This window comes from Lycorma delicatula, chromosome 2 (genome assembly GCF_047948215.1).
Source record: "Lycorma delicatula isolate Av1 chromosome 2, ASM4794821v1, whole genome shotgun sequence".
NCBI lineage: Eukaryota > Metazoa > Arthropoda > Insecta > Hemiptera > Fulgoridae > Lycorma > Lycorma delicatula.
Genome location: NC_134456.1, coordinates 16,708,308 through 16,850,406, shown reverse-complemented (window position 1 = coordinate 16,850,406; position 142,099 = coordinate 16,708,308). Strand labels below are relative to the sequence as shown.

Below are 142,099 nucleotides of genomic sequence, written 5' to 3'. Positions count from 1 at the left end.
TAGTAAGTAAAAGTAAAACTTTTAAATAACCCTATATAGATTTAAGTACATGATTTCTTTTCGTAAGACAATAGTCGTTTTGTGTGTGCCCTAATAACTCAAAAACTACTTAAGCGATTTAACTGAAAATTCCATAATTACTTATTACTAGCAGACCTGGCAATGCTTCGCTACTGTTAGATTTGAGTATATATATATATATATATATATATATATGTAATTAAATGAACGCAATTGAAAGTTTGATAAAACATTAAAAAACTGAACATTACGAACCTCACAAAATTTAACCTTTCAAACCACTCTAGACATTATTAAAACCACTCTAAATATAGTAGTCGGTGGAAAATAACTTTTTAACAAAAAGAGAAATGGCTGCAAAATCATCACAATTAATACTGAACATTACGGAAATTCACAAAATGTTTACCTTTCACTTTATAAAAGTCAGAATGTAAATTAATCCGAATGTCAAAACAGCTTTCAATAGCTTTAAATCATCTCCGGACAACGCGGACCGTTTTGCAAAAACCCGCCCGTAAATCGGTCCGGTAGTTTTTTAGTCTGTAGCGGATACACATACGAACATTGTCTTTTATATATATAGAAGGTCTGTTTGTATATTTGTTTAGTTAATATCTCGACACCTAGCGGCTCCAATCCAAAAATTAAATGGAAAATTTAACCTTTCCCTTTTTCCTTTCTCTCTATTTCATTTTTCGCAAAAGTATTTCTTTTCACATAACTAATAAAGATTCTGAATACGAGCCAAATCGGACCATAAATACAATTTTTCTAAATATCTCGACCCCAACGCCACCTTGCGGGTCCAAACTAATTCAGAAACCTTCGCGGGTGTGCGTACAATAATTCACCGTTTATCGCAATCGGTAGAACGGTTTAAGAAGGCATAAGAGATACAGACAGACAAACATCAATTATATATATATTGTTCGGGTAGTGTTTACATGTTATTAGAGTTTATCGTTCGTTTGTTATTTTGTTTCTGTTGTTAACTACAAAAAGTCCTCAAACACCAAATATTTAGTTTAAAAACTGCAACTCATCCAGGAAGAGATGAAAAAAGCACGTGCTAGTTTATTTTTAAGTTCAGGTAACATTTGTAGGTTATGCCAAATTTCAAACAATGTTTTTCTAATTTAACATTACACACATTTAATCATAATATGTCGATAAGTTTAACCCACTGTTTTTGATATTACTGTAGTTGTATATGAGAATGAGATGTGAAATAAATAAATGACATTCTAAATGACAAAATGAAATTACATTACAGAAGAATCAAATACTGACCCTCAACATTACTCAAGCAGAACTGAGACGACCTAATTTGTGAGTTGTGAACTCAGGAATTTGCACGTTTCAACAAATACTATGTCAAAAAATGGGATTTATTATCGGGTCACCAAAGTGGCTTTACAAAATGTTACACTGGCCAAAAAATGTTTTTACCACCTCTACTCATAAAACTAGACCTGATGAAGAATGCTAAAACATCATATGTTTTATGATTATTTAATATTACTTATTAATATTTTTTAAATATGAAATATTTAAGAAGTTAACAGTTCACTTATTTAGCATGTCAATTTAATGATTTTACATTTACTAGGTAGAACTTTCGAATAAACCAAATGTTGATTCAGCAGCCTTTTTTCTACAACGTAGTGCTAATTGGTCTTTGAGTTTGATATATTTAACATGAAATTTTTTTAAAAGGTACATTTATTACTGATTTTTTTATGAAAGTCTTAACATATAGATCAGGAAGAGCTGTGTGACAAATTTCATCCAGTTTATCTGGAATAGTTTGAGAAAAAGATACCTTAAATTTACGGTAATGCAAATTTACAGTAATTTAAAAAAGCTATTACTGATTTGAGTGAAGCATGATATCATTTTTTAAATTTACAATTCAAATGAAGACCATCACCATACTCAGGTCTACTAACACTTCATTAAAAAGGCCTCTTTTTACATTTCATTTCCTTTTTATAGTTTCTTTCATTAGAGAGTGGTCTACTGCACACCGCATACACCAAAGTGCAATTCTCAGTAGACCTATTTTTTCAGTCCCATGATTTTTTTTGTCTTCAGTCATTCGACTGGTTTGATGCAGCTCTCTATTAAAGCGACTATTCCAGGATGCCTTAGTATGTGGCCTATAAGTCTGTCTCTTCTTTTAACTATATTTTTCCAAATGCTTCTTTCTTCATCTATTTGCCGCAATACCTCTTCATTTATCACTTTATCCACCCATCTGATTTTTAACATTCTCCTATAGCACCACGTTTCAAAAGCTTCTAATCTTTTCTTCTCAGATACTCCGATTGTCGAAGCTTCACTTACATATAAAGCGACACTCCAAACATATACTTTCAAAATTTTTTTCCTGACATTTAAGTTAATTTTTGATGTAAACAAAATATATTTCTGACTGAAGGCTCATTTCGCTTGTGCTATTCAGAATTTTTATATCGCTCCTGCTTCATCCATCTTTACTAATTCTACTTCCCAAATAACTAAATTCTTCTACCTCCATAATCTTTTCTCCTCCTATTTTTACATTCAGTGGTCCATCTTTGTTATTTCTAATACATTTCATTACTTTTGCTTTGTTCTTGTTTATTTTCATGCGATAGTTCTTGCGCAGGACTTCTTCTATTCTATTCATTGTTTCTTCTAAATCCTTTTTACTCTTGGCTATAATTACTATATCATCAGCAAATCATAGCAGCTTTATCTTTTCACCTTGTACTGTTACTCCGAATCTAAATTGTTCTTTAACATCATTAACTGCTAGTTCCATGTAAAGATTAAAAAGTAACGGGAATAGGGAACATCCTTGTCGGACTCCCTTTCTTATTACGGCTTCTTTCTTATGTTCTTCAATTATTACTGTTGCTGTTTGGTTCCTGTACATGTTAGCAATTGTTTTTCTATCTCTGTATTTGAACCCTAATTTTTTTAAAATGCTGAACATTTTATTCCAGTCTATATTATCGAATGCCCTTTCTAGGTCTATAAACGCCAAGTATGTTGGTTTGTTTTTCTTTAATCTTCCTTCTACTATTAATCTGAGGCCTAAAATTGCTTCCCTTGTCCCTATACTTTTCCTGAAACCAAATTGGTCTTCTCCTAACACTTCTTCCACTCTCCTCTCAATTCTTCTGTATAGAATTCTAGTTAAGATTTTTGATGCATGACTAGTTAAACTAATTGTTCTGTATTCTTCACATTTATCTGTCCCTGTTTTCTTTGGTATCATGACTATAACACTTTTTTTTGAAGTCTGACGGAACTTCCCCTTTTTCATAAATATTACACACCAGTTTGTATAATCTATCAATCGCTTCCTCACCTGCACTGCGCAGTAATTCTACAGGTATTCCGTCTATTTCAGGAGCCTTTCTGCCATTTAAATCTTTTAATGCTCTCTTAAATTCAGATCTCAGTATTGTTTCTCCCATTTCATCCTCCTCTTCTTCCTCTATAACACCATTTTCTAATTCATTTCTTCTGTATAACTCTTCAATATATTCCACCCATCTATCGACTTTACCTTTCGTATTATATATTGGTGTACCATCTTTGTTCAACACATTATTAGATTTTAATTTATGTACCCAAAAATTTTCCTTAACTTTCCTGTATGCTCCGTCTATTTTACCAATGTTCATTTCTCTTTCCACTTCTGAACACTTTTCTTTAACCACTCTTCTTTCGCTAGTTTGCACTTGCTGTTTATAGCATTTCTTAATTGTCGATAAGTTCCTTTTACTTTCTTCATCACAAGCATTCTTATATTTTGTACATTCATCCATCAGCTCCAATATATCGTCTGAAATCCAAGGTTTTCTACCAGTTCTCTTTGTTCCGCCTAAGTTTGCTTCTGCTGATTTAAGAATTTTCTTTTTAACATTCTCCCATTCTTCTTCTACATTTTCTACCTTATCTTTTTTACTCAGACCTCTTGCGATATCCTCCTCAAATATCTTCTTTACCTTTTCTTTCTCAAGCTTCTCTAAATTCCACCGATTCATCTAACACCTTTTCTTCAGGTTTTTAAACCCCAATCTACATTTCATTATCACCAAATTATGGTCGCTATCAATGTCTGCTCCAGGATAAGTTTTGCAGTCAACGAGTTGATTTCTAAATATTTGCTTAACCATGATATAATCTATCTGATACCTTGCAGTATCGCCTGGCTTTTTCCAGTGTATATTCTTGTATTATGATTTTTAAATTGGATGTTGGCAATTACTAAATTATACTTTGTGCAAAACTCTATAAGTCTGTCCCCTCTTTCATTCCTTTTGCCCAGCCCGTATTCATCCATTATATTTCCTTCCATGCCTTTTCCAATGCTTGCATTCCAATCTCCAACTATTATTAAATTTTCATCTCCTTTTACGTGTTTAATTGCTTCATCAATCTCTTCGTATACACACTCTACCTCATCATCATCATGGGCGCTTGTAGGCATATAGACATTAACAATCGTTGTCGGTTTAGGTAGTGATTTTATCCTTATTACAATGATTCTATCGCTATGCGTTTTGAAATACTCTACTCTCTTCCCTATCTTCTTGTTTATTATGAAACCTACTCCTGCCTTCCCATTATTTGAAGCTGAGTTAATTATTCTAAAATCACCTGACCAAAAGTCACCTTCCTCTTCCCACCGAACCTCACTAATTCCTACTACATCCACATTTATCCTATCCATTTCACTTTTTAAATTTTCTAGCCTACCAACCTTTTTTAAACTTCTAACATTCCACGCTCCGACTCATAGAATGTTATTTTTTAATTTTCTGGTGACCCCTTCCTTAGTAGTCCCCACCCGGAGATGTGGGGACGTAGTCACAAAATATACAGTTTATATATAGACAGACTCCCAACACCATTTTCAATATATCACTACAAAAACTGAGTATGACCTCCCATTTGCGATCAAATGCAGTAGAAATTTCATTTTATCCACTTTCTTCAATGGCTTCAGCAGCAGCCTGCTTCATTCAAATTTGAGCAACACTTTCTATGGCTGGACCCATAATTTCAGGAGGTGCTAAACCAATCATACAACATTCTACTTGCAGAGCTACTACTCTGCTAATAATATGCAGGGCATATGCTAATTGTAACACTAGTTTTATAATATTTTTGAACTCTCAAAATTACAAAACAGTTTGTGTACCACAATTTTTGCAAAAAATTTTAAATGAAACAGCTAGGCCAAATCAAATACTAAATTCGCTTATGCACATTTACAAACAAGAATTAAACATTGCTCTAAGCAAACTATCTAGTTAGTTGGTTTCACATCTTTAGGATCGAAACAGAATATTTTTTTTCTCTGAATATCTTTATCTCTGTTCAATCAAATACAAACCAGTGAACGTCATGACAAACTATGAACATTTTCTTCTGCCTGCTGCAGTAATGAGTATGAGGCATTTTACTTTTCATAATCTAGCTAATCCTAATCTCTTGAGGATATTTGCTTCATTAAACTCAGAGCCCAAATGAAATGAGTCTTTTTAATAAAAAAAAAATTAAAATTGTGCATAACCTAAAATTTCAGTGGTAAACTGAAAGTTTCTGAGTATGTATTCCGAAACAATCAGTCACGATTAAATTACACCTCTTACATTTGTTTCATTGTTCGTGGAATAAATAATACAAATAGTACATCTGTATATTTGATATACAAGTTGAATGTCATTAAGCCAGACATGTATGTCAGAGTCAATAAATAATTCAAAACTAATGACAGAACAACTCTTGTTAATTTTAAGTTTGTGTGTGTTTTAAGTAGTGAAGTATTCAGTAGCGGTTTTGAGGATATTTGTACCCCTCAACTGTGAATTAGTTCAGTAGGTAGCCTTCGATATGATAATTGGAATATGTGTTGTAAATGCATACTCATTGTTTGAGGTCACCTTCAAAGAAAAAGCCAGAATCTGTAAATTTTGAACGTCTGATAAAATCATATTGTAAAAACAGCGAGTATTTATTTTCATGTCAGTGTGGTTAGACTAAATTGTCTGTGGAAATAGACAGAAAAATTTTTCACTTGCAGACACATGCTTACCAGAATTTAAAAATATTTAGTGTAAGTTTATCATATGTGGTCTGGAAAAGAAAAAAATATTCTGTTAATAATTTTATTAATATAACTTAAAATAATTATATTATTTACTAATCGTCAATGGCTTTAGCAGCAGCCTGCTTCATTAAAATTTGAGCAACACTTTCTATGGCTGGACCCTAATTTCAGGAGGTGCCAAATCAATCGTACAACATTCTCCATACAGCCATTCCCAGTAAGATACAGGGCATATACTAATTCTAACAATACTTGAACCACATTCAAATAATACTAATCACATAATTTTATTTAACATTTTTCAAACGTTTTCTTTTTAGAGGTACAGTAGCCTGTAACAAAGCAATTTTTAAATTTAAATTAATTTTAAAGTATTGGCTTAGCCCCTAACTTTCTTTTTTTTGTTGTAATCATAAACACAAGGGTATCATGGATGTAAATTAATGTACGGGCTTTATGCTATACTGGTAAATGAAAGGGTTCTACTGAATTATTTTGTAGCAAAGTAGTTCCAAAACCACCAGCTAGATTGTCAAGATACATTGATGTGATGCTAATGTTTTAATTATGTTTCATTGAACACAATGAAATCAACAGTTGAAGTAATTATTGGTAATGGTGGTATTCATGATATTTGTGTAGCAATAGACGGTGCATGACAGAAGAGCAGTCCCACACATTTTTATTAACGGTGTCATTAATGTCAATAGCATAGAAACTGGTAAGGTAATTGATTAGGAGTGAGAATATTTTTAATCGATCTTGCATTTCTTACAATTTATTTTAAATATAATTAAAAAAAATTGTTTTGAAGAACTGATGTTACTCTGTTGATGAATTTTAAATAATACAAATAAAAAACATCTTTGATTTTCTGCATCTTGCACATTGTGTATGTAAGTGTCCTTAATTACTTTTTATTAATGCCTTCTGAGTTGAAGCTCATGACTTGGCTGCACCATACATCAATCAATGGACATGTTTCAAAGCATTAGCTTACAGAGTGGTTCGTCAACTCCAGCAATTCATATACTGTATTTTAATTAAATTTCTTACCTTTCTTAACTCCAATTGAAAGAAACTATCACCTTCTACATCATTTTTCTTTATAACAAATAAGAGGCAAAAGAGATCACATTGGCGGCTGCTGCAACTGCCCCAATTGTATAATTTTCATTGCAAAGACTACTGAATTTGAAAAAGGGACTTTGCATTGCCTCCAACATTGAATGCATGGTGAGACAGAGTGTACAATGGCAAACATTGGAGTCAATGTCTGAAGCAAATTTGAGATCAATGTTGGACACATTGTTTGACCGTGCCTTGATCACAACATGGATTTTAATTCCCAGGACTATATACAATCACATTTTGTACAAAGGAGCATTATAAAAGTATACTAATGAATCTTCCCTTATAAAAAAGGACCTCATCCTTTTGTTGAAGCCTGGACACCTGTAAATTAATAATGATATGAATTTCAAAATAAATCCAAAACCTCTTGCATTATCAACATGATTTAGAACAGTGTTAGTTGTAAAACTATGATAAGGAGGATTCCTTTAATGAGTGAAAAAGAGAATTAATTATATTTTCCCCTTCATTATATCTTTTTCTTTCTTTTTTTCTGTTTAGCATCAGGGAATTACCATTCAGATATTACTTATGAAGATGATATTGTATGAGTGTAAATGAAGTGTAGTCTTGTACTGTCTCATTTCGACCATTTCTGCCTTTACTAGGATTTCTTCTTTTTTAATAGGACTGCTGGAACTCTCGACTTTCAGAGTAGCTGATTTGGGAAGACGCATTCACCATTAGACCAACCCGATGGGTTCCCTTATTCATTTCTAGATCACTTTAAATGCACCAATTGAATATACCATCTGGATCATCTCGAAGCATAATGATTCAGTTAAAAAATGTGTCATTCACAAATATTAAACAACATGAATTCTTGATAACCGATTTCAAATCATTTGCAAATAATAGAAACAATAGAGTGCTTACTAATTTACTGTGATATCTTGTTTTGAGTCAGGTAACTATGACACAAAGATTTATCTTCAATTAATCATACGGTAGCTGTACTTGATGGAATCCTTTTCTAAACTGACTTATTTTGTCTGTATCATATTAATGAAATTATGAGGTGGAAGTGTACATATAAGTCCAGATCCTAAAGTTTCTTGAATCAGCCCCACCTTATGCTTCTTTTATATTAAGTTTCCTACCTCAGCAAATCATCAGAAATATGCAAAATGGCAGTACTCAGTGCTGTCTGACCTGTATTTACTCAATACCTCTCTATCATCTTTCCTGGGTGAATGACTTGACATTTATACGTCTGTTTAGCAAGATTTATTATTTTCTTTGGCAAGTTATCCTTCATGGTTTTCCAGATATTAGAATTTTCTTAAATTAAATATTTAACCAAGATTTTCCTTCCATCTTCACGTTTATTAAACCTGAGTTAAATCTCACATAAGCCAACTCTGTCTTTCTCACCTTCATCCAACTTTTATCCTTTATCCACTTCTGTTAACCTGTAGTGTCACTTTTCCATCGGTCAACAATCAATATTATCTTTTTTTAAATTCATTATTATCTTAACCGCCATGGGTTTCTGTGGAAGCCTTTTGTCTGCAGTTTCCAGACACAAGTATGATCAGGCATGCCAGTTTTCACATGCTACAAAATTCATTAATATAAATATATTAAGGTTTGGTCTTTAGCTAATGAATAAATAAAGTATTAATAACTGTATTTATTAATACTAATAATAAAAGGAAATAAACTACATTGCTGTGCTGTGTTTGGCACATTAGTGCTCTATGGCAGTTAGAACCAGTCTAGTGTCAAGACATCACTTGACTCTACACTCTAATACATACATTAACCAATAGATGTTACCACTTGGCCTATTATAGGAATAGTAAAAGTTTCACGTACTAAATAAAATATATGATCTTCCCTATTGCCAGACTTTGAAGGTCATTGAATTTTTATGATTTTTTTTTTTTAATAACTGGAAAGAAATATTTTTACATCTTAAATTTTGAATTTTTCAATTACTCTGTGTGAATGATCTAAATAATGCAAAATAGACAATAATGTAAACAATCTCTAAAAAAAAATGTTGGTCGATTCTTATGCTATCGTCTGCAAATGTAAGTATTTTCTCTGTTGGTTAAAACTTTAAAAATTCACTTCGCAGGCAAATGAACACTATCGAACAGTATGAAACCTACAGTTAATACAAAAATCAAACAAAAACAAATCCATACTTAATACAAACTTATTTTCTCTTCTAACACGATCAAAATGTTTACCTGGCGAAAGGCATATTCCAGAGAAAGTTATATTTTCAACTAAAATCATCAGATTTTTTTTAAGCAACAGTTCATAGATTTCTGCGTTCCAGAAGTAATCTGTATTACTATTGGAAGTATTGGAATTAATACAGAAAATTTAAAGTATAACCATACAATTCCCACCCAGTAATATTTTGCTATAGAGATGAATGTTTTCCCATTGATGATGCATCTTTTTTTATCAGTTTTTTACATCATTTAAATAAGTTGCATTAATTAATATTACTTAATCTAATTATTATTTTATAAAAAGGTAAATATTTGAATTCTTTATTTATTTGTTAATTAGAAAGTCAGGATTATTAAGCTTTACCTATAAGTTAATATATGTTTTGGATTTTGGGCTTATTTTGGACACTTTTTGTCCAGTTGATTGTAATCAAAAGGGAGGGGAGGTGCACAACTAGATGTACAACAGTCCTAAATCCAAAATTCAACATTCTCGTGTAACTAAAAAACGATTAGAGAGATACGTACATACAGATGTCATGCCGAAACTAGTCAAAATGGATTCAGGGATGGTAAAATGGATACTTCTGTTGAAATTTGAAAACTGAAATTTTTTGCCAGTATAATATTTCCTTGTACTTCATACAAGGACGTAAAAACAAAATAAATAAGATAAGGCAGGCATTTATATTTCTGTAAGTAGTAAGTCACAATTCCTGTTTAAACCGATTTCTAACATCACTCAGGAATTACTATATGTCTTATATTTTCTTTTATCTTAGAGTAAAATTATTACAGAATACTCTTTTGTTCTAAATAGAAGTTAAAAACTAAGAAGAAAATTTGACTCATAGTAATGTTAAAACAATGGTAGAAATATTAGCAAAATAGAAGGTTTTCATTGAATACCTCCCTCATCTCTTTATTATAAAGATTGATTAAAGGATACTCAAATTGAAGAGTAAACATCAAATACAGATTTAAAATGGAGTGAAAAAAGTAAGCAGATGCACTTAGAAATATTGGGAAGAAAGGAAAAACAAAACACATTAGTAGAAGAAATTGTAACTGCAAGCTTATGCAAAAATGTATGAGACTAGAATAAATTAAAAAAGACTTTCATTGCAATTAAGTAGGATTAATGGTTACAAAAAATGGCTCTTGCATCGCAAAAAATGGATGAATTGTAGTGAAAGTTGATGTGGACAAAATTATTTATGATGGTTTAAAAATAAACATGTTTATTATAATAATGAAGAATTGTGATATTTCATGCAATCATATGCAGACTACTGTGTTTTCATTGCTACAATATAAGAAACTCTGTTATTTGTAAAGTAGAAAAGGGAGTAACTGGAAGAAATAGGAAACTAAAGAAATACTGAAATTGGAGCACCATAAAAATTTGGGGTTTACTTAGGAAAATTAAAATAAATGTTGGGTTTAATGAATGATAGGATTATACCGTTTAGGTAGAAAATTTATGTTGACTTGCAGGTAGTGTACTGTTTAGTATAATGCTAGGGCTGGAACAATCCCATGAACAAGTAAAACAAAACTGAGAATGGAGATTAAATGAATTGATGGAAATGAAAAGATAATAAAGAAATTGTTTACAAGAATAGAAGCTTAATCAGAAAAAAAGTTCAAAATATGGGAGCTGGGACATATTCTGAAGGGAGAAGAAAATTGGTTAAAACAGCGTCTTTTTTTTAAGTTCTCGATGTCTATAGCTGGAATAAACAAAATAAGACCGAATTTGAAAGGTCTTGAAGACCTTCCTATGATTCCAACAAGCAATATCTTTTTAATAAGAGATATTGGTGCAAACATTAATGAAAGCATAAAATAGTAATAGTGAACATCTAGAAATACTTAGAATGAATACATATAACTCCTTAGTTAATACTGAAAAAAGAGTTATCGAGGGTGATCAATTTTACATAAACACACAGGGAAATTCTTGATAACAATGATTCTGATTTTCAGTTTAAAAAGTTTCTAGATATTATATTAGGGCTCCCTCTATGAAACATGACACCTTGCCGATGGTGAGAGGGCTTGAGTGCTCAGTGATACAGAGTAGCTGGACCGAAGGTGCAACCATATCGGAGAGGTATTTGTTGAGAGCCAGACTAAGGATGATTCCTGTTCCTGAAAGAGGGCAGCAGCTCTTTCAGTAGTTGTTAAGGATGTAGGTCAGGACAAATCAAATGGCCATATCAACATCACTCAATCTTCTGAGTACTGTGCAGTTGAAAGCAATGGAAAACTGCAGCTGCATTTTCATATAACAAAGATGGAGACACCTTCCTTGGTAAAATACTCTGGAGGTAAACTAGTCTCCCGTTTGGTTCTCCGGGTGGGGACTGCTAAGGGAGGGGTCACCAGAAAATTAAAAAATAATACTCTAAGAGTCGGAACGTGGAATGTTAGAAGTCTAAAAAAAGATCGGTAGGTTAGAAAATTTAAAGAAGGAAATGGATAGGATAAATGTAGATGAAGGAGGAATTAGTGAGATTCAGTGGGAAGAGGAAAACGACTTTTGGTCAGGTGATTTTAGAATAATTAACTCAACTTCAAATAATGGGAGGCAGAAGTAGCTTTTGTAATTAACAAGAAGATAGGGAAGAGAGAAGAGTATTTAAAAATTCATAGCGATAGAATCATTATAATAAGGATAAAATCAAAACCTAAACCGACAATGATTGTTAACATCTAATGCCTACAAGCGCCAATGATGATGATGATGAGGTAGAGTGTGTATACGAAGAAATTGACAAAGCAATTAAACACATAAAAGGGGATGAAAATTTAATAATAGTTTGAGATTAGAGTGCAAGCATTGGAAAAGGCAAGGAAGGAAATATAGTGGGTGAATACGGGCTGGGCAAAAGGAATGAAACTACTTACAGAGTTTTGCACAAACTATTATTCAGTAATTGCCAACACCCAGTTTAAAAATCATAAAAGAAGAATATACACATGGAAAAAGCCTGGTTATACTGCAAGGTATCCGACAGATTATATTATGGTTAAGCAAAGATTTAGAAATCAACTTGTCGACTGCAAAACTTACCCTGGAGCAAACATTGATAGCAACCATAATTTAGTGTTAATGAAATGTAGATTTGGTATTAGAATCCTGAAGAAAAGTGTCAGATGAATCGGTGGAATTTAGAGAAGCTTGTGAAAGAGGAGGTAAAGAAGATTTTTGAGGAGGACATCGAAAGAGGTCTGAGTAAAAACTGTAAGGTAGAAAATGTAGAAGAAGAATGGGAAGATGTTAAAAAGGAAATGCTTAAATCAGCAAAAATGAACTTAGGCAGAACAAAGAGAACTGGTAGAAAACCTGATTTCAAACAACATATTGCAGCTGATGGATGAACATAGAAAATATAGGAATGCTAGTGATGAAAAAAGTAAAAGGAACTATCGACAGTTAAGAAATACTTTAAACAGGAAGTGCAAACTAGCGAAAGAAGTGTGGATTAAAGAAAACTGTTCAGAAGTGGAAAGAGAAATGATCATTGGTAAAATAGCCAGAGCATACAGGAGTGTTAAGGAAAATTTTTGAGTACATAAATTAAAATCTAATAATGTGTTAAAGAAAGATGGTACACATCTTTGTAAAGATTTATAGTACAAAAAGAAAAGTCAATAGGTGGGTGGAATGGAATATATTGAATTGTTATAAGGAGGAAATGAATTAGAAAATTATGTTATAGAGGATGAAAGGGGAGAAAAAATACTGAGATCTGAATTTAAGAGAGCATTAAAAGAATTGAATGGCAGAAAGGCTCATGGAATAGACAGAATACCTGCAGAATTACTGTGTACTGCAGGTGAGGAAGCGATTGAGAGATCATACAAACTGGTGTGTAATATTTACGAAAAAGGGGAAGTTCCGTCAGACTTCAAAAAGAGTGTTACTGTCATGATACCGAAGAAAACAGGAGCAGATAAATGTGAAGAATACATAACAATTAGCTTAACTAGTCATCTCATCAAAAATCTTAACTAGAATTCTATACAGAAAAATTGAGAGGAGAGTGGGAGAAGTGTTAGAACACCAATTTGGTTTCAGGAAAAGTACAGGGACAAAGGAAGTAATTTTAGCACCCTGATTAATAGTAGAAGGATGATTAAAGAAAAACAAACCAGCATGCTTGGCATTTATAGACCTAAAAGAGGCATTTGATAACGTAGACTGGAATAAAATGTTCAGAATTTAAAAAAAATTAGGATTCAAGTACACAGATAGAAGAACAAATTTGAATATTTACAGGAACCAAACAGCAACAGTAATAATAGAAGAGCATAAGAAAGAAGCCGTAATAAAAAAGGGGTCCGACAAGGATGTTCCCTACCCCCATTACTTTTTTAATCTTTACATAGAACTAGCAGTTAATGATGTTAAAGAACAATTTAGATCCAGAGTAACAGTACAAGGTGAAAAGATAAAGATGTTACGATTTGCTGATGATATAGTAATTCTAGCTAACAGTAAAAAAGATTCAGAAGAAATAATGAACAGCATGGATGAAGTCCTATGTAAGAACTACCGCATGAAAATAAACAAGAACAAAACAAAAGTAATGAAATGTAGTAGAAATAACGAAGATGGACCACTGAATGATACGAAGAGAAAAGATTGTGGAGGTAGAAGAATTTTGTAATTTGGGAAGTAGAATTGCTAAAGATGGATGAAGCAGGAGTGATATAAAATGCCAAATAGTACAGGCGAAACAAGCCTTCAGTCAAAAATATAACTTCTTTACATCAAAAATTAATTTAAATGGGGAAAGGATTTTTGAAAGTATATGTTTGGAGTGTAGCTTTATGTGGAAGAGAAACTGACAATCGAAGTACCTGAGAAGAAAAGATTAAAAGCTTTTGAAATGTGGTGCTACAGAAGAATGGGCAACGTTTGGAATATGTAAAACAAATTGTTAGGGATGTAGGATGTAGGGGGTATATACTGAAATGACTAGCACTAGACAGGGAATCTTGGAGAGCTGCATCAAACAAGTCAAATGACTGAAGACAACAAAAAAAATATTAGGGTTTATTAATCAATCAAAATCTGTTATTTATTTAAAAATAAATCTATTTATTTATTTTAAACCATGGATAAAGTTGGACTGTGCATTACCATTTCTCAAAGACAGGTATAGGATATGGCAAAAAATTCTCACAGCCACAAAACTAAGACTGAACGTTTAAGAAAAATATATATATATGTGGATTATGGCAGCTAAAAAACATTTTAAAAATATGAGGGAATTACCTGCAAAGAATCAGTAGAGAACTAAAAAACCAGTGTACTTCTATGCCTACTATTAAATAAAAGATATAAAAAACATACGTAAATGTTGTTTCTGCTGAAGGTAAAATTGCTATTTTTAATGAACGTGGTTCTTGTATCTAGTTTATTTATAATTTTTATTAATGTCCTACTTTCAAAAAAATAAATAAATTTTATGGCAAAGCTACATCTTTTGCAGATAAGTATATTCTACTCTAGTATATTCATAAGAATCTTGATAGGTTGCAAACTATAATGCAGAGTGATCTGGATAATTTCAACTTATTGGCTATCTTCACCTGATTATAATTTTGCAAAATGCTATTGAACAGGTAATGTGTGGTGCGTCTAGGAAAACATTCTTTCACCTTTTTTCAGTAAACACCTGTATTTTTCATTAATCTCTTTGTTTATAAGGTGTTCTAACCTTTTACAAATGAAGTGGTAACAGCTATGGGTGAAAGCTATTATAAATTGAAGAAAACTAAAGTTTTCTATTTTAATGTTTCTAATTATAATTACCGATTTAGTACTTCTACCTACGGACAAGCTTTTCCTTTATGGGTAAAACATTTTCATATGCAACTATCAAAAACAGTGAGCTAAGTTTATCGACATATTAATACATACTAGTATTAATATTACTAGTACACGGCTTGAAATTTGACATAACCTACAAATGTTACCTGAACTTAAATCCAAACTAGCACTTGGTTCTATATTAACACGTGCTTTTTCCCCATTTCTTTTCTTCCTGAACGATTTGCAGATTTTAAAACTATATATTTGGTTTATCGAGGCCTTTTTGTATTTAACAACAAAATAATCGAACGATTAACTCACAATTTAAAAACACACACACCCAATGCTTACTTGAAACTTCAATAATAATTCTAACAATGAAGCCAAAAAATGAAATAAAAAAAATTCTCTAACGAAAATACCACTCTGAAAGCCAGTATTAAGAATTGAAACAAAAATTCACAACTGTGATCCCAAGCTGTAATTCAGGTTTTACCTGGAAAAATATGCTTGAAGTAGGGGGAAAATAAAAAAAATTACTTAATTTTGTATTACCTCCCGTTAAACCACTATCAATTACTTTGAAGCACAAGGTACATTTGAAAGGATACGTTGGTTGTAAAACTGCTTGACTTCTTATAAGCAGTATACTTATAATGTTGTTAACTACTACTAGCCGAGTGGTAGTGTCTCGACCTTTCATCCGGGGTTCGAATCCCGGTCAGGCATGGCATTTTCATACACGCTACAATCATTCATCTCATCCTCTGAAGTCGTATATAACTGTGGGCCCGGAGGTTAAAAAAAATCTATTGCAAAGATAAACTTGCTCTTAAGTATTTGCAGTATCTAAAATCTTAAATAACATGATTGCCTTAAATGCACGCTCTTTAATATAGATTAAATAAAGAGCGTATAGATGACAATTTTGTATAGAATTTATTTTTCAAATGTTTTAAGCATATACTCCAACTTGTCATCATATGTCTAAGTCGGTTCAACTGCTGAGCTGCTATGTTGGAACAAATATACATCCTAAATATATTACACTCCTAAATTATAATATCAGACATTTGTTTTCCTGTAGCTCTTTTAACTGGTAAGAAGCATACAAATCTTTCATTAATTTTAATTTCAACATCAGCGTCAAATTTATTGATTGAAACATATCTGATTGTAAGAGTCATTTGCTCTACCTTACTAATGTCAGGAGTAGAATATAAAATTATGGAAAAATAATTGGATATTTTTATTTCATCAGTAATCTGAGATACTTTACACTTCGATGCAGTAGATCTATTATCTTGTTTTGTATATTTTTCCCCGAGATAGGGAGCTTTAGTCTCTTCTTTTCTCACCTCTCCAGTCTACGGACGTGCTCTTTCATAATGGTATCACATTCAGATAGCAACTCAACTAACTATTTTAAAAAAATTACCGTTATTACACTCAAACTTGTCGCTTGTATTTTAAAAAGCCAGACCGCTTTTACCAAGCACCTTGTTCCAATGATTTATTTTAGCATTAATAATTCTTTGAGCGGCCGCATCTACAGTTTTACAACATTTTAACCTTTGGTTCATTTCTAGCCATGATTTTTGGGCCTGAATATTATTTTTAGAAATTTTATGCTCTTTTAAAATTTTGCCAAGGTGCTTCCATCTTTTAAAACCCTCCTTTGAAAGAGAACTAACTCTAGAGCCAAAAATTTTTCAACAGAAGCAGTAAACCCAATTTTGTGAAAGAGAATACACACTAGCCAGTTTCATAAAACTTGTTCTCCATTGCTTAAAATTCGTGTATAATGATTTGCGTTAAAATGTCAACCAGAGTCATCGGAAGGAAATTTGTAATTATGCAATCATTACCAGACAGTTTAACCAGATAGGTAACCAGACAGGTAATACCAGATTACCTGGTATTATATTATATACCAGACAGGTAATAGGTATTACCAGACAGGTAACCAGACAGTTTTCTTAGACCGTCAAGCCATTCTAGAAGCGGCACGCACATAATTCAAATTAAACAATGAATATAAAAAAAATAAAGATTTATCTATGTTCTTGCCTTGCAGGCTAAAAGGTACATGAGAGATGAATAGAAAAGAAGAAAAGAGATTCGCCAAAAGGCAAACTCAAATTTGGATTGATCACTAAATACCCACACATGAGCTGCATATCTGAGTAGTATATTTAATTTTTTTGTTTCGTTTAATACTTAGTTACAATCTGTCACAGTTTAATATGTTTTGTTTTTAATAAACTTTGAAATTCTTATGTTGGTATTTAGTCTCCGTGTACTTCATAACAATTTACTCAGAATCAAATTCTTTGCATGCTTTGTTTAAAACTAAAGTGATGATTACCCATTTAACAAAGCTATTTTATGCCAAACATAAAACAGGGTGTTTTTTTTTACCCCAATCTTTTATCTTTTACTCCAGATTACTTCACACAAAACTACTAAATCTTCCCCTTAATTTGGGTTCCAAGATTAATAGTCTGGCTTAGTTTTACCCAAGGTGCAGAAATTAGGGCAAAATCTTTCACCATCTATCGCTTGCTAACAAAGCACTTCTAGACCTATGTTTTTATGAATTTTCTTCTTTATTTTAATCACTAGATCATTCCTGAAAATTTGTTACATTCTTTGTGAATCGCCCTATTTATCTCAGCTTTGGCTGCATTGGACAAGGGGCATAGTGTATCAATATTTTTTTTAGTAAACTAAAATTTTTTTATCCTTCTTGAATAACATTGTATCAAATGGGCTGCCTTATTGAAGTATATAATTGTTACAATAAATGAGCTTTGAAGTTCCATAAAGCATAAAGCATAAAGGGCTGAATGGGACTCGTACTTAAAATATCAACATTTTTAAACTTTAATTTTCAAGAACGTTTTAGAAAAAGGGTTCGCATGGGAGCTGACTTCAGAATTTAAAAAAATTATTTTTATAATTTGTTTAAAAATTTGTGCTATTTTATAAAATGTAGTATGAGTAGTAATAAGTAGTATAAGTATGAGTAGTATGAGTAAGGCTGTGCCTTTTTCTAAGAATTTTTATTTTTTCTTAATTATACTTTTAACTGCATCATTTTTAACGTAAAAATGCCATGGGGTCAAATCAGACACAAGCTGTAGGTTAAATCTACTTCCTGTACCTGTTCAGTGAAACCAATAAAACACTATTTTCATTATTATTATAATTGATAATTAAAAACCCACTTACCAATAATTATTCTTTTATATATGTGATCAAGTGCTTTCAGAATAAAATTTCATCATAAGGAACTAAACAATTTTTTACCGTCTAATGTTATTAAAACTAAAACTTCTTTGTCGTGTAAATTTGTTTATGTAATGTAGTATTATATAACAGTGGTCGTCATAGTTTAAAACTATGTTGACAACATTAAAAATACTAAACACAGTTTAAAGGATGATTATATCAAACAAAATTTTTAATTAACCAATGCAAAAGTCTCTAGTTAGGAGCTTTACCTAAAATAGATACACCAATGAGACCTTTTTAGTAAATCGCATAAATCCCCCTACTTATTTATTAAGTAAAATTCTATCCAAAAATCTTAACATATTAAATTTGATAATAAATATATTTTAAAGAATGGGTACGAATTAGTAGATATAATTAATAAATAGATATAAACAATACAACAAAACTATTAAATTTAGACATAATGGATATGTTAGCATCGATATGAAAAAACCAACATATAATTAAAAATACATTAACAGATTTATGTTAATAGATAATAATATATGGTTTATGTTAATAGATAATAATATAATACATAAAACAATAAACTTATTAAATTTATGCATAAATGTAATTATTTTGAATTTAATAATAAGTATTATATACAAGAAAGTGGGTTCCCACTTTTAGCAATATTGGCCAATATATTTATAAATGACTTAGAAAACAATAATTTACACAGCATTATTAAAAATATCAAATTTTACTGTATAAAAGATACATTGATAACATTTTAATTATTTATAACCAACAATGCAATGATGATGAAAATAAAATATTAAATGAAATGAATTCATTATATAATAATATTAAGCTTTACTTTAACTCAGGAAAATAATAATAATACAGATTTTTTAGAAGAAGCCCACCAAGCAAAATACAATAATACATTATGATTCTTTTCATCCTTATAACCAAAAAATGGTCACTTTTAACACCTTGACATAGAGCTACTAACATATCTAAAATGTGATATAAAATTAAAAAATGAAATAAATAATATCAAACACATCGCCATAAATGACGGATATAATAAAAATTTGATAAATTACTTAACAGAATAAAATACAAAATTTACATGAAGGATAACATAAAATTAACTAATGAGAACATCTATACTAAAATTGAGTATAACATAAATTAAAGGAATTTCAACAAAATATTTAAATTTCTTGGTTTAAAAACTGCATATGTAACAAATAATAAAACATAAATAATATAGATCATCTAAAAAATAAGAAATGGTAATAAAATTAATTTAGATGGGTATTAATGTGCAGATTGCAAATTAAAATTTATTGGCAAGACCAATCTGTCATTCTCTGTTAGAATATGAGAACATATGAAATGTATAAAAAAAGATCAAACAGGAAAATCTAATTTTGCCATACATATATAAGTAACAATCATAACTACAACCCTGAAAATTTTATTGACATACTTGTTTTTCAAGTAATATACACATTACCAATAATTTAGAAAAGTACCATATATATTTTAACAATGATAAATTAATAAACAAACAAACAAGATTTGATAATAATATACAGCATAAGCAAATATTGAATAATAACTATAGAGCGAGTTAACCATACCATTCCCATTACATTTTACCATAATGGTGGAGACATTCATTATGACAGGATGTTAAATCAACAAAATTTTAAACAGTGATGACTACTGTTATATTATATTATGTTATATAAACAAATTTACATGACAAAAGAGTTTTAAATAATTTTATAACAAAAAATTTTTTTAGTTCCTGATGATGGAATTATATATAAAAGAATTGTTGGTAAGTGGGGTTAATTATTAATTATATAGTCATATCGACAGGCCATGTTTGATAAAATTATTATTATTACTAATGATTACTAACTTAGATTTAATAATAATAAACTCAATTTTTCCAACACTTTGGAGAGTAAAAATACAAGGTGACCATGTATTTGGGGAGAGAAACTGATTTCTCATGCCCATACAAACGCATAAAATTTCAATCGCTGTGCTAAATAAGCAAAACAGATTTTTTGCTTATACGAATTCAGTTAAAATTCATTGTTTACACATATAATTTTGTTTAATTGAACAAATATTACCCAAAGAGTTGGCAACTTTATAGTACTATATGTATTTTGATTGGACCAAAAAATTTTGAATTGGCCATGATGGAGAGGAGAACAAAAGTCCCGAACGTCATCGTCAGACCAATGTCAATAATAATAACATTTAGGTCATTTGTGACCTTGTCGAAGATGACCACCACATAACCATTGCTGAAATTGATCAGGTGGGCATAAATGTTGGGAGTGTGCATACAGTGTTGTCAAACACTCTTGGATACAGCAAAGGTCAGTGAGGTGGTTTCATGTCTTCTCATTCAGGCACTAAGAAATAGAGTTGGAGGAAGAAGGAGAGACTTGTTAGATAATATTGTGACCTACGATGAAAAACATAGGACCCCTGGAAAACAAAAGAAAAAGTATGGAGTAGAGAAAAACCAAGGAGGGAGTATCGATCCAAGGCCAAGAAATGCTTATCAGCTGGAAAAATTCTGGCAATTGTGTCTTGGGACTCAAAGGGTGCTGCTGCTGATTGATTTCCTACATGAACAAAAGAGGATAAATGTGATTTACTTCTGCTAGTTATTGGATGACATGAGGGCTGCTTACCACAACAAATGATGCCGGCAACAAATTTGCAACGTCCTCCTTCTCCATGATAATGCACAGCAACTCAGATTCATGATAAACTCGCTAAAATACATTGGACACCTCTTGAACACTCACTATACAGTCCAGATTTATTACCATATGATTTCCAAATGTTTGGTTTTCTGAAAGAAGCTTTGAAGATGATGCCTCAGTCAAGCATTAGGTGATTGTTGGGCCGCCATCTTGTTTCATTGATGAGGATCAGGTAGCTGCTACCTATCCGGTGGAGAAAATGTATTGTTGAAAGAAACTATGTAGAAAAATGAGGCGATTTATTAGTAATTTTATCTAATATCAATAAAGAAGCTGTGTAAACAAATTCTGTTAATATTAGAATGACCCTCACACTAACTAATATTTGGTCTTACCAGTTATTGATTAATTAATACTTAGAAATTAAAAACCAATGGAAAACAATAAAAAACTCAGAATAATGCTAATTTTAATAATCATTTTTTACTTATATTCTTTCATTTAGGTAGAATATTTTTTAAAGATTTACAAAATATTTTCATAGTATAACTAATTTTTTTCTGAGAATACAGTCACTCCATTGCATTAACACTTTCTCTGTAAAAATGTTATTACATACAATCAGATATATATGATATTTATTTATTAACACATATATAAATATATATGTATAAATATAAAATATATTACACAATATATCATTAGTGTGTACATCATTACACATTTATAATATATTTATTATATCATAAATCTGCAATGTGTAACTACAAGTCTTTTCAGTGAAAGCAAGGAATTATCTTCTTGAATAATGAACATCGGGTAGATTACGTAAAATAGCAGCTGCTTTTTCAGCGGACAGATCTCGTTGACTCTGAGCAAGCATCTCATACCTAAAAAGGCAGAAAATAGACAAAAATTATTTAAATTTTTAACTGGAAAAAACTGGTCTCTCTGAAGGTATATCAGCTATCTAATCCCGTAAATCGAACAAAATTACCAAATGCATTACAAATGCATTTGTTACTCCATTACCAAATGGAGTAACAACACATGCATTCAATACAATAAAATTGCAACTTAAACTGGAGTTAAATTTAAATGTATAACTCACAGAACGCCTACAATTGAATGGTAATATTTAAAAGATAATTTTATATTTTTTCATGATGTATCATGCATGAAAGACGCAAGTCCTTGTGTCTCTTTGTGATTTACATGACAAATTAAAATAAAACAGATTCTAACATTGCATTAAGTATCATAATTAAACATCAGTCAATTACGCTTACACTTAATTTATTTAGAATATAATAAACTGATTACATTGCTAACTTTAAATATCTTATCCCATAAGTCTGGAAAAACAGACCCAACTCAGAGATGTATATTCCAAATAAGCACACATACTATCTTTCTTTTTTCTGTTTAACCTGCGGAACCACTATAAGATATTACTTCAGGGGATCTACCCCTTTAAACAGACTACCCCCTTATTAACTCAATTTTACACATACAATTAAAATATGTCTTCATTCATCACTTATACTGAATGTTAATTTTTTTCTCCACATTAACCTTTAAACAATTTTAGTATTCTTCCAGAACTTTAAAGATTCTTTTGAGCCTTAGTAAAAGAATAAGCATTAAAACTACATTGTCAAAAAAGCAATATTCCTTTCAGATGACTTATAGTTACTTACATATAGTAGACATTCTTTTTTGAAATGAGCTTTCAGTCAGAAATATAATTTGCTTACATCAAAAATTAATTTCAACGTCAGGAAAACATTTTTGAAAGTATATGTTTGAAGTGTAGCTTTATATGGAAGTGAAACTTAGACCATCAGAGTAGTAGAGAAGAAAAGATTAGACGCTGAAATGTGGTGCTATAGGAGAATCTTAATCAGATGGGTGGATAAAATGACAAATGAAGAGGTGTTGTGGCAAATTGATGAAGAAAGAAGCATGTGGAAAAATGTAGTAAAAAGAAGATTGATTTTCATGGCACTTCTCCCGCCACCACCCCATTTGGTCGACCTAAAGCATACGACCGAATGTCTATGCCACATACGACTACTGAGCCTCGAATCAGTTTAATGACCAATGTCCTAATTACTTCCTAGAGCTAACCTAATTGCATGAGCAAACTAAGCATGGTGCCAAACACCACTTGCTTTGTGTCCCGCTACTCACTTGTAATGTATTCTAAAATGGGTAGGCACATAAATATTTTACTACTAAAATAATTATGGCATTCAATAAATTAAATTCATCTTGTCAAGATAGCAATTTGTGCCATGCCTAGGTTGCTGAATGCCAGCAAGTACCTGTCCACCAATATTAAAGTGCTTGAGCTTAATTGTCTGATGGCCAGCTATAACTCTTTGGTAGCTTTCCATAGCAGTAAGGGAGGAGTCTTTTCCTTAAATAAACTATTGATGTCGGTTGAACAAAGCAATGGCATCAACGAACACCCACAAGATCTGACAATGCAGCTCACGCCACATTGACTCGCCGCTATGAGTGGCCAATTTTCTCCTTGATCTTTACGCTCCAGGGTGCAGAGCTGGGCAGTTGAACATCATATGTTCGTTCGACTGGACCTCCCCACAGACACACCACTCATTAGCAACCAGGTGGAACTGTAATAAATATTGGTTCAAGTTTGCATGGTTAGAGAGCAACTAGGCACCTGTTGCCCTTAAAAACGAAGGAGAGACATACCATCCCCCCCCAAGTCATGTATAAATGTATACAAGGATGGACCTTCCCTTAGTTGTAGTGAGCCATTCTTGCTGCCATGCAGCCATCACGAGGCTGTAAAACCTCCTTCGCAGGCGTGAGGTGGGCAACTGAACAAAATTTAGAACTGGTGCATTTTGATCACCGTTCTGCTCTGGTACAGGCTCGGCTTAAAACCGCATCCCAAATACCTCGGCCTCCCTGCCTCTTCGCAACTTTCATATGACTGCCTAAACTTTCACCACTAAATCAATTGGGAGAGCCTTTCCCAGTACAGTGGTAGCCTCATAGGAGATTGTTTTAAGGACAACCAGGCTTAACAACCACTGGAATTTAATGCACTGGGTACTACTTAAATTCTGAATAAGTGCTCTATTTCTGTCCAACCTATGCGCCCAAATGGATGCAGCATAAGAGGCCATAATTTCGAAGACACCTCAGTACACCATGTACAAATGATGGTCCGACAGCCCTTAATCCTTCTGAGCAATCCTCTTTGTGCATCACAGACATGGCGTTTACCACTACTTGCCTAATAAGGTTGCTAAACAGCAACTTCTCATCAAACAAAAACACCTAGGTACTTATGAACTTTAGCTTGGCTGATCACACAGCCTTTATACTTAATGTGGGGGTTACGAATGTATGATAATTTGCCTGCACCCTTGAGCCTTGAGAAGCATAAACTTCATCTTGGGCACAGAAATCTTTAAATTTTGCATGTCCATCCAGCTCTCCGCGGTTGACAAAGCTGTCTGAGCCCAATCTTCTAGTTGCGGTTGAGAATTACCATGCACTAACAGGAGACAGTGATTGGCAAAAGTCTGGATCGTGACCTCTTCTGGTAATGTCAGTTCCAGAAATCCATCAAATACCAGATTCCACAGCAGGGGACCAAGAACGGAACCCTGCGGGCTTCCATTGGTGACAGACTTTTACACAGCCAGGTGCGCATCTCTAAACATAGCTGTACAGTTAGACAAATAGTCATGCAATACGGCTGCAGGGTTATAGGAACATTGCGGTGTTCCAATTTATAGAGGACAGAACTCAAACATAAGGAAGAAAATGCTGCCTCTATGTCTATAAAAACTGCCAAAACATAATTACAGTCGGCACTTTCTACCTCAACAAGAGCAATTAAGATGCAGTCCTTGGTGCCAATCCCTTTCATGAAGCCATATTGGCCTTGATCTAGAAAACAGTTCATATTGATGCATTCCCAGAGCCGTTCCACAGCCAGCCTCTCTAGCAACTTGCTGATAGCCAGCAAGAGGCTGATGGCCAATAACTGCCGACCTCACTCGGATCCTTTTTTGGTTTTAAGAGCATCCTCACCAAAGCCACCTTCCAACAAGTCAGAAAGCAACCCCAGGTAAGGCACCTTGAGAACAGCGTGCCAAGCGTCTTTCTTATGACAGGCAGCAGATGCCACAAGATATCCGGGTCAAGTTGATCAATACTCGGTGCCTTTCTCAGTGCCATTCAAGAAACCACTCAGTCTATATCCACGGGATCCACAGTCCGCATGCCAAAGAATGATGTCTCACTCTGTGTAGTCTCGGATAATTACCTTTCAGATAACACTTCATAGGATGACATGTATGAGTGTAAATGAAGTGTAGTCTTGTACAGTCTCAGTTCGACCATTCCTGAGATGTGTGGTTAATTGAAACCCAACCACCAAAGAACACCAGTATCCACGATCTAGTATTCAAATCCGTGTAAAAATAACTAGGACTTGAATGCTGGGAACTCTCGACTTCCAAATCAGCTGATTTGGGAAGATGCGTTCACTACTAGACCAACCCGGTGGGTTAATGGTGTCTCACCCGCCCTGACGCCAACTTTTGCTGCACCCTCAAGAGCATCTGGAAACAGAGTATCCAGGAACGCCTGGTAAGTCGCCACAGATGTTAATGTGTGGTCCTGACCACCAAACTTGCACCAAACACTGGACAGCATGTGCAATGGATTTGGCCAGTAACATGACTTCAAGAGCTGCTGTATGACCCTATCGCAACCAGTCTTGATGCCTGGCCGAATTGCTCAGCCATCAATTCCACCTCCTCACTGTGCTCAATGCGCCATTCCAACCCCTGTTAAGGCAGCTGCGTACTCGTACCGCAGCCTGTTCCGATGCAGTTAAAAGAAGAGACAGACTTATAGCCCACATCTTAAGGCATCCTGGAATAGTCGCATTTATATTGGAGGGACTGGTAGAAAGGAAAAATTGTGCAGGCAAGCAATGTTTGGAACATACCAACATGAAACCAGTCAAATGACTGAAGACAAAAAGAAATTATCGTTAGAGCAGTTTATTTAAAAGATATATAATTTTTTAGCTCCTATTAACCTAATTTAACTCTTTTTTTAAGAATTTGAAACTAAAATAATAGGTGGGTCAAATGATATATATTTATTACATACTTGCAGTCTAATTTTCAATATCTTGATTATTTGGTGTGAATAAATCACTCCAATTATTCTGCTTATTGCTAAAATTAAATCAGGTATATTTTAATTTTCAGTTTTTTGGATATTAGTAATTTATATAGCACTGCATTTAGTTTGTTGAATTATAACTTGCATCTGGAATTTCAAGGATAAAATCTCCTCCTTAAGAATTTTATTTTATCTTTTATCAATGATGTGTATTTTTTTATGTATCTTAATTAATATCTTACTTTAAATACTAAAATGATACAATTAAATATTACTGATACTGTTAACAGTATCTAAGTGTTTTTTCACCTCACTATTTATGTTAAATGCTGGCTCATCTACAATGGTGTGCAAATTAATCTGTACACAGGGAATATTTTGTTTATTTCTATGTTGTGGCTACACTGCTTGATCATACTCATTCTTTAAGTTCTCTATGTCTTTGGTTATTTAGCAATTTTCATGTTATAGTGTTTTATGAAAATTTATTTCATTTTTTATTACAAAGTAATATTTTCCTATTCCTATTTTTTTTTCTGTGTTTTGAATGTATTATAATAATGAACATATGCTCTAAGAAAATGTTCAATAATTGTAGCTCTTTCTGAACATATCAGTATAACATAATGATAAACAACTTCTGCTAGGGACATTAAGTGCTATTTTAAAACAATTTAAAAAAACTGGTTCCCTTACACCTCAAAGGAAAGGCAAATGTGGCCGTAAAACTACTCCTACGCAGGATCAGCTATTAGCGAGAAAAAATAAACTTGAGCCAAAATTATCTGCTGAGGACTTAAGCAGCCAGTGTAACAAGTTATACATGATGCCAACTTCTTGCAGCTGGATGGAAAGCTCATTGGCCAGCTAAAAAACAGCTTTTAATACCACCAATGGGGAAAAAAGCTCTTGTGGGCCAAAGCACTGCTAACTATGTTATGTTTTCTGTTGTCATGTTTTTATGTAAGAAATTTTTTTAGGGTTGTTTCACATCTGATGGCCCTTTTTCATTACGTTGAGTAAATGGTACGTTGAAAAGTGATGAATATATCAAGATTCTGAAGGAAAGGGGTTGTTGTAACAAATTCCCACAAAGCAACAGAGTGTTCCAACAAGATTTTGTGCCATGCCATGTCATACTGCCAAATTTGCTGATTACCGGCAAGAGGCTGGTGGGTCTTTAACTGTTGACCTCACATCCTTTTGTGATTTTAAGAGCACCCTCACCAAAGCCACCTTCCAACAAGTCGGAAAGCAACCCCCAGAGTATCCAGAAACGCCTGATAAGTAACCACAGATGTTAAAGTTTGGTGACAAACCGCATCGAACACTGAACTGCACATGCAATGGCTTTTTGGCCGGTAACATGATTTCGCTAGCTGCCAAGTGTTGCGCTACAACTCCCGCATGGAGTCTTACCAAAACTGAGTTTGGCTTCCTTGATGATATGAATGTACTCATTATGGGCGCGCCAGTAGATCCTCAGAACGCACGTCATATACGATAATCCCTGTTAGGGGGCGACGCTGGTATCTTCTCCTAGCAGACCTAACTCCTGCACGCAGCATGCTAAGGTCAGAGGAATCTCTTAGGCAAGGTTTGAGGCTTCCTTCTCCTGCAACTGTCGGATCACCCTGGTTTCCTTGAGAAAGTCCTCAACAGCCATATCCAACACTGGATTTTGGCTGTGTATCGCCTTGAGGATTTCATGCTCCTCTGGCCTCGTTGCCCTTGGTAAATCATACACCAATATTTGAAGTCTCCGTTCGGCCAGAAACTAAGCCTTCAGCCCGTTCTTCTTCAGAACGTCGGCCTCCAGCAGCTACTTCGTCTGCTGCGCAATTACGACCTCCAGGACATATAATTGTTTTCGTGACCCGGGAGATCTTGAACTTTTCTCTCCGTGGATCCAGGACCTTCTTCAGGGTCAGCTCCGTCATCGTAGATGAATCCCCCGGACCAGGCGTTACTGGGACCACCTTGACGGTGGTCCGCTTAATTTTGTTAGCCGACTCCTGAACTGGCGGCGGGGACTAACCCGCTTAGGCCCAGGTGCGGCTGTTACTGCAGCGAAGGAGACAGGCTTTTTCACCTTCATCTACACCCGTTTTAAAGAGGTAAGGATTTCGCCAAGGACCCTCCCTGTTATCGGTTTGAAGTCCTGACTCCTTCCACCTTGCCAGATAGTCGATCAACGACCGAATCTAGGGCTCAGTTAGCGCCCTGGAGGCCCTCGCATTTTAATGCCAGATCAGAAACCATCAAAGCACACCTGGAAAGGTACGAGTCAACTAACTGTCGAAACTCTAAGCCACTGGGTTGGTCTAGTGGTAAACGCGTCTTCCCATATCAGCTGATTTGGAAGTCGAGAGTTCCAGCGTTCAAGTACTAGTAAAGTCAGTTATTTTTACACGAATTTGAATACTAGATCGTGGATATGGTGTTCTTTGGTGGTTGGGTTTCAATTAACCACACATCTCAGGAATGATTGAAATGAGACTGTACAAGACTACACTTCATTTACACTCATACATATCATCCTCTGAAGTATTATCTTAACGGTAATTACCTGACGCTAACCAGGAAAAAGAAAGGAATTGTCGAAACTCGACCGAAATGTGCGATTCCTTTTTTGAGTTTATTTTGGTAGAAAGGGGTCACTAGTAACCAAGTCCTTGGCTAAAACAACCACGTTCTCGAGGCAATCTCCCTCGGATTGCTCCACAGCAGCTTAGCAATGAGAAAATACACCAACTGCACTGCCAGGTACAACAGCTGCAATTTGAAAGAATCCTATCACCTATTACAAAACAGGTGGGCGTTTTTCGCTTAGTTATTCCGAGCAAGGCCACCTGTCCTTACGCAACCTGCTCGAAACAATCAAAGCTTAAAAGCTCCTACTATAGACCACTGGCAAGGTCGGAGCGAAATCGCTTCCCGAGCCTGCCAGAGGATCTGGAACTTTGCTTGGCCTCACGAACTACAAAGATGGGGACACCAACACACAAAGAAAATCTCCTTATTTGGCCGACGGTGGCCCTCCTTTCAACACACGACACCGCTGTTCCTTATAATACTTCACAGCAACGCAGGCTAAGTAACTGCCACCGATCGTTGTACAGCCCTGACGACGTGTATGTAGAACATTCTTCTTGCAGAAAATCGCATCAGTATTGCAAAGCAAGTTTACAGTACGGGACCAGAGGCCGAGAAGCGATTCATTAAAGCATACTAATTATCGCCTTTACAGCAAAATGCCTTGGTGGTTATCAAGGCATTTTGCTGTAAAGAGCAATGAAGGAAGGTGGGTTACCTTGCCTCATTGATGGCCTTGAAAATTATAGCTTCATTTTCAGAAGCATCAATCTTTAAATTTATTTCACTTCATTGTAGATCTTGAGAATAAGAGTATAAATAGTTCTTACCACAGACTTAATATCTTTTGTCACTTTAACTTCTTTCCAAGCATCAGAAATGCACATATCTTAACGATATGCAACACATGTTGTTGAAACAAATGTGGTACACTGTTTTAATTTAGCTGCTATAGAATTTTATTTTCCCAATATCACAGAAGCTCCATCAGAAAGTAAACAAAATGAGCTTTTGTAAATCGATCTGATTGTCTAAATAAAATTGTAAAATTGCAAAGAAATTGAAAAGGAATCACAGGAATTGGGTTATTCCGCCTAAAATTGTTTTATATTGATTAGATTTTCTCAATGATTTAAAATATAAAATTAAACATTCTGTTGTAGAAATATCTGTACTTTCATCAATAATTAAGGCATGAAAATCAGCAATTTTAATTTCATTTATCATCTCTTTTTTTACTACTGTATTAACTAACTACTTCTAAAAATGAAAAGGCATAATTTTTACTCTGCCAACTTTCTGGTATTTTGACATATTTTGTCATGTAGTTATTTATCTCTTGAACTGAATGAAAAGAAATGTTCATTATTACTGCCAATAATACCAATTATACCATTTCTTGATGAAATGTAAATATTTCTTTCAACTGAATTCGTACTTTTTACGAGCTGTTTTTTTCTTTTTAAACTTTTTTCAATTTTTAACAAGATAATTTAGGATTTTGGTAATTTAATTTATGAACAAACTTAGATTTAAAATTTTGAACCCTAAGGTTATTATTAATTAAACAAACACTTATATTATACAACTAATTATTTAGTGCACCAGTTATTTTAATAAAATTATTTCAATGAAAGTCTGATAAAATTAATATTTAATAACAAAATGTCAGTAAATAATTATGATTTTAACACAAATAAGATATTAGCAGCTTAAACAATGATGCAATCTTATGAACACATGGCGCCATAAGCTTAACAGGGATTCCCAGAATTAGCTGCGCAGCTGTCAAATGAGCATCACTATTCCATGGCCTCGCCAGTTACCACTGACAATTGCTTCTAAAGAAAATGTTTTTGTATTTTATATATAAGATATATTTATATACTAGCTATCCATTGCAGCTTCGCCTGCGCTATATGGTTACTTCCATTTCCCATAGCGGTCAATTCTTTTATTTTATGTTCTTTAGTCAAGTAACCTGAGGTAGGTGCAGCCAGTCACACATACAGTTATAGTAGCAGTGATTGTATTGATTGAGCCACAGCACCATCTAACTTTGCACCCCTTAAAAATCTGAAATTAAAAACCCACGGTTTTTAAATGTTTATCTGAAGAGTATTTGCAAGCCCAAATCTACTGAATGTCTCGTTTACTGTAGTCAGGATTGGGAAAATTTACAATCATTGTTAATTTTTTTTTTACATTTACTCATCCCCTTTCAAGGTCAAATTTCAAAAATCTAGAAATTGGTTTATTAACATGAGATTATACTCACAAAAAATCAGTTTGATTTCTTCATTTCTTACAAAGAAATTAAAAAAAAGATTAAAAACCCATTTTAACACTCTTAATATCTGAATTTCAAAAAATATAGAAATCAATTTTTACATATCATATTAAAATGATATATAAAAATTATATATCATTTATATCAACACTAAAAATTAAGTTGATATCTACATCTGTTACCGAGAAATAAAAAAAAAGTCATTGTTACTACATTTTAACCCACTAAACTCGAAATTTCAAAGTGGATTTTCTTAGTATGCACTTATACCACAAGGAGAAAATTTTCATCCATTTCTTTTCAGTAGTTTTTATGTATGTATATATATACATAAAAACTACTGAAGTATGTATATAATAAGAAGTATATATAAATATATACTTACTTATGTAAGTATAAGTATAAGTTATAAGTATATAAGTAAATATATGTATATATATATATATATATATATCCCCCTGACCTCAGCTTTGCTCGAGATTATAATGTAGCCAACCAATTTTCTAACAGTATTAAAATGGTAGAACTTCTTGGTATGTGATATTTTTTGTGGCGTTTTGATTTTTTGGTAGTAGAATGTATTGAATGTCTGAATTATCAATTCTAGAAAGTCCAACATATAATTGTCTTGAGAAACACAGTCTAATTGTAAATCAATACCAATGTGTTTGAATTCTGGCTTTACACTTTATTGATTGTTATAACAAATGAAAATTTTATAGGGAATTGCTTCCTTTTGAATTGAACTGGTACATCTGCTGGGATCATTGGGATGTGGGGTATAAGAACAAGCTCTCCCTGCAGCTGGGCCTGTCAAAACACTAGTCTCAATGATGTGATTTTGCATAGTTTTGATTTGCAACCTCGTGCCGTTACATAACCTTGGAGGGTTAAGGTTTCATAGTAAAATAATCAGAACTCCTGTTTTAAAATTGAGACTATGAGCTGGAAAACCTGCAGGATTAAGAAAATTAAAAAATTCTACAAGATAGTGAACTTCATTTTTGGTATTGATTACAGAATCTACAGATCAATATTCCTTGTTTTGCCCTTGAACATTTTCTAAAATTATATTATTAATTTCAAATGCAAAAATATTTTGAGGAGTTATGATAAATCTTTCGCAAAGCCACTCGTATGATTTCTGTAAAAGCTAACTAATTTTTGGATAAATATTGGAAATGAGATCATCCGTTGAATGCATAATGGTACCAATGTTTTCATTGAGGGATAAGTAACAATCATTGTGAGGAAGAGTCCCATTTCCAATGTTTAGAAGTTGTAAGGGAAAGTTAACATCGCCACCATCAGTTGTTAAATTAAAAGTGTGGACAAATTTCCATAAGGCTGATGATTTAAGGCATGCCTTAACATCAGCCCTAGTTCCTTTCACGATGACAGGCAATGTTTGCCGAAAGTCTCCAGCAAACACGAAAGTTATACCATCCATTAATTTACCACATGATCTAATATCTTTAAGGGTTCGAGCAATGGTTTCAATATGAGCTATGACTTTTTGTGCATTCATCTCGCACTATAAGATTAGTATCTTGCAAAATTTGTCCAAATTTCTCACATTTTTATGAATATAGAACAGATTCAAATATAGAACATTTTTATGAACAGATTCTAGCCCACATGCAACATTTAATGGTAACTTAAAAGTAGAATGTCCAGTTCTCCCACCATTTGTAAGTATAGCAGCTATTCCTGATGATGCTAAACCAATTGCAACGTCTTTAGTTAAGTGAACTTCAGCAAGAAGCAGATTAATTAAGAAAGTTTTTTTTCTGTAGTCTGAGTGTTGTAAATATACATTTGAGGATATTTTTTTGAACATTTTCCATTTATCATGCACGGTGATGACCTATTTATATCACCACACTGTCTGTGACACATGTTTAAAACAATGTCATTTAATAATGGGTCAACATTTTTATCAGGGAGTTCAGCAGACATGATAAGATCAATTTTTTCAGGTCATATTTTAGTTACTAATCATACCAATATGTAACAATGAGGTAAGCCTCCTTTCTGCCACCTGACACTTAGCACATAGCACTTGATCAAACCAAATATTTCTTTTTATTAATAAGGTCTAGGAGTTTTTTCATTTTCAAATGGAAAACTCTGAATATAATATCGTGTCTATTAGTAGATTTTTGCCAGTGAATAGTTCATTTTTTATTTCATAATATATAATATATAATTTCATAATATATAGTACTCATAGTTTATCTCCAAATTTCTCAACTGATGTTCAGAAGTCAAGGACCAATTGTAATGTCCAACAAGTTTTAACAACCTACTTAGATTACTGTTATAGTTTTAAGTTTAAAGTAAGTCAATACAATATAAAGTATTATGCAAACAAACAAATATTTACACAATAAATTTACATGTACTTTATTTTTTTGTTAATTGTGCACATTATTCAACAAGGATGTATGAATATAAATAGAATTTATTAGATATTTAGAAGCCATGAAACAGAAAAAATAAACATGCAAAACGATATACAAGAGTAGAATAGTGACAAAAAATCTGCAAAGATGTTTAATTTATAGATTCTAAAAAACAATTGTTAAAAATTATGGGTTGCTATCTATACTTTTAATAATCTAATGCTTAATTATTATGAATTTCAAGCAGAAAACTTAAAATTAAGCAAGAGTATGATACAGGAAAATAATAATAGTTATCATTTAGAAAGTAGAATATCAACGAAAAAGTGCACTAAAATTGAAAAAACTTGCTCTAAACATTAAATGATCATTTGATATTTTAAGTTTAATTTTAATGCAATAATAACTAAAAAATAATAATAATAATGAATGAGTGAATGGCATCTGAGAGGGAATCAGTAAATATCAAAGCAAGATTTACCTTTTTTTTGTAACTCTTTATCAACATAATCCATTAACAAAGGTCGACCATGTGTTTCATAGTAACTTTTTTAATATATATCCTTAATCCTTGGTTCATTTGGAATGAAAGATGAAGCCCAAATTTGACAATGTGGATGTGGGTTAGAGCATCCCATTATAGCGCCTTTATTTTCAAAAATCTGAACCCAATCAAATTTCTTCCCTAATGACTCTGCTTCTTCAATCCATCTGAAAATGAATAATGATGAATGCATTATGCTTGATATTTTTAAGTACTCTGAAACTGTTTTACAACAAGGAATTTATAACAGAATTTTATATAAGAGTTACAATAATATTTGTTTTGGGTTCACAATTTATATCAGTTATTTATTTACTTTATAAGTTTCATTGTATTAAATAAAAGAATAAGTAAAGATGAATAATCTAAACAGAATAAATAAGTTAATAATTAATCATTTTATCTCCTTTATTTTTATATTAGAAATGGTAAAGATTTTTTAATGTACTTATTTCTGATATACTACAAAGACTCTTAAAAAAAATCTCAAGAAAATATGAGTCACGTTTTAATTTGAAACAAACTGCTCTATTACATGAAAAATCATTACATACATTGTTCTACGAGTAAAGAGACTTATAGTAAAACAGTGTAAAAATTTGAAAACATGTTTGGCTGTAATTGTAACACAAACACCAACAGAAGAAAAGTTAAAAGGTTAAGTTGTATTTTAATGTTAATAATGTTCTGAAATCTTCATCTTCTATATAATATATGATAATCAGTAATTTTATTGTAAAAATTAATTATCAATAAAGACATTCTATTCTATTAACTCTACTGCTTTTTAAGTGTTAATAGAATACTTATAATTTATTAACTGGTTTCTTCAGGCATTGACTGATAAGGATATAAGCCGTAAAATACCATTGTGTAATTATGCAATTCACTGATGTGGTACCCAGTACTTAAGTTACTTATGGTGATCTATAGAAACCAGTTTATTGAAAATGCTTGGACCACAAATTATTGTTACTCAACATCCTTTTTTTTCAATGATGCTAGATTGTGTGATACTTGTCTGTTGTCTTAACACCCTTCATTTGTTTTATTTACAAATCCTTTATTAAAATGTAAAGTTCCTGCATAATTTTTGTAACAAGTAAATAGAATTTTACATATTACTAAAATAAACTTTCTCTACTGATTTTCGCCAAGATTGTCTTTGAACATAGGAATTGAATAAATCTCCTACAAATATGTGTTCCAGTTGATTACTCCTTTCTTGGTTATATTTATCTGCCTACCACTGAATTCTGTAAATGTAAGTTGGTTGGTTCCATGTACGTAAAACAATAAAAAAAGGGATTCATTATCCTTCTAACCATTAATTAGCACATAAGCTTTTAAACTGGTGATGTAAAGTAGTATAATTTCATATAGTGGCTTATATCCTTATATCTAAAAATGTACAGCAAACTTCCTTTGTTCCTGGAGGAATGCTATGTCTGTTTAAACACGTTTCACAATCTCTTAATCTATTACATTAAAAAAAAATGAACTAAATTACATCACATCAAAGAAACAGAACCATAAATCAATGACCACTGACAGAAAATACAGACAAGTTTACCTAAGAAATTTTTGTTGCAGAAGATAACATTTTTAGTAACTTTGTTTTGGTGTGGGGGGGGGGTGAAAAACATTTACGTTATCATCGCCTAGAAAACAAAAAACATACACTAGAAATTTAAAAACAAAATAAAACTTAAATATGAAATAAAAAAAGAAAATAAAAAACTTAAAACTAAAATATTAAACAAAAAACATGCAGCTACTATCACCGCTAACATAATAAAATTTTAATTATAATCACTATCACAGAAAAACTTATCTACTGTCACAAATAACAACTACATATGGGGTATTCCATTTTAATTCAAAAAATGATCAGTGCATCACTATTTCTGATTTTGGTGATATTTGGCATATGATAACTACCCTTGTAGTGGTCAAAAAATGTTTTTCTTGAGTAATAGACTATTTTCTAACTTGTCAACCTGTAAAATAGCCATTTTTGTCACTTTTTCCACGAGCTGTAGAATTCTTGTTACATCGTAGAGAGGATCAAAAAGGGCTTTTTGGAATGAGTAAACATGGAACTTCATCTTAGTGTACTCAAAATTCAATTTCTTACACAACCAAATCCTGTAATGTTTATTGAAGTTACATTTACAAATTATTATTTTTTCAAATTTTGGGCACAAAATTTGAAGGGCTTAAGGTAACAGGCCTGTTTTTTATCTTTTAACACTAGTAAAAATCTGACTGTTACTGAATCCTGTCCTTCATTAAAAAAAAAAATGGCCGTGATTTTGAAAATGTCTCATTTTTTGGGCCCAAAAACACACGTGGGACAGGTGGAAAAAATCTGAAATTTTTACAGCAGTACTCTTTACGTACTTTAAAACCACATAAAATTTCTAACATGTAATGTTCTAAATCCAAAATAGATCAGAGAATAAAACAATTTTTTATTTAGATCAAGATTTTTGGAAAATTCATATAATGTTTGTTATGGCAAGAGTAAATGAAGTTAAAAATAATTAATACCTACCCATATATGTCCCAGTTACTAGGTGAATGAGTCATGCAAAGGAACAGTTTATTTTATAAGATGATTGAAAACTCATGAAAAACAGAATTTTGAGAATTTATTTGCAAATGCAGATATGATAAAGTTTGTTTTCTTGCAAGAATAATTAAATTGACTTGTAGAATGCCTTGGTAGGATAGAATGCTAGTCTGCTTCATCAAAGATCCTGGGTTTGATACCTAGCTTATCAGGGAACTTCTTACAGTTACTCATGATATGAACATCTTAATAGTTAACACAAGACTAGTAAAAAAGAAAGAATACCAGAAAAAACTATTTTAAAAAAGCTTTGAATTTTAACATAAATTTAAAAAAAATATATACAAAATTGATTTATAGATATATTGATTAATCCAATACATGATAAAGGAGACAGGAAGAAGGTGCTACGCAGAACTACACTGTTATCAGTGACTTGTAAGGTTCTCTCCAAAGCTCTTTAGAATAGACTGAACAATAGATCAAACCACAGACTGGAAAATATCAAGAGAAATTCAGAAAAGGAAGGTCATGGGCAAAACATTTATGTTTGAAACTAATAATTACAGATTTCCATATGAAGAGGAGAAACCTGGCATTAATGCTTCTGAATTACAAAAAAGCATATGACTTGATTAACAGGGAAACATGCCAAAGGAATTTTGGGGTTGATAGAAAAATAATGGAAATCATCATAAAACAAATCAGAAACTAAATCCAATATTTGATCCTAGAGAAATCTCAGGGTCATTTAAAATTAAAACAGGGGTGAAACAAGGTGAGGACTCTCATCAATGCTTTTTTTAAAATGGTCTGCTTGAGAAGATTACATGGGTGTGAAGAAAAAAATTAAAAATACTGGGAGTGAAACATGTAAGACTGACTTACATAAAGGACAATTTGACTGCTTAGTGTTTGCAGACAGTTTTCTGACACCAGCAAAAATTCAAGTGGAAATATTAAAAGAGATCATGTAAACAGCAGGACTGTAGATATTTATGAAAAAAAAGAGTTTAGAATGAACTCTAGAAACTCAGGAAACCGTCTGGAAACAAAACAGAGGAAAATTAAAAGGGTTGAAAGATTCATTTAGATAAAATCATATAACCCAGTTTTTACAAAAAGGTAAAAAAGTAAGATCAAAAATGTTACTAATGTGCTAAGCTAAAGTTGTCTACAACAAAAAGTTATCTGAATAAAACCCAAAATTTAACATTGCAACACTGTGACCTAACCTGAAAGTCTCTACACAATTGAATGTCTAACTTTGAATAAGGTAAGTGAACTGCAAGAAATGGAGAAAGAAAGAAAGATCCTGAAATCCAAGGATCAAGAAAGATTGGAGATGTATGGAAGCTGAGGAAAAACAACTAACTCTACAAGGAAACATAGAAATTATCAGATGTGATGAGGAAATGGAGAATCAAGACTTGATGAGAATTTATTCAATAAGACATTTGACTATTTCAACAAGGAAATGAATAACAGAAGTTAAACAAGACCCGGAAGAAATGGAAATAAAAATTAATAAGTATTGTGTACAAAAACTTAAAAAAAGTAAATAATTATAGGGTTCCAAGAGAAACCCAAAGAAATCAGTATATATGTAGACAGATGAAAAAAGTATAAAACAAATTGAGATAATGATAAAGTTCTGGAAGAAAATAGAACAATAAAAGAATATGTGATGAGTTATTTCTCATTGTCCACAGCGGGTCAAATTAAAAAAACAGAATTAATAAAAAAGGTAAATAGCTGTTCACAAAAGAAGGAATCAGCTTTTGCAGAATTAATTGATTTCTGATTTTAGAAATTAGTATTTTTTGTCAATTACTAAACAAACTATCATTTCCTGAGTTAAAAGAAAAATTAATTTTGGCTAATAAATGCCCAGAGCATTCAATGAAACTGCACTCAACATTAACTTTGGAACAGAAAATGGAATTATTTTAACATGAATTTAACTGGAAGTTAATTGGAATTGCTTTAACAGGAACTGGTCAAATAGCCAAACCCAAAGTAACTTATTAGCACCTAAAATGTGTTGAATAAGTTATGATCACTCTGTATATACATATATATATATATTTAATATCTAGTGATTCTGCCATCAAGAAGTTTAAATGATAATTCAGCAACAAAATTGGTCTTGCATCCACTTCATTGCTACTCTCACTACTGCAAATTGTTTTTTTTCAAATCTATTCTATTATACAGACATAGTTGGTTGGTTTACATGATGTAATCTCAAAACCTCAATTGATGAAAAAGATTCCTACACTGTTTAAAGTTTTTTTTCCTTTTGCAATAAACAGGATATATAGCAATTAAATTAAACCAATAGCCCTTAATTTTGCAGAATTTGTACCCTACAAGGTAATATTACTTTAAAATATACTGATAAAGAAAGGAGTCTCTTTGTGAGAAAACTGTCTAAACATTTATAAAACTTGGTAATCAGATTCGTTGGGACCAAATGATTACTCTCAGAGAGATTGATGAGATTTTAAACAGTCATAACCTCCCTAAGAAAACCCCAATTTAAATGAGGAAGAAACTGAACTTTTATAATGGACTTTTATTCAAAGTGTGTTCTATCTTCAGAAATATTTGAAAACCCATAAGGTATCCTAGAAGTTCAGAATTCCTTACTCCCAATAGATTAATATACTTCGCTAAATTAACAAAAATTGTAACGTTATATATTATAATAATTTTTTCAAAATATTTCAGACAATTAGAAACTCATGGGTGTACAGAGTAAAGACCCTTTTACCAACCAAATGCTCTTAATCCGTAACTCTCTTAATTTATGAAAACTTGGGTTTAATTAACCCAATCACCCCACATTAATCTGTTTTACAAAAACAGATTAATGTGAAAAAAGAAGCAATCTCTAGTAATGAGAAAATGTACGTAGACCAATTTTGTTACTGAACTATTATTTAAACTCTCCTTGATGGCAGAATTAATTAAGTTTAAATTATTTATTCTAATTTACTAAAATTAAATTTGTTAATTTAAACAAATTAACAAAATTGGTATATAAATATGTTGGTAATGAATGTAATTATAGAATTTAATAACAAATGAAGATGCAAGATCCTGTGAAGATTGCTTCTTAGAATTAATATAAGTTTAACTTATCTATTTACTGTGGTTTGGTGGTTTATATAGCTTTTATATTATATATATATGTGTGTGTATATATATAAAATATAATATAAATGATATATAATTTGTGCGTGTGTGCATGTGCACATGCACGGTTTAGGGGGGGGGGGGGGTGGGAGGGTATTGAGAGAGAGAGAGAGTGAGAGAGCATGTATGTGGGTGTTATTTTATTGAAATTAATCTTTTTAAGATTCATGTTATTCCTCTGTACTATTAAATTATACTTAAATTCAATCAAATAAGCCACCAAGTACAGAATATTGAAATGAGAAATATCTTCTTAATTTTTCATGAAAGTACTTTTGCAAAATCCTGCATCCTCAGTCATGATTGAATTTAAATATAATTTAACAGTACACAGGAATAATATGACTCTTAAAAGATTAATTTCAATAAAATAACACATGCACACATGCGTGTGATCTCACCCTCCCACATGTGCATATATGCGTACACACACACGCACAATTTTTCCAAGAACACTACCTTTCTCTCCAAATAAACACAAATTTAAATAATGCAATAATTAACTTCTATTTCAAATTCCATTCTAACCACTTTTTCAATGAAGAAACATGTAAGATTCTACAGTGAATTTTCAGTCATTATTAATATTGTAACAATTTTGGTTTCTTAATAGCTGCTGCAGTTTTTATTTTATGTATGAAGTTGATTATGTAGATTACAAATATCATGATTCAAAACTGACTCCAAATATTGTTGTAAATAAATTTGCAACAAAAATATAAGATAAAAAAAGATATTTCATTTACCTCAGTAAATGTTAATTTACTTAAATAATCGAGAGCTGCATTAAATTGATGATTGTCTTCTAACTGAATTTTTAAGTACCATGAATGCAAGTTATGTTTTTTAGCCAATAATAAATCATCTTCAGATGAAGACTGCCTACACACGTTAACTGCAACCTCTACGTCAAAATCAAGCTCTCGATTTTCAGTCTGAAATAATGTACATAATAATCATAGAGAAAAGTTTCCTTTAAATAACAAAACTTACTATAACATATCAAGTGGAGAAAAATGTTTACAGAAGAGGTAGATGATACTTGAGAAACGACAAAATCTGTTATACACGAGTATCATGTAGATGTTTCTGAGTATTAGTATAAAACAAAACAAACATTTTGTATTTATTTTGTCAATATAAATTATTTAAAGTTATTATATAATGATTTACATACAATTTCATAGTCAAATTTATCATACATACACAACTGGTAATAACTGGTAAGGACAAATTCAGTAATTAACTTTTTTGATACTGACAGAACCAATACTTATAAGAAATTTAAATGATAGAAGCATCAAATACAAGTAGCAGAAAATTGAGTATTTTGCAAAATTTTCATAATTGATAATGGTAAGGTAACAATTAGTGCACCTTATGTGAAGTAGTATCATTTATAATCCATTTGCATTGCCTTTAATGTTATAGCTTTTTAGGAATTTTCAATCGGGTGGTTTTTTTCTGATCGCTTGGAGTTGAAAATTTCCTTGGAGAATATTTATTTCTGTTTAGCCTCTGGAACCACTATAAAGTATTATTTCAGAGAATTGATGGAGATAAATATGATTGAATGTAAATGAAGTATATTCTTGTATAGTCTCAGGTCGACCAGTAATAATAATAATAATAATAATTTTTTTTTTTTTTTTTGAGGAGTGAAGTGGAAATGCATTTACGCACTGAGTGTCGGGCTCCCCCTGATGGTATTATCCAATCACTATCAGCAGACTACCGACTAAAACCACCCCCTTTCTACCAGGACTCGACCCGGAACCGTTTAACACATTACTTCTGGTCGAGTCCTCCTACACTAGCCTGATTAGGTGCTACCTAATTTTCAGGACTATCCAGGTCGAACTTTTTGGCCCTGAGAATGTTGCCGACGAGTCGGGCTACACTTTCCCAGCTACTCAGGTCACAATCGCAACCACGTTGTGGGGACTCAGTGCTCCGGTATCCGCCTCTAGTGTCCCTCGATCTGCCGCCCACCGAGCACATTTGAAAAAGGTGTGCTCGGCGTCGTCCCGTACACCGGGGCAATACAGGCAGTCGGGGACGGCGCTTTCCCTATGACATGGAGGTAAGCGCGGAAATACCCGTGACCCGTTAAAAATCGGGTCGTATAGTACTCCACTTCTCCATGCCGTCGCTCCGTCCACGGTCTGACCAGAGGGATAAGCTTTGCGGTCCATCGTCCTCTGGTTTCGTGGTCCCAGGTCTCTTGCCGTGCGAGGAACGTGCGAGTCCGTTCCTCGTTGGCAACGGTCACCCGGTCTTCGCCTGCCCGTCGCCTCCTGTAGATCACCTGGCGCTCCCTTGCTAAAGTAGCAATGGTATGACGCCGGCGACCACAAGTACTGCAGGCTCGGAGACCGTCAGATAGGCGGAAGCGACTCGCAAGGCTGCGATGCGTTGCACCTGCGCGAGCCGCTTCCGGTTTCTCGCAACTCTTAATGCCTTGGCTCACACTTCCCACCCGTATAACAGGATGGAATGCACCGTGGACATCAGCAATCGCCGTCTGCTGGCCTTCGGTCCGCCGACATTAGCCATAAGCCGGCTGAGAGCAGTTACGGCTCTCGCAGCTTTGTCGGCGGCTGTACGAAGCTGCTCAGCAAAGCTGAGTTTCTAGTCGATCATCATATCGAGGTACTTTGTGGCCGGCTTAGTTTCGACAACCTCTACCCCGACCCGCAGAGAGAGAAGGCTGCCGATACGCTTCTTTGTGAGAACCACGATCTCCGTTTTGCTGAGGGCTAGAGACAATCCATGATCGTCCAACCAGGCACCCACTCTGTGCATGGCTCGACTGAGCCTCAGTTGGGCGCGCTCCACGTCCCGGTCTGCGACAAGTAGCGCAACGTCGTCAGCGTACCCAACCAAGGCAGATTCTTTAGGCATCTCCAGCCTCAGCAAGCCATCGGAGACGGCGTTCCAAAGGTCGGGGCCGAGAATGGACCCCTGCGCCGCCCCTGACGTGATCGTAGTCCTACGCCAGCCTGCTGCGGTCTCGTAAATGAGACCGCGGTTCCTCAGGTATGCGTCTACCATTCTGAGAAGGTATTGAGGCACATGGAATGAATGCTCCAGGGCCCGAATCATTACGCTCCACCGTGCGGAGTTGAACGCGTTTTTTACGTCCAACGTAACGTTTCGTCCAACACGTCGCAAAAAATGATTGTGGTCCTCTGCTCGCCGCACTGCCTCAACAACCTTCTGAATTGCGTCTAGGGTCGACCGACCCTGCCGGAAACCGTACTGGTTAAGTGACAGGCCACCTGCCTGATTCATCGCCGTAACCGGTCCTTTAACAGCTTCCCCAATACCTTCCCATCTGTGTCAAGCATACACAATGGGCGGTAGGAGGAGGTAGGAGGACGGCGACTCTGGGTTTTGCTTTCCCTTGGGAATTAGCACAAGACGCGCGGTCTTCCACCTGGCGCTAAAAGACTCAGCCTTCAGACATGCATTATAGATATCTAGTAGAAGACGGTGGCTGCAGCGCCCCACTAGTTTGAGTACCTCGGCCGGTATACCGTCAGGACCAGAGGCTTTTTTGCTTTTCAGCGATCGTAGGACTCCTTCCAGTTCTTCCATCGAGAAGAGCGGGAAGTCGCCCATGTCGCTGAAGTCCCGCTCGGCACGGACCGAGTGGGCCGGGAACAACATCTTAAAACGACGTGTTCCGCTTTAGCCTCGTCTAGTGGAGCTGGTGACCGCGAAATCTCCAATCGCCGAGTTACTATCTTGTAACCTAGCCCCCAAGGGTCTGCATCCACGGTCTCCGTCAGTTCGCTCCAGCAGCGTGCCTTGCTCACGTTGATGGCTCGACGGAGCCGAACCTTTGCCGTCTTATACTCGGCTGACCTGGGGTTCGCGTCTATGCGATTCCTCGCACGTTGCGCAACTCGTCTTAGTCGAAGACACTCTCGGCGGAACCCCGAAATCTCCGGTGTCCACCAGTACACGGGTCGCTTCTGGTGCTTCGCCCCCCCCCGTCCCCCCCGTTGGTGAAGTTTTCAGGGGCTACCACCCCTGAGGAGATCTTTCTGTTGAATTTATTCTCGTCGATTTTGTTGACGTTATTATTTTTCACCAGCCGTGGGGGCCCCGGGCGCTCTCGTGTACCATCTAGGGCTCTAAATGAGATATATTGGTGGTTGCTACCGCTTTAATCCTCGAGAACTCTCCAGTCCTGAACGAGCGTGACCAGCTCTTCGGAGGCGAAGGAAATATCAGGAATGGTTTCCAAATATCCTGGGCAGCGAAACGTCGTCGTGTTCCCTGTACTGAGAATCACGAGTCCAGTACGTGCCACCATGTCCAGAATGTATTTCCCTCTGGAGTTGGTATGCGCCATATCCCAGTCTACCGCCCTGGAGTTGAATTTCTCAGCTACCACCAACTCACCAGCGGCAGCGAGGATAACATCCCTTTTTCTGGTAGAGTAATAATAATAATAATAACTCCTGAGTTAGGTAATCCCCATGTCCGGAACACAACATCTACGTTCCACGTCCAGGGCGGCAACAGCTGTACTTATGTACAATACGCATAGCTGGCTAACTGGGTTCCGAGTAAATTCCTCGGATTTGCTTTTTTACTTTTGACCTGTTTCTAACTTCAGGTCACCAGACGGACTGGATTTTTCGGCCACCTGTAGGACATGGACAAATAAACGATTTGGAAATGGACTCACACCATATTTAGAGCTGGTGATGTGGCGGCCAGGGTCAATGTTATTGCAGGTTTAACGGAGACCCTTCCGTTGTCCATATGCCCCCTGCGATGGCAAGCATGTAGCAATGGTGGCCATGTATGTCGGTGCATGGGAGCTCTGAAAGCTTCGTTGAGTAGGAGCCACTGGAGTCAGTGCAGAGATTGCGTATTCGCTCTCTGCCAGGACATATGCCGGTTCCACCGGAGTACCGGATCGGACCTCCAAGGTTAGTAGCCCTGGAGTGGGTGTGTACCCCAGCGGCTAGCCTTGCTACAGAAGGTATAATTTCAAACTATTAGCTTGGTATAATTTCACACTATTAGCTTGAATATCTTTGTACTAATTTCTATATTCCAGATGTCCAGTACCCCTTGATTTTCACAGTGTCCATATTATGAAGCCAGTAGCAAGTAATGTTCAAGATGGTATTTCTTCCTTATCTTTTTGCTTCAATCTTTTTCTTATATCATCCATAGCTGTTAAAATAGCAACAAAGTTTACTATTTATAAGGTGTGGAATATTACTCTCCCGGACTAAAGTTTGTGAAATCCAAAACTATTCAGTTTGAAATAAATATTTTCCTGTCTTTATTTTTATATCCATTTAATTATAATTTTTTTCCTAATTTTCTTTTTTTGGTCTTTTAAGAATAACATTTACTTGGGCTACAATTATAAACAGCTCCCTCACAAAAGTTAAATTATATTTTTCACAAAACTACAGATGAAATAAAAATTTTTAAATGTTGTAAATTTTGAAAATTTCATCATTTAAGTAACTGAAAATTTTGTCTGATATTAGAAGTCAGAAATTTAAATCTGCAAGTACAATGTCAGTATACAAAAGGAAAAAGGTTAGCTAAAGAACTGTTATACAGGTGTTATTTAAAGGGGCTACTACAGGACAAATTCCTTGTCCTAAGTGGATGTTATAGAACTTATTTACTTTCATTCATTTTAATGTAGCATTTTAAAACCGTTATTGTAATATATCTAAAAATACTTTGTGCAAATAAAAGCCATTAAATTATTTGTCTGTTGTTAAAACTGTTGCTTAATCTAAAAGTGCCCAATTGTTTATTTTTTAATAAATTCCGTTAGAAATACGATTTATTTGTACTGATTCATCATTGTAAACACAACTGTTATATTTACGTTTGTATGCATAGAAGTGCACAGTGAATTTGATAAACGTTGCATTGGCACTATTTCTTTTTCAGCTTTTCAAATGAAAGGAACGTTACAACATAAAAGAGCATAGCGTTCATTATTCTATTGCTGAATAATTATATGTAAAGTTATATTATAATAATAAAAGACATACATTATTTTCTTTTATTTTAATTAATTCAATGAATCAATGAAGAAAGTATTGTAATGTTCCTTAGACAGATCAGATATACATGTGAGTTAATATGATGAAGAGTAGTTAATTGAATGTAGCCCACCAGGCTGGTCTAGTAACCCACCGGGTTGGTCTAGTGGTGAACACGTCTTCCCAAATCAGCTGATTTGGAAGCCGAGAGTTCCAGCATTCAAGTCCTAGTAAAGCCAGTTATTTTTACACGGATTTGAATACTAGATCGTGGATACCGGTGTTCTTTGGTGGTTGAGTTTCAATTAAACGCACATCTCAGGAATGGTCGAACTGAGAATGTACAAGACTACACTTCATTTACACTCATACATATCATCCTCATTCATCCTCTGAAGTATTATCTAAACGGTAGTTACCGGAGGCTAAACGGGAAAAAAGAGAGAGGCTGGTCTAGTGGTTAACTTGTCACAAATCAGCTGATTTCAAAGTTAAGAGTGTTAAATTTAAATCCTAGTAAACTCGGTTACTTTTATATGGATTTGAATACTAGATTGTGGATACAAGTGTTCTTTGGTGGTTGGGTTTTAATTAACCACATCTCAGGAAGGGTCGACCTAAGACTGCAAACTACACTTCATTTACATTCATATATATCATCCTGATATAAATGAATCAGGATGATATATCCTGACTCAGGATATATATAGGTGGTTCCACTGTAATAAGGTGGAACCACCTTGCAATGGTTCCAGAGGCTAAACTCCTTCAGAACTGTTATGGGAAACAAAAAATAACAAAACCAGTTGTATTAGTAAATATGCTGGAACAGGATAATAACAGAATAGCGTAGTGCATTAATGAATTCAATTCAAAGAAGATCGCATTAATGAATTCGAAAATAAAAGTACACGTAAGCAACTTAATATTTAAAAGGTTTACTATAACATGAATCATGCTACTTATACATCTATTGTGCACAATTCCTGTCAAAAAATTTAAGAGGCTCTTGATATCCATGTGCATGGTTTGGGAGCTGCTAAAGTAACAGATTTAGTATATCTCTCATATACAATTCAGATGGTGGTTTGAGTTATTCAAATAACAATTAAATAACCCATAATGACTTTTATCCAGATAGATGGCAAGAAGGTCTTTCTTGTAGAACATGTAGGAAGAGATTAAGAAATTATAGCTCCAAAAGAAAGTATTGATAACGGATCGTTTAGTATGTTTTTTGTCAGTGATTGTTTATCAGTGAATAGAAAAGTATTTGCCTGATCAATAAATTAAAACTGCAGTTAAGTGGCAAGGACAGTGCTGGTAAGTCATAACGGATGCTAGGGTATAAAATAAGGGAGGTTTTAAAGAGGATACTGAAGAGAACTGAAAGTGGTCGTGGAAAAAGGAATTAACTATTTAATGAAGGTCAACTGGTGGATGAAGAGGAAGGAAGTATAAATATTCAATGATAGCATTTAATATTACAATGTACTTTTTGTATTACTTGCCTGAAAGTTAAAGATTATATTCCCTTTTTAAATTATTGAAGATTTTTATACTCACTAATACATGTGAAACAGAATTTAAAGTGGTTTATGCAGTGTTTTCAAGAAAATAACACTTTGTGAGAGCCAGAATATTAGAAATCACATATACTATAGAGCGCAAAAAGGAATTTTTAACAAATTATAAATAAGGATATGTTTATTCCTGATGTTTTTTTGTGTAACTTTTAAATGCGATAATGAATTTTAATGAATTAAAATTAATAACTATAAATATTATGTTTTATTAACCTGGTTTATGTTATCAGCAATTGGAAGTCAGAAAAAGATGGAAAGGAAATACATACAGGTACATTAAATGTAGAAACATTTTTGCAAACAAAGAAGTTAGAAAATTTTAAAAGAGCGATGAACGTAAACATTGAAGTAATGGAACTGGAGTAAATAAAGTGAAATGAGAAAGGATGAAGTTATTAGAAGATGATGTTACAATTCAGGAAGTAAAAAAGTAGAAGTGATGTAGGAATAATTCTAAAAAAAAGAAATTTAGTTTACTAGGATAGTTTTTACTAATGATAGGAAAAGTGCCGTCAGAATGAGAATAAACCCAGGAACCTGCTTTCAATAAAAGTTTATAAGGCAACTAATCAATATGAAGATGTTACAATTGAAGTACTGTATTAAGAGAAAGAGAATATTATGGAAGAGTAATATAAATATTGTTATAGAATAATAATATGGAAGCTGGTGCTGTAAGGCACCCAAACGTACTTTGGAGGGATGAACAAGCGAAAGGAAACAACTGAGAACATGTAATGAAAGTGGAGGAAGGATAATAAATACTACAAAATATACTAATAATAATGGTAATAATATAAGGCTAGTAAAAAACCTACAAAAGAAGGCTGGAGATTTCAAAATCTCCAACTTCTTTGGTAGTTTTTTAGAAATCTGCTGGAGATAAAAACAGATAAAAAACTGACTATTTATTTTCAGAAGAGAAATTGAGAAATACAATGAATCAGATATGTAGACTGCCAGGTGCTTTTATTGATAGTGATCATAACAGTGCGTTCAAAAAGTCACTCTATATTTTAGAATCATGTGGTGCATTCTGGTCTTTTTATGTTAGGTTGGTTGCCCGTGGTTCATTGGGTATTGCTCAGTGATAAACTAAGACATTAGATGTGATTTATTGAATATTCTTTTTTTCATTTTGTGTTGTTTCGTTTATCAGAATCAACAGTTGTGAGAAAAGAAATGATTCTTTTAATAGAGGAATACGCTTTTCACGAAAGACACTGAACATGCCTTTCAAGAAGTGACAAGTATACTGAATTAGTGAAGCGCAATTTTTCTGAAAAGTTTTCAGATACTTGCTGTTCCTAAATGCAACGCATTTCAAACTCTTATCGAAAAATTTCGAACAACAGGCTCTGCTGAAGATGCTGATCAAAGTGGAAGACCACCTAAATTAACAAACAGATATTTCAGATGCTATGGCAGAAAGTCCATCAAAGCTAATGTGTAAGTTAGCGAAGCAGCAAGATATCAGACATGCTAACACACATAAAGGTGTAAGTGAATGAATATCTTTAAAATTTTTGTCAATTATTCTTTTCACACATCATGGTGTAATGGATAAATATAGTAACTTAGATTAGAAGTGATGTGAGAGTAGATTTGATAGTTCAACGTGCATGGTGCGGTACAGAGCAAGCAATTGTTAATGATTTGTTGCAACTTGTAAATGAAAAGTTTTACTAGATCGGACTATTTTTGATTTCATTTTACTTTATTGTGACTTGCAACCCAAAACAAAAAGCAAGTCATACTCAGTTATGCTTTGTTTAATAACAGTTGGCTCATGCTGACACCCAAACCTCTGATCATGTCATTTAGCTGTGAACAAATGGATTCATTTGTTTAAAACAGTTCATTGCCAGACAACACTATGAAGGTGATGATGCCAAACAAGCAATGCATATACTGGTAATTTTCAGTCTTCATTTTGGGAAAAGGATATCCATGCGACATATTCCTTAATATTGTGGAAACCGTTTCATATATTAGTGTTTTTGATAGTCTTATTAATTTTAAATAATATTTGTCAACATTTTTTAATAGCATAATAATATTTACTTTGTGAATGAGCCTCATAGTTTCCTTTTTTTAATTTAACATTCACACTTAAGCTTAAATCTTAAAAATTATTATTTAAGGTTTATAAATTAATAGTAGTATTCTTTGTAAGTATGTTGCTTATAGAACAACAAATATTTTGAAAACTAAGCTGACATGTTTTCTTCAGTTCTTAATAATTATCAATAAAACTATATAAAACCTGTTTACATATAACAAAAACATAACCTTAAATAATTATATTCCTTACTATAATCCACCGGGTTGGTCTAGTGGTGAACACATCTTCCCAAATCTACTGATTTGGAAGCCGAGAGTTCCAGCGTTCAAGTCCTAGTAAAGCCAGTTATTTTTACATGGATTTGAATGCTAGATCGTGGATACCGGTGTTCTTTGGTGGTTGGGTTTCAATTAACCACACATCTCAGGATTGGTCGAACTGAGAATGTACAAGACTACACTTCATTTATACTCATACATATCATCCTCATTCATCCTCTGAAGTATTATCTAAACTGTAGTTACCGGAGGCTAAACAGGAAAAAGAAAACACCACAACTGGGTGAGGGAGTGTTGACCCACTCGATTAAAAAACACAAGAAATGGTTTCCAATTAGCATTGATAAATATTTTGTCTTGTAATTGACGAACATACTGGACAGTGGAGGAAGTGCCACAACTTTGCGCTGCATACATTCATACATTATAATCGAGTCCAGATATATTTAATGATTAAGTCATAGATTGCACTGTGCAAGAAATGTCACACAAAGAATAACTGATAGGGTTTTAGTTGAAAGATCCAATGGAATGAGGCCCTTGCATAGACCCAAAAGATATGTGGAAGTTAATATTGGTTTGATATGGAGGTAGTCAGGCGTAGAGGTTGCAACTGAAACGGGTTGCCTCAAACAAGGAGAATTTGAACTTTGGTTAGTATGACTATTAATTTTTGAATTTTTGTGACCATGGAGTAAGTCGTTAAGATTTATATCGATTATATTTTATTAATAAAATAACATTCTGTTTCTATTTATATGCAAAAATAACATGATGGATCTTTATTTGTGTTTTGGAGGAAGAATTAACACAGTATTTTATTAGACATAGGTGCTAAAATACCAAGTTAAGGCATTATAGTTACTTAATTTTTACTGTTCAAATATGTTTTGTTTTGCTGTCTGCTGCATATTTTTGATTATTTCCTTTTCAGTATTGTATTTATTAATAATTTCTTTTTATTTTGTATCAAAATAATACATTAATTTTTCTCTCTTTTTTGTATGAATGGAACTTTAATCAGAAAACTGTTATAAAATCTTGGAGAGCGTTTTTGGATCTTTGCGTGGAATTTTTATTTGAGATCCAAACTCATAAGGGAATTATTCACAGCTATAACTGATGATCAAGTTTCATTTTCTTCCTTAACCATAAAATATAAGCTATTTCCGACATTGATAATAGCACCTCTTCATAAATCCATTCTGTAAATTTTATTACTCCGGGATTTTTTAAGCTGGTTTCCATTGTACTTAAACCAAGCTGTGATATGAAGATTGTATTTGACTGACATATCATAATTATGTTGTCAAGAGAGACAAAATTCTGCTATCCTTTAGTTTGCATCAAGTACAATGTCATTTTGATGTCACATTATTCTGAATAGCATGACAGGCATTTTTATTGCCTAAATATAATAATAATAAATATTCAGCAACATCATGTTCCTTGAACCAGAAAAAAATTGTAACTAATAACGTTAATAATTAATAATAAAAATGTAGCATTTTAAAGCAGGACCTACAAGTTAAAATTGTAAATGAGATATGATTAAATGAAGACCAAAGACAAGATTTAATTTGTATTTAAATTATGCAAAGCAAGATGAACTGTACTAGGATGCAGTTGCTGACTGAAAAGTTACACTCTAAACAAAATTATTCCATGTTAAAACCAATTTAAAGAGCCTTATTAGTATGAAATCCATGTCTGATACGGTTGTTTTAAAATAAATAAAACTGTTCTTACTAATTATGACTGGACTTTGTTTTCAGTGAACAATTACAAAGGGCAGAAAAATTGGCTAATTTTGTTTAAAAGAATTTCAGACAATAATTAAATTACCAAAGAATAAAATTTTTCCAGATGATATATCTACAATTAATGGGTCGGTTCATTGCTGAAAATATTGAAATATTTATCAAGTTTCTGTAAACAATACTACAGAAGTAGAACTAATGAGCATCTTTTTAATTCAAATATTAATATTTCACAATTATTTAGTTTTGTCTACCTTAAGGTTACAATGTCAATCCTGACATTTCAGTTGTTACTGAACAAAATAAAAATGTTTATTTCGACAGAAGAGTACCTTTGGAGTAGATGTCTAACGATACATAAAACAATATCCATAAAAATTTATCCAGTGATTACGTTAAGTTATTTGGAGTATGTGGACTACACCTTCATACTATCTAAGTAGAAGAAATTCCCATTTCAGAAAACATGAGTATCTCAGAACCAACTGGCAATGAATTATTCAGTGGAGATATAAAACAGACTAAAATATTTTAAGAAAAGTGGAAGGAAACTGTAACAAAAGAAGGCAAGATTATCATGACAATGAAGGAAGCAAAGAGAATTAGAGAGGCATATATGTTCAAAACATGGAAAACTATGGTCAGAAATTGCAACACTATAAAAGAAGAGCAAAGCTTAAGTCTTTTTAATTCTGGTAAAACATGATTTGAGATCAAAGAAAAGTGTAATTAATTGATATGGTAGAGAAGACCAAAGTGGGAAGGAGAGTTTACATTGAAAATTCAAAACATGGAGAAGCATTAAAATATCATATTCTTTTAGATGGGAAAAAGATTCAGGTTTGTCAAAAAATGTTTCTTCAAACACTAGGAATTAAAAAGTGGACTGTTCATTATTGGCTTTACAGTAAGGAAAACATAAGCTGTCTGATTCCATAAGTCAGAAAAAATAAAAAGGAAAGCAATCACTAATGTCTTGTGGATTATTTTAATAGTATTCAAAGGTACTTTCATAATGTAGAGCAACAACGATAATATATTTATACTTGGGGCCAATAGCTCATTTGGGTGATTCTACATACGTTTTTTTATTTGTAAACCTTGCATATTGGTAATTACTGTATTCTTTTCTTTATCTCATATAGTGAATATTAGTACTTTTTTGCTGCATTATTTTAAAAATTCTTTTTAAATTTCACCAATAATATGCTTTGCACAATTCATAACATTTAATTCCCTCTGAACTGCAACTAACTACTGTTGAATTATTTTCTACTTTTTAGAACAACATATCAAAGTTTAATCTAAATAAATATGGTTAAAAAGTAATTATATATTTTTATTAATAACTAGCCAGAAAAAAAAAATAGTTTGTAAAGTACAAAACTATTCTTCTTATTTTCCTGTCCCAGTTTTGAAAGTCCAGCTGAATAACAATAAAAACTACTTTGGAGTTTTTATAACAGCTCTTCACAAGGGTATATCTGACTCAAGTAGTACCTGCATTTTGTTTATTGTGAAGTTTTAAGTTTATGAAAGTTAAAATACTGACCACCTGTTCTCATTAACTATTTTTCCTGTGGCTGAGGAGTACATACTTGTACTTAAACCATACACTAAGTTCTTGTACCATTAAACTATCAATACACAATAAAAGATTAAATGTTCTTGCTGCTATTGTGCTAATTAAAGATGAAGTTTTGGAGTGAACATATGATAACTTAACTTTCTTCATTACCCTGTCACTTAGCTGATAGGGAAGTGAATTCTTTCAACAATTAATATCAATCTTTTAATAATTATTATCAATACTTTAAATTGACTCTTGTTTTTTTTAACACTGATCTCATCTAAGTAGTCTAGCAACTTAAAATTTGCTCAGTATATAATGGTATACATGGTGTAAAGTTTATCACTCCTAGAGGTTTAATGTTCAAAATAAACAAGCTATATCTTGTTTAATTTTTGTAATAGTCTAAATAACTTATATATTTTATTTAAAGAGAACTAAGCAAAATATGGAGTGGAAAAGTTAGTATTGCTGGTACTTTAATGGAAATACCTGTTCATTTCATTCACAGCTGTCACATCGTTTGCTGGTGTACCGATCTTATGTTAGCTAATTTTTTTATTTATATTTGCTGTTTTTTTTTACAAATTTATATTAATATTTTCTGAGTAATAGCTATCACTTAATGGGTATTATCCGTTATAGTGAAAAATTATGAAATTGTAAAAATGATTGGAAATTAGGAATTTATTGTTTTTTTTTAAACAATCTTTTAAGTAATCTATTTTAATTATACTTATGATAAAGATGACCTTGTTAGAAATTGAACAAAACTGAATTAAAGGTTCACTGTCAATTAAAATAGGCTATTACATATTTACCTGTTGAATGTTAATGCTTTTAATTTTATTGTTTGTTTATTGATCGTTTCAGTTTCTGTGAAAGAGAACAGCACTCAAAAGAAAATAAAGTACAGAGGAGGAGTTATTTTTTCAAAACAGATACATGAAACAAAAATATACAAATCAATAAAATAAGTCCCACATAAATTTGAAAAGCAAAGAGAAAATAATATTAAAAAAAAGAGTAAAACTGGTGAAAAAAGATGTGAACCAAAAGAGTTATAATTAAAAGGAAGCAATGAAGACAAAATTCAAGTATTCATAATAAACGATAAAAAAAATTCTGAAAATATTACAATGTCCACCAAATTTTGAAATCAAATTTCAGCCTACACCAAACATTCCACAGTGTTCAGGCAGGAAGTGAATACATCATTAGTAAAATTACTCCACACGATAAGAAACTTATTTATGAGAATGCATGACTTAGTCAATTTTTATCAATCAATATTTAAGTATCGGTATGAGCAATGTAAACAGAACATCATCATAAGTTAAAAGAAAAATATGACTTCATATCCTAAAATGAAACACAAAATTAAAGATCAAGATAAAAATTCAGTTGCCAGGAGGAAGAGTTTGTTGTTTGGAGTAGCACTAAAACCACAAATTAAATCAAACTTAAAATATATGACAAGACTGAAAGTAATTTATGTACTCTGTCTTATTAGATAAAGTACTTAAAAAATGTAAAGTTGTTGGATATAAGTCAGAACAGTTCTTAACTGTACTATTTATTAAACAATTTAGTAATGAAACATAAGGAACAGTTCTGCTTGGAAAAATAAAACAGAGTATTTAAACATTTTTACAAGAAAATGAAAATGGCAGACTAGTGGCAGGCAAAACAGAATGTATTATAAAAAAAAGAAAAACTAATTGAACGATTTTTTATTAAATTACAAGAAGTTGTTGTTACCTATACTTTCAAAATTAGCCACGCTATTTTCTGATAGATTACAGCCATTGGGTGATACTTCAGAAGACAAAAAAACAGACACATGTTAATTTAAGATCCATAATGAAACAAATTTAGTTGTTTTTCCTTTGAAAAAGAAAATTATTGACAGAGAAAATCCAAAAAGTTAGTTAAACAACTTGGTTGTGACAGATTTAGTGTTTTGCTTGTTACAATCTTGCCAGAAATGTGAGAGTAAGAATATTAAATCCAATGAATTTAATTGTGAAACTAATTTGTATTACTACTGTGTTGGACCTTACAAAACAGAATTTAAAGGTAAGCAAGGGAATACTAAGAAAGTCACACATAGTTAGATTTCAACAAAAATCTGCTATTAATTTTGTATGTAGTTTGTTGATGATTATGAAGAAATCTAAGAATTATGAAGTTATTGTAATAAATGCATGAATGAAAATGATTACTTGACATTAATTTTAGTAAAAATTATGCTATAAAATATGGTGAGGAAATGCCAAGTTTTCACTCTGGTGGTCTGCAAGTAACTCTGTATACTTTTTATTGTTTTGTAGAGAACACAAAATAATAATTTAAATGTTAAATCATTCTTCACATTGCCAAAAAACTTAAAACATGACCCAGCAACTATGCTTGTACTCCACTTAATACTTAATTGCACTTAATACTCCATTTTCAAGTTTGCAAATGAACATAAACCAAATCTTAATGTTATACTTTTTTTTCAGTAACAGCGTAGAAAAATATATAAGTGTTTTATGTTTGTAGATTTTTTAATAGATATCTTCCCAGACCTAAACTAGCATCATGTTATTTATAAAGTTGGACATGAGAAGGGAATGCTAGATGGGATTGCAGTTAAACATAGCTGATAGAATAGTTCTTTAAGGAACGGATGTTAGTTCCATTGAAAGATTACAAAATTCTTTTAAGACAAAATGTAAAAAAACATTGATTACAAAAGATGAATGAAGAAATATTAAATCCACCAAGTGAAAGTACAAAGAACGACATAATACCTTTCAAGCACACAATGATAGCACACCAGATAGTACACTCACATACTAAGAGAAATGAAAGATCTTTCAAGTTACATCAAGTATGAAGACAGTAACAAAGATGATTTAAACAAATACTTTAAATGTTCATCAAGTACAAGAAAAACAAACATTAATGTTTGTAGAGATGAAGACCAAGTTACTGGATTAATGTGCAAAAAGGAAATTTGTATTAGCTATTTGAGTCAATTTCACAAATACAATTTTAATAGAAAAAATATTTGTTCAATTATTTTAATGTGTATTATATTTTATAAAGATAATGAAGTGAAAGTCCAGGAGTTAAGACAATAAATGATGAGAAAAAAAATTTGTTGTAAAGAGATATTTTATTCATTACACTTGAAGCGATAATTTCTATACCTGAAGATTAAAAAAATCATCATAACAGATTGATACACTTGTAAACATTTAGTTTATAAAGTTTGTAAGACCAATTGATGAATTTGAAAAGAAGAGATTAATCTCATTAAAATTTTTTCCTGGTTTTTATGTTTTTTATTTCCTACATTAATTAATAACAAATTGTATTTCTTTAAAGGCTTAATAATTTAAGTTACAAATGTCGTGTTTAATAAGTCTGTAATTCTGTTACCAAATTTTTAACTTTATTGCAATTAATTATTCTATTTGTTAATTTCTAAAATAGTATCATGTAATTATGAAATGTAAATGACCAGGTTTGGAGTTAGAATATGTTTTAAGTAGTTTAGGTTATACAGATTTGTTCTTTTTGTTCTTCAATCAAAATTTAAAGGTAATTGTTATATTAAGTTTTCTCTAAATGTAATTTTTTAGTTCATATTATTTTTAATTTTTAATAATTAGATTGTTTTAATAAAACATTCTAATTTTTAATCTAACATTAGAATGTTTGATTAAAAAAAAACAAAAGTTATGGAAAGGTTTTACATTGTCTGACATCAGAAAAAACCGAAATCAAGAAATAATTCAGATTTATTTTTTCCTTTAAAAATATAAATAAATACATTTGATAATTTTTTCTTAATATCCTTTGAACCACTTCCATTAAATTATTAGTAAAAAAATTACTAAATAACATAATAATATTGAATTCAGCCTTATAAGAAATATAAAATACAAACGGTGCCATGTTGCTAAAATTTAACATAAAAAAGGAATGGTGCTTCTAAGGTTTGAACTTTCGAAACTGCATCTTGAAAAGATTTTGAATCATCTAGCAAAAATTGATAACGTAGTCTTGGTTGGAAAGTCCTCTAGTAAATTGTGCAGAAAAGATGCAGAAAAAGATCTGGTATAAACTTTTTACATTTGCATTGGAATTCACATGTTGAAATATATTTAGGTAATTGTGTGACAAAATCTGGAATTGGTTGATTTGATCCTTGTTTTTGTGAGAGGAATTTATGTCTTTCAACTAATAGATTCTTTTTCTCACTTACTAATCGGTCAAAGTTTGAACTATTTCGTCATACGTTAGAGTATGTAGTTTTCTTGGTGCCACTGATAACTTTAAACCTCCAAGTTTTCAGGACTGAAAACAGGACTGTTTTAACAGTCTGTTTAAGGGGACTGTTTTTGATGTGTCGCTTCATAATAAGAAAGTTATCAAATCTTTCTTTGTATTGTTGAAATTTGTTTTCAAATTTTGAAAAATTTGACTTTACACATGCATGTAGTGTCAAATTCAGTCTGTTGGTCAGTGCAATTAAATGATTAGCACGAGTTGTAAATATTAAAAATATTGGTTGAGTCGTAATAAATATATATTTATTTAGTATATGGCTCCAACACGCAACACCAATTACAGTCAAAAATTACAAACAAACATTCAACAAATTAATATAAGCTACTGATTCTGGAATTGCCATCAGGAAATCTTCAGGATACCCTTCATAAGTTGTCCTAGAGCAAACTTCTGTAATGTGCTTAACAGTGTAATTTTCACCACACTCACAAAGCGGCGTCGGTGTTTTACCCCATTTATACAGGAAATATCTACCATGCTGAGTTTGTAAAAATGCTCAGTTTGCTGAGTTTCTGTTTAGCGTTGACCAAGTCTTAAGGGGAAAGTCAAAACCCAGCGCTTTTGAGTAATACATGAGATTTCGTTATTCTGCTCTGTGGTCCCATTTTCTCCTGATCAGCCATCAGGACCTCCTGTGACTCTTCAAATGATCTACATTTTGTTGTTAGCACCCAGTCATCGGCGTAGCCATGCTTTTTAAGTCTTGTCACTGACATGTCTGTAAAACAGAAGCTGAAATGAGAGGCGCAAGTACCGATCCTTGTGGCAGGCCGTTCTTGAGTTTCCTAAGTGAGCTTATATCGGATCCCATGATAACTTGGAACATTCTGTAGTTCAACATGTTATTAAAGAGGCGAGCTGTTAGTTTGCATGGGATTACAGGGAGGAAAACATTTAAATATATATTTAAATGTATAATTATATACACGGAGTTTTGAAGACGGATATTTCAAACAATGAATATTGTTCTTCATATTCATAAAAATTTATTTATATTGCAGTGCATATTTATTTATTTATTTTGTAAAAATAGTGTATCAAGGTTTGAGGTTATAGTTATGTATTATTTTTTATGAGTAACATTATATGATACAGAAAATAGTATCAGATAAATTCTTGATTATGCATAAATAAATTTAAATTCACCAAAAACAAAATTTTTTATAAAATGGACTGTCATAAAATAAAATTGTTTGAATCATATATATAACCTTTCACAAGCCGCCGGTAACTCTCCTGCCTATTAAATCGTCATCCGAAGAATTAATGGAACTAAACTACTCAAAATATATTCTATGAACTTGTTTTATATGACGAATATTTCAATCATTTTTAACAGTATAAAATAAATATTATTCAAATTAAGTGTTATTCAATTAAACTTTTATTCATGTATTTAATGTCGTCAGTCGATAGTTTGGCTCAAATATGTTTGAACGTGTAAAAACAAGCAAGTTTTTCTTTTAACCTTTTTTGTACACAAATATTACTCCTCGTCGCAACGTTTTATGTCTCTATTTAATTAAAGACACGCGTATTCTAATTATAGAAAAAGATCTATTAATTAAAACATAAATAACAAAGAGAAAAGTGAAAATTGAATAGAATACTGAAAACAGATTTTATTGACTGGCTCCAAAAGTTACATCGATAATCTACGTACATCGATAAATCGAATTATGGGATACAACAAAAACTAAAAAAACGTAGTAATTATTATAACCTATTGAATATATTAGAAAAACAGAAGGTAAGAAAAGTTTAGTTATTTTTTGTGAAATAATGGGTCCGAGTGATAACCGACCTGTTGGAAAATAGGAAATTAGTCATGAACAACAGACAGATATTCAGAATCATATTGAAGTCGAGAGGAACTCATTGGTTCCTCACACGTTTGTTCAGTAGAAGCTTTGAGAATCCATGGTGGTTACCGACTCGGCAACTTATTTCATTATTTTTACATATATTGTGGACTGTGGTGTATGATTACAAACACCCCAATAGCACAGTAGTATAAATGATATGCATTCCTTCCATGTGCTGTCACTGTTGACACCCTCGGTTATATATTATATCTATTCTGTGATTGTGTTTGGTAGTCATTAAAATTATTTTTACAGAGTGAAAGATGTGTGTATTATTTACGTGTTGTAAGTATTTTAATATAACTAAATATAATGATATAGTAATCTGTATAATAACAGATTTAACAGTTAATCATATTTGCATAGCTAGAAGGTAAGAAATCGTTTTTTTACGTTTTGTGAAATTACGGAAGCTCACCTTGGACGGAGTCAGACTCGCCTATAAGCAAACAGGAAATTAGTCGTGAACACCAAGAGACAGATATTCAGAATTATTCTGTAGGCGAAATACTTTGAAGTATTCTCAAACAAGTATAATACAAATTTAATCAAAAATATAATTTATATGTAGGATATGATTTCAACTGAAAAAAACACAAGCACATCGAAATCCATAAATATGTTATTAAACATATTTATGGAAATAGGCAGATTTTGATGTGCTTGTGTTTTCTCAGTTGAACATATCCTACATATAAATTAAATTTTTGATTAAATTTAATGTACTGGTTGTGATTTTTCAATTCTCTAAAAGATAGTTGTAGAAGGTTTTCTTAAACATTCTATAAGAAGAGATAATCTTATATTTTTCTGTTAAATTTTTAACTTTTCCACGATGTCTTCTGTGTACCACAGAAAATTAATACAGTCTGGCCTTACCAGAAACACTGTAATAAATTTAGATGTTTAGTTAATCGAATGCTGTTCCTGAATATTTCATGCAAAAAATCTGTCGTGTGTTTATTAATGGTTGGTTTGGTTGATAATGGCATATGAGAGTCTGCAGTTTTACAAGTTTTCATTTCAAATGTTACTATGTCAGATTAATTAAAAGAGAAAGAAGCCAACGCGAATAGTATGCTTGTGTTAAAAACACAGTATAACATTGAGATGTCATGTCATCTTATGCTAATCGATAAGTATCAACCCTAGCGTTTGTCAGCCCAAGATCTTGTGTGACAAAGTTATAACTAGGGTCAGGTTAGGACACTCACTTTTGACTCGGGTTCTTCTAATAGCTCATCGAATATATCCTTATTTTATGTTACTGACTTATTAACTCATTAATTATCTTTTTTCTTCTGAAAATTTTTTGATTCTGTAAAAATTAAATTTTCTTTTTAATACAACTTAATTGGCTTCCACTAGTACTTTAAAAACATGCTATAATCCTTGTTTAATTTAGCATCATAGTCTATATACCCGGTGAAAACCTTTCTTTTACAAAAAATTGTATCATTTTAGGTAATAAAAAACTATGACTTCTACTGTAATTGCTTACTCATGTCTATTTTTTGGAGATATAGAAATTCAATGAGCATTCAGTTAAACTTAATGACTGGTTTTCATGTCATATTTGTTATAAGCATAGATTTTTTTTATAGCAAGTCATTTCCATACATAACCGACACAGGTTGATGCTTTGGAACGTGCTCTGTTCCATAACATGTCTTAAAGCATCTTTGACATTACAGTTAGGTTCAAGCTCTTGACTCGTCAGATGTTACATTTCAGTAATATTTTATTAATCACTCTTACTTTAAGTCACACTATTACATTAAAATATTATTATTACTAATTTTTTGTAGAGTATGGATGCACAAACTGGTGATTCAGTTTTGGAAGATAATCCATTTTCCTTGCCAATTAAAAAAGAAAACATACATAAAAAAGGGCAACAAGAATATTTATTTGTACTCTTGCTAAGACAGCTGATGAACTTAGAATATTTAAACAAGTAAGCTGTTTGGATAGCCTGGCTTTCTAGATCGAAGGTGACCATGATTGTCATCCTCAATATCCTCATGTATTTGTAGGTTTCGATTGTCCATAATCTTCTTGTTCTCTTTTACAAGAGAGTTCATACGGCGCAGGTTCGGGGGTGGTATGTGCCTCAATACCGGGAGCCATTCCACAGGAGTAGACCTGATAACCCCGCCAATCATTATTATATTGTTATTAAGTTGAGCATCAATTCTACGAACATAAGGGCTGTTATGCCACACTGGCGCACAATATTCAGCAGCCGAGAAGACGATGTTCAAAGCCGATGTGCGCAAAGTGGAAGCCGATGCTCCCCACGTTGTTCCACAGAGCTTATGTATAATGTTGTTTTTGCTTTCAATTTCTGTGTAGTTTTCATTAGGTTCTCCTTAAATGAAAGCGTTCTATGAAGTGTCACGCCTAAGTATTTTGGTATCTTATTGTGAAAAAGCCATGTATTCTCGAATAGAATTTTAAGCTCCCTATTAGCAAACTTGTTACTCAGATGGAAGCAACTTTTAGTAGCATTTGGTTGGAGGCGCCATCTCCGAAAGTACTTTCTCAGTTTCTCCAGGTCAGCCGTCAGGACCTTCTCCGACTCGTCAAATGATCTACATTTTGTTGTTACCACCAGTCATCGGTGTAGCCATGCTTTTTAGATTTTGTCTCTGGCATGTATGCAACACAGAGCCGTTCTTGAGTTTCCTAGGTGAGCTTATATCGGATCCAATGATAACTTGGACATTCTGTAGTTCACCATGTTACTGAGGAGGCGATCTGTTAGTTTGCATGGGTTTACATGGAGGATCCTACAAATCATGCCTTCTCACCCACATTTAAATGTGTTATTATACACACCGATTTCTGAAGATGGCTATTTCAAACAGTGAATATTGTTGTTCATATTTATAAAACTTTATTTATATTGCAGCGTATATTTATTTATTTATTTTGTGTATAAAGGTTTGAGGTTATATTTATGTATTATTTTTTATGAGTAAAATTATATAACACAGAAAATAGTATCAAATAAATTGTTGATTTTGCATAAATAATTTTAAATTCACCGAAAACAAAATTTTTGATAAAAAAGCTTTTGATAGCTTTGATGAACAGGTTGCATATAAAACCGACACAGTTTAGTGCATTAAAACGCGCTTTTATACAAACATGTCTTAAATTATCTTTAACAATATAGGTAGTTCCAAGCGCTTGACTTCATCAGATGTTACGTTTCAGTAATATTTCATTTAACACGCTTATTTTTAGTCACACTTTTGTAGTAGGATATTAATATATCTTTATATTTTTTTGCAGAGAATGAATGCATAAACTAACGATTCAGTTTTGGAAGAAAATCCATTATATTTGCCCATTAAAAAAGAAGACATGCATGAAACAGGGCAACAAGAATATTTGTTTGTACATCTTGCCAAGACTGATGGACTGATGATGAACTGACAATTTTTAAACAAGTAAGCTATTTTCTTCTTTAGTTTTTGTTTAAAAACATAAAAGCTAGTTATGTAAGAATTTTCAATTTTTCTGTTCGTGAAGATATTTTTATTTACTGTTTATAGCCCACATATCATTGAAACATGTCTGACATAAGATATTTTGATTTATAGTGTAAAAAACATTTATTAGTGGTGAATAGGGGGGTTAATACGAGGGTTATTTATTTTTCAAGGTCTGATTCATCATGAAATTAAAACCATAGTGAAAATAACAAAGTTTTTATTTGTAACACGTACTTACATAGTTACGCTATTTCTCTACATAATCGCCACTCGGATTTAGACATTTATCGTAGTGTGGTACCAACTTTCCAATACCCTCGTCATAGAATGGAGCCGCTTCTGTTTTCAGCCATGTTTCTATGCTGGTCTGCAGTTTGGTGTCTGTGCCAAAATGTTGTCCTCCTAGCCAGAGTTTCATGTGAGCAAAGAGATGAAAATCGGATGGAGCCAAGTCCGGGCTGTATGGTGGGTGATCAAACACTTCCCAATGAGAACGCTGCAGGAGCTTCCTTGTTACAGCTACAGTGTGCGGCCGAGCATTGTCATGGAGAAAGACAATGCCTGATGACAACATTCCTCTCTGCTTATTCTGTATTGCCCTTTATAGATGTTGAAGAGTCACGCAGTATGAGGCTGCAATGATAGTCGTGCCACGTTCCATGAATTCCACCAAAAGAACTCCATTCCGGTCCCAGAACACAGTAGCCATATACTTTGTGTTGGAGAAGGTTCGCTTGAACTTATTTGGTTTACTGGGAGAATGAGAATGCATACACTGTTTGGATTGTTCTTTGGTTTCAGTTTCGAAGTGGACCCATGTCTTGTCCCCTGTGACAATTTTGTTCAAAAAATGCTCTCCTTCATTGCGGTAGCGCTGAAGAAACATTAGGGAGGCGTCCATTCTTATTGTTTTGTGATGGTCGGATAGCATCTTGGGAACTCATCTCACACACAATTTGTGGTACTGAAGTTTTTCATTCACAATGGTGTAGAGAGCTGACCTTGAAATTTAAGGAAACTAATTACTCAATACAGAAATTGTGAACCGATGATTTTCTCGAATATCCTCATCCACTCGCTCAACAAGATCATCGGTTGACACTCGCTTCCTTCCCTGACCACCTGCGTCATGAACATCTGCACGTCCTGCTTTAAAGTTCCTGCACCATTGTTGCGCTTTGCTGTCACTCATTGAAGTTTCACCATACACATTACTTATTCGTCGATAAATTTCAGCTGCATTACACCCCTCAACCTGAAGAAATCGAATTACCACATGCACTCACTTGGCGGGAGATGCTATTGTTTTAGACATGTGATTTTTGTGATCTGATTTTTGTGCGGGTTTTTATTTCGCGACTGATCAGACTTTGAAAAGATAACCCTCGTAGTTTTGTTTAACAGATTGCATCTAACATTTTATGGTAGATAAAAATTTTGTACAACAATACGTAACAAATAAAATACAGTGAGCAGATGCCTCATGCCTTAAACAGAGATGACTAACATATTCATTTTATGCTCACATTTAACATGGTTTATATAAATGTTTTAAAAGAGTACAAAGCTATCCTTGCCTTTATGAAGCATGTTATAAGAAACTTTGTTATGGGTTTCAATAATCCTTATTCTATGTCACTACAATTTTGTTTCCAAACCAGGTTGATGTGTTTTTTTATATTTGCATCAGCAACCTGTTTCTTTTACCAAACAATTTAGATTGTGCTTAAGTGCAAACATTTTTCTATTGATCTATTAATTTACTGCCAATGGTTACAATATTTCCCTTTTCTGGCACTAACATGTGTGATTATATACTGAAAGGTTCCAGTTGAATATTATTATAGAAGTACTCACACGGATGAGTTATTTATATGAAAATCAATTTATTTTATCATTGTAAGAAAAATAGGTATATTTTTAATAGCTGTTAATTATATAACGATAATAAATTATTATTATTACTTTATGTTTTGTTGCAGAGTATGGATGCACAAACTGATAGTTCATTTTTTGATGAAGATCCATTATCTTCCAGTATTGAAAAAGAAATCAAGCATGAAGCAGAGCGAACAGAAAATTTGATTGCTCTTGTTGCTATGACAGATGATAAACTTACAACATTTAAACAAGTAAGATATTTTAATTTTTTTTGGTGGTTTACCTAATATTTAGCATTCCTGTTTAACACTAGTTATTTTAATTAAAAGCTTAAAAAAGTGATGCCAAATTGTATGTGAAATGATAAAACAGTATGTGTAGGATTGTAAAGTTGACAAGTCACACGTCACTCCTGAAAACTCGTGGCTTTTCATAAAGAATAAACATTCCGTGCGAGGTTTTATATAAGGTTTCTTTCTTCATAGTGCCAAAATATACTGTTCCTCATTACACAACAAACCTACTGAAATGCAGCTGATATATTCTTGCAAGAATCTTCCTATTCACACATGTGTTTTTTGTCAGGAGTCTTTCAGTCAGAGATCTAATTTAGAATCACACTTATCTATTCATGTTGTCAAAAAAAACTTAATCTGTAATTTTTCTAAAAAACATTTATTCGACGCAGTAATTTAAAAACACATATCTCTACTAATACAAATGAGAAAAAATTCACTTGTAAATTTTGTAAAAAAACTTTTAATCAAAGCTGTAGTTTAAAATTACATCTCTCTATTCATACTGGTGAGAAGAAATTCACTTGTAACTTTTGTATGAAAACATTTAGTCAAAAGAGTAATTTAAAAAGACATCTCTCTATTCATACTAATGAGAAGAAATTCACTTGTAACTTTTGTAAGAAAACATTTAGTCTAAAGGGTAATGTGTGTGTGTGTAATCTTCATGTGAATATCAAAAGTGCAGGCAGTATATGGCATGGCAGCTCAACAAATACAACTTCTGCCACTCTTATTGTATGTGCGATGCGACTGGCTGTAGCAGCCTCTGGTTACTTGACTAAAAAACCTAAAATTAAAAAAATCGACCACAATGGGAAATGCAACTAAGTATATAAAATAATTATATATCATAATTAGTAAATGCTATTAGGAATAAAAAAAATATATTTAGGAAATAGTACAAAAACCCAAAAACGTAACGCGAAGGAAAAACGATTAAAATAATAATTACAATGTAAATCTAAAATCGCAGCTTCTAAGGGTAATTTGGTTTTCGGACGATTCGAGTCGAAAGCGAAATAGCTAAAAACAGTCTAAAGCGGTCAAACTTCCGAATGAGATTGCCCGACCGATGGACTGAGTGACTCGGGCGATGAATGATTCTACTGGAAAGCGGGTCGAATCCCCGCGTAGGCTCACGATGAGGGCAACTCGCCCCACCGATGCTCGTTCGTTGGTCTACATCCGTTCAGACGGATGTTTGATCGGTGTAGACGGTTTTTAAGCTAATTTTCCATTCGATTGGATCGATCGAAACAATGCTTAACGCATTTTAGTCGCAAATTATTGCGGATAATGATTTAATCCGTCGCGCCGTTACTGTAATGACCTCCTGCGATCGTTTTAACTATTCGGATTTCGAATAGAGAATAGTACTTATAAATACGATAAAAAGTTCTCTAGAAAACTTTTTTATAAAAATTCAATATCTGATACCTAAGAATAACTTTATTAAATGAATTTGAATTATGAGAATTATCTTTCTTTCCGAATAGTCTTCTTTAAGTTTCGCGATTAAAATACACGCGATCTTTTTTTTTAAATAATATCGACTTTGACGATAAAAAAAATTAGTTTTTCCGTTATTACATAAAATGCGATCCTTTTCCGCAATTTTAACATCGATATTTCTTGAATACACTTCAAATTTTACATGTTACCTACAACCCCTGCGTAACTTTGTTTTGAAAATATTTCGAACCCCTTTAAAGTGCAGAATATATAATACGAAAATATAATTGAAATTTTTTAAATAAAATTAAAAAAACAAAACGCCTTTTTATTTCCTGATTTACTCTAAAATCTTTAAATATAGAAATTACTATGACCGAAGGATTATGCGTTTTAAGATATTTATTAAGATTGTATTTATGAAATCGTCATTAAGTGTGTACTAGGCAAGCAGAATTTTTTCAAAATATTTTCTTGAATTGAAAAAAAAAGTTAATAAAAAAAGTTCTTAATATTTCAGTCTGAAAAAATGTAAATATATATGACTTGAAGTGTAGATTTTTTTCGGTATTATAAAATCGTTGTGTAAGTAAACAGAACGTTTTTTACTGACCCGACCGATTCCAGAACATCTCGAATTTGATACCCCGGTGTAGCATTAGACGATTATAACATCGTTGCACAGATCACTGCAGTTATAATCCGCTCGAAGTAAGATGTTTTCTGTTTGCGGTTAATCGCCGAGGATATTAATAAACGTCGACTGTTTTCTACGTTTGAATAATTTTGTTACAGATTTTTGTTGTTTTTTACTGTTTATTTGAAAATTAACAGTAGAAAAGCAACAACTAAAAGAATGAAAAAGTATTAAAAAAACCATTTACTAACTGTAAAATATACATTACTAAATTCTAAATTTAAAGCGCTTAAATAATCGTTTTGCTTTTTACTTACACTTAATACGTTTAATAGTTTTACGATAATCTAGTATATATTTAGTTTTGTAATTACGGGTTAACGGAATTCTTTTTAAAGAATACTTTTAAATAAACTATATTTTAAATACGGCTTTCATCGTAACGGCACATTCGAATATAATGTTAATTATGGTTAAAAGCGGTGCCGTTTCTGACGGTTTAGTGAGGCCGCAATAAATAATTCAACGATCCTTAAATGTTATCAATGATACGATGCAGTTTATAGATAGCACAGCATCGAGGTCAATTTTATTGTTATCGTTCTAGGTCTACGCTTTGTAATATAAAATTGTAGTAGATAATGTTATAATTTTAAGAACGAGTAACAAGAAGTAAACTCGAAACTGTTGTATACTTAGTCGTGTATTTTACTTTAGTCGTGTATTTTACTTTCTTCTCTTGTAATTAAGATTGAACTCGATTCAGATCCAAAAATTCAAATTTTTATTTTCTTTTTCTTTATCGAGTCTTGAACCGTCTTGCTGCTTGTTAAAAACATATTTGGAGACGTAAGTCCGTACTGACTTTCTTACGACTGCACGTCTTGTGACATGCATATAACTTCATCGACTTGTTTTTATAGTCTTGGCAGAAAAGAGAGTTTAATTGTCACGTTACACGCGTCATGTTACGCGGTGTGTAAGAGGAACTTACAGCGGGATCCTTTTCGCCATCCTTGAAGAACAATTTCAACACATCACGTTTCCAGCATGCTGGGAAGCGCCCGGCGAACAACAACCTATTGAAAACCCTAGTCAACGGACCAAGAATCAAGGTGCGAACAAGGAGCTCTACCGTGATACCATCATATCCGGGGGGCTTTATTCCTAGCAAGGCTACAAATTACTTTACGGACTTCCGCCTCAGTAATTTCTGAAGACAATATCTCAGAGCGATCCCGCTGTGCCAAAGAAGCGATTTGGCGTTCGCATCAACTCCTATAAGAATAGGACGACCCGCTACCGGGTCGTCAATTCTATCCCGTCTTTCCAAGTGTTGTTCCGTGGGATCTCTGTACGGAAAGTACGAACTAACTACGACCAGGTCCAAACCGTTCACGGCGATCTTAACGACGACGTGATGCGTGTCAGAGGCCTGCCGTATGAAGACGCTATCTATCGACTTCCTGCACAGTACGGCGGATCTTTCTTTGGCCAGAAGGTCCAACGGCGGCATACCGGCCATCACCAGCGAGGCATCCGATGATACCGTCCGGTAGAGCCGCGCAACTCTTATCGCCAGCCCTCCTATACATGCCGTTCAACCTCCGGGCATTTCTCACCGCTCCGAAGCCCTCCCGCCATACCGGTTCCGCGTACATAATCATCGATACCGCGGTAGACGCCAGCATTCTGTGCTTGATTGTCTTAGGACCCCCGGAATCGGTCATAAGCCTCAGCAATGCCGAGGACATTTTTTCCGCCTTCACGGGCGCTTGCCGCACGTAAAGCTATATATGTATGTATAGAGGGGTTTTCTTAGCGTATTTAAACTTACTTGAGAGTACTCTGATTAGTGCGAGTGGTGTTTGAGCGGTGATGAATGTGTACTTATTGATGTTTACTTCCATTTAATCTCGGTTGTCGCTTTGTATTCGTTTCGATTTCCGATTCAACGCGTATGTTATACAAAACGTTAATTTTTGCAGAACAGGTGGCGTTAGTGAACGGAAGGAACGCTAAAGAAAAATACATAATTCTGTTGAATAAATAACGCGTATCTAAATAATCTATTTGCAACGAGTTACTTTTTTAGCTTAGAATTTTGTACTGGTACCAGTACATCACAGATTCGAATCTTACTTTTCGTACGGCATTCGATAGAGTCGTTTATCTTGGCTCCCGTCCGATTTTCCAATTTTTTAAATTATCTTTACTCGTACCTATTATCGTAATTCCTTCTTATAAAAAAAGGGAAAGAAGTTATATTTCTCTTACTTCCTACAGGCTTTACGGGTTTCTCTTTTACGGTAAAATATATTTTTGTGGAATTCTATTTCGTAATAAAAACAAATTTTTACGTCGAGCAACATCGGGTTCGATCGTAAATAAATGTTCATTTACCCCTTTTACGTATTAACGGTACCCTTTGTAGTAAGTCGATTAAAAAGGGCATCTGACCGTAAAAATGTCTTTTCTTTTCATAGAAAAACTTGAGAAAGAAGCTTAAAATAACACGAGCGCGCGCGCTCGTACAGATATAAACTATTTAAATATAATCAAAATCGTTTCTTGTGAAACTAGCCTGACAAACATCGGAGGTAAGACATAAAAACTGTGGTGACGCTCGGGGACTAGTAAACGCTCGCTGCCTGAAGTATATGTACACTTAAGCGTTACACCGTATACAGATTCTTTCTAATTCGAAAAATCTATTTACGCTGTTTGATACATTTTAGACCGTTAAAGAGAATTAAGAAAAATCAAATTTAGAATGTCCAAAAAACTGTCACCCCTATAAATTTGTCCGTAATTGTAGAAGAAAAATTGTAAAAGACGCTATCGTTTTGAGAAAACGGTCGGTAAACCGTAATAAGTACCTTTTGCAGCTTCAGCCACCGTACAAACCTTTTCCGATATTTATGCGAATAGGAAGGAGTGTGTGTAAACGTAAACGATAGTAAAAACGTATAAAGGTTTTTAAACGCTTCGGTTTAAATATTCTATCTTTATTTTTTCTCAGTTTCGGGGTGAAGCGCTTCAAAATTTGATGCCCGATCTGTTGTCGATTCACTTCTTTTCCAAAAAAAACTGTCTAAGGTGTCGCCTGATCTTAATTGTTTTGTCACTAATAAAATAGAGTCGTTCATTTACGTATTAATATAAATATTTTTTGAATTTTTCAGAAATTTCTTGTTTATTTTCATTATAACTATCGTGTAGATTAGGGTATATACTATCTTGATTTGGTATTAGTTCGGCTAACGAAGTAGCGTGGTTTAAGCCGTTGTAATTTTGTTACAAATAGTCATAAAATGCGGTTTTTTAATATTTAGAGGAATTAAAGTTACTTCTATTTTATTTCGGTTAAAAGAAAAAGCAGCGACTTTTTAGTTTTAAAAAGCGATGAGAAAAAGGGGAGAAGTAGTTATGTTACACATTAATTCGTAAAAATAATAAATATGCGAATTTATATCGATACGGCTGTGTGAATGTTACATTAATCGGTATCGGTACAGAATAAACGAAAACTTTGAAGGCGTTTATCGATAAATATTTGGATTCGTATTTAACGTCTATTTGTTAAACGGAACAGTTGAGCGGCAGAAAATTCAGGTTTCTCTATTGTAAACTCAAAAGAGTCCTACTGTTTCTGTAAAAGTAAATGTTTCGATTTAATTTTTAAAAATATAAGATCTTCTTAGATCGTTTTTTTGTAGTTTACTAAGACGAAAGTGAAGTATAACAAGATCCTTCCTTGTCGGTCGAAATATTTGACAGATTAAGAAATTAATACTACCGCTGCGCTTAATCTGTGTTTTACTTAAGGTTATTGAATGAATATAAATTATTTCTGTATAAATTAATACAATTTGTAAGTAGAAGTTGCTTTTTAAGCAAATCAAACTTTAAATTCGGTTTATTATCGTTATCGCTTACTGTTAAAAACAATTGAAATTTTGTTTTTTTAATTTGTAGTTTGAAAATAGTATCTCAAAACACTCTATCGTCATTATTTCAAAGTAAAAATGCGATTTCATTTTGCTTCAGATTGACGATTTTCCCGATAGATATTGAAAAATTTACGTTAGTATTTACAGGTCCTTCATAACCTTCGGTCGTGTACTCGGTTATTCGATAATTGCCGCTTTTTAATTCTCGTATTTGACTTACGTCGTCGAATACCGGTGCGGGGGTGAAGGTTAAGGAAAGAAAAATCTTACGTAAGAAAATAAAATCCCTAGGAATGAAATTGAAATTATTGTTGCTAAAAATAATTGCCGGTTGTCGTCGGTAACAACGTTTTTTTTGTTCGTTATTCGGTTTTCGACCGATCGATTAAATTAGTATCGATAGTTATGAAAGTACTACGTAAGGTTACCGCGTTCTCGTAATTTTAATTTTCGTAAATGAATACAGAATTAATCGCGTGAAAAATAATGAAGTTATTAAACTTAATAAAATAAATAATAGAATTATTAAAATTAAAATAAACTTCAAATAAGTTTCGTTTTCTTCCCGCACCCGTTCTCCAGTCAGGAAGTAGACTTCGTTTGATAGCCGACCTTTAAAATTTAATTGTAAGTGTACAAAATTTTATTCTGACAGAGTTACAAAAGTATTGATTTGAAGTCCTTTGTTCTAACCGATGGCTTCCAGAAAGGATGTTTTTCGGTTCTTAAACGTTGTTATCGGCAACATTGCGGAGATAAATATGCGTGTATGTTTTTCAGCGCAAGATTTCTAAGGTAAATGTCTTAAAATTGTACTTGATATGCGATTGTTATTACGTGGATTATAAATCTGTGTATATATATATATATCGTGCCGGTGGACATTTTCCGTCTTATTGTCTATGAACACACTTTTTGAGAGAGTTTACCCTAGATCTCCGGTTACAATTCGGTTTTAATGTTTACATGATTTACGGAGTTAAAAGCGATTAACCGCTTGTAAATTTACCTGGATTTATTGAATAGGACAAAAGCTTTCCAAGATTTAGGCGAAATATCGCGCCAAACGCTTAAACGCTTAAAGTGCGCGATCTAAAAACACTTCTCTTTCTGGCAAATGTTTACCGTACGGCGACTCCGAGATAACGAGGTTACAGATCGTTTCCTGAGGTTTTAAATACTAATAACCCGGTTTCTATAAGATTAATATTTCTGTACGTCGATCAGAATTGAGTTTATTTATATAAAAATGTGATACTATTGGTATTAATCTATTTAATATAAATAGGACGTATTTTTAGGATTTGTTTGACGAGAACGTTTCCGTGAGACGGGGTCACACTATCTAACCGAGTATGGTCATTCCTTACACGAACTTTTGCACTGCGCTTCGTTTAGATTTTATAACAAGAATTCCGCACCGTTTACCCGAGTTACGTCATCAGAATTGTTGTAGGCCTTGAACGATAGAATTTTTCGTGTAAGTAATAATAAAGTAATAACATTTTATTTACAAAATGTAGGCAGGGATGTAGACGTAAAATTATTTCATAATTAGATAATATTGTTGAAATATAAATTTTTTTAATGCTATTACGAATGTAATAATATAAATGGGACGTTAAAAATATAAAATTTAAGTAGTATAAAACGGCCGGCCTCCGTGGCGCGAGTGGTATCGTCTCGGCCTTTCACTCGGAGGTCCCGGATTCGAATCCTGGTCGGACATGGTTAAAGTAGTATAGAGTGAAAGTATGTAACTTAACAGAACAAATACGACTTTAAGAAAACAGACATTCTCATTTTCACAGGACGTTGCATTTGAATGTCGGATAATCGTATCGTAAAAAAAACCTGTTAATCGGTTTTGGTTTAAAGAGACGTGTCATAATGTAATGGAATATAGAGATACGTATAATGGGATTACAAACATGTAGAGAAATGTAAGCGTTCAGATGAGCGTTCGTTTATCAACCGGGGTCACAGGCAAAAAGAAAAGAAAAAAAGTTTATGAAATAGGTTTATCGGAAGTTTTTCTTTCGCTTTGGCGTTGAGGAACTAGATTACGGCTGCAATATCCGACGATCAAATGGAAGTCATCTGATGTTTTTTAAAACAAATTGAATTTAACGCCGGTAAAAATAATCTAATAGAATCTTTAATTAAAAAAGGAAAGATTTATTAATATTACAATCGATAAACGACGCGCTTAACAATCGCGAATGAGCAATCGAAATGAAGAGTAAATTAGCTGTGACGCCCGACGATAACCCGTAAACACTTCCATAGCGAATATCAGACGGTGTCAAAAATAATGTTGGAAAGGGCGCTGGAAATATCGACTGGGATCGATACGAGTCTGCTGTACAGGTTGAATGTTCCAAATGCGATTAACATCTTACCGAAATCCGAAGAGATGTTTAAACACGAAAACATAAAGTACACATCGTGGGGCGATAACAAATTAAAAACGGAACTGTCGTATTTGAAGTAGACTGCACAAAGATTACTGTACGGCGACCGTGTATTTTCCAGAGCAGTTAGGTGGATCGAAGATTTAGCGTAACGTACACATTTTATTGTTATTATTATTGTTTTTTTTTCTTTTTGTCTTCAGTCATTTGACTGGTTTGATGCAACTCTCCAAGGATTCTCTATCTAGTGCTAGTCGTTTCATTTCAGTATACCCTCTACATTCTACACCCCTACAATTATTATTGTAGATAATTAATTATCACAAACGGTAATTAAATAAGTCGAGTTCATAAAATCTCCTTAAAATTATTAAACAGACAAACGGGTAATTTTGTCTGTTTAATAATTTTGAGTTATTTTCGTAATTTTGTTGTAATTAACTCCTGGATACAATCTTTACCGGTCCCGTGTCCGCATTTTAGCTTAAAAAGTTTTAATACCGCAACGTGTAAACGATTTATTATTTTTTATCGCTTTCGTAATAGTAATTTACCTGCCGTCCAGAATCGCTATTTTCCTAATTCAAGAACTGTTAATACTAATTAAAAAACCGGTACCGCGGTTCTAATTCGTCAGTGACTACCGACAAACTGAACTCGCGCACAAGGAAAGGACGGGACTTCCATATTTACTCCAATGATCTGTGGGAAAGCTTCTGGCAACCTTCGTAAAAAATTACAAAACCATTTTTTTTTACGACTGTCAGTGGATTTAACCTTTTTATAAGGAATTTTTTTTTTTTTGTAAATAATAAAAAACAATCTTTCCTGTTTGATTTACAAACGTATAGTCTTACGTAGTTAAACTAATTGAAAAAGTCGAGTTTTTAGACGGTTTTAGTGTTAGTGTTATTATTAATATTCGGGTCGCTATTTTATTCATTCATCGAGAAGTTACAATCGTTTGAGTGAACTTTTCGCCGTTATTTACGTGTAATGTTAATGGAGGATTTACGATTAAGTTGAAGTAGAAAATGAAGAACGGTGACCTATATAATAGTCCCTAGGGAATACAGTTGCATGCGGCTGTATTACGACTGTCTTCGCATCGATTGTCGCAGCGTTTCAAAAAACGTAGGATACTACTAGCCCGTTGTCAGATAGGTTCACCGTAGCGAGTGTCTGGGATATTAGTTTCGTTCTTGCGTCTTGCAAAATCGATGCGATTACTTACGTCGATCGACGTACTAGTTTACGTACTAAGTGTTGACGTACTTATGTTTACATATACTATGTAAATTGACGTGAACAGTATCTGGAACAAAATAATGAAGAATTTGTTTTTATTGGAATCTGATTTTTCGTTGTAAGCTGGACTTCAGTTATTTATTTTGTTTTCTTTTTCGGGTATAAAAAATGTTTTTATTACATTTTTATTTATGTTGCGGTTGTCACGAAAAACAGTCAGCAGTGTAGGAAATAAAAAGTTATTTTAAATTTGGCTATAAATAATTTAATCGTTTTTTCCCGCTAAATTATTTTTATATCCTCTACAAAAAAAAAAATATTTCGAAGCCGGAGCTTTATGTAAGCTTTTACCGACTTACTCCTACCGGACTTTTATAATGTTGTCGGTATGGAACGCCCATCGTCACATCGATGTTCATTAATTCTGGTATCAAACTTTATTTATCCGTTCAGAAAAATTACCGCTTTTCGATCGTTTTTATTTCTTACGGGTTAGTCAATCTCATTAAAGAAATTTTAGTCCAAGCCTCATGATATCGCATGTTTTGCTCAAAAGGCACTACCTAAAGTAGTGTTTTAGTCGCATAAGATGTCGTAAATAAGACGATTAACTATAAAAATAAATAATAAATCCCATTTAGTTGACGGTACCGTTAAAGGAAACTGTTGCTTTATACATTTAATTTAAGATTAATCTTTAAAGTTTTTATAATAATTAGCAGAAAAATTAAAGGTTACTCTTCTCGAAACAAGTTACGTTTCATTATATTTTATATATATGAATGAAGAATGATTTAAATTTATATATAATAGTTTACCGGTAAAGTAGTGAATAGTCGATATAAGAAAATTAAATTGACTGTATATCGGACACTTTCGTGACCAATCGTGTAGGTTTTACCCCGAAGAAAAATATTTCTCTCGCATTTGCATGATACGGCGATCGATTAGAGTCATTTGTAGCACTTTTACTTCTCGAATTCGGACGGTACTTAGCAGATTTGATTTTTGTTTTTCTATATCGTTAATCGGTTTAGCGTTTCTTATATACAGAAATTTATTTTTTCCGTAAGTTTCTCGACTCGATCGCATAAAATTCTTTCTGATTTTATGCACACAAACATGTTTCTGAACACAATAGCACGAATCTGTTCTGTTACGTTTAGTATTTTTCCGGTTAACATTTCAGTATTCTTGTATCGCTTATCGGCAGATATTGCGTTAACTGTTTTTTTCGGTTTGCTGTGTATTTGCCTGAGCGGTAATAGCAAAATAGTTACAGAACTCTCGTCAGCCATAGTTATATCTGTATGGGACGGGTTTATATGGAATCTATATATACATACACACACACACACACACACAATATTGTAGTTGTGTGGTTAGATGCTTACCGAGTATATGTATAGACTCTGTAAGCATCTAACGTATAGTCATAAACCATATCGACGGTGTCACTTACAGTTACTAGTTAGAGCGTCCGAAGCCATATTGGCGATACATCAATCACTATTTTATTAGGCTGCACCTCGCTTGACAAAGATGCGCGACAAGCGGTGTGCCCGTAGTGTTTCCAGATAGAGCGCCGAAGGTTTCAGAACTGCTTCAAATCCATAGTCCCGATTTCAGCGACTTGTTTTGGTGGGAGCAGTCGTCCACATAGAGAGGATCTTTTCTCAAAACTCTGCGTACGTATAAGCCGGTTAGCCGTCTTCTCTATCGTAATACGACTTCTGGAAGTCCATGAAATTCCTGCGCATTTACTGGTGTCGCCTCTTCAAGTCATACGGTTAGTAAACCAAACTCAGATACACCGTCAGATTCTTCAACCCGTCTGATTCTTCAGACGAGGTCATCGGTTTTTTAAGCCGATTTTTTTGCAAACGTGGGTTTTTCTTTGCGATATGGTCTTCACGGTCCATATGTTATTGTGGCTCTGCTTCGTCGATGCCCACTCGTGCGTGCCCCGTTTGTGGAAACCGATCGGTAGTTTTTTCGATTCGAGCATCTTATCAAACACCCTCTGAGCGATCGGCTGAAGGTAGGAATTTCCCAAGTAAATCTGGTTACCGTTAATCGGGACCGGTGTTCGAGAACGGTAGCCGTGATAGCTTTGGTGTCGTTATCGGCTCTGATCGGAACCGATTTCCGTTTTGCCTTGAATATGACCTTGAAATATTCCGCGAAATCCACGAACATATCTTGCGATACATATTAATCGAATCTACCGTCTTCATTCAGATATATGTTGCTTCGTTTCTGAATATCTAACTGGCATTTGCTGCGGCATCACTGCGGTCGTCTCGCAACGGTAATGTATTTTTTACTGAGCTCTTAATAAATTATTGATCTTAGTCGCTTCTATACGTTCAGTTCGTTACTGATATCACCGAATAGAAAAGCTGCCACTTTGTTTTGTTAATATGGCGTTAGTTGCTTTCTTGTCGGTGTTGTTTACCGACGAGCCGTTGATGTTCAGAAATTTCACGCGTTCAGTTGACTCTTAGAGGTCCTAATTTAGTTTCTGTTATGTTAAGCGACCGAAGAAAGCGGCGATTTGCTGTGGTTTTGCTTGTAGATTACGGAATCGTTTCTGGTCTCAGCGTAACGTTTTTACATCCCGTCTGTCGAGTAAGGAATTCCGTCAACGGAATTCCGTATTTTATGTATTGTGTATTTATGTTTGCGGTTGTTTTCATACTTTATTCTATAAAAATTCTCTTCGCGTTTCCAATACTTCTATATCCGTATCGGTTTTTCTGATCTTCACGGTTCTGGCCCGTTTTATAAATCGTAAAAATATTTGTTTTTTTCTCCTGTAATTTCTATTTGTAGACAAATTACTTCTTATCTCCCTCAATTTAAATTTTAATTCTTACCACCTTATACCGTTAAGATCGCTTCTTGTACTTATAACTCAAACTGGCAGCTTCAAAAGTTTTTCTACCGCGACTTTTGAATCGTTTAACTTTCCGCAAGGTTGAGTCGCATGTTGTAGAATTTTTATTTTAGATGTCGGATGGTCAGAATAAAAAATTTTATCGTTTGACAAATTGACATTGTGTGTATGTAATTATACGGTCGTTTATATAAATACAAGCCTCTTAATTTTAACATAGCTTACTTAAGATTCACATGTAATGGAAATAGAATTTGTCGTTCTGTTTTAATGCGTATTTTTGCATTTTTTAAGCGATTTTCATTCTTTCTCCTCGATAGGATTTTTCTCTTACAAAAGCCTTTCTCGTCTGAAAAATATTTCTTGTACCGCGAGACCTTATCGTCCCGATATGCCTTAATACACACATGTGAACATTATTTAAAGCGAATTTTATAAATACATTTATTTTATGAAACCTTTCGGTGCATTATCAAGAATGTGTGCTACGTAAATACCGCCGGTATGTAATGTGTATTCTACGTCATTACACACGTAGGTTTATCTAAATGTTTTTACTTTGTTACATTTAAAGTTATTCACAAACTACCGCAGTGTATATTACCAGCAACGGCAAATATTATTTTTAAAAAAATATATAAAAACAAATCTATTCAAAATACAATTTTACATAACTTACAGAATTAATCACATGTAAAAAGGGTTTCGTCCCCCGACTAAATTAAAAAAGTAGTCTCCTAAAGATTACGTTTCACATTTTCTCCTTTAATATTTCTTAATCTGAACTAGTAAAATTAGTTCTGAGCAAGAAATGAAAAATTCTTTCTTCGCTAAAAACGGAATGAGATGAGGGTCAGAGCCTATTTCAAATGTTGCAACTATCTCGTTGTGTATTTAATAAAAACGATTTCACGTATTTTATTTATTTTCTTATATAATCCCGAGTAAACAAAAAATTGGGAACGCCCTCGATAAATACTTTGCGTCTAAGGATTAAAAATTTTATCTCGTAAGATAGAATCGAAGTTGGGATTACTTCACCCTTTAAGTTTCATTAAAATCATTTCCTCTGTTCGAGTGATAGGAAACGTTATGTCCATTTTCATTAACGGTACAATTTTTTATTAATCGATACGTAATACAGGCGCTTGTTTAAAAATGTTTCCGTTTAATTGCCGACTAATGAGAAAACCGTGTATTTTGGCCGCTACTTAATAGAAAAGTATAATTTGTTTAAATAGATTTCGATAAATAATAACATTATTAGTTATTAATTTTGTCGTTGTTTTATATTAGTAATTAACTATCGTTTATTATAATTTTACATTTTGTAACAGTCGAGTGTCGCCGTACATATTTTCCAATGTTTTTAAAGCTTAAAAACTCGCTCCATAATGATGATAAAATAACAAGGTTGTTATTATAAACATCTTTATAAGCCGAGTAAGAAAATCTTTTTCATTATTATGATCGCAACAGCAACCGAAACTCTTAAGTCATTAGTTGGTAACTGAGATTCTACCTTTCCTAAACAGTAAGTATAGCTATTATTTTAAAAGAATTTAAAAAATAGTTTCATTCTTTCCGTAATAACAGATATTACGAAAAGAATGGAACTATATATAAAAAAAAATACAGTAGGTAACTAATATTTATTTACCGAAGTCATTTTCTCATTCTGTTTATCTAAAAGAACGTATTATTTTATTTTAAAAATAATTCTGATCGAAATAGTTATTGCTCGATAAATGGCCGGATTCTTGAATAAACATTCTAAGAGTTATATTGTTTCGTTTTCACTGCGCGAGTTGATTTTTTCTGGAGGTTACTACGGAGTAATACGTCGTCGGAGAACAGCAGACTCTGTCTCTACATAACATTATGTCATTGTTAAAAAAACCGCCAAAATTACTACGAGTAATTATGTAGTTTTGTTCCGAGGTGAGGTGAGCGTTTTATAATTACGATAATAACGCTTTGGAAATCAGTCGGAGGTTGAATGTCACGCCGCTTCCTCATCTATTCGTCCGATTCTGCTTATTCCCCTGTTTACTTTATTGTAATCATTGATATATACCGTTTATATATGGATTGCTGGCCGAGAATTTTAAATCTAGTCCTGTACATAGTTTCCCCCGTTCTCTTACGTCGAATCAGACAGCGACCGATCAGGTTTTATTAGAATCCCATTATTTACGAGTATTAATTTTCGTATGGTTTCTAAACTTCCGTTTGTGTAATATATTTAATATATATTGTGTAATATATTAATTAAGAGTGATATTTACTCTGAAAGTAATGATGTTTATTAATTAGATAACCATTTGGCGATCATTATAAACATTTTGAAACGGTATATCAGTATATAAAATATATATTCGTGTTTTGGTGAAGACAGGAAACTATTTAATTTCTCATTCTATATTCCCTATTAAGCCTGAAAAAAAGTTTTATTTATTGAAATATTTTTTGTTATTGTTCGTACAAGAGTTATGTATATCTATAAAGGAATTGGTGAACAACCATAAAACTTTAACATATATTAATGTATATGTTAAAACTAAATAGTCTAAAACTCTTTTTATAATTACACTGCCGCTTGTGCTAAAAAAAAGAATTCAGTTAAAAGTAGTTAAAACAAAAAGACAGACGCTATTATATGTAATGCTTTCAAGGATAAGTAATACTATAGAAAAAAAACTATACAAATGGTTTGTACGTGACCGCTGTACATGTCGATGAGAGGGTGAGGCATTAAAATATTAGTCATCGTAAAAGTTTTTTTTTCATCAGCTCGTAATGCTGTCTAAAGAGAGAGAGCTAGAATTAACTTGTATATAGTTAGCAAAGATAAATCATTAATTTTAAAATTAATCTTTTTTTTTTTTTCAGCCTTTAATTGATTAAATTAAAGTTTATGTATTTAAAATAAAGTAAAAAAAGAATTTGAATTATGCTGCTTTTGGATTGCAAGTTTTTTTAAATATTTTTAATTTTCATTAGCGTATTTCCTTCATTAATGCGATATACTGCGGTGAAACAAAGTTTTGTGATGAAATGTTTTAATAAGTAACAAATTAAATTTTATAAATGGATATCAGGCAAAACACGACTTTAATAATGTAAGTAGAATATTCGAAATATTTTGATTTTATTTATTTAGAAAATATTTATTACGTAAATGTATGTATTAATTTATTGATTCGTACGATTTCCTCGTACCGACGACACTTAGTCGTGTCACACAGCATCGAGATATCCTTTTGATTTATTAAATCGGAAAACAAATGCGATCCACTATTTTGGAAATTGTGAACACTGTTTCCAGTTTATTCCATAATAATTTTTGATGGATTTGTATTTTATTTAAGTAATAGTAACGTTAAATTTCAAATTATTATATCGACCGAACTTGGATCGGTGATGACATCGAGTTTTTAATTTCAGATTAGGTTATAACGTATTGATTCGGAATAATAAATTCAGCAACAGTGACGGTATGTTTTTTTTTGTTTTATTTTACTGGTTTGATGCAGCTCTCCAAGATTCCCTATCTGGTGCTAGTCGTTTCATTTCAGTATACCCACTACAGCCTACGTCCGTAACAATTTGTTTTACATATTCCAAACGTTGTCTGCCTGCACAGTTTTTTCCTTCTACCTGTCCCTCCAATATTAAAGCGATTATTCCAGGATGCCTTAATATGTGGCCTAGAAGTCCGTCTCTTCTTTTAACTATATTTTTCTTTAAATATATTTTTTTTAAAGCTACGTTCCAAACGTATACTTTCAAAAATCTTTTCCTGACGTTTAAATTAATTTTTGATGTAAGCAAATTATATTTCTGACTGAAAGCTCGTTTCGCCTGCGCTATTCGGCATTTTATATCGCTCCCCTGCTTCGTCCATCTTTAGTAATTCTACTTCCCAAATAACAAAATTCTTCTACCTCGATAATCTTTTCTCTTCGTATTTTCACATTCAGCGGTCTATCTTCATTATTTCTACTACATTTCATTACTTTCGTTTTGTTTTGTTTATTTTCATGCCGTAGTACTTGCGTAGGACTTCATCTGTGCCGTGATATTATTTGTAGATAAGAATGTTTATTATTATATTATAATTAATTTTTATAAATTTTATTTATATTATTATAATTTTTTATTTTATATTTGTAGATAAAAATATTAACACGAGATAACGAAAGAGTTACACAAAGTGCGAATTCAGTTGATATTAATTTTAGAATCGATAACAAGAACAACCTTAAACCGATTGCCGTTAATCGATCGCCTTCCCAGAACATACATTTTTTCCCTGATCGGCTTAGATTCTTATTTATAAAATATAAAGACGGATGATTACGTATTTTTAATACGAATTTGAATATTCACGATGATAATAATAACTTGATAAACGAATTTCTTGCTATTATGCGACTATATGAATTTTAAATTATACGTAAACATATCTACACGTTTACAAAACAGTCCCGATGACGTAATTCCGTCTACCGTCTGCACCGACCATACTTTCAAGAAGAATTTAAAGTACCTACTTTGAGAGAAATAAATATATGTCAAGAAAGTAAACAAAAATCTTTTCCTGACATTTAAATTAATTTTTGATGTAAACAAATTATATTTCTTACTGAAGGCTCGTTTAGCTTGTGCTATTCGGCATTTTATATCGCTCCTGCTTCGTCCATCTTTAGTAATTCTACTTCCCAAATAACAAAATTCTTCTACCTCCATAATCTTTTCTCCTCCTATTTTCACATTCAGTGGTCCATCTTTGTTATTTCTACTACATTTCATTACTTTTGTTTTGTTCTTGTTTATTTTCATGCGATAGTTCTTGCGTAGGACTTCATCTATGCCGTTCATTGTTTCTTCTAAATCCATTTTACTCTCGGCTAGAATTACTATATCATCAGCAAATCGTAGCATCTTTATCTTTTCACCTTGTAGTGTTACTCCGAATCTAAATTGTTCTTTAACATCATTAACCGCTAGTTCCATGTAAAGATTAAAAAGTAACGGAGATAAGGAACATCCTAGTCGTACTCCCTTTCCTATTACGGCTTCTTTCTTATGTTCTTCAATTGTTACTGTTGCTGTTTGGTTCCTGTACATGTTAGCAATTGTTCTTCTATCTCTGTATTTGAACCCTAATTTTTTTAAAATTATATTTTATATTTAACAAACTGTAATTATACGCGCTATACTTTTTAAATTTCAGTTTTATCACGTTCTCGATTGTTACACGACTGCACAAAAAAGAATGTGATGTATTTAGGGTGTATGTTTGTGCGTATGTGTGTTCCATCTTTGCAGCTCAACGGCCGAACCGATTTAGATGTACGGCTCCACGTTGGAATCCTTTCTTTACCGGGAGCGTCATAGGCCAATGATTTCCATACTGTGCGCCGCGGCCTCTTCACAGCGGCGCCGCGAAATATTTTTAAAGTTTCATAATTAATTGAACGAAGACATTTATTAGTTAATGAAAAAACAAAAAAATTAAATAATGAAGATACAAGAGTTTTTTTTATTTTTCTCTTACATACGAGTAGTCATACTTAGGGTAAAGCGCCATGGAAAAACTTTTAATTCATAAAGGACGCCGCGGCTCGGAAAATTTTGGGATCCACTGTCATAGGCTCTCTCACTCTCTCTCTCTCTATATATATATATATTTTTTTTTATACTTCTCTCTATATTATTTCTATTCTTATTCTTATATATCTCTCTATATTTCTCTCTATATTATATATTTTTATAAATATATTTTTATATAGTAGTATTCCCGTGCGATTATTTAAAGTAATCTGTGGGTTAAAGTACTCAGTATTTCGTATAGTTTATTATTTAATTACTATTTGGAATTATTTTGTATTAAGTTTGTTACTTCTTATTTTTATCTTAGCGTGATACGTAATGTTTTATAAAATTTTCTGATTATGTGCGTTAAAATTTTGGCGGGATATGATGTACTTACCAACAATATGGAGCAGTGTTGGCTGCGTGTGTGTGTGTGTGTGTGTGCAAGTGTATATATATATATATTTTTTTTTTTATATAATGAAGGATTTTTCTCTAATATTCTCCGTTTAGTAGGTGACACGTTAGATTAGCACCAGAAAGTTTTTTGTGTAAAACTTTTCTGCCACAGGTAATTTTTACACTTGTACGTCGAATGAAATTTAATAAAAAAGGATCGGTATTTCAAACGCTAAATTCCAAATCCTCATTGTTACGGATTTTCTTACAGTTATTTGATTTACTTGATTTAACCCGTACTTACCGTTATTTCGCTTCCCAAGCGATGGCGAATTAAAAAATATATATATTCTGGCCTACTTTGACCGGGCAATGGAGTTTATTATTATATAACTTTAGATCCGACTAATTTTTAAACTCGGTCGACCGATTTCAGTTATTACTTTTATGTGGAAAAAATTACGTCGCCTTTTTCGTGTAATTCGTAGATTATTCTGTTAACTGAGAAACTTGACTGTACAATAAATAGATTTTAATAATAGATTTATTTTAATAGATTTTATTTTAATAATTCAAAGGTAATTAGCCAATCCTGTTTTATTACAACAAAATTCAGTTAAGTCATATACCTCGCATATTTTACTTCTTCTTTAGTAATTCTGTATGCGATTGTTTTACAGTTTATTTTATTTCAAAAACGTACCGAAAATTATCTATTAGAGAGCGAAATTACTTTCATATGAACAGGATGACAGATTTAAAACAGAAGCGACCGGGTTCGAACTACAATTATTAGCCTGTCACTTTTAATACCTACGAACTCCAATATTAATTGTTTATTTTACTACCCTCGTCTCTAGGGATGGGCTAAATCGATTGATTTTTATAATAGAGATATTAGTTATGGAACGATATAAATAATCGAATGATTCATTTGAAATGTGAACGTTACTTATTTTTTCCACGAGTACAAACATCGAATAAGATATAATACATCGGTTGAGTAATTTTCATTTAACAAGTTTTGACTGTCTACGGGTTACTGGCGCCGCGATTAATCGCTCCCTAAAAATTAATTTCTGCAGATGCTGTGGTTTTATTTGAATTATTATCGCGTTGTCAATCAGTCGCTAATATTTTGGTAACTTAGTTTTTTTTTTGTTTATATATATCGCGTCAATTCTTACGGTGTTATTTGTCACCGTTTCAGTTAGCGTTAAATAGTAGCGTTTTTCAATTTTGTTATTTTAGTTTTATTAATTCGGTTTACAGAATTTTTCATTTATTTTACTATCGTTGGAATTATTACTTATTAGAATTTACTCGTTTAGAGATTATTCCGTTAAACTTTGGTTTCATAGTTTGATTACTTTTCGTTTATAATTTAGCCGTTAAGAAAGTTTATTTTTTAACTTTTATTTATGAAGTAGAATAATGAAGGGAAATCATCGATCGTTTAAACATAGTTTGCTATAAATGAAGACAACAAAAGTGTTTGTAGTAAAATTTTATACGTCAAGTAGTAGGAAAGTTTTGTCGTGTACAATGCTACCGCAAATTTATTCTCGAACGTCGGAAAAAGTTAAAAATATCTAAATTCAATAAAACATGTTTCAGTAACAACCGATATTTGGTGGACCGATGGCAATAAATCTTTTGTTACATTTTACACGCGGTAACGAACTTCATTCAATTGTACCGGCGACTCGCGAAATGTCAGTCGCTCAAACGGGAGTGGCAATCGGCTATATCTTAAAAACGATTTTCGAAGTACGGAATATCACCGATAAAATAGTGACAGTAGTTGCAGACAACGGATGTAAAATAAAGAATGCGATTAATGAACATCGCCAGTATCCCGGCAGAATAGCGTACACGGTTCGGTTAAAAAAAATAACGTATAAGGGAATCGGTTACAAATGCAAAACCAAACGATCGAGCGATTACATCTTCCGTTAACTGATTTATAGATATATTTAACGTACGTGAGAAGTCTGTTGAAAATAAAAACAAGCGAATGACGGGTTTATTTTTTATATAAGCAAAATAAGAACCTTTTACATAGACGGCTGTAAATTGTTTAGAATTTCTCTTCGAAAACCTTTGAGTTAGCGTCTAATATTTCAAAATATTATTTTGGTTAGTATGGATTAATTTTTATATCATGTAATTTATAAACATTACAGATCGATTTATGTCGGTTTTGTTTTCCTTTTATTGTCAAACAGTCTTGCTGACAAGTAAACAATTATCTTCCCACACATTTTCTTATTTCTTCACTTAATGTTTCTTTTTAATGATGTGTGTGTGTGCAAAACAGTTTAACCTTTGGTTTTTTTTTGTGAGATTACGGGCATCGACTACTATCGTCATTTAACCCCGACCGAAATTTTTAGCGTATGAAAAATGCCATACCTGACCGGGATTCAAACCCGGGACCTCCTGATGATTGATCTGTACATTTTTAAAATTACAATCGGCCTTGAAATTGTAAAGTAATAAAAGTACGGTATATCTATATTGCGATTCTTTGTTTAGCGTAAGTACTCAAAAAATAATTATGTAAATTAATTTTTAGAAATTTTTCCTTTAACTTACCTAACCTTAAAAATTTTAATTCGATAAATTTTTTTACTAAAGTTTTAATTTATCGGCTGAATATTTATACGAACAGAAATGAATTTGTTGTTTAAATAGTCCAAATTAATGATGCTATCAAAACTACGTTTTATGGAATTTTACGATGCCGTTCATCGGAATAAAATGGAGTTATAATATTTTATCGTAAAACCAAAAATATAATTTAAAAAAAATTGTTTGTTACATAACGGTCTAGTTAATAATATAATTAAATCGATTCAATTATTTAATAAAATTAAGGTTCTGCTCGCGATTTAAATTTAGCTTTTTATTTCGATCGGTTAAAAATAATATTAAAATATGTGTTTGTGTCGATATATTATTTCTACGTATGAGTAGCTGTGACTAGAGTTATCGACAAAAATTATGAATATTTATGCATATATATATATATATATATATATATGGTAATCTATTACCGGAAAGGTGAAATGACATCTCCGCGACGAACATCAGAACGTCTCCGCATCTTGAATTGAAGAACAAAAAGAGACGAAGAGAATCTCGGTCGGACAAAAGCCGGTGCCAACGAACGTGGAGCGATTAGGAAGAGGGAATCCGTATCTTAAACCGTCGTCAGGATGTCTGTTAAGAACACAGAATTAATGTTAACGTCCCGTTCTGAATTCATCGATAGAAAATCTTATCTGGTCGGTTGTCGTATTTCAGTTAACGGAATTCGTGATCTTAGGAAAAAAACTTGGTTGCGATACGATAGAAAGACACTTTCGGGAAACTAAATTTAAATAGTTTTTTCGATGAAGCCGCCTTTACATTTAACATATTACTTGATTTGCGCGCTAAAAATTAACATATTTTATAACTTTACAATTATACTACCTTAATCGCTCGGCTTTCCTTATCGTTAGTGTGAAAAGACCACCACTCCTATCCATATTTAAAAAATAAGTCGTTTCAAATTTTCATATCGTATTTACTTTTTTTTTATTCGACTAAAGAGAGAAGGAAATCTCGTTTGAAATAAAAAATGAAACTAGTTTCTTTAAGTTTTTAAATGACATTCTGAGCAGGTAAACCGTAAAATAAAATCCCTTTTGAATGGAATCAAAATTTCGACATTTGTCGAAATTGTTGATCAGAAATATCGTAAACCGTTCGTTACCGAATCTGTAATTATATTCTGTGTACGTTTTGATCCTAGATATCTTTTAGTAAAATCCACCGTGCGCTTGTAATCCCCGGCCCGACGGGGATAAAATCGCCCGTAAAAATTATCAAAATGTTAACTACAAAAATTTTATCGAGTTTAAATTTGCCGTATTAACTTTAATGAAAATAAGTCGTGAACAAGAACATACTGAAAACATAGGAGCGCGCAAATTATGTGTAACTAACCTTTGCGTTCGACTTACATATCGATCACGATTTTGCAGAAAATCATCCTATCGATTATTTTTTTTCGGCCCGTTACTTTTTATTTCTAATCGAACCAGATGTACAGATAAACTCGTAAATTCGTTTACGGTACGGATGTAACCTGTACGGATTTGCATACCGGTATTAAATAAATAAAAAATCAAATTTTTATCTCACAAAGTGTGATACAGCTCTAAGATTTCGTTTAGCGACGTAATTGTAACACCGATAATATAGGTTGTTATGTTTGGAGCGTCGCTTTATATGGAAGTGAAACTTGGACGATCGGAGTATCTGAGAAGAAAAGATTAGAAGCTTTTGAAATGCGGTGCTATAGGAGTATGTTAAAAATCAGACGGGTGGATAAAGTGACAAACGAAGAGGTATCGCGGCAAATAGATGAAGAATGAAGCATTTGGAAAAATATAGTTAAAAGAAGAGACAGACTTATAGGCCACATACTAAGGCATCCTGGAATAGTCGCTTTAATATTGGAAGGACAGGTAGAAGGGAAAAATTGTGTAGGCAGGTCACGTTTGGAATATGTAAAACAAATTGTTAGGGATGTAGGATGTAGAGGGTATACTGAAATGAAACGACTAGCACTAGATAGGGAATCTTGGAGAGCTGCATCAAACCAGTCAAATGACTGAAGACAAAAAAAAAAAAAACATCATTTCTATTTCTTCTAATTACTGTGATTTATGTAAAATATCTTCCATACTAATATTAATAATTAAGAGTAATATTTTCTATGAAAATAATGAATTATGTTTATTAATAAGATAAATCATTTGGCGGACATAATAAACATTTTGAATCGGTATATCAATATATAAAATATATATTAGTGTTTTGTGAAGATTTTTTTTTGTTATATTTGTTCGTGCAAGAGTTATGAATATGTATAAAAATATTGACGAAAATACGTTTAAAACTGTAAAATTCTTTTTATAATTACACTGCCACTTGTGTTAAAAAAAACCGTTGTATTAAAAAGACAGTAGTCAAAACAAACGCTATTATATGTATAGATTCAAGGACAAGTGAAAGTATATAATAAAACTGTGTAACAAAACGTCTTGTCTTGTACGTGTTGAACGTTCATGTAGGCAGCGGGGCGAGGGAAGTAGAGGGGTGAGGGATGTAACATTAGTCATCGTGTGTCTTTCTTATTTCTCTCTCTAGAGACAAATTAATACTAGAATTAACTTGGTATATAGTTTGCAGTCGTTTAAGATAAATCATTTATTTTTAAATTAATATTTATTTTGTTTTTTTTTTTTTAAATATATTTAATTGATTAAATCAAAATTTATATATTTAAAATAAAATAACAAAAGTATTTGAATTATTTCTTTTAGTTTGTGTGTGCGTGTTTTTTTTTTTTTTTTAATACGGTATAGTTTTCATCATTGTATTTCCTTCATTGGTGTGATACCTATTGCAGTGAAACAAATTTTTGTGATAATGAGAAACCTTCGCGAGCGTGCGCACAACAACTCGCTAAAGTTTCGGATAACGGTTACTATCGGATGAACGGTTTAGGAAGGCATAAGAGACATACAGACAAACATTCATTTTTATTTATATAGATAATGTTAAAGGATTAACATTACTGATTGTTCAAATTAATTTATAAATTATAAATTAATTTTGTTTTGCTTTTATTATCCCACTGTTACTGTCAAGTGATAAAATGTTTTTCACACAGATTTTGTTATTTCTTCATATTTAGAAGTGACTTGAAAAAAGTTATAAAGTTTCTATTTAAAGATGTACTCGTGTGTGTGTGTGTGTGTATATATATATAAAACAGTTAAACTTATGATTTATTTTTTGTGAGATTACGGGCATCAACTACTATCGTCAATTAACCCTCATGGAAATTTGTAGCGTATGATAAATGCTATATCTGACCGGGATTCAAATCCGGGACCTCTTGAAGATTGATCTATACTTTTTTAAGATTAAAATCGGGTTTGAAATTGGGAAGATATTAAAAGTAAGTTATATCTATATTACATTTCTTTGTTTAGCGTAAGAAATACTATTGAAAATATAATTAGGTTAATTAATTTTAAAAAAATTTTCTTTAACTTACCTAACCTTAAAATTCTATAAATTTTTGTAACCAAAGTTTTTAATCTATCGAGTAAATTTTTTTCTATATGAATTTATTTATATGAACAATAATGAATTTGTTGTTTAAATAGTCGAAATTAATGATATTATTAAAAATACATTTTACAGAACCGTACGATATTGTTGTTCGTTGGTATAAAATGGAGTTCGTGTAAATTTTTTTATTTTTTTACGGATTTAAAATTTGTAAAACGTTATTTACTTATATAAATTCTTCAATAGCTTTCTTTAATTAGTAAAATAATTACGGTTGTAAAGATAGATAAAAATAACTTTCATATTCGTTCATAATGAAGAGATTAAAAAATTGTTAACCTAACATTAAATATTATTTTGTAATACTAAGGTACTCTAATTAATTTTTATTTTTTTTATTTTAATCGCCTACAGAATTATTTTCAACATATAATGAAATAAATATATCGTCTGTAGTTATTTTTTTGTGTAAATAACACTTACATGTAAGTGATTTACGAAAATGCAAACATTAACCTACCGGGTTGGTCTATTAGTTAAACTCGTTATCCTTGTTGACACGATGGTTATTATTAATGCTGAACTGACCATACTGCAAATAAATTGCAAGATCATCATCAAAATTATAAGTTGTTTTCATTTTATTTATTTTTTGTCTTCATTCAATTGACTGGTTTGATGCAGCTCTCCAAGATTCCCAATCTAGTACCGGTCATTTCATTTCGGTATACCCCCGTATATTCTACATCCCTAACAATTTTTTTTTTATGTATTCTAAACTTTGCCTGCTTACACAATTTTTCCCTTCAATCTGTCCCTCCAATATTAAAGCGACTATTCCAGGATGCCTTAATATGTAGCCTATAAGTCTCTTTATAGTTAAAATTAAACTATATTTTTCCAAATGCTTCTTTTTTCATCAATTTGCCTCAACATCTCTTCATTTGTCTTTTTATTCACCCATCTGATTTTTAACATTCTTCTATAGCACCACATTTCAAAAGCTTCTAATCTTTTCTTCTCAGGTACTCTGATTGTCCAAGTTTCACTTCCATATAAAGCGACACACCAAACATAGACTTTCAAAAATAATTTCCTGATGTTTAAATTAATTTTTGATGTAAGAAAATTACATTTCTGACTGAAAGCTCGTTTTGCCTGTGCTATTCAGCATTTTATGTCACTTCTGCTCCGTCTATCTTTAGTAATTCTACTTTCCAAATAACAAAATTCTTCTACTTCATAATCTTTTCTCTTCCTATTTTTATATTCAGCGGTCCATCTACATTATTTCTATTACATTTCATTACCTGTGTTTTGTTATTGTTTATTTTCATGTGTTAGTTCTTGTGAAGGACATTCATTGTTTCTTCTAAATCCTTTTTACTCTCTGTTAGAATTACTATATCATCAGTAAATCGTAGCATCTTCATCTTTTCACCTTGTACTGTTACTCCAGATCTAAACTGTTCTTTAACATCATTAATTAGTAGTTTTATGTAAAGATTTTTTTTTTAACTAACAAAAAAATATACAGAATGCAAAAGCTGTGTGATTAGTATTGTATGATATGACCGCGTACTCGGGAAAGCCACGCAATATATTTTATTTTGTCGGCTTTTTTTATAATATAAATGTACAAAAAAAATAATTCTAATTAATAGAATTTCATTTATTTGTTTATTTAAAAAATAGGCTGTATTTTATTAATTTTAACGTATGTCTATTACAAAAAAAATAAATTCATAATCTGTCAACTATTAACTTTTGAGTTGATCTAATATTTTTTTTTTTGTTTTATTAAAAAGAAAAATTGCTAAATTTAGTAGTAATAGTCCATGAATTTATTAAGAAATTTACGAATTAATTAAAAACAAATAAAACATTAAATATAATGTTTGTAGTTCTCGATACATTTTTATTTCTCCATTGACGTTGTGTATTAATAATCCACATATTAGTTTTACTAACATTATTATTATTATTATTAATTATTTTATTGATAACTGAAAATGGTAATCAAAACATGAAATTCTAATAACTTGGAAAATACGTTTTACAAAAGTATTGTTTATCATACGACCCAAGATGTCGATAATTTATAAAATAAAATTCGAGAATCGACACAAAATATCCGTAGGGAATCATTGAATAATGCAGTATCATCCCACACATCCTGTCAAACAACAGAAGGAGGTCATTCCCAATATTTATTAAAATGAAATGTAAGTAAATAAGAAAACTTTATATTTAATACATAAATCCTTTTAAATAAATTTTTTTCGATATCGTCAACTTTATTAATTTTTTATAATATTATTTATTTGCGACAGTTTTTCCTTAAATTATCAATATAATATTTTTAAAAAACCAAATTTTATCCTGCCGCTATTTTGGGTACATCGTACCAAATTTTTATTAATATTATTTCCGTTATCTTAAAGAAACCTTTAAAATCTTACAAAGAGTGATACAATTTAAAAAATTTGAGTTACAACCTCTGAGACACCCTTCTGAAGCCTTCCGGTCATACGAATTCGGATAGTAGAGTGCCTGGGTGATCGTGCAGGGACTAAACATACAATATGGCTTAGATCCGGCCCCTGCATGATAAGAGGGGAGGTTTTTTAGAGGGTGGGAGCCCCGCACTGCCGTCAGTGCGGGCCTGACGTCGGCTGCCAGAGCTTTTTCTTCCCCCTACGGAAAGAAAAACAAAAAACAACCTAAAACGCGTTTTCGACAATTTTTTTTAATTTCTATCCTAGGTTAATCAAAACTAAAAATTCATGGACATATTTCTTTTATGCGCGCGCGCGTTCACTCGAATTATAATTACAAAGGAGTGTTTAAAAACTGAATAAAATATTTATAAAATTAAACAATGTATTACATACATCATTGTTAATTGAACTATCTTATATATCTCTTATTAATTTTATTATACAACTTCGCTTCCTTCGCTGTTGGTGTCGCAATTTACGTAGTATTCAACGCCCCACTACTAAAATACGTAGTGGGTGCGTTGATCTTGAAGAATTTAATTATAACTTTTTCAAAAATTAAAAATTAAAATTATTATAAACATCAAAATTCAAAGTTATCAAAATTACTAAATTTGAAGAGTAAATTTTACAAGAAGCAACATCAAAATTCAACGTATATCGAATACATAAAACAAAATTTCTGTATGACAAAAATTTAATGCGACAAAATTTCTATATGTGAATGAATATAAATTGTGTACAAAATTATTTTATTAATGTATAATTATTTTAATACAAATATTATCCGCGCGCAAGTGTGTATGTGATTACATATTTTTTTTTTCAGACTGAGATATTTAATTTAAAAATATTTAAAAAATCTGATATAAATTAGGCGTACATAACTTCCTTGTACGCCTATTAAATTACATATACACATTTTTTTTGAAAAGAAAAGTGAAAAGTACATAAAATTTTATTTCATTAATAATTTCTGATATTTTTTAATTTTTTTTTTAATTACTAAATTAATATTTATCGTATTTTTTTTACAATCTGAGGTTAATAATAATTATAGATAAATCAATATATTTAAATAAAAGACAAATTCTCGCCGATGTTTCTTCCCCTTATAAGAGCAAAATAATTCGTTAATTAAAATTTTATTTTGTTCTAACTCTGGAACCGATGAAAAAGTACCACTTATTATATATCGTTGAAAAGCATTCAATGAGGGCTTATTACTGTAGTAATAAATTTAAAAGTTTTGGATTTTGAGTTTTTTTTGGACATTTTTGGTTCAGTCGAATGCAATAAAAATGGGAGGTGTTTAACTAGATGTTACAACTGTCCTAAATCCAAAATTTCAACATCCTACTGCTAATCGTTTTTGAGTTATGCGAGTTACGTACGAACAGATGTCACGCTGAAAGTAGTCAAACTGTATTCAGGGATGGTCAAAATAGATATTTCCATTGAAATCTGAAAACCGCGATTACAATATATGTAAAACTCATCTACGATATTTAATCGATTAATAAATTTTAATTGTTTTTTGTTTACAATATTGAACATTTTGTTTCGTTTAATATCTTTTTCTTTTTGCGTAATTACCTTTATGATAATACTTCAGAGGATGATGTATGAGTGTAAATGAAGTGTAGTCTTGTACTGTCTCAGTTCGATCGTTCCTGAGATGTGTGGTTAATTGAAACCCAACAACCAAAAACACCGATATCCATGATCTAGTATTCAAATAAGTGTTAAAAATAACTGACTTTACTAGGACTTGAACGCTGGAACTCTTCCAAATCAGCTGATTTGGGAAGACGCGTTTACCACTAGACCAAACCGGTGGGTTTCCTTTATTATCTAGTTAAAATACATTTGAATATGATTTGTTTTCTGTAAACTTAATTCGTACCATTTTACTTTATGTATTTTTATGTATTTATTAGCAAAGAGTTATTTTACCAAAAATTAAATTGTATTTCTAACACCAATCTTTTGTCTTTTACTCTTAGCTTTAACTACTAAAAATAAATTTTTTGATAAATTTTTTTTTTCAATCTTTATTCAGGTCAGATTTCACATAACTAAATTTACCCTTTACTTTGTGTCCTGGGAATTACGATCTGCTTTAATTTAACCGAAGGTGCAGAAATTGGGACGAAATCTTTCGGCAACCTACAGTCGCTAACGATGCATTTCCAAACACCTATGTGCATCGAATTTTTATTTTTATTTTTACCATTAAAACATGATTTTTTTCTTTTTTTCTGTTTAGTCTACTGGAATAAACATTCAGATATTACTTCAAAGGATGATATGTACGATTGTAAATGAAGTGTACTCTTGTACAGTCTCAGGTCGACCGTTCCTATAATGTATGGTTAATTGAAAACCCAACCACCAAAGAACACCCGTATCCACGATTTAGTATTCAGATCCATATAAAAGTAATTGTCTTTACTAATACTTGAATACTGGAACTTTCAACTTCCAAATCAGATGATTTGGGAAGACGCGTTCACCACTAGACCAACTCGGTGGGTTATTAAAACATGACCTGAAAATTTCTTACATTCTTTGTAAATCATTCTGTTATTAAATAGCTGTTATTTGAGTGAGTAACGTCTGATATGTGGAAAAAAAATTTGGTTGTTAATATCACTTGAATTTTGTAAAAAAATTTGTTACAAGCATATAATACTTGTATACTTGTAATATTTTTTCGCGTCTTTTCTACGGGCAAACATTTTAGTAAGATTGAGCAATAAATAAAAGTTAAAATTAACAAAACGACCGCAAAAAAAAATTGTTACTCTTTAACGTAGGATAATTAGTAAATTAGAATAATTAATGAGCCTGCGGCTGACAATTTTGTATACAGTACAACTTTTTTCGAACTTTTTTTATCTATTTAAACATATATATATATATATATATATATATACATAAACTATGGTATTCCCGATAACGTAAGGATTCCAACGCGGCGTCATATATCTAAATCGGTTCAGTCGTTGAGCGGCTACGGTGAAAAAACTTACTTACATGTAAACATCCTAAATACATTACACTTCTTTTTAGGCATTCTTTATAAAAAAAATAAACAAAGGAAGTTATATATTTTGTTTAGAGCTTTTTTTTATTACTTTTATGAACATGTCATAGATTAAAAGAGATGTGTCCGTGGTATAAAATAAGGCCCTTTATATTTTTATAAAAGGAATTTTAAAGTTTCAAACTAATCGGAAAATAAATAAATCGAATAGTATAGATAATATGAAAGAAACTATAACGGTTTCATATAATAATTTGTTTTTTTTTTGTTTTTTTTTGTTAACGTAATTAACTGAAACATCAAAAGTATAAGATTCAATTAAACTTTTACATTTAAAAAAAATTTATAGTTGATGAAAAGCGATACAACTCAAAAAAGATAATAAATAAAAAGGGAAAAAAAGAGTTATCAATTAAAGGTCTACTGAAAAGTTCCCGAACATTCTTATTCTTATTTTTTATTATTATTATTGCTGTTTATAATACAGAATATTTCTAAATTAGTTATACAAAAGTAGCGTTTAATACTTTCAAACTTGTTAGATACATCACTCAAAACTTCCACAAGTTTCATCCCCGCGTAACACCATTAGTTCCCGAAGTTCCCACTAGGTGGCACACGCGATATATACAAGAATGGGGGGAGAGGCGGAGCTATCCGATGATGGCATCGGGCACCCTCAAGCTTTGAGAGGGACGCGGGGAGAACAAGGGATGTGCGCAACGAACATCTGGAGCTAGTTAGCGTAGGAACGGGGGGCGCAGCTCCCCAGCAAAGGGGAACTTGGCTGTCCAGAAGGATATTTGATATTTGATAATTGTAATTAATGAAATATTTGACCTTACAAGGGAAGCCACATCGGTTCGAATGAGACTTTATCTCTTTTTTTATAACTTTTTTTTAATGTAAATGTATTGATTTATTAATAATTATTAATCTCAGCTTGTAAAAAAAAATTAATAATTCAATAATAATAAAAAAAAATGTATGAAAAAATATCAAAAGTTGTTAATAAAAATAAGATTTTATAGTTTTCATTTAAAAAAAATGTGTGTATGTAATTTAATAGGCGTACAAGGAGGTCATGTGTCCACATCGGATTTTTTACTTACAATGTAACGCATGCGTACATTACAATAAATGAAGGTATTTTAATATACTTTTATTTATTGTTTATCTATATAAATAAAAATTTAAAGATTCAAAATGTTAAATCTTCACCGATTGCTTTGAAATTTTGACAGAACGTTGGATTCGATAGGCGCGTGTTTTTATATATCTAAGATGTCACAGCTGTGACATGTAAAATCATGCTTTTTTAGAAAAAACAGCGCTATCTGTTGGACGTAAACGCAACACACGCTATACTAAATATTTTTCGATTCCATTTCAGTGTTTCCAATATGTGTATCCGCTATAGACTAAAAAACCTCTGGACCGATTAACGCACGGGGAAAAAGGGAAAATCGATAAAACTAAAAGGCAAAAATGTAAAAAGGGGAAAATTGAAAAAAATTGAAATGGAAATGGAAAGGTGAAAGGAGAAAAAATAAAACTGAAAAGAGGGTAAAGGAAATAGAAACGGGGGAAGGAAATGAAGAAAAAGGGGGAAATGGGTGAAAGGGAAAGGGAATAAGGTAAATGTGAAAATGATAAAAGGGTAAATGGGGGGAAAGGAACAGGGGAAAAGGGAGAAAGAGTAAAAGAGAAAGTTTAAATTTTGTGAAGTTCCGTATGTTAATTTTGTTACCTTTTATCAAACTTTTAATTGCGCGTGCACATTAATGTCACGTAATGACACATCAATGTCATGTAATGATGCACGTGTCAATTTTTTTTTTTTTGTCTTCAGTCATTTGACTGGTTTGATGCAGCTCTCCAAGATTCCCTATCTAGTGCTAGTAGTTTCATTTCAGTATACCCTCTACATCCTACATTCCTAACAATTTGTTTTACATATTCCAAACGTGGCCTGCCTACACAATTTTTCCCTTCTACCTGTCCTTCCAATATTAAAGCGACTATTCCAGGATGCCTTAGTATGTGGCCTATAAGTCTGTCTCTTCTTTTAACTATATTTTTCCAAATGTTTCTTTCTTCATCTATTTGCCGCAATACCTCTTCATTTGTCACTTTATCCACCCGTCTGATTTTTAACATTCTCCTATAGCACCGCATTTCAAAAGCTTCTAATCTTTTCTTCACAGATACTCCGATCGTCCAAGTTTCACTTCCATATAAAGCGGCACGTATTGACACGTGTATCACTTCACCGCCTTTCGTTCGAATATGAGCCAGAAATAGATTATTCGTCACATGCATTAATTGTCATTTACAATATGGACAAAGAATCCCAACGGTCTCATGCATTTAAATACAAAGGTGAATCGGCCAGTCTTTCCTGCGCATCAGGAAAAGTTTCATTGCCACCATTGAATTCTCCGCCAGAACCATTGAAAACACTACTGGCTTGAGCCACATCTCAATTGAAATTGTTTTTGCGTAAAATTCTTAAATTTAATTCTCGCTTCCAAATGACAAAAATCGTTCAGAACGAGGACGGTCGTAATTTTGAATCAACATTTTAAGATTCAGGGTCAAGTTTATCATCAAATCGGTTCTTTGTTCTCAATGCCTGATGGCGTTCCAAACCTTTTTCAAATCAATTTCACTGGAAATGAGGAGCAACAAATTAACACACGCTGTTAATACAACCACATCGAACAGATGGAGAAGGGAGAAATAGCGGCAACTTTGGAAACGTTTTTGCGTTGGCAATTGCTTCATCAGGCATTGCAACGACATTGCTTAAGAAGGGCGGACTGCGCATTCATCACTCAAGTTGCCATTGAACATTCTCACAAATCCAGACGCAATGTGTAACATAAAGAAGCATTCAGGCGTGTTGAAGTTTAGAAAAAATGCAAAATTATTATCTGGGATGAACGCAGTATGGCTCACAAGCATTCACTTGAAGCTCTCGATAGAACGCTGAATGATCTCATAGTTCGAGTTGTGATAACTGTACGCGTGATGGCGTCAGGTATTTTAAAAATATTTTTTTTTTACATATTTTTCATCAAACGGTCCAAACAATTTATAATTAATTTGAAAATGTTCTTTAGTTTTGGATTTACAACGTTTGAACAGGACAACGTCTGTCAGATCTGCTAGTATATATATATATATATCTAGCAACAGCGAATCATTGCCAGGTGTGCTAGTATATATAAACAATTAGATTGTTTTCCGTGCGGTATGTGGAAAAAATTGATTTCATTTTTAATGTTTTACAACTTATTTTTTTTAATAAAAAAATTTGTAGGTTTTCAATCGTTTCAAGCAATATGACATTTTGTTGGTAAGTAGTTTTTTCATGAAATATATATTTTTTTTAAATATTGATTCTGAAAAGTAGATTAAGAACAAATTTCATAAATTTAGTCCTTTTAACCCGTCACTATTTTAAGATAAAGCTCAAAACCAGTCAATATGAAACTTTTTAAAAATATATTACATCAATCAAGCATGTGTGTATGTATATATATATATATATGTATATATACATAACTTTAATAATCAGTTATAGTATGTATTGTACTAATCAAATAATCTTGCTTAGCTCTAGTGTTATACAATATATTTCCTTATGACACAATTACTACTTTTCCAATCGACGTTAAAACTGTAGGATTTCCCAGGTTGACAATTTGACAGTTACTTCAGTAATATTTTGTTCTTTAAAAATATTTGACAGCTAGTTTTTTTCTTGTTGGCAATGTCAGATATCAAACTTATTGATAAAAAAAATGTAATTACTGAATTTTTATGTCGATACATCTAAACTATTATATAAAAACGAAGAAGGTTTTTGTTTGTTCGGTATAAAAAGAAAAACTACGAAACCAAATTTTTACCCTTTTTTTTTGGCTGAGAAGGTTTTATACATGTATTTCAATTAGAAGAAAAAAATATATATATACAGCTAGTTAGGCCCTTCGGGTGGGTCACCCTGGCGGGCGGTGTCTCCGAATGGGATTATTAGGTATCCAAAATTGATTAACTCCTGCGTAAAAATCTTTTTTTTTTTGAATGATGAAAGTTGATATAATGAAAGTTAAATTAGAAATTTAACTCTAGGACATTGATACTAACAAATCGGGATTTTCCGCTAGTGATCGGTACATTCCGGTGCCTACTTTTTGCTTATAGTTCATTATTTGATGAAGAAAAGCAATCAGATAAATAAAAAAATGTTTATTAACTAGCAGATCCGGCAATGCTTCGCTATTGCTAGATTTGAGTATATATATATAGATTTAATGAACACAATTGAAAGTTTGCTAAAACATTAACAAAATGAACATAACGGAACTTCACAAAATTTAACGTTTCCCTTTTACCCTTTCTCCCTTTTCCCTTTCACCCCTTTTCTTTTTCCTTTTTCCCATTTTCATTTTTACATAACTGCCTTTCCCTCCTTTTGGCCTTTATTTTTCCAAATTTCCCGCCTTCTTTACCCTTCCCCTTTTCCATTCCCGCTTTCCTTTTTCATTTTCTCCTTTCCATTTACTTTTTCCCGTTTTCCCCTTTTTTATTTTTTCATTTTCCCCTTCTTCCGTTTCACCTTTTTCGATTTTTTCCCTTTTACGAATTTTCCCTTTCTCCCTTTTCCCCGCGCGTAAATCGGTCCAGTAGTTTTTTAGTCTATAGCAGACACACATATCGGAAACATTGAAGTTGAATCGTAAAATATTTAGTATAGCGTGTGTTGCTTTTATGTCCAACAGATACCGCTGTTTTTAAAAAAAAAACCATCTTTGGTGTGACATCTTGGGTATATAAATCGTAGGTATATAAAAACACGCGCGTATTCAAACGCAACGTTGTGTCAAAATTTTTAAAGCAGTCAGTGAAGAACTTTCGGAGATTTAATATTTTGAACAAACGAACATTTACATTTCTATTTATATATATATATATATTCCGCATATATATCGATATATCAACATATAATAACACAATAAGTATACACCTGATCACCACGAGATATGTACTAACGAGTCGAAATTTTCCGCTATTGATCGGTACATTCCGGTGCTAACTTACACACGCACACACACATACAGACCCACATACTAATGTTAAGTTTGGTTAAATTATATTTAGAAATAAATAAATGTAAATCGGTATAAAAATGTTAATATAATGGTTATATAGGGTCATATTAACAGTAACCAAAAAGTGAACCCCAGAGTGGACCCAGAATGGAGTCTCACTACTCTGGTAAGATTGTGCGAGCAGTTCGTGCGAGACGAGACCAATCATCAACATCAACTGGTATTAAAAACGGGCTGCCCCTGGGGCATTGTTTAAAGAAGTGCAATGGGGTGCTCTTATAATATCTTTACAAACAATCGGCCGATTTTCAAAATTCAAACGGGATATTTGTTAGTTGGTTGAAGACAAACATTTTCATCTATCAGGCACACTCACGATCTAACAGATCTCGGATATTAAAAAATGTTGTTATATCTACGCAACCGAATTTATGATTTTCAAAATTCAAAAGAAGTATTTACTAGTATAGTATAAAAAATTCTTTACGGAACGCCGGAAGGCGGAGGTAGATTTCACCGGTGCGAAGTAGAGGATAAAATATATTTAAGTTAAGAAAAACTTCAAATTTACTCAATACGACAATGTTTACATATGAAAAAAGTTTCATATGTTTAGCATACGACAAACCCCCATCTTCATACAATTCCGGCAATATTTTGGTTATTCCTTACCGTAAGGGTTGGTCATATCAAAATTTGTTTTTACAAAAGTTTTAGGTAATGTTTAGAGGAGTAACGACCACTTTAAACCGATTCGACACTGCGCCTATTAAAGGTAGATATGATATTTTGGCTTCAAAACCTCATTCTTTTCACCCCCCCCCCTGGGCCAATGGTAGGTGATGTCAAAAACTTTATTCAGATAATAAGTTTTAGGCCCTTATCCAAAGAATAGTAGGAACTTTAAAAGAATTTGATTTTTTTTTGAAAAAGCCCCCCAAAATTTCCACCTCCATGGTCCGATTTTGCCCATTAAGAAACTCGACCAAGATATTAGGTTGTTATATTTTATGTATCAATTCGAAAGTGGTTGGCGCAAAATTACGGCAGTTATGGTGTACACAAAAAGTGAAATATATATATATATAGTAACCAAAACAAAAATTAATTGATATACTTCGAAAAATCTCGACTGTGCTACACCGAGATCAGCTGTAGAGTTCAATGAGAATAGAGGTAGTAGTGTCGGCAACGGTTTGAGAATCGAACCCGCTGTTATCGAATTCGATGTTTTACGATGACAGGGCAAAGTGGAACGCCGTATGCTGCAAGTAATATTGTGCTGATTTATGACGGTGCATAAATTACAAAGGACTACCCTAGATAGAGCTGTCGTACATCTCAGCACTCGTATCTTTGCCAAGAGCCAGGCCTACGTAGCACTGAGTCGCGTGAGACAATTAGAGAATTTATCAGGTACTTACGTATTAGCCCGTCGACCAATAAATTGCAAACTTTTGGGTTATTTTTAATATCGACCGATAAAACCATTTATATTTATTTATTTTATAAATATAATTTAACCAAACTTAACCTACGGTCGCTTCGCTGGCTAATTCTGACTAGTTAACACAGTAATGTTTTTTAGTATTTAAATAATAAGTTTAACCCACCGGGTTGGTCTAGTGGTAAACGCGTCTTCCCAAATTAGGTGATTTGGAAGTCAAGAGTTCTAGCGTTCAAGTCCTAGTAAAGTCAGTTATTTTTACACGGATTTGAAAACTAGATCGTGGATACCGGTGGTTTTTTCCGTGGTTGGGTTTCAGTTAACGACACATCTCAATAATGGTCGAACTGAGATTGTATACACTTCATTTACACTCATACATATCATCCTGTGAAGTATTATCTGAAAGGTAATTACCGGAGGCTAAATAGGAAAAAAAGAAATAATAAATTCAGTAATTATTTATTATTTTAATAATCAAAAGATCACTGTGTTAATTAGTCTAGTTTAGCGAGCGTAGGTTAAGTTTGGTTAATTTATATTTATAATTATAAGAAAAAAGTTTGTATTTTTAATATATAAAATATTTTAATGTTCCCGTAACTTTGAAATATTTTCAAGGTTACGGGATCATGATTGTTATGGTCGACGGGCTAATGTGTAAGTACGGTTTATCTATTAGTTGTCTGGATCTCAGAAAATTTCTGTATAATCCCCACAGTAAAAAGTATTTCGGGGAATTCAATCGCTTTTGAAATCTGTAAGTTTACATTATTATACGACAATTAAAATAATAAATATATTGAAATTATTACTTATTTAATTTAATTAATAAATTAAATAAGTAATTATTAAATTACTTATTTAGTAATAAGTAAATAAATAAATAAATAAATAATAAATGGCTCAGTACGTTAAATACCTTATATTCAGAAATCGTTAATTTTTCTCGATGATAAAAAAATATATTATATAATAATATTTTCACGTTCAACGAAATTAGTTAAATGTAGTCGGGAAGCTTTAAATAGTAATTGTCGTATTTAAAAGAGCTCTTTAAATTTTTTTTTTATCTTCTTATCGATGTAACACCTGGCGATTTAAAGTTTAAATACCACCTCCTATTTCTATAATATGAAAAATACATGTAAAAATTAAAGCTATCTGAATGATTTTATTTTATTAAATACTACATAACGATGTTTAGTCCTTTATTATAACACCTTGTTTTTGTTTTTTTTTGTAGTTACGATTTATTGTCGTTTTTTAGTTAAATTTATTTTTTATTTTTTGGGAGTTGTGTTTTTTTTTAATTTTTATATTGTTTTTATTATTGATGATTTTTCAAAAATGTTTGATCCGCGATGTTTTAAAATATTTTTTTTAAATTAAGTTATAATCATCCGATGATAAATATTAATTACAAACTTGTAGAAATGTTACAAACGATTAAAATAAATGCATAATTAATTAAAATAAAAATTAATTAATTACAATGTAATGTTAATAAATTATAGTAATTTAATTGATAAATAAATATAACGTTGCATTTTTAAATTTATTTAGACAACAGGCTGAAAGAATATTCAAATTGTTATATTATATATAATATAATCATAAAAATAATTATTTTTTTTTAAAAAATCGAATACAATAAATTTTTTTTAAACGCTCATTAATAATATAAATTATTATATACTAGTCGTCTAGGGTTCGCATAGCTTGCCCTTCCCGTCTAGCAACAATCATGTTCATTAACCTTATGCTTATGAGAATAATAACATTTAAAGCCTGTTCAATTTATTAAAGCTATCTGTGTACTGTTCTTCAGAGCAAAAAATTAGTCAGTACCGGATTCGAAACTTTGTTAAATATACGCATTTCAGAATAGTCGGCCTCCAACTTAAAAATAGTATTTTATGGTTGGTTACCTGTTTTTCATACAGGTAAAAATGTATTTTGTTAGGTCTCTAGCGTTACCCGATTAGATTGATCGTACTTTGTTTCTCATTTTTACTTCCTAGTACAAAGTACAGAAAGTATTGCGATCGCGAAAAATTTCGGTTTTCGGATTTCAACGGAAATATCCATTTTGACCATCCCTGAATTCATTTTGACTAGTTTTGAGGGTGACGTCTGTACGTACGTCTATGCGTACATATGGAACGGAACGCAAGAACGGCGGGAGTTTCAATATTTCTCCCTACAGATCGCAGAGCCTGGACAATGTCCCTTGCTCCTATATTCTACCTTTCTATATGCTACCTTTCTATTATGCTACCTTCTATATGCTACCTTTCTATTATCCGGCAGATTTCATGGGTTATTTAGTAGCGGTTATAAATTTTAAATTTTATTTATGGACGGATTTGGTGATTTGCGTTCCTATCCGTATGGACCAGCGTGAAATTTATTTACTGGGTCTGACCGTGGGAGACTAAGCTTTTGAGCCTAGTACTCACGCCGTGATTCCCCTTCAGTCCATCCGCTGAAGTCCTTTCGGTACCAATCCCTTATGGGCTAGCAGGAGTGCCCCTAACGGAGCCCTAGTTATTTGGAGGGAGTAATGCGCCCCTTTCTCAGGAGGAACTCGCATGTGCTAACTGAATTAAATTGTGGTCTCTTCGTGAGATGGTGTGGGGTGTTGTCTAGGTTTTTATAGTTTTAACAAAATTTAATTGTGAAAACGGTAACTTTCGCGGCCGGAATTTTCGCGCGGTTTACATTTATAGGTTACGCGATATAGCGGCTCCTAAGCCAGGTTTGTCATTTTTTGACTTCCGGACCGCCTCTTCACGGTGGTTCGTCTAATACGCCATTAGGTCACCTACGTATTTATCTGGCATAATTAAAAAACGATCAGTCGTTTTGGATTTAAGACTGTTGTAACATCTAATTGTGTACCACCCTTTTGATTGCAATCGATTGACGCAAAAGTGATCCAAAAAAAAGCCAAAAATCCAAATTTTTTTGGATTTTGGACTTTTTATTAACTGTAGTAATAAACGCTCATTAAGAGCTTTTCAACGATGTATCATAAGTGGTACTTATTTTCATTGGTTCCAGAGTTATAGCCAAATACAATTTTATTAATGAAATATTTGGTTCTTACAAGCGGAAGGCACATCAGTTCATTTCCGACTACTTTTCCTATTTTTTAATTTAAATATATTGTTTTATTAATAATTATTAACCTGTGATTGTTAAAAAAAATCTTTGCAATAAATAATAATTCAATAACGAAAACAAAATTCATTAATAAAAATTGGAAGATCATATCTCGCTTTCAAATGAAACAAGTTTAAATGAAGTGCAGAAAAAAACGTGTATTTGTAATTTAATAGGCGTACAAGGAAGTCACGTGGTGTCCACATCAGATTTTTTTTGTGGAACAGTTTCTGAGCAACTTAATTTTAAGAATGGATTCGTTTACAATATTTACTGCTTTTCTCTCAAGAACGGTAAATTTGATTATTTCAGTGAGAGTCATAATTACCAGCTCTGCAATGTTGGAGAATTTAATAAATATTTGTAATTAATTTTAATAAATATGTAGATAGAAATTTATTAAATATACCGGTTATTTTACAAATTCTCCATATTAATATATTTTAAATATTAAAATCGACTATAAGCAATAATTAGTGAATTTATTATTTAAATAAATAAATTACTGTTAATTAGTAAGATTAGCGAGCTTACCGAGTACACAGTATATGTAACACAGTATAATACACAGTACTGTGTAACCCACCAGGTCGGTGTAGTGGTGAACGCATCTTCTCAGATCAGCTGATTTGGAAGTCGAGAGTTCCAGCGTTCAACTCCTAATAAGGTCAGTAATTTTTACATGGATTTGAATACTGGATCTTGGATATCGGTGTTCTTTGGTGGTTGGGTTTTAGTTAACCACACATCTCAGAAAAGATCGACCTGAGACTGTACAAGACTACACTTCATTTACACTCATACATATCATCCTCATTCATCCTATGAAGTAATACCTGTAATTCCTGGAGGCTAAAGAGGAAAAAAGAAAAAAATACCGTGTGCCGGCCTCCATGGCACGAATGATAGCGTCTCGGCCTTTCATCCGGATGTCCCAGGTTCGAATCCCGGTAAGGCGTGGATGCATTTATCACACTCTACAAATCATTCATCTCATTCTCTGAAGCGATATTTAACAGCAGTCTTAGAGATTTAAAAAAAAAAAAAACGAAACAAAAAAGAAGTTAATACGTACTGATGAAATGTTCCTTTTTTCTCTTTGTCGTAGGAGAAGGAAAAAGCTCTACCAGCCACACCGTCTGCCCACGCAAGACGGTAGGTAGTGTTGGGCTCTGACTACAAAATCTCCCCCTTATATAGCAGCCCGGTTACCCGCCTTATGGCATTACTTACGGACTGCTGTACCCTTGCGGGCTTCCACGAATTATTTGGGGAGTCCTGGTCGTATCAAAAATAGTGAAAACCCGGAGGGGCCACAGACCGCCTCCTCACCCTAACTGTTCCATCATCTACCAACGTATTTAAAACTGCTACCCTTCTTTCGCAATCTTCTTCCTTAATATTTTTCTTACTCATGAGGGATATTGCCTCCCAATATACCTTGCTGAAGAGCAGTTTCTCCAATAAAGTTAGTGCACTAACTGCCCAACTATCGCCAGACACGTCCTTCGCTCAGTAGCCTACTTTTTGCATACGAGTTATAAAGTTTAATTAATATATAAAAATGGAAGCATTAATATCGGCCCAGCAGTTTGTTATTTTTAAAAAAATGTTTGTAAAAGCAAAATAAAACACAAGAGTATTCTAATTTGATTTAACCCCATGCCGGTCTTCGTGGCGCGATTGGTAGCGTCTCGGCCTTTCATCCGGTGAAAATGGTAAATACTTTACATATTTCTGATTAATTGTTACTTAAAAACAAATTCAAATATTTCGAAAAAAACATTCAGCAAAAATGACCCAAAATTTTTTTTGAATAATCAGTCTTGGATTTGTTCCTCGAGAGATAAATATGTCTCTCACAGCACTCAACCTGTTTTTCACATTTTTTGAAGTTAATACATTTTTTTACCTGGGATACTTATTTTACATTTATTTTTAATATTATTCATTATTTCTTAAAATATACACTTTTTATTTGGTTGCTAAAAGTTATTGTTTTTATCACATTTTATATATATATATTCTTTTTAAGTATAATAATTTATTTTACTTATTTTTAATTTCTCAGTATAGTACAGCCCAGCTCCGCTATAACTTAACTTGATATACCGCGGATACAGATGTAACGCGGATTTTAACTTATCCCCCAAAAATTATCTGAAAAAATAAAATAGGATGAAGAAATAACTTGTTTCTATGTAAGTACACATTATACTGTATTAGCCTTTTCTATTAAACCATTATTGCTTGATTTTTTTCCTATTTTTTTTAATTGTTTCTCTTTGTGATTTAAAATTTACTTCTCAAAATAACGTGGGTGTCACGTAAGTCCCCCGATAACCATGTTATAGCGGGGTTACACTGTATTCATGCCAATTTTTATTAGAATCTTAAATTCATTCATTTAAGACACGAATAGTTATTTATTAATAGACACCCACATAGAATCTAATATTAATTTGTTAGATCAGCTGGAGTTATTTGATTCAACTCCTGCTTCGGTTGATATTTTCTATCCATCACACTTTCCATTGTTTTTATTTTCAAGAAAAAGTAAATAAAAAAAAGCTTTGTAAAATATAATTACATAAAACTGCCTTTTTTGTCAAATTTTTACTCATTTAACGATGATAGATGTTTATTGGTACCTGATTGGTATGTTTATTGTACCTGATTAAGATTATTGAGTTGAAGTCCTTGTTTGTAGTAGTTAATAACTCAACAAAATTAAAGAATTTTTAGAGAAGTAGTGTTAGACTTAGGAGTTCTGAAATTAGTCAGTCAAAAGAATTTGCCTTTGAAAATGTAGGACTGGGAAAGATGATAAGATTTTACATTAATATTTTTCAAAAAGGTAGGACATGAGATAAGATGAAATTGTAAATATTAGATGAGATTAGAAGGCCTGGATTTACCTATTAAGATTATTGTGCAACCATCAGATAGAATATGGATTTCTCTTTAAGATGTTTGTTGCTGAGGGTAGGTTTTTTGTGGATTTTTCTTCTTGTAGAGTCAAGGAGTACATTACATGATTTGTAAGTGTTGTAGAGCAAAATTTTGTCAATGTGCTACACTCTGTGCACATTGTGGTAACGAGGATCCCAAGCATGAAGAATATCCCAAAAGGTCTGAGGCCCCTACATGTGTAAATTGCCGAAGATCGTCCAAGGTTTGCAAGCACTTGGTTGATAGTATGGACTGTGGTTGTTATTTGAGAGCGTTGAGACATATTTTAATTCATTGCATGGTTAGATTTAGAGCAAAATTCTATGAAGATGTTAGTAAGAATAGAATATCTTGGTCAAGGCATATCCCACTTGGGAATTGCTACATTGAAGGGAAAAATATGGCTTTAAAAAGGAAAGAAAGAAGGAGATTGGGATGCTTACAGACATAGCAAAGTAGCTATAAAAAAATGGAGGAAGATGCTCAAAATAAAAAAAAAATTAGCGCATTCTCTTGAAATGTATAGAAAGACATTCAGCTAAGATGAAGATTTTGTCAACATTTTATACTGAGAGTATGGTGGAAATAAATTATTTAAATTTTTAATAAGAAGTATTGAAATGTCAGTACTTCCATCAAACATATAGTTTTTTTTTTGTTCTTTAAACAAATAATCTTTTAATTAATTTTTTTAACTATATTATTTTAGCTTACAGTTTTTTAATGTTTATTTTTTATTAGCAATATTTTGAATGGATGTGGTTGTCTAGGTGTTAAACAAAGGGCAGGTTGTTTGTCTTATTTAGAAGACCCACATGGTTTTCGTAGTCTTCTGGCACAGACTCTTACATCTGATAAAGCAGTTTCATGGAGTGTTCCTGTAAGTATATTATATTTTATTTTTATTAATCTATTAAAAACATTTACCCATACTATATATATAGATTTGAAAATGTTTCATTAATATTTTTTCTCAGTTTAGTTCAATTTATTTTTTACGTTCATTAATCATAATTAATTAAAAAATAATTTTATAGAAAAGGAAAAAATTAGAGAGGAGGATCATTTTTTTACTTGTATAATTGTCTTTACTTGGTTCTTGCATGAAAGAATCATATAATTTTTAAGGAGAACAATGAATTCTGTTTAGTGTGTGTGTCATCATGTGCGTGTGTGTGTGTGTGTGTGTGTGTGTGTGTGTGTGTGTGTGTGTGTGTGTGTGTGTGTGTGATTTGTGTATTATAATTGCTATGAGGGTTACGGACTTATTTATTATTTACAAAAATAGCTTATCTTACTAGTAACATACCAATGTATTGAAAAACATAATAAATTATGATATGATATATGGCACACAAAAAAAAGAAGGATTTTGTGGTCATAAATACGTCACTTTTACTTGAGGTCTCTAAATATCTTTTCCGACAAATGATATCGGTAAACATGTAACACATATAACGATTCGTAATGAATAAGATTATACAGTAAAAATGGTTTTTTTGTCAATCTGAATAGCCTTTTGAGTGGTGGGAATTTTTATAAAACGTAGTTTCAGAAAACTACTTTTCACTAACATATCTTCTTTCAATAACATATTGTCACTGTGTGACAACTTTGTACATGTGTGAACGGTTTATCTCAGGAAACTTCCATAGTGTCAGTTTTACTAGTAGTTTATTCTTAATAGTGGTACCTTAAATAAATGAAGTTATTTTTAATTTCATCATTAAAACTAATATCTGTTCTAATATCAAAGTAATGATAAATTAATATATATATTTTTTTTTTTTTTTTTTTACTAGACAGCATTTAAATTATGAAAAACAAATAAAAAAACAATTTTTAAAATCAATTTAGATAACAGACTTAGTAAACCATTTAAAAAATTAATTTCAACAGATTTTTCCTAGAGATTCTGGTGATATTTCATTAATCGTTACCAAATTTAACATATCTCACGTAAAAATTAATAACTCGTTTATTTCTCTTATAAGGAAACATTTTAATAAAATTTATTTAATGATATTAGAAGAGAACTAATAAATATTAAATCGGATACTTCCAGAATTACCCGATTTAATAAATACCCTGGGTACCCGATGGTCAAAAGCAGTTTCACTTGTCTGTAGAAATACAGATTGAAAATTTTCAAACTTTATTAGTAAATTAAATTTGACTGTTAATCATGCTCATTGAAATTATAATATTAAAGGATTAACATCTCAAATATGGTAATACAGTTACATTTTCAGATGTACTCCGACTTAAATTTTTTTACTTTGCACAAATATTTTGCTGCTATGTTCTCCATATATGGCTTTATTATATAGTATCAAATCATTTTTTATTACCTTCTTTTGCAGTTGTTCAAAAATATATAAAGCAAATATATATATATATATGTCATGTATAAAGTTTTTCAGTGTTTAAATATATTCAGAAATTAACAACATCTAACAGAATGTTTTATTTTTAAAATTGCTCTCCGTAATCATCCTGATGAAAAACATAATATATCATAAATAACAATACATATCTGAAACGTTAACAAGAATAGATACCAATTAATTATACTATCTTCCTAATACCTCCAAAAAAAAGGCGTGGAAAGTTTTCAAAAAGATGTTTTAGTTGCTGAAAATGGAATGGATGACACTTGGAGCATTACTGATTTAAGGGGGATCTGTTTGAAGAATAGAGAAAGGAAAGACAGCCTTCAACAAATACTGTGATTTAAATTACTTAAATTTATGTTTATACTTAGTCATATTTATTAATCTCTTCATAGAGTTGTAACAGACGGTTACTTTACTCCTTTTTTTTTATGGTGAATTAGAAAAGAATTTAGTAGCGTGTGAAAAATGCCAAGCCGGAACTTTTCAGAAGAAAGACAAAAATACTACCACTACCCAACAGAGAATAAAGTAGTACCACATTTAAGAATTGAAACAATAAAAAAAAAAGAACTAGCTCAAGCTGGCAGTAATAAACTTTGTTGTATGATGTGCAGTTCAACAATTAAAACTAAAAGGTGCGCTCACATTTTCACTTACAGAAATTGCAGCCTGCAAATGGAAAAGTTTCAAAGAAAGTTTTGAGAAGAATTCATATTTTGTATATCGTACTGAATTTCTTATAGTTTAATTATTAAAGTTTCATAACAAATCTTAGAGATTCTGTTTATTTTCAGGGTAACGCAGATAAAAACTTATTCGTGGGATAACGCACAAGTAATACTTGTAGATAATAAGTGTGACATGGAAGATGAAAGAGTTATATTATTTGAAAGAGTTATATCATTTGAAAGAGTCGGATCTCGGTGAGGGATGCACAATCATGGCGTATGCGGATGATATATTCTTGCTTGTAGAAGGGGACACTAGAGCCGATATTGAGGCCAGGGCATGTAGTGCCCTAGACGTAGTCTCGAACTGGGGCTACGAGGCTAAGCTCCAGTTCTCACCCGAGAAAAGTTAATTGATTAGCCTAAAAAAGACAAAATCCCTTTCGGTGCGTCGGATCGTACAAATGGATGGTATTCCGATACCATACGCGAATAAAGTACAGTACCTTTGTATCTGGATTGGGGAGGAATGTAGCTTCACCCTCAATATAGAATATCTTTATAATAACGCGGTTATTTCCCTTACAAAATTGAAGAGTGTATGCAATAGAGAGTGGGGCCTGGGTGTCGGGTGATTTACCGTGCGGTAGTCGAAGCAATACTGACGTATGCGTCACACTGCTGGAGTGATTTAGCGGAGAAGAGGCTTCACCGGGAGAAGCTTTTGCGTGCCCAGCGCCTTGCTGTCGTATAAAACGACATCAACGGCTTCATTGCCAGTTCTTTCTGGGGTAATCCCTGCTAACCTATTGGTCATTGAGCGTGCGGAGATATATAAGCGAGTAAAGAGAGGTGAGGAAAAGCGCTCGGTTCGTAAGGAACAGCGAGAGCTGACACTATAAACGTGGGAGGCTCGCTGGGATGTTGCGAACACCGGTCGGGTAACGTATGGTTTTTTTCCTAACGTCGCGGAAAGGATGAAGTTGAAGAGACAGGATTGGGATCATTATACCTCCCAATTCCTCACCGGCCATGGGGACTTTAATAAGAAATTTTGACCTCGGTCTCAAAGAGAGCCCACTCTGCGTCGAATGAGGAGTCGATGAGTCTAGCGCCCATGTGCTATTTGACTGTGTGAAATATGGGTTGGTGAGAGAACACTCTCGTAGAAAATATAGCGGTATAGGAGTCAATTTCGGACAGACCCGTGATATGGTGGGCAGTAAGGCAGCGTGTAGGATCTTTACCGAGTTCGTACGTGAGGTATCCTACGCAGTTGAGGGGCGAACCTGGCCTGTCTTCTCTTCTCACTAGTATGTAAATTAGGTTAAGTAACTAATATTTTAGAGATTCCTAGTTTTAGCACTACCGCTGAGGCATGCGGGACGCAGGATGTTCCGAAGTGGGCGACAGGTTGGGTGTCCGCACTACAGACGACTTCTGGCCCTGGACGCTGAGGTGGTATGACATACCCACGTGGAACACACCTACATTTACTCGAACACGCACAAACTACACTAGTCGGGCTAGTTCGCTAGTCCGATGATACTCCGCGTGGCTGACATTACACTCTTCCCCAGACCAGACCAACACACGGAAAAAAAAAATTGTAATTACATGAACACCTAAATACACTTTACCGGCCTGGTCACATTTACACATATTCTATTCTATACTTTCATATTCTCTTCCTTCCTATCTGGGACTCCGAAGCTATACGTGCTCGCTCTCGAACAGGCTCGGCTAGTTAGGAGCCCCTGGGGAAGTTTTTCCAAGTTTCTGGTCATGCTCAGAGGTACCTCCTCGTGGTCTCCGCTGGGCAACGGCGTCTCTCTTCCTAGAGTAAGGTTAGGGCTCTATCTTTGTTTGTTGATTTTAGGCTGGCTACCTCTTTCCAAGCCAGCCACGTAAATGTAAATTCACTTAGTTTTTGGTGGCGAGTATATCTTGCATTTTGTTTCGAGACGACGGCTAAACTTTGATGAAGCATGCATGACCGGCGAATTGGTAGTTGCGCTCGCTGGATGGGGGTGCCATACTTTCGGCCCAACGCGGGAGATGAGTTTCGTACTCAGGTACCCGCGGGTCGGGAGTGCGCACCGGGGTCGTATGACTTGAACCCAGAAACGCTGGTCTCGAACAGTTCGTAGAAGCCAGGAACCTCTACTTGTTTAAGATGCAGAACAACTGCCCACTTTCTCTTCCGAACTGGAGGAAAGTTACATCGATATCACTTTGCTGACGGGTGATTTGCTGCGAAGTACAAGTAGTTGGACTGTGTGCCCCGAGGCCAGTGTAAGCGATCATAGTATTTAAACCTATGAGATCGCGTATGGAGGCGGTCTAAAAGCTTCAGATCCGGGTCGTTATAACCTAAAGAACCTGGATCAGGACAGGCTGCGGGGCGAGTGCGCGGCTGCCTGTACAAATTTATAAAAGGACAATCCCTTAGTCGTGGCGTGCCATTCTTGCTACCATCCTTCCATCCCGAGGCTGTAAAGCATCCTCCGCAGGCGGGAGATAGGCAACTGTTCGAAATTTAGAACCGATGCATTGAAGATCAGCGTTCCGCTTCGGTACAAGCCCGGCTCGAAATGGCATCCCAAATACCTCGGCCTCCCTGCCTCTTCGCAATTTCCACATGGCCGCCTGAACTTTCACCACTAAATCTATTGGGAGAGCCTTTCCCAATACAGTAGTAGCCTTGTAGGAGGTTGTTTTAAAAACACCAGTGCATAAAACTAAGGCTGTGCGCTGGGCACTCCTTAAATTTTGAATAAGTGCTTTTGAATAAGGTTGGACTATATATTCATAGGAGAAGAATGAAGGCAACGCCTTGCTGCTTGTTGAATAACGGTTAATGAATTGTCATCTTGACAGTTAAGGAAATGTATAATTGAATTTGATACAAATATAATTAAATTAAATAACATATAACTTATACTAATAAGCTAAACGTTCATCCGAATATGTCCATCTGCACTGAAAGTGCATACGACCACTCTGGATCAGATTCTGACAGAAACTTTTTATTCTTTCTTTTTCCTGTTTTACCTCCAGTAATTACTTAAGAGGATGATATGTATGAGTGTAGTTTTGTACAGTCTCAGTTCGACCATTCCTGAGATGTGTGGTTAACTTAAACCCAACCACCAAAGAACACCGGCATCCACGACCTAGTATTCAAATCGTTTTACAAATAACAATTCAATAATAATAAAAAATTATAGAAGAAAATCAGAAGTATTAGTAAAATAAAATTTTATGTACTTTTGAGTTTATTTCAAAAATTTTTACAAAGGTTAATAATTATTAATAAATCAGTATATTTAAATTAAAAAAAGCTAAAAAAAATATATATGTATGTTAAGTTGGATTCAGACCGATGAGTCCATGGTCACGGATCCGATACCCTCTCACTTAACATAACTACTTCAACAACGTGAAACAAAATTAATATATAAAATGCTTATATATCATTTTTATTTATGTGTACCGGTATTTTAAACAAAAGTGGCTGTCATGGTCTTTTGGTGCGTTGCAGTGATTCATAAAAATACTAGTTCATGTCTGATGTTTGTTTTTAATAATTATTCGCTTCGGATTCACTGAATGATTAATGTGATTCGAATCAGGGATTCTTGATAACTAACTGATTTTGATAAGTTAGTTATCGCGATAACTAACTGATTTACGGGATTTGAATCATAATGATACGTTTCTCCCAACTCTAGTTCTTTGCTGACCACTTTTGACTTGTCCGGTCTTCCCGAGTTAATTTTTAATTTAGACGATGTCGCAAAAAAAAGGACAACTAATTTCTTGTAAAATATTTTAAGTACATTTTTATAGAAAAAAATTAAAATAAATTTGGTGCGGTGTGTCGTTTCAAAAGTATGCATTTTAAAATTAATATCACCTCCGATCGTCATGGTCAAAAATGTATAAGTAATTAAAAATGATTATTGGCTTTTGAATTTTTACGTATAACTATTGCGTTTTTGTGTTGCATTACTTTTATGTTTAACAAAAACATTATTATTATTCAGTATTATAACGAGATATCGTATGCATTGAAGTATACAATTGCATCTGTTGGCATTATTGAACAATCATTAATATTTTGAACGTTTTTCTAAGACCGTTGTAAGGGAGGGATTTATATTCTAATATAAGTATTATTTATTTGGTGGTGTTCACTTTTGTTTTCCTGACCAAGTAAGTAATTTTATACCATTCTAATATAAATTAATAGAATTTAAGTTTGATTTTTTTTTATGAGGAATTTGTCATTACTAACGCTGTACGGTTAATTGCTCTACAATGTAATCATTTCTTAAAACATTCCTGTGTTAAATAGTCTAAGTTAGCGAGCGTAGGTTAATTCGTTAAATTATATTTATAATATAATGGTTATATCGGGCTATATTGACAATAATCCAAAGGTTTGCTGTTTATAGTTATAGATATAAATTAACCAAACTTAACCTAAGCTCGCTAACCTCGACCAATTAACATAAATGTTTTGATTATTTAAATAATAAATAATTGCAATAATTACTGAATTTATAATTTAAATACTCAAAGCATTTAACAGTAATGACGTATACGATATAAAAACATTGGGTTGGATAACATTGCATAAGTTCCGTGATTATCTTTTTATTTATTGGAAATAATAATACTTATTTTCTTATTCATATTCTACGATACTAATAAATAAGAACAGCGGATAGTTGACAGTTTTGCAATAGACTGTTGAAGTTTTCAATTAGGTTATAATTACAATAGGACCCCGATTGTTCGTTACCCGTTAATTCATCTTGTTCAATAATTCGTCATCCTTCTGGAAAAATTTGTGATTTTTATTTTAGAGGTACAATACTGATACACAAAACTAAATTAAATTTTTAATTACTAATAAAAAGTACACCATCTGTTAGGCCTACAGCATAAAAATTCACTTAATTGCGACTGATGTTTTTATATGAGCCTATTTTACATTATGTATAAATTACAGTAATCTTGTGAGAAAAGAACTGATAAAATTACTTTACATATCTTTCATTCATATAAACATTTCATTTGGGCAATATTATTTAATCAGTTTATTCATACTTCTTACACAGTATAGTACTTTATTATCAAAAGAACTGTAATTACATCATTTCCTTTTCGTTTCTAAAATTCATTACAGTAGTGAACATTGCATTATGCGAGTCAGTTGTTCATACTAGTGTCGTACCTATTACTGTGTACTGTACTTAACGAAGCAAAGTTGTCTAGCAAATGTGGAAGTTATAAAAGTTTGAGATTCTTCAACACCTGTATAAGGGTAAAAGTATCGTTAAACTATCACAGGAATTCACAATCCCTCATATATCAAAGCAATATTAAAAAAAAGATCCAATAAAATAGAATAATTGATGAGTAAAATGGATGTTACTGATAGTGATGTAACAACCAGAAAGAGAATGAAAACAACAGAAAATGCTGAACTTGACAAACCAATGTACATTTGGTTTGCACAGCATCGTAGTCAAGGTCTACCTTTAAATGGCTCATTAATTATTGAGGCAGTTCTTCAAATGAATGAACTATTAAATGACGATCCAGATTTTAAAGCCAGCCAGGGTTGGCTAAGTAGCTTTAAACTAAGGCACGGAATTCGCCAGCTTGCAATTGAGGGCGAAAAATTAAGCGCTGACAGTCAGGTTGTATTAGACTACTGTGAAAGTTTAGTTCAAAAAATAAAAGTCATAATTTAAGTCATGCGCAGGTGTATAACTGTAACAAAATGGGATTGTCCTGGAAGGCGCTTCCTTAGAAAACCTTAGCATCTTCTTCCAGGAGCTCTGAGGCTGGATACAAATTAAGGAATGAACGCATCTCTAATCTTGTATGTTCTATCGCAAGTAGTTGTCATAGAGACTTCTTCTAACTGTTATCGGCAAGTCAAAAACCCGAGAGTTTTTAAACATATAAATCGTGATTTATTACCTACCGGTGAAATATTTTTCGCAATGAAGTGCTTGAATAACAAGATATTTTTAGCCAGTGGTTTTACAATGTTTTGTGCCTGAATTCCAGCAACATCTTAGAGAAAATAATTTACCAGAAAAGGCAGAACACAAAATTTAGGTTTTAAATCAGCAAATTTTGAAAAACCAATTTTTAAATTATGTTTTTCTTTGAAGGCTGTGTACATTCTTTTACGTTACATAAGATGAGCTTTTTTGAATATTAATTTTCTTCCCGTCAGCTTGTCTTACAGGGACACAATCCTTCTTTCCTGGCATCATTCAGCTGTGCTAATCATTGTGGTAAAAATGTTGGTCACATTTAATAACATTTTCATCAATTACGTGACTTGATTTCTTTTTGCCGATTGTGGCAAAATTCCACTTGTTTTAACTAATTGTTTGGATTGAAGGGCTAAATACTGACAAACACTAAACTCATTTTGAATTTTTTGATTGTTCAAGCTTCTTTGTAATAAAATATTAATTTTTTCCTGGGTTGATTTAACTGTTTTCATTTTATCTTTTATTTTAATGATTAATTCGTATTCCCTACCTAAATCAGCATAATTTTGTTGGTACTAAACTGGTTTCTTCTGTAGAAATATTTAAATGAAAGGATTTGTTTAATTTACTGGTAACCGATTCGGCTATTTTTGTGACATTATTTTTTGAAATTGATACCTTTGTGCTTTTCGATAATTTTTTAACCTTATCGGAGGAAATGCCAAGTGCTGAACAAGCTTTATTCACAGACATGACTATAACGTAATGAGGCTCAAATGTATCTTCACATTCCGGTTCGCTTTCTGTATCATTTTGTGGTGTTTGTATTTTGTTTAAGCATTTTGTACACAGTGCTCTGCCCGGAATTAATTTTAAATTTGGATTGCATGTTGAAAGTGTCAAAGATATTTCTTAAAAGAGATCACCTGCTCAGTGTGATTGTATATAAATATTAATACCCCGTTAAAATTAGTTCTGCCTCTTGTCTATTAATGTAACATAAAATTTGTTGTTAGATTTGATGATAAATTGAATAAATTGGTTACCGCTAAAGTGAGTACTGCCATTTCCTGAGGGGTGCTAAGAGACCTAAGGATCACCTGGATTTAATTTAAGTTTAATAATTTATTTATTGAATTTAAAATTTTATATGCACATAATTTGAAATGTTACATGGTCGTAAGCAAGGTATAACATAATGTCGAACTTAGATATGAGTAAACAAAGATGTACACAGCAATATTATGAATTTGTTTCACAAACATGACAGTAATATAATAAATAAAAGTTCCATAAACTTGTGCATAAATTGACGTTTATATATCTAAACAAGCTTGCGTTATTTATTTTTTAAATTCTGTTTAAACTGATTAATTCTTAGTTAGTATTTTCCCCCATTTTTAGAGTAACCTTTATTAGTGTGGGCATGTTAAAAAAAATATTTATTCTAAAATCAGAATCATTTTTGTAACATAATTGTCATTAGTTGAAATTGACCTGTTTGCAAATATTTTAATGTATTCTGTTGTAGGGTTTTTAGCTTAATTTATATGATTAAATCTCTCATAACATTCATTATACCGCATTTAAGTTGCTTCCGCATAATTTTGCTGTTTTATTTTTAATTATTAAAATTCTGTGTAATTTTCATTGATTGCCAGTAGTTATTTGTTGTGCTCCGTTAAGCGTTAGGTAATGCATAAAACTGATATCAGGGGCATGAGACTTATCTTCTTTAACAAGTCATTTAAGTGTAATATTTATTAAAATTGTAACAAATACGCACATAATGCAAAAACTCATTTGAGCCACACCTGGCTCACATAGCCTACTGATGTTCTTTAGTTTTTAATTTGAGGTCCATGTGAGCCTTAGAGGGATCACATGATTAATTTTAGTATCATTTACAAAGTATTCTTGTATAAATAAAAGTTATATTTATAACTCTTAAGGAAACTACCTATTTACATCTTTTAACTACTGTTATTATTACTTACATCATACTATGTTATAAAAAAAATATTTACAGAAAACTATAACATTACATCAATTCTGTTCATAAATTCTATCATTTAATTATCAATTTTGTTATACAGAATTCAATACAGAACTTTTTTACACAAAATCATGATCAACAAAGTTTCTATCAAAGATTTTATGAGATGACAAAATCAGTCAACAGCCGAAGCAATCGAAAATAAAAGAAGGCATCATACACATAACATTTTGTCATCACCCTTTTGATAATTTTTGCTGAGGTTTCTCTATCATCTGTTTACCTCTTCATTTTGTAGCAGCCACTGCATCTCTGTCTTGCTGTTAACTTCTTACCTTCGGTGTTGATCAGCCTATCTACTCTTGCATTTTCTTTTGTAGATGCATCTTGACTGACTTCAGTTTGCACATCATTGTCAAACATCCGTAAAAAATGTAAAGTCAATTCTTCCCTAAATATTTGGGTTTTCGTTGGAAGTTTCTGTTCTTTGATAACAGGGTTGTATGAAAACAAGCACTGACAATTGATGTTTTTTGATGAAAACAGTATTTCAAAAATGATTTTTTTATATCACTTGATTGAACATCAAGGCTGGTGGAATATGAGCTCATTTTGTCAGACAAATCTACACAGTATGTCTAAAAAGCTCCAGATCTAAATTAAGTAAAAATACAGATTTAAAGATAAACGAATTTACTCACATCAGCCCTCTACATAGAACCCTTCAATAGTTATACAACTGTAGTGCCAGTAGAGGCCGTCAAACGCTGTGGAGAAATCACTTTGTGGGATCACCTTTAACTGCTCGGTGCAAGCCCTTTGGGTGGCCGGAATGTCGTCGAAAAAACGGCTTTTCATCTTCAACTTGAGTTTCGGGAACAGAAGATAATCAACTGGAGCCATGTTGGGTGAATTGGCCTTGTGTGGAGTGGGGGTAAGCCGGTGATTTGATTTTTGGCGTAATAACGCGATAAAACTATTGCCATGTGTACCAGGGGGTGTTGTCAAGCAAGAGAGTCAATCTGCCCGATCCTGGTACTCGAACCGGATTCGAAGGCATCAGGTGTTTTGTTACCTCCAAATAGAATTTAGAGTTCACAGTTTGCCCAGTTCGGACAAATTTATGATGAATCATAAATAAATTGAGTGGAAGAATGCCATCAACATTTTTCTCACACTTGATTTTGGTTGCCTGACTTATACCGGTCTTTGTGTTCTAGGATTCAACCAAGCAGCGGATTCACGCTTTGTTTGTGGATCATACATGAAGGAGCAGCTTTCATCCCCAGGTACAATTACAAAAAAATTGGGTCACTATAGGCAATTTCAACAAAGTCTTGAGTGAAAGAAAGACGCAAAGATGCGATCAACAAATATGGAATGAAAGTGAGAGGACACTTTTCAGCAGTTAATTTTTTCTGGTAAAATTTTACGTGCCGTGTCTTTACCGATGTTTAACGTTTCAGCTATGGCCTGAAGGGTAAGATGAGGTTGTTTGAACAGAAGCGTGTGCACTTTCGCAATATTTTCATCATGAACAGCTGTTGACGGCCGTCCACTTCGTTCATCATCATCATCCAACCATCAGGCATTGCGCTACACATTTCCCTGATTGTTTGAGAGATGGCGCTACTTTTATCGAATACAGAAATTTTATTCTGGATCTTTTCATATAAGTACTTCTGCAATTTTGTAATCTGTAACTACCTTGGGTTTCACGGTGGCCTTTCCTTCTTTTTTGTTGAAATCATTAACAAATGCCTGTTATTTTTCAGTTTCAATATATATATATATTTTTTTGTACCTGAACAACTTTGTTGCTGTAACTACTTCAATTTTTTTCAGTTTGGTTTCTGTTAATTGTTTTGTATTTCCTTTTTGATTAGCCATTAATATACCAGTAAGATTTGTGTAACAATCAAGTAACTAAGAAGTCAACAATACTCTTGTATACCAATTTTTATGATAAAAATAATAATTTATGATAAAATATACGTCGACCATCACATGACTCTTTTAATTTGTGAAATGTTTTAAAAAACCAATTTTTTTCACAATACGACAAACGGTCATAAATGATAAAAAAATTTGCTTCCAGTTTTTCCCGTATTTCCTCTTTGAACTTCTTAACGGTAAGGATTTCATTCTGAATGGTAGAGGTCGTATTCATATACGTTTCTGCACAATACATGATTGTTAAAATTGTCCAGTAACAGATTTCCATTCTGTGTCCTATTTTTCCCTGGCGTTTCAAACTGAACGCAACTGTTGTTGCTATCGCACTCCTTAGCTGTCCTACATATACTTTGTACTGATCTCCAACTAATGCTGCGTGTTTCAGCATTGAGTTCATGAACTTTATCAAAGTAAATCAGGCTACCGAATTCAAAGTCGGATAGCTTTTGAAAAAATTTGTATTCATTGTAGATTACATTTCTCGAACTACTTTTAATTGTATAGCCATGTTAACTGGAAAACGAAAGTGTTTCCCTCTTATTCATATTACACATAAGATAGTTACAGAAAAATTACAAAAAAAACCTTTAACTTAAAATCTGATAAAAAAAAATGCAAATTAACTTATTATTATAAACTGTCTTTGGCATAATGCAGCACTGTTAAATAAAAAAAAAAAACAGCATGAACTGAACATATGGAAATAAAATATCATATACTTTGTTAGATACCACAGCTAAGGGCATAATGAACTCATCAGACTGAAGACTGGCATTGCAATTAATTTATACTAATATACAATGACATAATATCAATATACTGTAATCAGTATTGAGACTTTACTGCTCACTGAGACTGCTTCTTCAGTCCTTATATTGCCACAATTTTAAATCTATTATTATGATCTCACCGTAAAACACTTATGTTTATTAATTCAAGTCTACAAATAAAAATTCTAAAAAATTAATGCCTGATATTAATGGAAATTTTTTTTTTCTAATTGTATAATCTACTTTCAAAGGTAGAAAAATTTTATCTCTATCAGTTTGGATTTTATAGCAATTTAAGTCTACATTCTCAAAAAAAAGGTGCAAAAAATTCGCTTTTAGTGCCCCTAATTTTCAGAAAAATGACTGTAACTAAAATTGGCCATATCCAGGTAGTGGAAAAATAATTGCAATTTCTGATGATACCTTAATTTTTATCGTAGGATTTTTAACTTAGATGCAGTAGTTTAAATACTAGCGTTAAACCTGTTACAATGTAATACCATCCTCCTTTCAATTTGCATTATCAATTTCATTGTTGTCATATTGATGCTGTTCACTCTAAACCTACTTATCTAATCGTTGTCGTACCTGCAACAAATGATACGAGATGCTTCTTCACTCGCTTGTCGCGAAATATTGTTAAAGTTTCATAATAAACTTTGAAAAGATTTTTGTAGTTATTAATTTTTGCAATGAACCCATAATAGATTGTATTTATTTTAATCCCTTACTTACGGGCAGTCATAGATTTTCGTTCCGAATGGCACAATGGAAAATGTAATTAAAAACGGCGACGCGAGTCCGAAACGTTTAGGAACCACTGCTTTTGACTTCTTTGAATGAATAACAAGACAGTGTATTTTGATTATTTTACAGTATCAAACGATCAAGAACAGGAATGAAATATTATTGCATGGAAGCACAGAATAAATTGTAGAAGTAGGTGTTATCCTGACCATAAAACACAGACATTGATTTCAATGTCCGGTCAATGAAGTGAATAATATTTTTTTTAAATCACATTTTACAAACAAAAATTAAAAAATGATTTATTTTCACACTGTTAATGTCAAATACAGAATACCATGATGAATGAATCCCTTGTATAGGTGACTGTATAAAGTTTTCTGCAAAGCCCATACTTTTTTCCCTAACTTCATTTTAAAATATGCAAATTAAACATTCATAACAAGAAGGAGGAAAAGATTAATTAATTTTTTTTTCTTGATATACTTCAATAAAAATCAGTTATGTTTTCACGTACACAGTGTTTAATATATAAAAAGTTCTCCTCAGATTAGAAATATTTAATGTAATACTAACAAAAAACTCTTGCAACAGAATGCAAACCGTAACCGACTACGTGTAAGAGATAATTTAGTGACTTTGTTAAATAAATGATAACTTACCAGATTAATATTTTAGCTGGTGGATAGAAGCTCACACAAATGGTCCAGTGGTTACAACAATTGAGGTTAGATATGTTGCTTGATAAACATAATGTTTCTACAGAGAAGACAACAAATGATTTACTATTAGAAATATAGTAACACGAACCAAATCATATACAAATAATTATTAAAAATTAAATATAAAATTAATACCATTGATTCAACTTTAGAAAAATAAAATGTTCAATGTAGTAAAAGTTTACAAGAAGCTTCTTATTAATATTTAAGGATAAATAACTATAATCGATCGTTTTTATCGTTATAATCGATCGTTTTAACTATAATCGATCGAGTTTAAAACTCTTGCAACAGAATGCAAACCGTAACCGACTACGTGTAAGAGATAATTTAGTGACTTTGTTAAATAAATGATAACTTACCAGATTAATATTTTAGCTGGTGGATAGAAGCTCACACAAATGGTCCAGTGGTTACAACAATTGAGGTTAGATATGTTGCTTGATAAACATAATGTTTCTACAGAGAAGACAACAAATGATTTACTATTAGAAATATAGTAACACGAACCAAATCATATACAAATAATTATTAAAAATTAAATATAAAATTAATACCATTGATTCAACTTTAGAAAAATAAAATGTTCAATGTAGTAAAAGTTTACAAGAAGCTTCTTATTAATATTTAAGGATAAATAACTATAATCGATCGTTTTTATTAAAACCTTTAATGCACCGTTACATGAAATGATGTAATGTTGTCAAAATTAATACTGTCTTAAACAAAAAAAATTCCTTCAATTTTTTACATAAAGAAATCTGATCATAAGGTTTTATATTCTTTTTTTAAAAACTAATAAATTGAAAATTTTACTCACTTATGTCATTAAGATGTTGATACTGTTATTGTTAAACTGATCATCTTCACTTGACCTTGTTGAAATTACATTTTTCATCTTTTTTTTTTATACATTCATCATCACATGGAAATTTTCTAAGTATTATTTTAGTTTTCTTGTTCCAACATTAATTTTTAAATATACAAATATTATTGTGCCTGAAAAAACCATGAAACAAAATAAAATAATATTAGTATAAAAATAGTAAAGTAATTAACAAACTAATAATATATTAAGTCTTCTGGAATCAAATTATTCATTTCTTCTCTTCATCACACCATAGTTTATCCCTGAATAGTTTAACAATCTGAAACAACATTATTAAAAATATCAAATCAATTCGTAAAAACACAGTTACATGTATGTAAAATATATTGCATAATAAAATTTAAAAAACATAGGAAAATTACCTATACCTTTACCTGGCTTACGAGCATTCACTTTAATTTTAAATATAAGTAACATAAACTTTTTAAAATTATATCGGAGTTCAAAATAGGGAGATTTGATGTTTCGTTTAGGAAACGCGCGGGCGATAAACATAACTAATTTTAACTTAAATAACATAATGCACTTGTAAAAATACTAAACACGTATAACACTTCTTAACACAATGACGAACATACTAAACAAAAATAATTCTAATGAAACACAAAAACACTACAAAAAACATACAACACATAACATAAAATACATTTAAAATCCACTGAGGGGCTTAAGGGGAATTAGTGTATGGAACGTGAACGGGACTTAAAAAAATACAAGTCAAAACCTAAAACACAAAATACACCTGTAATAAACCCAACATGCAAAAACATAATTAAAAACATTTACAACATACGCAGAGACTTACTTTTGGGGCGGGTATTTCGGGACGTGAACGCGAATTAGCATAACCAATTCCAAAGGAAAATGCATAATGATACAGTAATAAACATAATTAAAAAACTATTACAACCGTTTTAGGGGCAGCGGGATGATGTGGTATGGAATGGGAACGCGACTGAACATATCTCTAACTTATAATACTTAATGACCCAGTTAACATGAAGAAAATTTACAAACTACTGAGATGATTACCTGGGAAATGCGATTTTTTCCAATGTTCTAACACGCTAAATTACTCCACTATGCACATGCATCCAATAAAGAATACATAATTACCTGAAGCAGAAACTAATCTTACTAAGAATGGAGACCCTGTTGCAATGTAATACCATCCTCCTTTCAATTTTCATTATCAATTTCGTTGTTGTCATATTAATGCTGTTCACTCTAAACCTACTTATCTAATCGTTGTCGTACCTGCAACAAATGATACGAGATGCTTCTTCACTGCCTTCTCGCGAAATATTGTTAAAGTTTCATAATAAAATTTTAAAAGATTTTTATAGTTATTAATTTTTGCAATGAACCCGTAATAGATTGTATTTATTTTAATCTCTTACTTACGGGCAGTCATAGATTTTCGTTGCGAATGGCACATTGGAAAATGTAATTAAAAACGGCGACGCGAGTCCGAAACGTTTAGAAACCACTGCTTTTGACTTTTTTGAATGAATAACAAGACAGTGTGCTTTGATCATTAATTATTTTACAGTATCAAACGATCAAGAACAGGAATGAAATTTTATTGCATGGAAGCACAGAATAAATTGTAGAAGTAGGCGTTATCCTGACCATAAAACACAGACATTGATTTCAATGGCCGGTCAATGAAGTGAATAATATTTTTTTTAAATCACATTTTACAAACAAAAATTAAAAAATGATTTATTTTCACACTGTTAATATCAAATTCAGAATACCATGATGAATGAATCCCTTGTATAGGGGACTGTATAAAGTTTTCTGCAAAGCCCATACTTTTTTCCCTAACTACATTTTAAAATATGCAACTTAAACATTCATAACAAGAAGGAGGAAAAGATTAATTAATTTTTTTTTCTTGATATACTTCAATAAAAATCAGTTATGTTTTCACGTACACAGTGGTTAATATATAAAAAGTTCTCCTCAGATTAGAAATCTTTAATGTAATACTAACAAAAAACTCTTGCAACAGAATGCAAACCGTAACCGACTACGTGAACGAGATAATTTAGTGACTTTGTGAAATAAATGATAACTTACCAGATTAATATTTTAGCTGGTGGATCGAAGCTCACACAAATGGTCCAGTGGTTACAACAATTGAGGTTAGATATGTTGCTTGATAAACATAATGTGTCTACAGAGAACACAACAAAAGATTTACTATTAGAAATATAGTAACACGAACCAAATCATATACAAATAATTATTAAAAATTTAATATAAAATTGATACCATTGATTGAACTTTAGAAAAATAAAATGTTCAATGTAGTAAAAGTTTACAAGAAGCTTCTTATTAATATTTAAGGATAAATAACTATAATTCGTCGTTTAAATTAAAACATGTAATGCACCGTTACATGAAGTGATGGAACATTAATGTTGTAAAATTTAATACTGTCTTAAACAAAAAAAATCCTTCAATTTTTTACATAAAGAAATCTGATTATATTCTTTTTTTAAAATCTAATAAATTGAAAATTTTACTCACTTATGTCATTTAGATGTTGATACTGTTATTGTTAAACTGATCATCTTCACTTGACCTTGTTGAAATGACATTTTTCATCTTTTTTTTGTTATACATTCATCATCACATGGAAATTTTCTAAGTATTATTTTAGTTTTCTTGTTCCAACAAATATTTTTGTGCCTGAAAAAACCATGAAACAAAATAAAATAATACTAGTATAAAAATAGTAAAGTAATTAACAAACTAATAATATATTTAATCTTCTGGAATCAAATTATTCATTTCTTCTCTTCATCACACCATAGTTTTTATCCCTGATTAGTTTAACAATCTGAAACAAAATTATTAAAAATATCAAATCAATTCGTAAAAACACAGTTACATGTATGTAAAATATATTGCATAATAAAATTTAAAAAACATAGGAAAATTACCTATACCTTTACCTGGCTTACGAGCATTCACTTTAATTTTAAATATAAGTAACAAAAACTTTTTAAAATTATATCGGAGTTCAAAATAGGGAGATTTGATGTTTCGTTTAGGAAACGCGCGGGCGATAAACATAACTAATTTTAACTTAAATAACATAATGCACTTGTAAAAATACTAAACACATATAACACTACTTAACACAATGACGAACATACTAAACAAAAATAATTCTAATGAAACACAAAAACACTACAAAAAACATACAACACATAACATAAAATACATTTAAAATCCACTGAGGGGCTTAAGGGGAATTAGTGTATGGAACGTGAACGGGACTTAAAAAAATACAAGTCAAAACCTAAAACACAAAATACACCGGTAATAAACCCAACATGCAAAAACATAATTAAAAACATTTACAACATACGCAGAGACTTACTTTTGGGGCGGGTATTTCGGGACGTGAACGCGAATTAGCATAACCAATTCCAAAGGAAAATGCATAATGATACAGTAATAAACATAATTAAAAAACTATTACAACCGTTTTAGGGGCAGCGGGATGATGAGGTATGGAATGGGAACGCGACTGAACATATCTCTAACTTATAATACTTAATGACCCAGTTAACATGAAGAAAATTTACAAACTACTGAGATGATTACCTGGGAAATGCGATTTTTTCCAATGTTCTAACACGCTAAATTACTCCACTATGCACATGCATCCAATAAAGAATACATAATTACCTGAAGCAGAAACTAATCTTACTAAAAATGGAGACCCTGTTGCAATGTAATACCATCCTCCTTTCAATTTTCATTATCAATTTCGTTGTTGTCATATTAATGCTGTTCACTCTAAACCTACTTATCTAATCGTTGTCGTACCTGCAACAAATGATACGAGATGCTTCTTCACTGGCTTGTCGCGAAATATTGTTAAAGTTTCATAATAAAATTTTAAAAGATTTTTATAGTTATTAATTTTTGCAATGAACCCATAATAGATTGTATTTATTTTAAACTCTTACTTACGGGCAGTCATAGATTTTCGTTGCGAATGGCACATTGGAAAATGTAATTAAAAACGGCGACGCGAGTCCGAAACGTTTAGAAACCACTGCTTTTGACTTTTTTGAATGAATAACAAGACAGTGTGCTTTGATCATTAATTATTTTACAGTATCAAACGATCTAGAACAGAATGAAATTTTATTGCATGGATAAATTGTAGAAGTAGGTGTTATCCTGACATTGAAACATTATCCTGACATAAAACACAGACATTGATTTCAATGTTTGTAAATCACATTTTACAAACAAAAATTAAAAAATGATTTATTTTCACAGTGTTAATATCAAATTCAGAATACCATGATGAATGAATCCCTTGTATAGGGGACTGTATAAAGTTTTCTGCAAAGCCCATACTTTTTTCCCTAACTTCATTTTAAAATATGCAAATTAAACATTCATAACAAGAAGGAGGAAAAGATTAATTAATTTTTTTTTCTTGATATACTTCAATAAAAATCAGTTATGTTTTCACGTACACAGTGTTTAATATATAAAAAGTTCTCCTCAGATTAGAAATATTTAATGTAATACTAACAAAAAACTCTTGCAACAGAATGCAAACCGTAACCGACTACGTGTAAGAGATAATTTAGTGACTTTGTTAAATAAATGATAACTTACCAGATTAATATTTTAGCTGGTGGATAGAAGCTCACACAAATGGTCCAGTGGTTACAACAATTGAGGTTAGATATGTTGCTTGATAAACATAATGTTTCTACAGAGAATACAACAAATGATTTACTATTAGAAATATAGTAACACGAACCAAATCATATACAAATAATTGTTAAAAATTAAAAATAAAATTAATACCATTGATTCAACTTTAGAAAAATAAAATGTTCAATGTAGTAAAAGTTTACAAGAAGCTTCTTATTAATATTTAAGGATAAATAACTATAATTGATGGTTTTTATTAAAACCTGTAATGCACCGTTACATGAAGTGATGTAACATTAATGTTGTAAAATTTAATACTGTCTTAAACAAAAAAAAATCCTTCAATTTTTTACATAAAGAAATCTGATCATAAGGTTTTATATTCTTTTTTTATAATCTAATAAATTGAAAATTTTACTCACTTATGTCATTTAGATGTTGATACTGTTATTGTTAAACTGATCATCTTCACTTGACCTTGTTGAAATTACATTTTTCATCTTTTTTTTGTTATACATTCATCATCACATGGAAATTTTCTAAGTATTATTTTAGTTTTCTTGTTCCAACATTAATTTTTAAATATACAAATATTTTTGTGCCTGAAAAAACCATGAAACAAAATAAAATAATATTAGTATAAAAATAGTAAAGTAATTAACAAACTAATAATATATTAAGTCTTCTGGAATCAAATTATTCATTTCTTCTCTTCATCACACCATAGTTTATCCCTGAATAGTTTAACAATCTGAAACAACATTATTAAAAATATCAAATCAATTCGTAAAAACACAGTTACATGTATGTAAAATATATTGCATAATAAAATTTAAAAAACATAGGAAAATTACCTATACCTTTACCTGGCTTACGAGCATTCACTTTAATTTTAAATATAAGTAACAAAAACTTTTTAAAATTATATCGGAGTTCAAAATAGGGAGATTTGATGTTTCGTTTAGGAAACGCGCGGGCGATAAACATAACTAATTTTAACTTAAATAACATAATGCACTTGTAAAAATACTAAACACATATAACACTACTTAACACAATGACGAACATACTAAACAAAAATAATTCTAATGAAACACAAAAACACTACAAAAAACATACAACACATAACATAAAATACATTTAAAATCCACTGAGGGGCTTAAGGGGAATTAGTGTATGGAACGTGAACGGGACTTAAAAAAATACAAGTCAAAACCTAAAACACAAAATACACCTGTAATAAACCCAACATGCAAAAACATAATTAAAAACATTTACAACATACGCAGAGACTTACTTTTGGGGCGGGTATTTCGGGACGTGAACGCGAATTAGCATAACCAATTCCAAAGGAAAATGCATAATGATACAGTAATAAACATAATTAAAAAACTATTACAACCGTTTTAGGGGCAGCGGGATGATGAGGTATGGAATGGGAACGCGACTGAACATATCTCTAACTTATAATACTTAATGACCCAGTTAACATGAAGAAAATTTACAAACTACTGAGATGATTACCTGGGAAATGCGATTTTTTCCAATGTTCTAACACGGTAAATTACTCCACTATGCACATGCATCCAATAAAGAATACATAATTACCTGAAGCAGAAACTAATCTTACTAAGAATGGAGACCCTGTTGCAATGTAATACCATCCTCCTTTCAATTTTCATTATCAATTTCGTTGTTGTCATATTAATGCTGTTCACTCTAAACCTACTTATCTAATCGTTGTCGTACCTGCAACAAATGATACGAGATGCTTCTTCACTGCCTTCTCGCGAAATATTGTTAAAGTTTCATAATAAAATTTTAAAAGATTTTTATAGTTATTAATTTTTGCAATGAACCCATAATAGATTGTATTTATTTTAATCCCTTACTTACGGGCAGTCATAGATTTTCGTTGCGAATGGCACAATGGAAAATGTAATTAAAAACGGTGACGCGAGTCCGAAACGTTTAGAAACCACTGCTTTTGACTTCTTTGAATGAATAACAAGACAGTGTGCTTTGATCATTAATTATTTTACAGTATCAAACGATCAAGAACAGGAATGAAATTTTATTGCATGGAAGCACAGAATAAATTGTAGAAATAGGTGTTATCCTGACCATAAAACACAGACATTGATTTCAATGGCCGGTCAATGAAGTGAATAATATTTTTTTTAAATCACATTTTACAAACAAAAATTAAAAAATGATTTATTTTCACACTGTTAATATCAAATTAGGAATACCATGATGAATGAATCCCTTGTATAGGGGACTGTATAAAGTTTTCTGCAAAACCTATACTTTTTTCCCTAACTTCATTTTAAAATATGCAAATTAAACATTCATAACAAGAAGGAGGAAAAGATTAATTAATTTTTTTTTCTTGATATACTTCAATAAAAATCAGTTATGTTTTCACGTACACAGTGTTTAATATATAAAAAGTTCTCCTCAGATTAGAAATATTTAATGTAATACTAACAAAAAACTCTTGCAACAGAATGCAAACCGTAACCGACTACGTGTAAGAGATAATTTAGTGACTTTGTTAAATAAATGATAACTTACCAGATTAATATTTTAGCTGGTGGATAGAAGCTCACACAAATGGTCCAGTGGTTACAACAATTGAGGTTAGATATGTTGCTTGATAAACATAATGTTTCTACAGAGAATACAACAAATGACTTACTATTAGAAATATAGTAACACGAACCAAATCATATACAAATAATTATTAAAAATTAAAAATAAAATTAAAACCATTGATTCAACTTTAGAAAAATAAAATGTTCAATGTAGTAAAAGTTTACAAGAAGCTTCTTATTAATATTTAAGGATAAATAACTATAATTGATGGTTTTTATTAAAACCTGTAATGCACCGTTACATGAAGTGATGTAACATTAATGTTGTAAAATTTAATACTGTCTTAAACAAAAAAAAATCCTTCAATTTTTTAAATAAAGGAATCTGATCATAAGGTTTTATATTCTTTTTTTATAATCTAATAAATTGAAAATTTTACTCACTTATGTCATTTAGATGTTGATACTGTTATTGTTAAACTGATCATCTTCACTTGACCTTGTTGAAATTACATTTTTCATCTTTTTTTTGTTATACATTCATCATCACATGGAAATTTTCTAAGTATTATTTTAGTTTTCTTGTTCCAACATTAATTTTTAAATATACAAATATTTTTGTGCCTGAAAAAACCATGAAACAAAATAAAATAATATTAGTATAAAAATAGTAAAGTAATTAACAAACTAATAATATATTAAGTCTTCTGGAATCAAATTATTCATTTCTTTTCTTCATCACACCATAGTTTTTATCCCTGATTAGTTTAACAATCTGAAACAAAATTATTAAAAATATCAAATCAATTCGTAAAAACACAGTTACATGTATGTAAAATATATTGCATAATAAAATTTAAAAAAACAATGGAAAATTACCTATACCTTTACCTGGCTTACGAGCATTCACTTTAATTTTAAATATAAGTAACAAAAACTTTTTAAAATTATATCGGAGTTCAAAATAGGGAGATTTGATGTTTCGTTTAGGAAACGCGCGGGCGATAAACATAACTAATTTTAACTTAAATAACATAATGCACTTGTAAAAATACTAAACACATATAACACTACTTAACACAATGACGAACATACTAAACAAAAATAATTCTAATGAAACACAAAAACACTACAAAAAACATACAACACATAACATAAAATACATTTAAAATCCACTGAGGGGCTTAAGGGGAATTAGTGTATGGAACGTGAACGGGACTTAAAAAAATACAAGTCAAAACCTAAAACACAAAATACACCGGTAATAAACCCAACATGCAAAAACATAATTAAAAACATTTACAACATACGCAGAGACTTACTTTTGGGGCGGGTATTTCGGGACGTGAACGCGAATTAGCATAACCAATTCCAAAGGAAAATGCATAATGATACAGTAATAAACATAATTAAAAAACTATTACAACCGTTTTAGGGGCAGCGGGATGATGAGGTATGGAATGGGAACGCGACTGAACATATCTCTAACTTATAATACTTAATGACCCAGTTAACATGAAGAAAATTTACAAACTACTGAGATGATTACCTGGGAAATGCGATTTTTTCCAATGTTCTAACACGCTAAATTACTCCACTATGCACATGCATCCAATAAAGAATACATAATTACCTGAAGCAGAAACTAATCTTACTAAAAATGGAGACCCTGTTGCAATGTAATACCATCCTCCTTTCAATTTTCATTATCAATTTCGTTGTTGTCATATTAATGCTGTTCACTCTAAACCTACTTATCTAATCGTTGTCGTACCTGCAACAAATGATACGAGATGCTTCTTCACTGGCTTGTCGCGAAATATTGTTAAAGTTTCATAATAAAATTTTAAAAGATTTTTATAGTTATTAATTTTTGCAATGAACCCATAATAGATTGTATTTATTTTAATCTCTTACTTACGGGCAGTCATAGATTTTCGTTGCGAATGGCACATTGGAAAATGTAATTAAAAACGGCGACGCGAGTCCGAAACGTTTAGAAACCACTGCTTTTGACTTTTTTGAATGAATAACAAGACAGTGTGCTTTGATCATTAATTATTTTACAGTATCAAACGATCAACAACAGGAATGAAATTTTATTGCATGGACAAATTGTAGAAGTAGGTGTTATCCTGACTATAAAACACAGACATTGATTTCAATGGCCGGTCAATGAAGTGAATAATATTTTTTTTAAATCACATTTTAGAAACAAAAATTAAAAAATGATTAATTTTCACACTGTTAATATCAAATTCAGAATACCATGATGAATGAATCCCTTGTATAGGGGACTGTATAAAGTTTTCTGCAGAAGTTTTCTGCAAAACCTATACTTTTTTCCCTAACTTCATTTTAAAAATGCAACTTAAACATTCATAACAAGAAGGAGGAAAAGATTAATTAATTTTTTTTTCTTGATATACTTCAATAAAAATCAGTTATGTTTTCACGTACACCGTGGTTAATATATAAAAAGTTCTCCTCAGATTAGAAATCTTTAATGTAATACTAACAAAAAACTCTTGCAACAGAATGCAAACCGTAACCGACTACGTGTAAGAGATAATTTAGTGACTTTGTTAAATAAATGATAACATACCAGTTTAATATTTTAGCTGGTGGATCGAAGCTCACACAAATGGTCCAGTGGTTACAACAATTGAGGTTAGATATGTTGCTTGATAAACATAATGTTTCTACAGAGAATACAACAAAAGATTTACTATTAGAAATATAGTAACACGAACCAAATCATATACAAATAATTATTAAAAATTAAATATAAAAATAATACCATTGATTCAACTTTAGAAAAATAAAATGTTCAATGTAGTAAAAGTTTACAAGAAGCTTCTTATTAATATTTAAGGATAAATAACTATAATCGATCGTTTTTATTAAAACCTTTAATGCACCGTTACATGAAATGATGTAATGTTGTCAAAATTAATACTGTCTTAAACAAAAAAAAATCCTTCAATTTTTTACATAAAGAAATCTGATCATAAGGTTTTATATTCTTTTTTTATAATCTAATAAATTGAAAATTTTACTCACTTATGTCATTTAGATGTTGATACTGTTATTGTTAAACTGATCATCTTCACTTGACCTTGTTGAAATTACATTTTTCATCTTTTTTTTGTTATACATTCATCATCACATGGAAATTTTCTAAGTATTATTTTAGTTTTCTTGTTCCAACATTAATTTTTAAATATACAAATATTTTTGTGCCTGAAAAAACCACGAAACAAAATAAAATAATATTAGTATAAAAATAGTAAAGTAATTAACAAACTAATAATATATTAAATCTTCTGGAATCAAATTATTCATTTCTTCTCTTCATCACACCATAGTTTATCCCTGAATAGTTTAACAATCTGAAACAACATTATTAAAAATATCAAATCAATTCGTAAAAACACAGTTACATGTATGTAAAATATATTGCATAATAAAATTTAAAAAACATAGGAAAATTACCTATACCTTTACCTGGCTTACGAGCATTCACTTTAATTTTAAATATAAGTAACAAAAACTTTTTAAAATTATATCGGAGTTCAAAATAGGGAGATTTGATGTTTCGTTTAGGAAACGCGCGGGCGATAAACATAACTAATTTTAACTTAAATAACATAATGCACTTGTAAAAATACTAAACACATATAACACTACTTAACACAATGACGAACATACTAAACAAAAATAATTCTAATGAAACACAAAAACACTACAAAAAACATACAACACATAACATAAAATACCTTTAAAATTTACTGAGAGGCTTAAGGGGAATTAGTGTATGGAACGTGAACGGGACTTAAAAAAATACAAGTCAAAACCTAAAACACAAAATACACCTGTAATAAACCCAACATGCAAAAACATAATTAAAAACATTTACAACATACGCAGTGACTTACTTTTGGGGCGGGTATTTCGGGACGTGAACGCGAATTAGCATAACCAATTCCAAAGGAAAATGCATAATGATACAGTAATAAACATAATTAAAAAACTATTACAACCGTTTTAGGGGCAGCGGGATGATGAGGTATGGAATGGGAACGCGACTGAACATATCTCTAACTTATAATACTTAATGACCCAGTTAACATGAAGAAAATTTACAAACTACTGAGATGATTACCTGGGAAATGCGATTTTTTCCAATGTTCTAACACGGTAAATTACTCCACTATGCACATGCATCCAATAAAGAATACATAATTACCTGAAGCAGAAACTAATCTTACTAAGAATGGAGACCCTGTTGCAATGTAATACCATCCTCCTTTCAATTTTCATTATCAATTTCGTTGTTGTCATATTAATGCTGTTCACTCTAAACCTACTTATCTAATCGTTGTCGTACCTGCAACAAATGATACGAGATGCTTCTTCACTGCCTTCTCGCGAAATATTGTTAAAGTTTCATAATAAAATTTTAAAAGATTTTTATAGTTATTAATTTTTGCAATGAACCCATAATAGATTGTATTTATTTTAATCCCTTACTTACGGGCAGTCATAGATTTTCGTTGCGAATGGCACAATGGAAAATGTAATTAAAAACGGTGACGCGAGTCCGAAACGTTTAGAAACCACTGCTTTTGACTTCTTTGAATGAATAACAAGACAGTGTGCTTTGATCATTAATTATTTTACAGTATCAAACGATCAAGAACAGGAATGAAATTTTATTGCATGGAAGCACAGAATAAATTGTAGAAATAGGTGTTATCCTGACCATAAAACACAGACATTGATTTCAATGGCCGGTCAATGAAGTGAATAATATTTTTTTTAAATCACATTTTACAAACAAAAATTAAAAAATGATTTATTTTCACACTGTTAATATCAAATTAGGAATACCATGATGAATGAATCCCTTGTATAGGGGACTGTATAAAGTTTTCTGCAAAACCTATACTTTTTTCCCTAACTTCATTTTAAAAATGCAACTTAAACATTCATAACAAGAAGGAGGAAAAGATTAATTAATTTTTTTTTCTTGATATACTTCAATAAAAATCAGTTATGTTTTCACGTACACAGTGGTTAATATATAAAAAGTTCTCCTCAGATTAGAAATCTTTAATGTAATACTAACAAAAAACTCTTGCAACAGAATGCAAACCGTAACCGACTACGTGTAAGAGATAATTTAGTGACTTTGTTAAATAAATGATAACATACCAGTTTAATATTTTAGCTGGTGGATCGAAGCTCACACAAATGGTCCAGTGGTTACAACAATTGAGGTTAGATATGTTGCTTGATAAACATAATGTTTCTACAGAGAATACAACAAAAGATTTACTATTAGAAATATAGTAACACGAACCAAATCATATACAAATAATTATTAAAAATTAAATGTAAAATTAATACCATTGATTCAACTTTAGAAAAATAAAATGTTCAATGTAGTAAAAGTTTACAAGAAGCTTCTTATTAATATTTAAGGATAAATAACTATAATCGATCGTTTTTATTAAAACCTTTAATGCACCGTTACATGAAATGATGTAATGTTGTCAAAATTAATACTGTCTTAAACAAAAAAAAATCCTTCAATTTTTTACATAAAGAAATCTGATCATAAGGTTTTATATTCTTTTTTTAAAAACTAATAAATTGAAAATTTTGCTCACTTATGTCATTTAGATGTTGATACTGTTATTGTTAAACTGATCATCTTCACTTGACCTTGTTGAAATTACAATTTTCATCTTTTTTTTTATACATTCATCATCACATGGAAATTTTCTAAGTATTATTTTAGTTTTCTTGTTCCAACATTAATTTTTAAATATACAAATATTATTGTGCCTGAAAAAACCATGAAACAAAATAAAATAATATTAGTATAAAAATAGTAAAGTAATTAACAAACTAATAATATATTAAGTCTTCTGGAATCAAATTATTCATTTCTTCTCTTCATCACACCATAGTTTATCCCTGAATAGTTTAACAATCTGAAACAACATTATTAAAAATATCAAATCAATTCGTAAAAACACAGTTACATGTATGTAAAATATATTGCATAATAAAATTTAAAAAACATAGGAAAATTACCTATACCTTTACCTGGCTTACGAGCATTCACTTTAATTTTAAATATAAGTAACAAAAACTTTTTAAAATTATATCGGAGTTCAAAATAGGGACATTTGATGTTTCGTTTAGGAAACGCGCGGGCGATAAACATAACTAATTTTAACTTAAATAACATAATGCACTTGTAAAAATACTAAACACATATAACACTACTTAACACAATGACGAACATACTAAACAAAAATAATTCTAATGAAACACAAAAACACTACAAAAAACATACAACACATAACATAAAATACATTTAAAATCCACTGAGGGGCTTAAGGGGAATTAGTGTATGGAACGTGAACGGGACTTAAAAAAATACAAGTCAAAACCTAAAACACAAAATACACCTGTAATAAACCCAACATGCAAAAACATAATTAAAAACATTTACAACATACGCAGAGACTTACTTTTGGGGCGGGTATTTCGGGACGTGAACGCGAATTAGCATAACCAATTCCAAAGGAAAATGCATAATGATACAGTAATAAACATAATTAAAAAACTATTACAACCGTTTTAGGGGCAGCGGGATGATGAGGTATGGAATGGGAACGCGACTGAACATATCTCTAACTTATAATACTTAATGACCCAGTTAACATGAAGAAAATTTACAAACTACTGAGATGATTACCTGGGAAATGCGATTTTTTCCAATGTTCTAACACGCTAAATTACTCCACTATGCACATGCATCCAATAAAGAATACATAATTACCTGAAGCAGAAACTAATCTTACTAAGAATGGAGACCCTGTTGCAATGTAATACCATCCTCCTTTCAATTTTCATTATCAATTTCGTTGTTGTCATATTAATGCTGTTCACTCTAAACCTACTTATCTAATCGTTGTCGTACCTGCAACAAATGATACGAGATGCTTCTTCACTGCCTTCTCGCGAAATATTGTTAAAGTTTCATAATAAAATTTTAAAAGATTTTTATAGTTATTAATTTTTGCAATGAACCCATAATAGATTGTATTTATTTTAATCCCTTACTTACGGGCAGTCATAGATTTTCGTTGCGAATGGCACAATGGAAAATGTAATTAAAAACGGTGACGCGAGTCCGAAACGTTTAGAAACCACTGGTTTTGACTTCTTTGAATGAATAACAAGACAGTGTGCTTTGATCATTAATTATTTTACAGTATCAAACGATCAAGAACAGGAATGAAATTTTATTGCATGGAAGCACAGAATAAATTGTAGAAATAGGTGTTATCCTGACCATAAAACACAGACATTGATTTCAATGGCCGGTCAATGAAGTGAATAATATTTTTTTTAAATCACATTTTACAAACAAAAATTAAAAAATGATTTATTTTCACACTGTTAATATCAAATTCAGAATACCATGATGAATGAATCCCTTGTATAGGGGACTGTATAAAGTTTTCTGCAGAAGTTTTCTGCAAAACCTATACTTTTTTCCCTAACTTCATTTTAAAAATGCAACTTAAACATTCATAACAAGAAGGAGGAAAAGATTAATTAATTTTTTTTTCTTGATATACTTCAATAAAAATCAGTTATGTATTCACGTACACAGTGGTTAATATATAAAAAGTTCTCCTCAGATTAGAAATCTTTAATGTAATACTAACAAAAAACTCTTGCAACAGAATGCAAACCGTAACCGACTACGTGTAAGAGATAATTTAGTGACTTTGTTAAATAAATGATAACATACCAGTTTAATATTTTAGCTGGTGGATCGAAGCTCACACAAATGGTCCAGTGGTTACAACAATTGAGGTTAGATATGTTGCTTGATAAACATAATGTTTCTACAGAGAATACAACAAAAGATTTACTATTAGAAATATAGTAACACGAACCAAATCATATACAAATAATTATTAAAAATTAAATATAAAATTAATACCATTGATTCAACTTTAGAAAAATAAAATGTTCAATGTAGTAAAAGTTTACAAGAAGCTTCTTATTAATATTTAAGGATAAATAACTATAATCGATCGTTTTTATTAAAACCTTTAATGCACCGTTACATGAAATGATGTAATGTTGTCAAAATTAATACTGTCTTAAACAAAAAAAAATCCTTCAATTTTTTACATAAAGAAATCTGATCATAAGGTTTTATATTCTTTTTTTATAATCTAATAAATTGAAAATTTTACTCACTTATGTCATTTAGATGTTGATACTGTTATTGTTAAACTGATCATCTTCACTTGACCTTGTTGAAATTACATTTTTCATCTTTTTTTTGTTATACATTCATCATCACATGGAAATTTTCTAAGTATTATTTTAGTTTTCTTGTTCCAACATTAATTTTTAAATATACAAATATTTTTGTGCCTGAAAAAACCATGAAACAAAATAAAATAATATTAGTATAAAAATAGTAAAGTAATTAACAAACTAATAATATATTAAGTCTTCTGGAATCAAATTATTCATTTCTTTTCTTCATCACACCATAGTTTTTATCCCTGATTAGTTTTACAATCTGAAACAAAATTATTAAAAATATCAAATCAATTCGTATAAACACAGTTACATGTATGTAAAATATATTGCATAATAAAATTTAAAAAAACAATGGAAAATTACCTATACCTTTACCTGGCTTACGAGCATTCACTTTAATTTTAAATATAAGTAACAAAAACTTTTTAAATTATATCGGAGTTCAAAATAGGGAGATTTGATGTTTCGTTTAGGAAACGCGCGGGCGATAAACATAACTAATTTTAACTTAAATAACATAATGCACTTGTAAAAATACTAAACACATATAACACTACTTAACACAATGACGAACATACTAAACAAAAATAATTCTAATGAAACACAAAAACACTACAAAAAACATACAACACATAACATAAAATACATTTAAAATCCACTGAGGGGCTTAAGGGGAATTAGTGTATGGAACGTGAACGCGACTTAAAAAAATACAAGTCAAAACCTAAAACACAAAATACACCGGTAATAAACCCAACATGCAAAAACATAATTAAAAACATTTACAACATACGCAGAGACTTACTTTTGGGGCGGGTATTTCGGGACGTGAACGCGAATTAGCATAACCAATTCCAAAGTAAAATGCATAATGATACAGTAATAAACATAATTAAAAAACTATTACAACCGTTTTAGGGGCAGCGGGATGATGAGGTATGGAATGGGAACGCGACTGAACATATCTCTAACTTATAATACTTAATGACCCAGTTAACATGAAGAAAATTTACAAACTACTGAGATGATTACCTGGGAAATGCGATTTTTTCCAATGTTCTAACACGGTAAATTACTCCACTATGCACATGCATCCAATAAAGAATACATAATTACCTGAAGCAGAAACTAATCTTACTAAAAATGGAGACCCTGTTGCAATGTAATACCATCCTCCTTTCAATTTTCATTATCAATTTTGTTGTTATATTAATGCTGTTCACTCTAAACCTACTTATCTAATCGTTGTCGTACCTGCAACAAATGATACGAGATGCTTCTTCACTGGCTTGTCGCGAAATATTGTTAAAGTTTCATAATAAAATTTTAAAAGATTTTTATAGTTATTAATTTTTGCAATGAACCCATAATAGATTGTATTTATTTTAATCTCTTACTTACGGGCAGTCATAGATTTTCGTTGCGAATGGCACATTGGAAAATGTAATTAAAAACGGCGACGCGAGTCCGAAACGTTTAGAAACCACTGCTTTTGACTTTTTTGAATGAATAACAAGACAGTGTGCTTTGATCATTAATTATTTTACAGTATCAAACGATCAATAACAGGAATGAAATTTTATTGCATGGACAAATTGTAGAAGTAGGTGTTATCCTGACTATAAAACACAGACATTGATTTCAATGGCCGGTCAATGAAGTGAATAATATTTTTTTTAAATCACATTTTACAAACAAAAATTAAAAAATGATTTATTTTCACACTGTTAATATCAAATTCAGAATACCATGATGAATGAATCCCTTGTATAGGGGACTGTATAAAGTTTTCTGCAGAAGTTTTCTGCAAAACCTATACTTTTTTCCCTAACTTCATTTTAAAAATGCAACTTAAACATTCATAACAAGAAGAAGGAAAAGATAATTAATTTTTTTTTCTTGATATACTTCAATAAAAATCAGTTATGTTTTCACGTACACAGTGGTTAATATATAAAAAGTTCTCCTCAGATTAGAAATCTTTAATGTAATACTAACAAAAAACTCTTGCAACAGAATGCAAACCGTAACCG

The 142,099-nt window shown here is 32.0% G+C and overlaps 1 long non-coding RNA gene across 4 annotated transcripts; it reads right to left on the bottom strand.

The window, feature by feature from the left end:
• Nucleotides 1-21,715: 21,715 nt before the first annotated feature.
• Nucleotides 21,716-123,581, bottom strand: LOC142320506 (uncharacterized). Of its 4 annotated transcripts, none has more exons than XR_012755420.1 (3): nt 123,450-123,581; nt 34,220-34,449; nt 21,716-22,151 (listed from the first exon to the last, which is right to left on the bottom strand). It is a non-coding gene; the product is annotated as an uncharacterized LOC142320506 (long non-coding RNA). The 4 variants fall into 4 exon arrangements; XR_012755421.1 differs by lacking the exon at nt 123,450-123,581 and adding an exon at nt 59,986-60,025; XR_012755423.1 differs by lacking the exon at nt 123,450-123,581 and adding an exon at nt 58,914-59,227.
• Nucleotides 123,582-142,099: the final 18,518 nt, after the last annotated feature.